We start from the raw sequence: 123,413 nt of genomic DNA, 5'->3' as shown, positions 1-123,413 counted from the left end.
CCATAGGGTCCATGGGTCAGCCTCCCCAGTCATCTGAGGTGGACACTCTAGGTCAGGGGTCCTCAAACTTTTTAAACAGCAGGCCAGTTCACTGTCCCTCAGACCATTGGAGGGCCGGACTATAGTTAGAAAAAACAACTATGAACAAATTCCTACGCGCACTGCGGGCCCGGGACGAGTTGGCTGCTAAGCAGGACAGGCAGCGGCACCCAGCGGGCCGGATAAATGTCCTTGGCAGGCCGCATGTGGCCCGCGGGCCATAGTTTGAGGACGCCTGCTCTAGGTGCACCCCTATGTGGGCTGTGTGCACAGTCTTGTTGTAGTTGAGTCTTGATTGCTGTTGGTGTCACTGGGAGGAATGAACCTCTAGGCCAATTGGCTGTGGGGACCAGCTGCGACTACAGTGGGAGAGCTGCTGTGCAGGAGACGCCCTATGGAGCAGGACCTGCAGGTGCTCACTAAGTCTGCCCCTTAAGTGTGTTACTTATGGATGTGTAGAGTTGTACTCTGGTATGGCCTGACACTGACCACTGGGTACACTGGCTCTTGGGTCTCTAGGGAGGTGCAAAGTCAGCCACTGCCTGGGGTCACCCAGCAGGAGCTACAGAGAGATCTGCAGATTCCTCCTCTTTGTATTGGGTTTGAAGTGCCCAGATGAGGCCCACCTGTGAAGCAAGGAAGGCTGGTGCTAGTACCAGGTCTTGGGCCTTTTATTGATAGGGTTGGGGTTCCCTGACCCAGCTGCAGCTTGTTTGCTATTTTCAAGGATAGGCAATTCATATGCAAAAGCTGCTGCAGGCAGCTGGGGTGAGGTTGTAAATTGGATGAGGCGGGGTCTTAGGGAATTACCAGGTGGAGCAAACAGAAATGGCTGCCAGTCAGTCCTGTGACCAGGGAGGACCCAGCACAGGAACAATGATCCCTGTGAGTGCCTCTGTCTGGGAGAAAGCATCCCCCAAGTTCCTACCCTGATTCCAGACAAATGTGTCCCCCAGAGCCTCGTCCTGGTGCTGGAGCTCAGAGGAAGCAGGACCTTGTAAGTTCAGTTCATGGTGCCGGCCTTTTAAGAGGAACAGCTGGGCCTCCAGCAGCCTCAGTGTCACTGAGCTCTAATCCGCACTGGTTTTTACAGTCCGCAGTTACAGGGACTTCTCTTCCCAGCTCTGGGACTCTGGGCTGGGGGTCTGGTGTGGGGCTGGGACCCCTTGCTCCTCCAGGCGGCCTACAAAGAGACAATCTCCCTCCCGATTAAAAAAGTGGCCCATGTGGGTGCAGGACCAGCCCATCCCATGCCTCCGTACCTCCTACCAGTCTCAGTGTGCTTTCTTTACTTCTCTAGTTGTAGGACTTCTATTCAGCCTGCTTTCCGGCGGTTCTGGATGATGGTGGTTCTGTATTTTAGGGGAGGCGGTGAGTATAGGCATTTGCCTATGCCACCATCTTGGTTCCTCTCCTTTACTACATCTTGGAAATCTAGTGTGCCTTACATGTGCAGCACATCTCAATTCAATCTGGACACGTTATGAGTGCTCCATAACCACATGTGGCTAGTGGCTACCATATTGGCCAGCACAGCTCCAGACAGAGAAAAGGCAGTGACCTTGGACAAGTCAATGCTGTGTCCTCAGTGAAAAGGAGGTATGAGTCCTACCTTGCATCCCTGGATCATGGTGAGGGTTCAAGGAGGCGAGGTAGGGAAGGTTCCCAGGCCTAAGCCAGCGTTCCTGGAATCTACAGGTGGGCAGGGAGGGGAAGCAGAAGGAGGTCTTGAAACCTGTGGACTGGTATCAGGCCTACCTTAGCAGAGCTTGGGGAGGCTATACTCCCCCCTCCCCCAACAAGCATCCCTGGAGCCTGCCTTCCCTCTTCCCACCTATTGCCCCAGACCCTGGGGGAACAGGGACAGGTGGGGACTGGCACTTGAACAGACACATTAAAACGCAGTTGGATTTAATTTCCTTCCATTAGACACCAAATAAAAGGAACTTAAGTGGCCTAGGTGGCCTGGGGGAAAGCCTGGTTGTGGCATGCTGCCAACTCCTGCTTATCTGGACTCATTCCCCTTGAGGCTTTCTCTTGCCCACCACAGCAGCTCATGGGGTCCACAGTTGGGTTTTTTTAGGGCCATCCCCCAGTATCCCCGTTATTTCCCCTGTCTTCCTCCAAGACTACCAATCCCAGGAAGACCCCTACCTTCTCAGGTCCTAAGGTGTGCTAAGTGTCCAAGGGAGACTCTAATCAAGGACTTCAGACTAGTGGGATATAAAAAAGGGTGTTGAGCAGGGGACTGGCATGATCAGATCTATATATTAACAGCATTGCTTTGGGTGGATGGGAAATGGACTGGGGTGGGAGGTTACTGAAGAGTGAGAGAGGATGTGGAGAGACCAGTGAGGAGACCATTCATATAAAGGAAACTTAACTAGTGGGGGTGTCATGCAGGAGGCATGGGATCTATGTGTATGTATATAGTAGGTGGAATTGTCAGCGCTGGTGTGGATGATAGGGGAGGAGCCAAGGATGACCTGTTGGCTTGTGTCTTACACACCTGGATGGATGACCTTGCCATTGGATTTGGGGTACAGGAAGAGGACCAGATTTGGGGGAGACAATCATGACTTTGGCCTTGGACATGTTAACCTTGAAATACCTTAGAGATGGTCAAGGGGGAGTTTTGAGTGTGAAGTGGGTGGTAGGACAGGACTGGAACTCAGAAGGGCTGGGCTAGAATCACTGGCATGGCAGGAAGCTGGATTGGAGCCGGCCATAGAGTGAATGGGAGGAAATGAAGATGGTGTACACAGCTCTTGAAGTGGGGCTATGAAAATAGGGAGATAAAGCTCAGGGCCCTCTGTAGGCTCTGAAGGTGAATTAGCTGGAGATGGTGATGGAATGTTTCCAGGAATGGAGAGGCCCTTAACCCCTCCCCAAGATCCTACATAATGACAGACCAAAAATAACCAGCCCTGCGGTCCTGGGAGGCAGGGTCCTTAGACCTGATAACAGAAATCATCACAGAGATTGATTCTGCTCATTTTTTTGGGCTGCAGGCCAGCCATGTTCCTGAAGGTGGGGGAGAGGTGATGAGGTGGGCGCTCCACAAAACCTCAGACCTGGGAGGAGGGAACCCTGGGCTCCAGGGGGCGCACCCAGGGCACAAGGTGGAGACATAAATAAGGTGCCTTGGCTCTCTGCAGCCCTTGTTCCTGCTCCCCCTGACCAGACAGGAGCAGAGGTAAGCCCTCCCCCAAGCCTCAGCTGCCACGGGCCTGCTCCAGGCGGGTATGTCCCCATCCCCTGTGGTGGTATGGCTTAGCCCAAGCCATCAATCCAGGAGTCCCTGGAGTCCACCAAGAAAGTCAATATTTAATTTGGGCACCATGTTAATGCCATCGATTACTAACTGCCCCCTCCACTTCCTCAGGCTCATTTGTCACTTCCCACTGGAGATAGGGGCAGTGCCTGGACTCAGTAGAGGCAGAACTCAGCCTGGGATTGGCTTGGGGTGACTGGCCTGCATGTGAGGGTTCTGCTACCGAGCTTTCTTTCTCCCTAAGAATCACTGATCTGCTTTGTTTGCGTTTCCTGAGCCTTGTCTCCGGGGAGGGAGGTGACAGGGAAGGGGTGGCAGTGGTGTGTGGTGGAGTGTTGGGGAAGGTCTACTTTCCTCCCAGGTAGGCTGAGTCTAATTCCCTGCAGGGTCCGGAACCAGAGCAGGTGTGGTGGGGGGTTGAATGACTGAGGGAAGGATAGGACCCGTGGAGTACGCCACCACCGTGCAAGCCAGGTGAGAGGCCAAGGGCTGTGCTGGCTCAGGCTCCTGGAACCTCTCCTGGTGCCCAGTGCTGAGCCCGTGGGATGTGTGGAACCCACATGCGGACCTTGAGGCAAAGATCCACCTCTGGGTCCCAGGCAGTACCTTTGGGTGCATTGAGCTTAGAGGCTTCAAGCCTACCTGGGCAGTGAAAGAGGCTGGGGGAGGGGCAGGACCCATGTCAAGGCTGGGCTGTGTCCAGCTCCACTGTTGTTCTTGTCAGTTCTGTGGATCTGGATATGAGCAGGAGAGCTGGGACCCTTGGCATTCTTCCCCAGCTCAGCCCATTCGCCCTCAGGAAGGGAATAGCATCTGCTTTGGAGGCCAGACTTGTGCTCAAGTAGCAACTGTATCTCCAACATGTTGAGTGACTTTGGGCAAGTTAAGTAACCTCTCTGAACCTTTGATTCCTCTTCGGAGATGTCTCTTAGGACCTTTATCATGTTGTACAGTTTCAGAGGGTCAGAGATGGACAGGGACAAGCCTTCATGTTGTACAGTTTCAGAGGGTCAGAGATGGGCAGGAACAAGCCTTCATTCTTTCCCCCCCCTCCCCAGAGGGATGTTCCCCAGGGTCCTGACACTGAGTAGCTGCCAAATCTGGGGTGGCCTTGAGAAGCTGCCAACAATACTGCGGGGCTGTCCACTGTCAGTCCCGGCCACCATGGGACCCTTGGTGCTCCTCATTATCCCAGCTCACAAGCCAAGACCATGCCACCGAGGGGACAGTTGGGCCAGGCCTGCCATCTAGCACTGGGTGACTGACAGTTCAGCTTGGGGCACCAGCAAGGTGGCAGCAACACATGTGCACACACACGAGTGGAAGAGATTCTGCTTTGATGATCATATCCAGAATTGTGCAATTGAAAACCCAAAAAGAAGTTGCTTTCATTTCAGCACATGTGTATGTATTGTGCTTCATGGACTAATATAATTTCTATTATGAATTATGTATGGGGAACACCAGACTCTTTTCAAGGGTAGGGCATCTAAATGCCTTAATCTGACCCAGATGACTCCCGTCCTGAGCTGCCCTAGGACTACCCAGCTGACCTTCTCTGAGCCACTCTGTCTAGCCTTGAACCAGAAGAGCCTGACTTAGTCATTCATTTACTCAGTAAACATTGTCTGATGCCAAGTCGTCTTGCCAGGCTCTGAGCTGGACACTGACAAAGTAAAGATGAGGAAGGCATGGTCTCTAGGAAGGATACCAAGGAGGAGGGAAGCAGGGGGAAGGAATGGATTTTGTTTTCTCTGCCCCAAACCTCCCATTGCTCTTAGAATAAAGTTAAGGCTCCACACTGTAGCCCAAGAGGTGTGGCCTGGTCTGGCCCCACCCACAGCACTGACTGAGTCTCTTACCAGTCTCCTCACTGATGGAGCTCTAGTCTTGTGGCCTTCTTTTGGCTCCTCCAACACATTTCATGGTTTCTCCCACCCCAGGGCCTTTGCATGTGCTGTACCCGGCACTTAAAAATCTCCTTTGGAGCTTCATCTTTTGATTGAAGCTCTAATGTCACCTCCTCAGAAAGGCCTTCCTTGCATACCCCTTGCCCCTCTGAGTCATTTTTTATCACATCACCCTAATCCAGTGGTCGGCAAACTGCGGCTCGCAAGCCACATGCGGCTCTTTGGTCCCTTGAGTGTGGCTCTTCCACAAAATACCACGGCCTGGGCGAGTCTATTTTGAAGAAGTGGCATTAGAAGAAGTTTAAGTTTAAAAAATGTGGCTCTCAAAAGAAATTTTAATCGTTGCACTGTTGATATTTGGCTCTGTTGACTAATGAGTTTGCCGACCACTGCCCTAATCCATAGTACTGCTTCTCCCAATCTGAAATTATAGCACCTGTTTCTTCTTTATTGTCTGTCTCCCTCACTAGACTGTGAGCCTGAGGGCAGAACAGAGTGAGATTCACTGAAAAAAAAAAAATTATATATATATATATATATATATATATATATATATATATATATTCCATTGCCTGGTACATGGAACTTAAGACATTGTTGAATGAATGATGAATGGATGTAGTGCTTAAGGCTCCCACAGGACATCAAGAGGGTGGGTATCCTGGAAGCAGAGCTAGAGCTCTGGCCATCAGTGCCCTGCCACAGGTCACCTGTGTCTGTATCTAGTCCTGGGGAGTAAGTAGGGGGGATGGTGTTGCATGTGTCGGCCTGGGAAGGGGAGAGCCCCATAGGATTCCAGCCTCAGGGCATGCATATTGCAGGAGGCTCATTCCCTGCATATTAACTTGCTGCTGGACTGGCAGCTCCCACTGCTGCTGAATTTTTCAGTATCAGGGCAAATGGTTGTTTGAGGGTGGGGGTTGGGAGGACAGAGCATCCGAGTTCAGAAGGAAGGCCATGTACACTTTTTGTGTCTGTATCATTTGCAGCCATTTAGAGAGGACTTGCTCCTAGGTGGCCATGCATGGATGCTACACGTGCAGCTGCATGTCTGAGTGTGCTGGGCCTTTAACTGGCCTGCAGTGCACTAGGTGACTTCTGTTTCACATGCCATCACTTCTAAACCCAACAGGGGGAAGGAAGGGCCCTTAGAGAGTCCATGGAGGGTCAGGGCTAATGCTTAATGGACAGTGAGCATTTATGGAGAACCAAATGTGTGCCTGGCACTGAGCTGGGCACTGGGGACTTGCCACACTAGAGATATGGGGCTGAAGGAAGAGGGAGATAGACATGGACAAGAGTAAGGGGGTCTCCGCATTTAGCCTTCGGGGGGAGGCTAAAAGAAGGAAACACTTGCGCTGAGCTTTGAAAATGAATTGGAAGCTCAGCAGGTAGAGAGGGGAAAGGGCACCCCAGGCGGACGGTGCCACGTAAGCCCAGGCACGAGGCATGAAACTACCTGGCAAGTTTGGGGAATTGCAGACCGTGTGGTTTGGCTGCAGAGGAGAATGCCGGGAGGATGCTGGGCTGCAGGGATGAGGCTGCGAGGGAACCGGTTCTGATCAGAGTGGGCCTGGTGGGCCGTGATAGGGGTCTGGATTTTATTTTGAGGACTTCCCGGGAATCACTGAAACCAACTTGGGTTTTAGAAAGATTTGTGTAGTTACCAAGGGAAAGTGAATTCAACAAATAGGTTTTGAGCACTTACCCTGTGCCAGGCACCATGCTGGGTCCTGAGGACTGAGTTCTGAATGAGGCACGCACATCTCAGCCCAGCAGTGCGAATACAGCAGACGGGTGTAGCAGGTAGGAAGCTTGGCACCAAACTCAAGAAGTACCCCATCTCTCTATTTTTGTTAAATCAGCTCCAATCTGACTCACTCTAAGCTCTTTCCTATGAGTTGGCAGAAAATTCTACCTCAACCATCACTGGTGCCCCCTGTGAGGTTTGTGCAAGGACCTGCTGTCCCACCTGGGCCCACGCATGGAGGATGTGCCTTGTCTTGCGTCTACATCGGTCACACAGAGATGGCGATTGTCTTGGTCTACATGGTCCCTTGAGGTTCAGCAACTCAGCTGCTCCTCTGCTACTTGAAGGCACTGAGGCTAGTACCCCAGTGCTTGGGTTCCAGCCTCCCCAAATACATGGCCACCTGTCTCCCACAGCTCCAGTCATCTGTCAGGGGAGGTGCTGCTGGACACAGGGCCCCACTGCTCACGGAACCCCCACTTCTGCTCCCGCTCCAGCTAGCTGCTCTCTCTCCTTTCTCTGCCCACACAGGCTGCCCTCTTCTCCCCGTCCCTTGGGAACCCTAGCACAGTCACTTCCAGGTTAGCTTTTTTAAAAGTCGGGATGAGCCATCAGACTTCAAGCAGCTTTTGTGTTCAGCCCCGCACAGTTCCCCGAGGCTAGGAAAATCAAAGGGCTTGGCTACCAGCTTGGAGGAAAAGCAAGAAAATTAACATTGCAACAAATTATCCTGCTTCCAGAGTGGATAGATAGGAGAGACCTAGGCAGTGCTACTCAGAGGGCAGAGAGGCACCTGGGATCTCAGATAAGGGAAATCTAACTCACACATGGGGGTCAAGAAAGGCTTCCCAAGGAGGGGAGTTGTTTGTTTTTGCCAAACTGAGCCCTGAGGACAGCAAGGAAAAGTTTTAGGAAGAGGGAACAGCAGGTGTGAGGTCTCAAGGTAAGAGCCTACAGGGGTGTGTGATGAACAGTTAGTTGCTCTGTGAGAATAGCTAGGAATGAAGGAGACGGGGCTGTGTGGTGGAGCCTCCTCAGTCCCAAGCCAAGGTTTGGAGTTCATCTTGACTATGAGAAACCGTTGAAAGATTTAAATCAAGAAGTGGCGTTACCAGATTTCTGGTTTAGAAACACTAGTTGGCTAGTAGTTGGAGAGAGGGTAAAGTTGGAGGAAGGTGGAGCCACTGGCAGGAGCTACAGAGATCCAGGCAAAGGATGGTGGCTGCCTGGATGGGTGGCAGTGGTGGTGATGGAGAGAGAGGGCATTATCCATAGTTAAGTATGCGGAAGAAAGGACAGGACTTGGGGTTGGGGAGGGGGGAGTGGGGAGGACAGATCTTTAAATGACTATGTGGGTGAATCCTTGAGATGGCACAGCCTGAGCAGGATGGTGGTGTGTAGATGCCGGGGGACAACCAGGGAGAGGAAGGATTCGGGTGCAATGGATCCCTCCCACCACCCCACCTCTGCATCCCGAGATTCCCAAACTTTCCACTAGATGGAGGGCTGGTGCTGGGAGACCGGCTCCTCTTTCCATCCTCCGCCCCTTACCCCCCAGTGAGATGGGCCTCCACTTAGGCCTTCACAAACCCCGTGTCCCTGAATTCGCCAGGCAAGCCCATGTATTCGGGGCCATCAACTGCTCCCACACCCCAGGTCAGTGACCTCAGCCAATTGGGGTCCAGTAATAGGGGCATCAGCCCAGAGACCTCTATCCCAGGTGACTCCGCGTGCCGCTCTGAGTATATAGGGGTGTCTCCGTGCTCGGCAATGCCTCAGCCACCCGGCCTGTTAGACCTTCCCCAGATACGTCCTCAGCCTAGAGGCCTCCCGGTCCAGTCCACGTCAACGGCGCCATTGTTGCTCTTTCGCCCCCAGCTCTCTCCTCCCTGACCCCACGCTGGGGGAGGAGGCCCCCTTTCCTTTCATTTCTGCCCCAGGCCCCAGAGGCAGGCCCAGCTCCAGGCCCAGGCTGTCAGATGTCCAGCATCTGGATCTTGGGAGCAAGATACGAGTTTGACCAGAGCTGGGCGGAGCCAGTTAGGAGGCGGGGCCTGGGTGGAGCCGTGGGTGTGGCCCGATGCAGGTCAGGGGCGTGGCCAGAGTGGGCTGGGGCGTGGCCAGCGGCAGGGCGGGGCCGGATCCCCCAACCTGGAAGCTGCCCTGAGTTTCCACCCACAGTCACTTAGGTCGCCCAGAGCCCCGCCCGCTTTGGCCCCCAGTTCAATAGCGGGACAGACCGACTGTCTGGCCCCACTTAACAGAGGTCGTTTCTTGGGAGGCCGCGCCCAGCTCCCTAGAACTGCCAGGCCTTGAGGGGAGGCAGGGAAAAGGGGTCAGGGACGCAGTCTCCGAGCCTGTACCTCACCCTGCACTCCTCGCTCCCACCCCAAGTGCCGCCCTTTTCTAGTTGTCAGCTGGAGGGCCTGAGGACTGAGCTCCCGAGCCCAGCGCAGCCGAGCCGAAGGAGTTGGTCAGGCGCCTGCGCCCCCATGAGGCCCCCTTCCCTGCCCCTCAGTGCTCAGGCCTGGAACCGGCTCTAAAAATAGACCAAGGCTGGGGACCGTGCCCACCCAGGAGGGGGTCTGGGAGGCCTGAGTCACCCTGCAGGGAGGGCATCCCGCCCTTCTCTGGAGCCCAGGCCGCTTTGACGGCCAGGCATCATTCTCTTGGCCCAACTCTGTGCTCTTGGCCGGGCCATGTCGCCAGGGAGCGGGCCAGGCAATGGGGGCCCAGGCCGGTGAACTGCGCAGTAGCAGCCACAGCCGGGAAGGATTAGTAGTTCCTGGCCCTGATTTATTTAGTTGTTTTTGTGTGTCTGGCGGCTGCTTAAAGCAAAGCTCACCCCCCACCCCCTTCTTTGGCGGGACAGTCATGTCTACACCTGCCTTTCTCTCCCGCCCAGGCCCAAGGGACTGTTCTCTGGGTGGGGACCTGGGCTTGAAGAAACAGAAAGTCCCAACTTGGTTCTTAGTGATTCTGGAGCTAACATGCCCATTCTGCAGATGAGGAAACTGAGTCCCAAAGAGAGGAAGGGGCATATCACACAGCAGAGATTTAAATCCCAGCTCTGCCTCTTAGCAAGACACTTCTTAGGGCCTGTGGTCTTACTGTAAAGTGCTCACATTGAGGATGACACCCATGCACCTGTGAGATGGGAATAATGACAGATACTTAGGATTGTCCTGATGGTTAAAATTTTTTTTTAAAAACAGCGTTGGCATGTTAGGAGTTACAGTATGCCTAGTTTCAAGCCCAGCTTGGCAAGTTAGTTACCGTCAAACTTGGGGAATGGAGGGAGCTCAAGAGTCCCCAGGTTCAGCTTTCCCTTGTTGTCAAAGGGCATGGACCCTCCTCCTCAGGGCAAATAATGCATCAAGGCAGACCTTGTTCTTGAACCCAGGTTCAGGTCCAAGCTCTTTCCTCCTGTCTTCAACCACCGGTCCTCACACCAGTGTCAGGCTTTCTGAATGGTCAAGGCTGACAATACTCCAAGTGATTTTATTTATTTACATAGTATTTGCTACTTAGGTCACTTTGTGGGGGGAAAAAAAACCCAAACCCTGTCTTATATTTATCAGAAATATCATTTACCTCTTAAAGCTACATGAGATCAGCTATGTAAATATTTAGGGGGGCCGGGGGACTAGAGATGAATATGGGTGTGAGGTGCAGGGCAAGAGTACCTCATGAATTACTATCCTTCCTCCAGTAAGAATAATGTTAATAATGACATGTTTGAGTGTCTACTATGGGTTTGGCTTAGTTTCATATTGTCCCATTTAATCCTCCCCCAAATTCCATGTGATTAGGTGTTATTATCACCCCATTTTATAGGTATGGAAACTAAGGGCTCAGAGAAGTGAAGGGATTTGCTCAAGAGAATACAACCAGGAAGTAGAAGTAGCAGAACCAGAACCAAACCCTGTGAGATCTTTGATTTTATTTTCTGCCTTGATGAAAAAGTTGGGTTTTCACTCTGAACTTGCTCTCCTTCAGCCTCCCTTCTGGGCTAGGTTGTCAGGCCTCCCCAGCCCAGCCCGGGGCACTATTGGGAGGAGCCAGAGCAGGCGCTGGAGCTGGGCAACCGCAAAAGCATCTCTCCACCCAGAGATTCCAGGATTCGAAGAAATTATGAGTCCAACTGCCTCAGTCTCTTACATGCAAGGAAAGAATCTGGGAGTCCCTGAATGCTCCCTTCCTCACCACACTCACCCAGGACATGCCATGGAGGGGAGTTTGTCCTGGAAAGGAGCTGAGCCCCCTCTTTCATTCATCCAGCAAATCTTTATAGGGTGCCTAGTCTTTGTCATAGGCTCTGGGGATAAAATAGTAGCCAAAGCGGCTCTTTCTATGGCATACAGTCTAGCAGGGCAAAGACACTCAAATGAATCAGTGGCTGATAATTGATTACACCCCTCCCTCTCCCAAGCTTCTGTTCAGATTTACCCTCCCAGCTGCCTTCCTCACGGCCTAGTGGGAAGGGAGGTGAAGACAGTCTCAAAGCTAAACGTTGGAGTGGGAGCAGGAGGGGAGGGAAGCCTGCCAACAGATTGCGGGTGTTGTGGGAGGTTACGCTTTCTCATCGTACGTGCAGAAGAGCTGGCATCTACTGAGTTCCAGGAACTGTGCTCACTACTTTATTTGTATAATCTCAGGCAACCCTCACAGCATCCTTGTGAGCTGTGGACAATTCTGTTTTACCAACGAGGAAAATGAAACTCACTCCAAGAGGTGAAGTGATTTGCCAAAATTGAGGTGGGGTCTGAACCCAGTTATTCTGGGGCTGGAGTCCCCAGCCTTAGCCACTATGCTGAGTTCTTATTTGATTTTTAGGTGAAGAAACTAAGATCCAGAGAGGCCTTGCGATTGGCTAAAGGCCCCACGGCACAGTAGGACTCACTTGAGTTGATTGGTAGCCAAAGGGATGCCTGGGTAAGGGTATACAAACTATCCCATCAGGGCCTTGGGAAGCAACTCTTGCCCCGAAAGAGACCATTGGGGGTGAGCAGGGTCTTGAGGACGGCTGGGGTCAAGGTCAGCCTGGGTGTCCTCAGTGGCAATGAGGCCTCTTGGATGCCTTGGCAGATGTGGGCTACACCCCACTGCCCGTCCTATGCTGTTCTGAGATGTCACCTCTGTGCCATCTCTGTGCAGGCCTGAGGAGGTGGCCAGGAGACGGGAAGGGGAAGTTTTAGCCCTTCATCCTCTGGGAGCTTTCAGTCTGCCTGGAGGACGGGGGACTTCCTGTGCTGGGGGTCTTTAAGCAGTGAGCATGTCTGAGCTTTCCCTAGGTGCCGGCACCCTGAGAGCGGCTTTCCCTTGCCATTATCTCCTTTCATCCTGTCAGCAAACCCTACGCGGTAGAGATAGCTGTTATTTCTGCTTTTCAGAGGAAGAGGCTAGGGCTAGGCAGTACCTCCAAGGTATCAAGCCGGCAAGAGCCGGAGGCAGGATTTGAACCCAGGCACAGGCGATCTAACACCACACTCTCCGCAAGCGTTCTCCAACGTGGCCCCTGGGCCAGCAGCATCAGCATCGCTCGGGAACTTGTTCAAAAAGCAAACCACTGGATCAGAAACTCTGGGGCAGGGGTCCTCAAACTTTTTAAACAGGGGGCCAGTTCACTGTCCCTCAGACCGTTGGAGGGCCGGACTATAGTTTAAAAAAAAAACACTATGAACAAATTCCTATGCGCACTGCGGGCCCGGGACGAGTCGGCTGCTAAGCAGGACAGGCAGCGGCACCCGGCGGGCCGGATAAATGTCCTCGGTGGGCCGCATGTGGCCCGCGGGCCATAGTTTGAGGACCCCTGCTCTGGGGTGAGGCCCAGCAAGCTGTTTAAGTCCTCTGAACCCAAGAACTTATGCTCCACTGCTTTACGGCCCCTGGAGGGCTACGGGGGACCCGTTTGAGATCACGACCCCTGCTCTACCACTTCCCAGCCCTATGACTTCGAGACTTAAATCTTGAATCCTGTTTGGCAGATGACAAAATAAAGGCTCAGAGAGGGAGAAGGGCTTGCCCAGACCTCTTCTGTGTGGGCTCTTTCCCAGGGAGGACTCTGCCCTGTGGGTCTGTCCCAAAATGGCCAGTTCAAATCCAGCTCCGTCCTTGCCAGCTGTGTGACCCAGAGCCGCTTACTCACCTGCTCTCCGCCTGCCTCCTCATGCTCAGAAGGGGATGGAGAGAGTGCCTGGGCCTCCCGTGGTTACTGTGAGACTAAAATGAGTTTCTCTGTGCGTGGTGCCGGCCAGCACTTTAGAAGGGCTCAATAGATGTTAGCTGCTGTTATAAAGGCAGAGCCAGCATCAAACTCTGGTGTCTTCTAGTGGCCCCCACCCCTGGTCAGAGAATGATTAAGAGTTGAAAGGGGGTCAGAGAGTGTGGGAGTTCTGAGAAGCAGGCTTTCTCCGCCTTGGCACTGACATTTTGGGTCGGATAATTCCGCCCTGTGGGGCCGGCCTGTGCAGTGCCAGTGTTTAGCAGCATCCCTGGCCTCTACCCTCCAGGCATTGCCTCCGGACATTGCCCAAAGTCCCCTGGGGAGCAAAGTTGCCCGGGTTGAGAACTACTGAAGCAATCAGGCCTTGCTGGTGCTTTTAGGTGCTTTAACGCACTAGGTGGATTAACATGGGATCCTGCAGTGTGTACCTCATGGTATGGTGGGCCCAGGGTCCCACAGTGGGTAGAGCGAGGACTGCAATCCAGGGCTCTTATGCCGGTCACTTCTCCAGGGGTCCCTCAGGACAGGTGGGCAGAGCCAGGGGACAGCCATGCTGGGGCCTGGAGTGTTCTGCCTTCTTCCCGCCTGACCACTGCCACATCCACCAGGGTGTGGGCTGACCTCTCCAGAAGCACCCAGGTTATCAAACCAAGCAGGTGCCTGGTGCCATGAGCTATGGAAGTAGGACGCCCTGGTGGGGCATCGAAAACTGTTGCCGAAGCCAAAGCTGCCAGGGCCCAGGGTGTGGAGCTCACCATGGCTCTGCACGGAAGGCGGGCATCGGCGGAGTGGCGCACCAGTTTGCCCGTTGAGACCATAAAGCTGCCATCAGAGATGAATGATGGGCCTCCCTGCCACAGGGATGCAGACAGTCATGAGACATGGTGGCAGGGCTGATTTAGGGCCAGGAGAGGGTGGGAGGGAGAACAAGAGACGGAGTCAGAGAGTTAGAGAGACAGAGACAGAAACAGGGACTCGGGCAGACAGAGACAGAGACAGGGTGGAGAGAAGCAAAGAGCAGGGCAGCTCTGAGCTAAGCAGAGGCAGGAGACAGGGACAGAAAGACACAGGGAGTGCGAGCAAAAGGCAAAGGCCAGAGACGCAGAGAGACAGAGACGCAGAGTTAGAGACACAGATCCAAGAGCAGAGGGAAGCAGGAGTAGAGAAAGAGACAAAGACGAGGGAGTGCTGGAGAGGAGCCAGTCACAGAGACGGAGAACCAGAGATGTGACACAGACACAGAGAAAAGAGGACAGGGACGGCGAGAGAGACAGTGTAGGAAGGAGACGGGCCAGAGACACCCAGAGAAACCAAAGGTGGTGGAGACACACCTTGTCCTCTGCTCTCAGTCTCCGCTGTGACCCAGACACTGCGTGTGTGTATCTCTGCACACGTGTACATTCATGTTTTGTTTTTTGTTAAGCCTCACCTGAGGATATTTTTTTTCCATTGATTCTTAGAGAGATTGGAAAGGAGAGAGGGAGGGGGAAGGAAGGGGAGAGAGAGAGAAAGAGAAACATGGATTGGTTGCTTCCCACATGCACCTTGACTGGGGCTGCGGATCGAACATGCAACCCATGTATGTGTCCTTGATTGGGAATGGAACTGAGACCCTTTGGTGCGTGGGCCAACACTTTAAGCTTCGCCAGCCAGGGCGTGTACATTCATGTTTGTGCTTTATGTCACTCCTCCTATGGGTGCCTGTCTGTGTCTGAGCTCAGACAGTGGACAGTGCTCATGTACATTTTCCCACTAACTCCCCAGTGGGTGCCTGTGGGGTGCCAGGCTCAGCTGTAAGGCAGTGAGTACCAGCGGACAGGGCCCCTCATGGAGCCTCCTGTTTATTAGGAGAGGACAATACACAAACAAACACATACCAGAGCTAGTCAGAGATTTAAAACAGAGTCATGTGGCCCTAGCTGGCTTGGCTCAGTGGATAGAGAGTTAGCCTGTGGACTGAAGGGTCCCGGGTTCGATTCCGGTCAAGGGCAAATGCCTGGGTTGCGGGCTCGATCCTTAGTAGGGGGCCTGCAAGGAGGCAGCCGATCAATGATTCTCTCTCATCACTGATGCTTCTATCTCTTTCTCCCTCTCCCTTCCTCCCTGAAATCAATAAAAGAAATAAAAAAATTAGAACAGACTCATGTGATAGGAAGTGACTTGGAGCTCCTCTCGATCTGGTGGTCAGGAAAGGCCGCTCTGGGAAGGTGCTTATGAGGTGAGATCTGTTGGAGAGCCAGCCTAGCAAAGCTCAGGGACAAATCCTCCCAGGAGGAGGGAAGTGTTGGTGGACAAAACCAGTTTGGCAAATTCGTGACTGAGAAAGAAGCCGGTGAGGCCGCAGCTTCTGCAGCTTCTGCAGCTTCTGGGGTGAGGTGTTGGACAGGAAGGTAGAGGCCAGATCATGAAGGACTTGGTAAGGCCAGGGAAAGATTTTGGCTTGTATTGTGGGTGAAATGAGACCAGGAAGATTGAAGCAGAAGACTGAAATCAACAGCTACAGATTGGAAAGGTCTTGCTAGCTGCTGGGTAGGAAGTGGAGGTTGGGAAGCTCCTACAACAATCCGGGCAAAGGAAGGTGGTGGCTTGGGTGAGGGTGGGGAGAAGTGGGTAGATATGGGCTGTATTTTGGGGTAGAATCAATAGGATGGTGGTGGTTGGGGGCGGAGGAGGGGTGAAGCAAAGGAGGGAGCCAATGATGACTAGGTTTTTAGACTGAACATCCAAATGAATTATGGTGGCATTTACTAGAATGAGGTAGACAGGGAGAAACAGATCTATGGAGAAATAACCAAGAGGTCTGTTTTGAATGTGTGATATGCTTGTGCGCTTGTGTGTGCGTGCGCATACGCTAGGGCCCAGGTGTGTATGTGTGCATGTGGGGCTTCAGACTGCCTCTGCTTGGCTGTCTGGGGGCTCCTGGGCCTGTCTGGGACCAGGCCCTGTCTTGGCTCTTCACTCCCCCTCCACTCCCGCCCCAGGTGCTGCCGCGGCCAGGCAGGGATTCCCCACTGGCCAGCTGGGACGGTATGGTGGCTTGGCCCTTGGGCACTGCCGACATCTGGGCAGACTACTCCCGGCCCAGGAGGCCTTGGTGGGCCCACCCGGCAGTGGCAGCAGGCTCTAGGGCAGCTGGTGGCGATTAGTAGTGCTGATTACCTTGTGGCAATGCCATCTGGGGTGAGGGCATTGAGCCCAGACCCAAGGATACCCTGCTTGCTGGCGTGCAGGGATTTCTGGGCTGAATGCATGTAATGTGTCAGCCTCACTACAGGCATACGTGTGTACATGTGTGCATGTCTGAGTGGGGGTTTCTGTGAGAGCCATTTGTGTCTGTGGCCACCTGTGTATGTGCTGTAGGTCTGCAGGTTCCTCTGCTTGCATATATGAGTAATTATGCCTGTGGGCACATGTGTGTGTTTCTGTGTATATGTCTGTGTGTATACATGTCTGTGGGTGCATGCAATGTGTGCATGTCCAAGTACCTGCAGTGCTGTGTGCAAGCATTCTGAGAATTATGCACCTGGGTTTGCGTTTGTGTCTCTCTCTGTGTGTCTGTTTATGTGGAGGAGTATTATGTATGTACATGTGTCTGCATATGAACATAAGCGCCTACATGTGCATGTGGAGTTTACACACAGATGTCGTGATAGAGCATATCTGACTGCATGCTTCTGGATGTATGTACATATGCGTTGGAGGGAGGAAGGGGCACGGGCTCATTTCTAGACTGTGTCTATGACAGTGTATCTAGTTCTAGCAAGCACCCCAGGCTTGGCTGTTTTGATGAGCACCTTCGGGTGCTGTGGGAAGTATCTGGCCTCCCCCTTCCCAGGCCCCTCCAGCTCTGGGTCCAGCCGTCCCCTGCTGCCTGGGAGATCTGGGGAATGAAGGGTAGGAATTGCCCAGAATGGCACAGTGGTTAGGAACTTATGCTATGAGTCCAGGTTAGCTGGGCATGGGTCCCTGCCCAACTACCCACTAACCACGGGCAAGTTGTGTTCCCATGTTCCAGGTTCCCCATCTGTAAAATGGGGCTAAGAACAGAACTCTCCCTGCTGGGTGGTTGTGAGGATTAAGGGAGTTAGCTTATGTGAAGTTTTCAACACAGAGCCTCACCCAGCTGTGTTACCTTACTTTTCCCCACTGCCCACCACTCGGCAGCTCCCTCTGGCCAGGCTGGCCTGTGCCTACCCACCCCTCAGGCCGGAGCACCCAGAAGGCTGCACCCCCTCCACTTCCCGCCTGCTGAGCTCAGCGATTCCCAGGCTCCACCACTGTCGTAGCCACATCTGGGCCGGCTCCGTGCAGGGACCACAGCCGGGGGCGCCTCCGTGGCCGTGGTTGGGGTTTCCGCTGACTCAGCGCCTCTGGTTCTGGAGGCGGGAAATCCTGGGTTAGATGGTGCCACAGGGCTACACCATGTCGCTTCTACAGAAGCCCCCCCGCCCCAACCAGTTGCTCCCCCTCACCCCCACACCATTCCTACCACTCATGGGCCTCTTGAACCCACGTCTCTGTAGCTGCTCAGCCTTGGTGTCCAGAAATTTGCTGCCTTGGAAGGGTCACCTTGACAATTCCCCTGCCTCTGGACAGAACTGGACACATGACCTGCTCCCTTCTCCTCAGAAGTCCAGTCTCTCATCCAGCCTCAATTCCTCTTGCTTCCCCAGATCCTGGATATAAAGCAACGCCTCTCCATCGCTGGGTATAAGCTTGAATCCCAGCCTCACCCCTCACCCCACCCCCACTTCCCGCCTGGTTCGCAATAATAATGATCCCAACAGTGAATATTTATTGAGCTCCTCTTTTGTGCCAAACCCAGTAGTAAGCATTTTTACAGATGTTAACTCGTTTCCTGCTCACAACAACCCTGTAAGGCATATAGGTCATTATTCTATGCTCCAGAGGAGAAATGCAGCCAGAGGTAAACGGTATGTTTGAAGCCACAGAGCGGAGGACAGGGACTGGAGCCCTGCTAACTGCCTGGAGGAAGGAAGAATAACGGGAAGAGGCCAGAGCAGAAGGGGTTAATTCAAACTCCCCTTCCTGGGTGGGGGTGGGGGCGGACAGCACCCTCCCCCCAATTCAGACAGACCTAGAAACAGACTAAGGGGAAATACTAGGATGAGAAAGTGGGAAAAGCTGACCAAGGAGGCTTGGGCAGCAGCCACGTCACGGGTGCCATGGAAGTGGGGGGGGAGGGTCTCCACCCCGATACCCCAGCCATCAAGAGGCCCAACCAGGAAAGGGGAAGGGGGTGGCACAGGGAGGCCCTTTCAGCTCAGGCCTGGCTCTTAAAGGGCCGGCCTCCCCGCCCACCCACCTGCCCCCAGAGCCCCCTTGCAGGGCAGTTCTGGGCACGTAGGGTCCCGCCTTGCTGGCTGGCTGGCAGGCTCACTCACCTGGCGGGAATTGGGAGGGCGGGCCTAGGAGGACAGCCAGGCCAGGAACGGGTTGTGTGTCTGCAGCCTCTGCCGCTGTCGAGCCCCCTCCTGGCCCTCCCGCCCTCCTCCTGCCTGGCGGGCGGGTCCAGCTGTGTTCCATTAGCAGCCCTGGCTGATCCCCAGCCCCCTAGAACCTCCCCTTCTTCCCCCACCCTGAGTGGCCGGCAGTCCCGCCAGTCCCGGCAGGCAGGCCGAGAGCCTGGGCAGCATTCAGCCCCAAGAGCTCAGGACCTGGGACATTGGGGACCAAAGGACAGCCAGAAGTGATCGAGGACTCCCCCGTGGGCCTGAGGAACCCAGGCCCTACTCCCCCTGGCTGGTTGCACTGGGCTGCACTGGATTCTCAGTGAGGTAGGGGGATCTCCAGCCACGGTAAGTAGGGGGCGGAGTGGGCTGCTTCCTGGCTCTGGGCTGAAGGGTACCTTCTGCCCTGACTTGCTGTGTGACCTGGGGCAAGTGGCTTTCCCTCTCTGGATCTCAACTGCCTTCTCTATAGGGGATGAGCTCTAAACTGAGTCCCAGTTCTGCCTCTCCCTACCCTCAGATCTGTGCCTTTGTATTGGGGTGGGATCATCTCCTTGGCAGGTTCTGTCCCTGTAGCCCCTGGCTCTGGCTGGAGCCAGGGGAGTGGAGGCCAGAGACAGGAGCGGGAAGGGGACACAAATACATCAATGTTCACGCCTCCACACGCATTCACACGTCTCAAACAGTTGGCAGCCCTTCATTGACTGGAAGGAGGGGAGGCCAGGATTGGGTTTGAGAGATGGGATGTGCACACCACCAGAAGGGGGATGATGAATAAAGTGGGAACAGTTCTGCCCCAGGAAGAAGGGGGTTGGGGTCTTATCTCCAAATACATTGAGGTGAGGGAGTCCTTTCTGTTCTCATTCCCTATCCAGGGCTGAAGGAGGAGAAATAGAATTCATTACAGCTGGAGGGAATGAAGTCAGACTTGCATAAGAACTTCCCCACAGGAAGGCCATTCATAGGCTAACTGTGTACACGTGTGTATGTGCAAGCTGTTGTGTCTGGGTATGTTGGTGAACATAGATCTCTGTGAGCATGCCTGTGTACAGGTAGGCTTGTATGCATATATGTGTCTGTGTGTATATCCTGTGTATATCTGTGTGTCATGCTGACACATGCATGACTCTGCCTGTGTGTGTCTGTTTGTCTTGGGTGAGGCTGACTGATGTATGGCTCTGCTGGCTGTTTGCTGAGCCTGCACTGATTTATCTGGGTCCATCCATCCAGGGTTTAATAAAACTAAAAGATGAACATCCATCAGCACTGAAGGTTGGCAACAACCTGAGCCCTGGTGACCTGCTCTCCCGCTCACTGTACTCATGGGGGAAGCTTCCTTGGCGCACATACAACCCTGTGATGCCTGCCAGGAAACAGCCCAGTTGTCAGCCCCTGACCTTGTGGGTGACTAGCAGGGCCTCCTGGCTGAGCTGGGTGCAGCTAGCCAGGTACCAGGCTAGTATACACAAATACAGCGCCCAGGTTGATAAAGTACTGAAATACTTCCAAGTGCATTGGTGAATGGCCTCTGCCTCAAGCCCCCTCACTGTCCTAATCGGCCTGGCCTTCTAGGACTCTCTAGATGTCTCCTCAATGCAGCGACTCTCCACCGGCACAGCCAGATGCCGCTTGGACTCGGTGGTCCTGCCAGCATTCTGCTCTGGCTGGTTGGTGTCCATGCCATACCGGTGGTTAAATATTTTGAATATCACCCTGGCCCAAATCGTAGCCCAAAGCCTGCGGCTGGGCCTCTGAGAGGGACGGATGCCTGGCCAGACCTCCTGCCACCCCAGACCAGTGCTTGGGCCCCATGGGCTGGCTGCCACTTGCCCACACGTGGAATTGTGCTGCGTGAGCTCAGCAATCCACTTTCCTGGTTTCTGTGATTTTCAGGTGCTGCGGCTGTAGCCGGCTTCTCTGAGCCAGGATGTGGGCATCTTGGGCCCCTGGCCTGTGGCTGCTTGGTCTCTGGGCCACCTGCAGCCATGGGGCAAATACAGGTGAGATGACACACGAGGCCTGTGACTGGCTCCCTGAGGTGCCAGGTCCTATGTACCTATGTGACCTGGGCCATATGGGCCTTTATAGGAGAGTCTGGAGCCTGGGCGCAGGGTGGCCTGGGGTGTTTGTGCATGTGAGCCTGTGCCAGGTGAGCTAGCGTGTGTGTGTGTTTCTGCCTGCATATTGTGTGTCTCTGGGCCTCTCTGTGTTTGCATCTCAGAGTCGCTCTTTGCATCTGTGCCTCTTCCTGTGTCTCTATGTGTGAGACAGCTACCGTCCTCCCTGATACATAAACCTCCCCTGTGCACAGAGTGCTGGTCGGGCCGTGGGGTAGAGAGGAGCAGGCAGTGAGCTCTCCTGCAAAAGGAAGCTGCATCCTGAAAGAGACCCAGGCCCCTCTGATCCTTTTCAAGGTGGGGACTCCATCCTCCAGCCAAGTGCTCCTCCTCCACGCCTGGCCCTGGATCTCAGATAAAGGGCCCGCCTTGAGGCCCAGACGCTCGATGAGACAGAGGGTGCAGCTTTCCAAGGCCCAAAGCCAGAGGAAGTTGACCGGGCAACTTGCCCTGCCCTGCTGGGTGCCCTCTGGGCTCGGTAGTTTAGCCTCCCCACTGAGCGGAAATAGAACTACTAGAACCCAAATCCAGCCGAAGGAGGCTGATGCGGAAGAAATATGCATCTGGGGGCATGTGACCACCTGTGAATTGTGTGTGTACATGTGTGTGTCTGCATGTGTGCACATGTGCATTGCTCTCCTCTGTCTCACCGGGTCCCCTGGGGGATGGGGCAGAGGATTTCAACATCTGTAAGGAATCTGGGCCCATTGCCATGGGGTGAGTCACCCATTGCTGCTGCTGTTGAATACAGTGATAATCTTTCTGGTCAGACCTGGGGGAGGGAGGCTCCAGTGGAGTCATCGGGCTTAGGGATCCAGGATGTCTTCTTCCAGCCAGGCAGCCAGGGAGTCCAACGTGCAGCTTCCAGGAGCTGTGTTCACTGTCTTGTCCCAGCTACCATATCGGTATTGATGGGAAGGCCTTTGTGATTCTAGCCCCCATCTCTCCTGTTGTAACACCTCTCCCAACACTTCTGCTCAATCAGGCCTAGGGAGGAGGCAGGCCCATGGTACCCACCTGTCCCTTCAGGGTTTAAGAGACCTGAATTAAGCTATCCCTCTCCAGTTGCCTTCACCTCCTTGATAGCTGGTCCAAGGCACAGCCTGGCTAAAGGTCCAGAGTGGGGACTCTAACCTCCTTCCTGGATCCCCAAGAGCCTGGCTGTGCAGCTACCTTAACCTGTGCACATCAATTTTTCTTCCAGGTGAGAAGTGCCCACCTTCGCAGCAAGAAGGACTCAAGTTGGAACATAGAAGTGACTTATCAACCAATGTGACTGGTGAGTGCCCCTCTCATCCTGCTGCCCCGCCCCCCCCAACCTTTTTCTGGAGTGACCTGCACTCATCTGCCCTACACTTGGTGTCTCCCCTGAAGGCTTCAACCTCATCCGCCGACTCAACTTCATGAAGACATCGGCCATCAAGAAGATCCGCAACCCCAATGGGCCTCTCATCCTGCGACTGGGGGCGGCCCCGCTCACCCAGCCCACACGGTAAAGGCCCCAGAGTGACCGCTGGGAGTCAATACTGATCTCAGCCACACTCACCAGCAACGCTGGATGTTAAGGTGCTAAGCCTAGCAGCACTGGTGGGTCATTTTATCCCACCCCCTGGTCTCCACTCCTAGGGCTTGCAGGGTGGGCAAGAGGGGGTGCCTATGAGGCCCACACTCTGTCCCTCTCCTGTCTCTGGTTAGCAGTGGTTGGGGACAGGTCTGCATCCTGTGGGTATCATGAGGACCCCAGGATGGGGGTGGAACCTGGCAAGTGTGTGTGTGTGTGTGTGTGTGTGTGTGTGTGTGTGTGTGAGAGAGAGAGAGAGAGAGAGAGTGAGAGAGAGAGAGAGAGAAGTCCAAACTCCCACAAATCCCTGGATATTCTGGCCTTTGCTTACCTCTCCAGCCTCATCTCCCAAAATGGTCCTCTTTCTTTCTTGCTTTTCTAATCCTACTGAACCCTTTTCACCTTTTTTAGTGTCTCTCCTCCCTGCTTCCCTCCCTCCCCACCCACACACACACCCAGTTATTCTCCCTAGGACATCCTGAATTCCTTGGAAGCACTTGCCACTATTGTAATGAGATGGTGAAATAGTCATTCTGGGGATTCTTTGTTTGTGGTCTGCTCCCCCCATCACCTCCCACCCCGTTAGACTTGAAAGCTTCGTGAGGGTAGGCACCTTCTCTGTGTTCCCACTACTGTCCTCTCCAGCAGCCAGACCCACACCTGGCACATAGGAGGCACTCAAGAAATGTCTGTAAATGAATGGGTGTGTATGGGTTGTATCGGTTTGGAGGTGTGGGCCTGCAGGTATCTTGTGTAGGTTCAACAGTCCTGAGGGCCCAGGGTGGGCAGTACGTGGTCTCTCCCCTGAGCCTCAGGGCCCCCTCCCTACTCTGTCCCCAGCCGAGTATTCCCTCGGGGCCTCCCCGATGAGTTCACCCTGGTGCTGACGCTATTGCTGAAGAAACACACCCACCAGAACACGTGGTATTTGTTTCAAGTGACCGATGGAGAGGGGTACCCGCAGGTGAGCCCCACTCCTACACTTATTGCTCTTGGGGCTGAGAGCAGCACTAGTCCAGCCCAGCTCTGTCCCAGGTGGGGATGTCTGGGGCCTCCCCGCTATGCCCTAGTGCCCACCCTCAAGGCCACCCCCACCCCACCAGCATCTCTCTCATTCCGTGACTCCAGCCAGCGTCCTTTCCCTTCTGGGCCTCAGTTTCCCCTCCTGTGAAATGAACTTGAGGGCCCTTAACGGTGCCATGCTGTGGTCCCGGGGCTCTGATCCTCTGTCCTGCATCTTTCCCAATTCCACCCAGATTTCCCTGGAAGTCAACAGCCAAGAGCAGAGCCTGGAACTGCGGGCCCTGGGCCACGATGGCGACTTTGTGTCCTGCATCTTCTCGGTGCCCCAGCTCTTCGACCTGCGTTGGCACAAGCTGCTGCTGAGCGTGGCAGAACGCGTGGCCTCCGTGCATGTGGACTGCACCTCAGCCTTCTCCCAGCCTCTGGGGCCCCGGCGACCCATTCGGCCTGTGGGTCATGTCTTTCTGGGCTTGGATGCTGAGCAGGCCAAGCCCGTCTCGGTGAGTGCGAGGTGGGACTCTGGCCTCTGCTCCCGCTTTCTGGGAGCCTGGGCGAGCTCCCTGGAATCTGTTTCTGACCAGGTCCTTCCCTTGCTCAGAATCCTGGCTTGGCTCCCCACTGCCCCCCAGATGCAGCCTAAACACATTCACCTGGCATTCAAGGCCCTTCCGACCTGGTCTTTATAAATGTGCGCCGTGGCAGCTTCCGTTACCTCTCCACGCAGCTCCGCTCTTCTCGATTCCACCCTGGCCGTCCACGTCACCAGGACTTGCACACCTCCATGCCTTTGCCTGTGCTGTTACCCCCACCTGTAGTGCTTTTCCTTGCATGCCCATCTGCTGAAGATCTACTGGCCCATCATGTCCAGCTTGAATTTAGCCTCCTTACCCCCTGTTCCTCTGGGCCAAGGGGAACATTTCTCCCTCCTCTCCCTCTTTCCTGCACACGCAGTGTTTTCCTTTTGGTGACAGCGATATTCCTGATGGTCTCCTAGGCCAGACTAGAAACTCTCTGAGGTCAAATCCTAGGGGGGAGCCTCCTCTGTGCCTCACTGGGGTCCAGGACTATTTGCTAAAATGAAGTGAAGCTGACTTGTGTGTCCCCTGCAGTTTGACCTTCAGCAGGCACACATCTACTGCGATCCGGAGCTCGTGCTGGAGGAGGGCTGCTGTGAGATTTTACCGGGCGGGGTGAGTGGCCCGGCCCCAGCACAGCGGGGGGAGGGGCTGTTGGGGCACTGTGCAGGGGCACAGTATGCTAGAGGTGGGCGACCAGGAGGGGATGCCTTGAGATCTTAAGATGAGTGGGTGAAGGGCAGGTGTCAGCCTTCTGTACTGAACCCAGCCCTTCCCTCACACTGGGCAGTGCCCTCCAGAGACCTCCAAGGCCCGCCGGGACACCCAGAGCAATGAGCTCATCGAGATCAATCCACAGACGGAGGGCAAGGTCTACACTCGCTGCTTCTGCCTGGAGGAATCTCAACACAGCAAGGTGAGTGGGCAGGGCAGGCAGGCATGGGCCCAGGCAGACACAGGGAGACTGCCCCTCACCCATCCTGACTGAGGTCTGCCTCAGGGTCAGTTGCACCTGGGGTAGGGAGGACACTGGAAGTCTGCCTATGTGTGTACCATCCCTATAGGATTGGAGGCAGAGAGACAGCCCACTGGGTAACCCTGTGCCTGCCTGCCTATTGGCATTGAGTTGTGCCCATCTAGCTCTGGCACTACCCAGACCCTCATTGATGCCCCCCCCCAGGCCCTCCTGGTGAGGGCAAGATGAGGCTTGTAACCAAAGGCAGTTTCCAGGACAGGGATACCTGAGGCCAGAGGCCAGACCACACTGCTTCCCTTGGGGTTTTCTCACTCTCCTGGGCCCAGCCCCGGTCAAGGCCAAGCTGGTTCTGCACCCAGCACCATGGCCAGCTATCCTGCTCATTTGAGGTTCTTTAGGGGTAGCCTGGAAGCCCAGTTCCTCTCTTAGCCCCACCCACTGACTGGGCAACCTCCCTGACCAGTGGGCATCATGCCCAGCCTTGGCTGCAGGAACACAGGATCTCATTGATTCATGGTCTTATTTTCTCCGACATCACGTGGGTGGGGGGAAAGGAAGGGGTCAGTGGGGTGTCAGGGGCCTGAACAGGCTCTTGATGCTCTGGGAGGTGCCAGATGTCACCTGTCTGAGTACCCCTTTCCAGCATGGGCCCCAGACTGCTCCCTCCTCAACAGCTCCCCTTCACTCTGTCTGCCCAGGTGGATGCCCAGCTGACGGGAAGAATCAGCCAGAAGGCAGAAAGGGGAACAAAGGTAGAGATGGTGGGTGGGGGGAGGAGCCCACGGTACCCTCAGTTTGCCCTCCATGCCCTCCATGCCCTCTTGCATAAGAGACTCTACTCCCACACTCTTCCCACCTGCCCCCTGTTGGACAGAGCTAAGACACATAGGTGCCAGCTCTGAGAAGGAAGGATGAATGGGAATGAGGCAGACACAGTACCTGGCACTACTGAGGGCACCTGCTCCTGGTGGTTCTTGGGCAGGGGTGTTAGAAGCAGTGCCTCATCCCCTCCATTCCCTGCCCACCCCCATGCCCTCCCTCTTCCCAGGCCCATCAGGAGACAGCCCCCGATGAGGTAAGCCTCCCATCTAGACTGGCAAAAAGAGCTCGGTTGAAGAGGTGCCAGCATGAGCCCTTTGGACAAGGCTTTGGGGCACTGGAGCCTGGGCATGGGGGTGTGGGATGACTACACAGCTCCCAGCATTCTTTGGGGGATCAGTGCTGTGTCATGTCTGTCTGCTGCCTTTCCTTGGCGGTGGGGAGGGGTGTGTGATTTAGCCCTGGATACTCCTGCTGAGTTGGCAGCCAATGGCCATGGGCAACATGGGGAGAGCCCAGGCCTTGGCCATGGGACCCCAGATTATAGACCTCATTCTGCTCTGACATGCTGTGTGACCCAGAGTCCACTGCTATTCCTCTCTGGGCTTCAGTTTCCTCAGCTGAGAAATGCCTGGCTCTGGGTGGGTGGGAATTAAGGGGCAAGGCTTGTTGGATATGATTCCTATCTTCATGCTCCCTCAGACTTCGCCCAGAACATATATGATGTTCTGTGTGCTTGGTGCGTGTGTGGGGATGCATGGGTGGTCCTGAGCTCTCAGAGCTGACCTCCTGGCCTGTTCTTCCCTTTCAGTGCCCACCCTGTGTCCATGGTGCCCGGGAAAGCAATGTGAGTGAACAGAAGATGTGCAGCATGGGGTGGGCACTGGCTGGGAGTGAGCATGGCTTAGAGGTTTACTTGGCAGCCTCCTGGTTAAGGACAAGGGGTCTTTGTGCACTTTCACATTCCCCTCTGCCCATCTCCCCGAGCTGGGCTTGACCCCCACCCCCATCCTCACCAAGCCAGGCTGCATGGAAGGAAGCCTCACACCCTGTGATCTGGGCCATGTATTGGGATCTAGGGTGCGATGGGGGTGGGGTGGTGGCCAGGATGATCAGGGCCTTGGCTGCAGATTCCAGCTTTGCACTCCCCCAAGGACTCAGGCCTGCTTTGCTTGAGGACCCCCACATCGTCTTGGAGGACTAGAGAAGGGGAAGGACTCAGAGTGACACAGCCCAGCACTGGCCCCCAAAACACATGCTGGCTCAAGGCCTCCCCTCCTCGCCCTCTCTAGCTGGCCCTGCCTACCCTCCCTCTGGGGTCCAGAAGGACAAGGGAGAGGGACTCAGCGCAAGCCCAGCTGGTACCCAACTGTGCCTCTTCCGTGAGCAGCATGAGTCACCACTTCCCCAAGGCCTGATATTCTGAGGTGACAAGTCACATTGGTGCACAAAGGCTACAACTCCTGCTCCCCTCAGCTCCAAACCCCCTGACTTAGGGGGGGGCATCAGGAAGTGCCCCTTTTTCTATCTAGTCCCCAACTAAATCTGGCAAGGCTGCAGTCCCCAGATATACAGGGTTACCATGGCAACCAAGCAGCCATGTTATCCTAGCAACTGAGGGTCAGAGCTAGCCAAAGCCAGGCAGGTTCAGAGGGTAGGTTGGACCCCTGTGCAAGTTTGACAGCCTTAGGATACCAAGTCAGCCGGCTGGTTGCCTGGGAGACAGATCAGGGGCTGGGATTCAGCGTGTTGTTCCTGTCACCATGCTGTGTGGCCCTGGCTAAACGGATTGTTCTCTCTGGGCCTTTTCTTCTCCCTCTCTGAGGGGTAATGCTCTCTCCTCCGTTCCCTCAGGTCACAGCTGGTCCCTCTGGCCTCAAGGTGAGTTCCAGATGGAGAGCAGGACACTCCTACCCTCTTCGGAGATCCCAGCCCCTCCTACAGCATGTCACCTTGGGGCTGTGTTTCTGTCAGGGCTACCTGAGCCTGTATGTGTGTGTGGTGATTAGACACGTGCGTGTTGGAAAGAGTGAAGGTTGGGTGTGTATAAGGGTGTTAAGAACTGCCCTTTTCAGAGGCCCCACTGCACATCAGGCCGTGGGCCACACATCTATGACCTTCCCAAATCCCCTCAAGCATCCGGTGGCGTGGGTATTGTCATTTCACTTATGGGAAAACCGAAACCCCACCATCCCACGTGTGTGATGCGTGTGTCAGAGTGATTGTGTGTGTGTGTGTGTGTGTGTGTGTGTGTGGCTACATGCATCTCTGGTCACATGTTTGCATGTGTGTAGCCCACAGTGGTGGTGTTGAGGGCTGAATCCACATACCTGTGGGCCTGACAGGACCACAGAGCTTGTGAGTGATGGGGTAGGCCGCATGTGTGCGAGTGTGAGCTTGTGTGTTTGTGCGTACCTGTGAGTATGTAATAGCTCTTGGGGCCACCCTCATGTGAGTGCTGACTGAGTGCTAGGCCCTGTGCCAAGCACTCTACTGCAGCATAAACACCTGGCACCACACGATGAGATAGTTGCTGACATGAACCCCATTTTATTGATGAAGACTGAGGCTCAGAGAGGTCACGTGACTTGAGTCACGTACTAAAGCAGTAGGAGCAGGAATTGAACTCAGGCAGCCTGACACTCATCTCCGTGGGTTTCTGCTGCTCCACGTTTGTGTCCATGCACATGTCCCCGTGTCCCTGGGTGCTGCGTGTGAGCTAGTGTGCTTGGGTAGGGGTGTGGGGGGAGGGATACTCTGCGTGAGACTATGGATTTGCCAGATAGAGCTCTTGGCCTGGGAGGGACATGTGGTTGAATGCATATGGAATCCATGTGTTGTGTGTGTGGTGGGGGTTGGGTGGGGCTGTGCTCATTTACACACCCTGGTGGGGTGGACGGTGGAGAAGACCAGATTTGGGAGGCTCCCATGTGCCCCCTCTGGTCTTAGCACCCATTTTGGTCTCATCCACAGGGAGGGAAAGGTGAGCAGGGCCTGCCTGGCCCATCAGGCCTCAAGGGAGAAAAGGGAGCCCGGGTAAGTGCCCAGCCCTGCCTGCTGCAGGACCCTTCCCAGCCATGCCCTGGGGGTGGGCTGGGATGTGAGCCATCATCCCCGTCATCTCAGCTGGAAACCTGCAGCATGGCCCAAATGAGGGACGAGGGCCAGGAGCTTTCTAGGGGTTAGTGTGGAAATCTCTATTTTCTAGGGGCACCTAGGACTGTGGGATTCCTGGGCCCATCCTCTTCAAAACAGGTCTGGGGAGACTCTCCTAGAGGGCCCCACCCCTGATCCCTTGCTCCCTACCCCCAGGGCAATGACTGTGTCCGAATCTCTCCGGATGCCCCACTTCAGGTAAGAGCTGGAGGCCTGCTTTAGCGTCAGTATGGGGTTAGCCTTGGGGAAGGGGCTGTGCCCTTGGCAGCCCATGGGGGGACCCTGGGCCCCTCTCAACACCTTATCTCTCTGCTCAGTGTTCAGAAGGCCCGAAGGGAGAGAAGGGGGAGTCAGGAGCCTTGGTGAGTGTGGGACAAGGGGTAGGGCAGGGGCAGTTGGGCCTTAGCCTTCCTCTCCTTTATCACACCTTCTTTTGTGTCCCCAACTCATCTCAGGGACCCTCAGGACTCCCGGGCTCCACAGGCCAGAAGGTAATAGGTCTGGATTTGAAGGGGTGGGTGGCAGAGAGATCTGTGGGCTCTGCAGATATGAGGAGGGAGGTGACATCAGGCACAGAGTTGGAAGTACCCGCCAACACTCCCAGTCATTCCACCATGTCCAAATTCCCACCAAGACCTAGAGGGAAGTGCCACCAGCCCCAGAGGAAGTGGTCTGGCTGGTTTGGGAGTTCTTCCTATTGTCTACCCTCCTGTGGGGATGAGGCCATTTAATCTCAGGGGCAGCAGAGACCTGGGTCTCGAAGGGAATTGCCTCTCCCCTGGATGGAGTTGCCCTGGTTCTTCCAGGCCCTGCCCTCAACCCCAGTCACGTTGTCTCTACCTCTTCCAGGGCCAGAAAGGAGAGAAGGGAGATGGAGGCATCAAGGGCTCTATGGGAAAGCCAGGCCGAGACGTATGTATGACTCCCAGCCCCTCCCCACCACAACCCCACGTCCCTCAGCCTGGGGGTCCGGAATGCTGGAGTTTAACCATCAGAATCCACGCTGATACCCTCGCCCAGACAGAACAGGCCTGGGAGGGGCAGGCTGTGCCTGAGGAGTCACAGCCTAAGAGCCCTGACCTCTAAGACCCTGAGGCTGACATCTGATGACCTTGGGGCACTGGGTGGAGTGTGGCTTTGTGAGGGACAGTGGGGTGGGCAGTGGGTCTGTGCCAAGCCTTGGCCGTTCTTACACCCACCCACAGGGCCGGCCAGGAGAGATCTGTGTCATGGGGCCCAAAGGACAGAAGGTGAGCTGTGGGTGTCTGTGGGGTGGAGAGTGGGTGCTGAGCCGAGGCGGCAGCTCTCTCACACCCACGTAACACCTGACCAGGGAGACCCTGGCTTTGTCGGGCCTGAGGGGCTGGCAGGAGAGCCCGGGCCACCTGGCCAACCTGGGCCCCCTGGTGTAGGACTTCCTGGGATCCCGGTGAGTACTCCTTGCCCCTCCTTTCTTCAGAGACCCGCTCCTGCCTGGCCAGTGGTGGGGGGCAAGACCAGGGGCCCGCTGGGAGAGGGGCTGTAATGTGAGGCCCCTGGCACTGTTTCTGCCCTCAGGGGGACCCGGGTGGCCCAGCAGGTCCTAAAGGAGACAAGGTAAGCACAGGCTAGAGCATGGGCGCATGGCGGAGCCCCCTGCTTGGTGGGAGGAGAGAGAATGGGGCTGGGGGCAGCTGGGGTGATGGACATGTGGGGGGAGCGGGGCCAGGCATCCATCTGAGGAGATTGGGCTCCGTGCTCAGCCAGGCCCCTCGGTGGGGAGTGTCCCCCTCCCAGTACTCGCTGACAAGGGAGCCTTGGCCTGGGTTCCAGACATCGGGAAGGGCAGTCTGAAGTCTAGTGATGACCAGAGTGGCCTTGCCTGGAGGGCCCAAGCTCATTTTAGGGCCTTGTGCCTTAGTGAGCAAAAGCCCTGGAAATGTTGGTCGGTCTGTCTGCTGCGGTTCCTCTGGGGTCACCCAGATCACGTTCCAACCTGCTACACTGGGGAAGGGGCACATAGAGGCCTCAGGACGCCCTTCCTTTGCAGCCAGAGGATTTGCATTAGACAGACATGGAGGACAGGCAGCAGAGGGGGAGTCTCTGCTGACCAAACAGACCAGGAGGTGACGGGAGACTAGGAAGAGATTATCCTGCCATCGGAGAGGGGACTGCATGGGGAGGGGGTGAATGGGCTGAGGTCACAGCCAGGAGCCTCCACCTTCACCCTTCTTCTGATCACAGGGCAGCTCCGGGGTGCCGGGAAAGGAAGGTCCTGGCGGGAAACCTGTGAGTGACCCCAATTCTGTGGGGGTGGGGGGCCGCTGCCCACCATGTCCAAGTCTGCTCTACCAAGGCTTCCAGAGGTGGGGGGGTAGGTCCTCGGGCCCTGTCTTGATACACCAGTCCTAATGCCCTCTGCTTCTCCTACAGGGGAAGCCAGGGGTGCCAGGGCTGAAGGGAGAGAAGGTGAGTCCTCAGCAGCGTTGCCCCAGGGTGGGGTGGGAGTGGGAGCCCCTCTCTAGAGTTGACACTAAGCATCAGGGGCCCTGTGACCACGGGTGCTTACCTTCCTCAGGGGACCCCCACCCCTTCTTTGTAACTACAGTGTGTGTATGTGATTACCACATACAGAGCCTGGCTGGGGAGTTACACTGCTGGGTTCAAGGCCCGCCTCAGCCACACAGGATTTATGACTGTGGCAAGTTTCCACTTCTGTAAATGGGCCACGATGCTTTCTGATGGCGGGCTGTGAGGATGCAGTTTTGCGATGTCCAGGAATCAGTTGAATGAATGAGTCAGCTGAACAGAAAGCCACTCCAGGGTTCCTGGGGTTCCTGCTGATATTGGGGCTAGGACCTGGCCCCCCAATGTCTAGAGGTCCTTGTCTTCCCCTAGGTCTCAGCCCCACCTTGTCCACTTATAGTCTCTCCATTCTTCTAGGGTGACCCCTGTGAAGTGTGCCCCACGCTGCCTGAAGGGTTCCAGAACTTTGTGGGGCTCCCTGGAAAGCCAGGGCCCAAGGGGGAACCGGGTGATCCTGCACCAGCCAGGGTGAGTACCTAGGGTGGCCATGGAGGGACCCCACAAAGAACTTGAGGGTATCACCACGAAGTGGAGTTGGGCAGAGAGACTGGGTACTTCTCATGGCCATAGAGAGATTGTGGGCAGAGGGTCTAGGTGCTTAGCTCCACGGGTAGCAGCTGAACCATAGAGTTTAGTGCTGGGCTAGAAGGCACTAAACGCTGCTGAGGACTCAGCACCCCAGGTCTCCATGGCAACCCTGCAGAGTTCCTAAGGAACTGCTAAAATGCCTTTTGGGCAAGCTGGTGTGGAGCCAGCCCTTATAGTGAGCGAGGCTGTGCTCTCCTCCTGGGATTGGGTGTTGGTGGGGACGGTGGGCAGAAGTGGGCTGGGCTGGGTTAGGGTCTGGGCCTGGCCTCCCTACCCCACTCCCTCACAGACTCTTTTTTTCAGGAGGGCCTGGGAGCTGTAGGACAGAAAGGTGATCGGGTATGTATAGGGACTTTCTGGTGGGAGAGCGTAGCCTGGCTTCGTGGGTTGATGAGCATTGGCTCTGGGGTGCTGCTGACCTTGGACCCCCGAGGACACTTGGGTGTTTGAAGTGCTTGTGGTGTGTGACATGGCTGTCCTCATACGTGGCTAGGAAGTTGGGGTGTATCCCAACATGCCCAGTCTCAGCCCATAAACCTTTTCTCCCCACAGGGAGACCCTGGCATCCAAGGCCTCAAAGGAGAGAAGGTGAGGGACCCCCGGTCACCTGGCTGCCCCCTCTGACTATTGGGAGCCTTTTTGATCCCTTCTCTTCCTTCTCCAGGGGGAGTCCTGCTTGTCCTGCAGCCCAGCTGTGGGGGCCCAGCAGCTTGGGCCTTTTGCAGGGACCAAAGGAGAAGTGGGGCCCCCTGGCTTCGGGTTTCCTGGCCTTCCGGTGAGTGGCTGCTTCCTGCCAGCCCAGCCCAGTCCAGCCCGTCCTTGCTATACAGTGTCCTCCCTGGTTCCTTAGGCCCCCACATCTCAAGGCAGAGGCCAGGGGGAGGCCCTGCGGCCGGTGTCCCCAGCCTGCAGCCTGGTCCCTCCCTTCTTCCTGCACTGGCCCAGGCTACTCGCCCCCGGAACTCCCTCTTGGAACCTCTGAGTCCCCAGCTGTGTAACGGAAATAACTGCCCCACTGCCTGCAGGGCTGTGGGATGTGTAATTCGGAGCCGGCTTCTTTTTCTTCGTGGACACTGGGGCCCATGGAGTCTCAGAGGGGTGGGAATGGGGAGATGCTGTGACTATAACTTGATTGTTTTTTAGGGGGCTCCAGGGCCAACAGGGCTGAAAGGAGAAAAGGTGAGGCCTGGGTTAGATGTTAGGGACACCTGGGCTTCTTAGCAGGGAGACGGGAGCCCTGGGTGGGGAGTAGAGACAATATAGACAAGACAGCAAACTGTACATTTGCAGTGAAATAAATCCATCAATGTTTTGCAAACTGGAGTTGAAGAACTTATTCCTGAAAGCCCTCATGTTCTCCAAGAGAATTCCTTAATGTTGTATTTTTAATTTAGTGATAATATAAAATAATAAAATACATTCAAGATGGCCTTATAATAATATAATAATATAAACACTTCTTTACTACTTGTTAGTGCAGGGCACTGTGCTAAGTGCTTGTACATATATTGTTTCCTCTTCCCAAAACCTTATAGGGTAGGGACCCCATTATTCCCATTTTACAGATGAGAAAATAGAGGCACAGAAAGGCCAAGTAAATTGCCCAAAGTCACATGGGTGTTTGTGTGCAGAGGTGGGATGGAGCTCAGGAAGTCTGTACTCCTCACCTGTCGGCTGGGTCCTCGATTTCAGTGCCTGTGCTAACGTCTGTGTTTGTGGTTGAATGGGAAACAAATCACAGCATTGAACTTACAGTGCAGCGTGACTCAGATGAGGGGTTCTGTGGGTGTACAAGTGTTAAGTGTGAGAAACGCTGAAGTACATGTTCACACTTGGCTCTCCCAAGCAAACCTGTCGTTTCTCAGATGGAGCTTTGCACTCCCATGTGACCTGATGTTCTCTCCTTTGATCTCAGGGTGATTTCGGGGAGGCAGGCCCAGCTGGCAGTTCGGTAAGTGTACTCCGGGCGGGCGGCAGCAGCTCTGGGGAAGGACAAGGTGGGAGGTGCTGCCCACTTCCGGGGAGATGACAGGCCTGGATGGTGCCTCCTCCGGGCTCACACGTGCGGTCTTGTTGTTGTTTTTATCACATAGGGGCCACCAGGGCCAGTGGGACCCACAGGAATCAAAGGGGAAAAAGTGAGTATGGGGACATTCCCCACCCAACACTATTCCCTTATAATAATATAATAATATAAACACTTTACTACTTGTTAGTGCAGGGCACTGTGCTAAGTGCTTGTATATATATTGTTTCCTCTTCTCAAAACCTTATAGGGTAGGGACCCCATTATTCCCATTTTACAGATGAGAAAATAGAGGCACAGAAAGGCCAAGTAAATTGCCCAAAGTCACATGGGTGTTTGTGTGCAGAGGTGGGATGGAGCTCAGGAAGTCTGTACTCCTCACCTGTCGGCTGGGTCCTCGATTTCAGTGCCTGTGCTAACGTTTGGGTAAACTTCCCAAACACATCTCATGTCCTCTCCTTCAAGCTCTCTGAGGCTCCCTAATGCCTGAGGGTCCCAGCTGACCCCTTAGCGTGACCCCTGGTGACTTGGCCCCCACCTTCCTTTCTTACCTGTTCTTTCACACCCTCTCCTGAGATCTCTCTTGCCCATTAGAGGTGCCATGTCAGGCCTGGCTGCATCCCCCAGATTCCAACCTGGCCTGGGGCCCCCAACCCTGTGTCCTTGCTCGGCAGGGGGAGCCTTGCGAGCCATGTTCAGCTCCGTCCAAGCCTCAGAACGGGGACAGCCACGTGGTGGCCCTGCCTGGCCCTCCTGGAGAAAAGGGAGAGCCTGGGCCCCCGGGCTTCGGCCTGCCAGGAAAACAGGTGAGCTCCAGGGCCCCGCAGCGGGGTGCAGACAGGGCTGGAGAGAGGCGGGACCCCCCCGCCCCGGGTCTCTTGGCTTCCTGGGCAGTGGGGAGTAGGTGGGTCAGCCAGGCAGGAGTCTGGCTCAGGTCTTTTCTCTTAGTCTATCCAGGGGTTCTCAAACTTTTTAAACAGGGGGCCAGTTCACTGTCCCTCAGACCATTGCAGGGCCGGACTGTAGTTTAAAAAAACAACAATGAACAAATTCCTATGCGCACTGCGGGCCCGGGACGAGTCGGCTGCTAAGCAGGACAGGCAGCGGCACCCGGCGGGCCGGATAAATGTCCTCGGGCCGCATGTGGCCCGCGGGCCGTAGTTTGAGGACCTCTGGCTGAGAGCAGAGATTTGGGTCCCAGGACATAGCATGATAGGATGTGCAGAAAGAGTACCAGCCTGGGACCAGACAGACCTGGGTTCAAAGTCCAGGTCTGCCTTTTACCAGCTTTTAGACTTGAGCAAGTCCCTTTTGCTCTGTGCTTGTTTCCCGTGCCTGGTGGTGTAAAGCCTAGGATGTGTGTGAAGCACTTAGCACACACTGGCGTTCAGGAAATGACAGTCACCACTGCGGTGATTATTATTGTTACTGCTTTGCCACTACAGTAAACATTGGCAGTATGTACAATGAGCCATGACTGCTTCAGTTAGCTCATCTAATCTCACCAGGACCCTACAGTGTAGAAGCCTATGCTATTTTACCATCCCCATTTGACAGATGAGGAAGCCGAGGCGCAGAGAGGTTGAGTAACTTGCCCAGGGTCACCCAGGCAGGAGTCTGGCTCAAGTCTTTGCCAGTAACCTATACAGTATCTGAGAGCAGAGACTTGGGTTGTATTTTCCGGATCTAACGCAGTGACAGCCACCGTGGGGTGTCCAGCATGAGTGAGTGGAAATGCTTTCTCCTTAGGGCAAGTATGGAGAGCGTGGATTGAAGGGGCAGAAGGTGAGAAAGCCTCGGTGGGCATGGGTGGGCACCACCTCTTCTCCATGCCCTCTCCTCCTTTTCCTAATTGCCCTGTGCCCACTTTCTACTCTCTGCCCAGACCCAGGCCCAGTGAAGGGCTCTGAGTACCTGCAGGTCCCAAGAGATCCCCCGCTGGGTCACCTCTGCCCTCCTTGATCCCCACTCCTTACAGGGTGACGCAGGGAATCCTGGAGATCCTGGAACGCCAGGCACCTCGGGGCAGCCGGGACTGTCGGGAGAGCCAGGGGTTCGGGGCCCCATGGGGCCAAAAGGAGAAAAGGTCAGGCAGGCAGGGGGCAGTTTGTTGCATGAACAAAAAGAGGCTAAGGGTTATGAGGGGAAGACGGGTGGGGCTGTGAGCCTTCTCTGATGCCAGAGCACTGGGTGGGGGCACCTCAGCTCTTCTCTGAGGCAGGAGTGTCAGGTGCCTGCTGTGATTTCCCAGGCTGAGGTGGGGGCCGTGGAGGGACAGAGCTCTCAGAGGGACACAAGGACCCCCCTTTCCCATGTCTCCTGCTGGCCCAGCTGCCAGCCCTGGCTCACTCCCGGCTATGCCCATCTCTGACTAGGGCGATGGCTGCACTGCCTGCCCCAGCCTGCAGGGGGCGTTGGCTCACACGGCAGGACTGCCTGGGAATCCAGGCCCCAAAGGAGAGCCAGGCCCAGAAGGCGTGGGCCGGCCTGGGAAACCGGTGAGTGCGGGCTGCCTGCCCTCTGGTCCTTTCTTACCTGGGCTTCCCTTTCCCCCGTGGGACCCATGGGCCACCTGTGTCTTTTAGGGCCAGCCTGGTTTACCAGGAGTTCAAGGGCCTCCAGGACTGAAGGGCATACAGGTAGGTGTGGCTATGGGGGGCCTGAGCTGCAGGTATGTGTGGGTGAAAGTAGGGGTGGGGAGATACATGGGGGCTGCAGTGGGGAATGGAGATCAGCTTTAGAGTAGGGAGAAGGTGGAGGAGGTTAAGGAGGTCAAGGGTGAGTGGGAATCTCAAGCCAAGGATGTCCTTCTTCCTCTTCAGGGAGAGCCTGGGCCTCCAGGAATGGGAGTCCAGGGGCCTGAGGTATGTCTTCAGCCTTACCTTTGCCTGCCTGCCACCCCTCCCCCCAGCACGTCCACTAGCCAGCTGTCTACTCCCATCTGCCTTGAAAAACCATGGAGCTCTGCCCTCCCCTAAATGCTCAAGGGCACAGCTCTGGGATAGAGTTGTGCCACAGCCTTAGCCTTGCTTCTGTCCAGGATCTTGGTTTTGACCCCCACCTCTCTGACCCTCAGGGTCTCCTTGGGGTGCTCTTCTGAGGGCTGGCAGACAGCCCACCCCAGACCAGGTCTGCCAGTGGGGCAGGTTGGCTTGCGCAGGTGTGGCCCAGTCTGCCTTTTCTGACTTGCAGGGGGAACCTGGAGCCCAGGGTTTGCCTGGCATTCAGGTACGTCTGTCTGGAGGAGGCTGGCAGGGGAAGGGGCCGCTCTAGGATAAGGGATAACTAGCTGTGATTCCATCTGCAGGGGTTTCCGGGGCCTCGAGGACCACCTGGCCCTGCTGGAGAGAAGGGTACCAAGGTGAGCTTCTGCCTCCTTGGGCACTAGGCCTGCACTGCTTCGGGTGCCCTGGCAGTGGGCACAGGGGACATGAGAACTGAGTGATGCCCATGGGAGCAGCCCGAGACCTGGACTGGTGTGTCTCACCTGCTGGATTGCACTGCAACCTTTGTACCCTCTCTTCCGCAGGGATCTCCGGGGGTAAAAGGAGCCATTGGACCCATGGGACTCCCTGGTGCCAGTGTCTCTGGGCCTCCGGTAAGGGACCTCTCTGTGCTCCATGCTGGGGGTGTTGCTGGGACCAAGGGCGTTGCTTCTGGGAAGAGGGCACAGGGCTGACCCTGCCCATCCAGCAGCAGGGGGCATGGGAGCAGAGAGGCTCAGCTCAGCCCAGCCTCGGAGAAGGAGGACCACACAGTTTGGGGGCGGCACCTGAATAACGACAATACTGATCACCCGCAGTTTGGGAGCAGTGACTGTGCTGAGGCCCTCTGCTACGCTCTAGACAAGCAGTGATTCGCTCAGCCCTCCCCACAGCTCCGTAAGGGAGCGGCTATTACTGTCCCCATTTCACAGACGAGGAAACTGAAGGCCAGAGAGTGAAGAGGCAGAGCCAGGCCTTAAACACAATTCTGTCTGACTCAAAGCCCATACGTTAGCTCCCCCACCCCCACTTCAAGCCTTGGAAGCATTAGGGATCATCCAAACCAGTGCTACCCTAACTGCCGAGGAGGATGGAAACATTTCGCTCCACACTGCCAGAGACTGTAGCCACGGGGCTGTTGAGCACTTGAAATGTAGCTAGTGTGCCTGGGGAACTGAATTTTAAATTTCATTTCATTTTAACTCCTTTAAATGGAAATAGCCACCTGTGCCTATTGGCTGCCATACTGGACAGCAAAGATCTATCTTGACCAGCAATACTTTCAACCCTCAGACGGTTGTTTATTATTGTCCCACCAGAGTCCGATGTCCTAAAAGATGTATCTATTAAACAAATTGCATCAATTAAGTTACAATAAATGCCGTTTCCTCATTTTCATTCATCAAAGTCCTGTATAACAGCCAGCTTCTACTTCTTTTTTTTTAAAAAAAATATATTTTATTGATATTTCACAGAGAGGAAGGGAGAGGGATAGAGAGCTAGAAACATCGATGAGAGAGAAACATCGATCAGCTGCCTCCTGCACACCTCCCACTGGGGATGTGCCCGCAACCAAGGTACATGCCCTTGACCGGAATCGAACCCGGGACCTTTCAGTCTGCAGGCCGACGCTCTATCCACTGAGCCAAACCGGTTTCGGCAGCCAGCTTCTACTTCTCATGAACCCACTAGAATTTTGTGAGAGGGTATAATTCTAGCCTAAATCAAAGAAATGCTACCTTTCAGCCAGTCTGGGCCATGCCGGGTTGTGGGCAAATGGTAGAACTTGTCTTGGGCTTTTAGTAATGTTGGAACTGGCCCAGGGAACAGAATCTTTTCTGTATTTATGGATCCCTAGAGGCATTCCACTTCCAGTTTGGGAGTCACTGATGGATTCCTTCCAGGGTGCTCTGACGCCCACGGGGCCCAGGGCCTTGCCCACGCCCGCGCAGCCAGTCCGTATTGCCCAGCAGGACTGGCGGTCAGGGTCCCTCCCTGCCTGTCCCAGGGACTCCTCGTGTAAGGCAGAGGTAAAGGGGAAGGTGGCCCTGGTCCTTGGGGAGCCTTTGGTCCATGTGTGAAGGTGGCCTGTCCCACAGGAAGGCAGCCATCGGAAGGCCCGTGTGCCAGGCTGACCTCTCCAGGCCTGCTACCCTGAAGCTGAGCCTCATCCAGGAGGCTCCCCAGTCCCCGCCCCACACTCACTAGCTGTGCCCAGAGGCAAGTGACAGCCTCTCAGAGTTTCCAGCTCCTTGTGGATAAAATAGGGGCTGCAATAAATCAACCGAGACCTTTGTGATAGAGAGAATGTGTGCCCGCTCTGAGCAGGGGGAGGACAGAGCAGGGACTCCGGGCCACACAGACCTGGGTGCAGTCCTGCTGTTGGGCCTCTTACAACATTTCTTTCAGCCTCAGTTTCCCTAGTTGTGCCGCAGATGGTACCGTCCTGCGGGGCTGCGGGTGAGGGTCCATTCAGTGCTCTCTGGTGGGCGCTTGGCCTGGCGCCTGACACTCACAGGCGATGAGGAGACGCCGGCCTCTCCCTCCTGCCTCCTGTGCCTCAGTCTTGTCCTCCGGGACCTGGGCACCGGGGAGCCTGGTGCTGCCTCTGTCCTGTCGCTCTCCCTGCAGGCAGGCCGATGGCTGGCTGCTGCCTAGCACTAACCGCTGACCCTGCGCTCTCTCCCCTCAGGGACGTGATGGGCAGCAAGGACAGACTGGACTTCCAGGAGCCAGAGGGATGCCAGTGAGTAGTGTCTCGAGGCAGCGGGAAGCCGCCGCTGGCCCTGCCTCCGCACCCTGACCTACTCACCGTCCTGTGCTTCTCCCCCGCAGGGTGAAAAGGGGCCTCAGGGCGAGAAGGTACGTCCCATCACTCTGGGGAAATTAGCAGCCCCTCTCGTCCAGCCACTGAAGCGAACCTGCGTGCATGCCAGTGGCCCTGGACTGGGGAATGGGAACCCCCCTGGAACCTGGCCTTCCCCAAGCGCTCCCCACTTTATCTGGTTGGTGACCCAGGGCTCAACCAGGATCCCAGGAGACCCAGAGAGCTCCAAGACCCTGCCCGCCCCCCGGCAGGGGGCAGCTGCATTTTCAAATGGGCATTGTCAGAGGACAGGGCCAGGGCAGAGATGTCAGGGAGCGGGAGAGAAGGGCCCGGAGGCCAGGCTGGGCCAGCGGAAGTGGGGCTGCAGCCGGGTCAAGCTGCGACTGTACCGGAGGCGAGAATACCTGGGCTGTGGCAGACAACGGTGAAACGAAAAACGCAGGAATGGCAGTGTCTGCTGAGTGCTTGCCATGGGGCAGGAACTCTACGTGCTCAAATCCATCCCATCCTCCTGGCAGTCTGTTTGGTATTATTATCCTGCCTTACAGATGAGGAGACTGAGGTTCAGAGTGGTCGAGCACACAGTCCAGGGCACAAGAGACAAGAGACAGGTTCTAGATTTAAACCCTGGCCTCTCCATCCCGAGAGCCGGCACTGCCTCCCTCCCAGATGCCAGTTTCCAGGAGGCCCTCCATCCTGGCCCTCCTCTGACAAAGGCTCCTGTCTTTCAGGGTGAGCCCGGGGAGTGCTCCTGTCCCTCGCGAGGAGACCCTGTCTTCTCCGGCATGCCGGTGAGTGGCGCTGAGAACCTCCCCCAGCCCGGGGAGAGGCTCCGCTTCCCCCCGGCCCAACACACAAGGGCCCCACGGGGCTTTGTGCCCCCCAGCTGCCTCCTCACGCAGCCCTGCGCTTGGTGTGGACGTTGCCTGTAACCTCTCCCCTTCTTTTGCGACCCCCCACTCCCACCCAGGGTGCTCCGGGACTTTGGATGGGCAGCTCCTGGCAGCCGGGCCCGCAGGTGTGTGTCGCTTGTCTCCTCTGTGTCTCCTCTTGTCCGCCAGCGCCCCTCGGCTTGCCCACCCTCACCTCACTGCTCCCCAGCAATGGGGCAGAGCTTTCTTCTGGGTCTGATTATGTCTTCTCTCCCTCAGGGTCCCCCAGGTGTTCCCGGACCACCAGGCCCCCCTGGAATGCCTGGGCTGCAGGTAAACAGGGGAAAAGAGGGAGGCAAGGCGCATGCTCTGTGCCGGACCCCACGTGTGCTGCTCCCCTGCCCTGCACACACACCTGCCATTTCTCCCTCCTCTGTGCTTCTGCTCCCAGAGTGGCGTGGAGGGCATGTCCTGCTGTGAGCTAGCCCAGGCACCCCACTGACACCCGTGCCAGGCTCGGGCCTTGGCCAGCTGCCGGGAACCCAGAATCTGGGTCCGATAAAAGTGTTTGCCCTGGTGCAGAGCTGCATCTGTATCTTGCACACCTGCTGTTCCCCAGGGACTGTGTCTTGTTGTTGTTGGGTTGGTGCTAGAACAGTGGACAAACATGAAAAGCCCTGTCCTCTTGGAGCCTGCATTCTAGTAGGAGGCACAGACGATGAGCAAGATAAATAAATAAAATACGGTGTGTGAGAAGGCGATCCGTGCTAGGAGAAAAACAAAGCAGGGAGTGGGGATAGAAAATGGGAGGCGGGCAGGGGAGAGATTTGGGGGAAAGTTGAAAAGAAGGTGACGTTTGAATGAAGATGTAAAGGAAAGAGGAATGAGCCTGTGAAGGGAGGGTATTCCTGACAGAGAAAGCAGCAGGTGCAGAGGCCCCAGGTGGGACCGTGCCCCCTCTGGCGAGGAGGCCAGGGATAGTAAGGGGAGAGTAGTTGGAGTTGAGATCCCGGCCCAGCTGAGATGAGAGTGTTCATTCCAGAGCCCGGCAGCTGCCTTTGAATCCCAGCTCTGCCATGTGCTAGCTGTGTGGTGCCGGTCAAGTTACTCACCCTCTCTGTGTCTCCAGCCCTTCACCTGTGAAGTGGAGATAATTACAGCATGTACCTCATGGGCTATTGTGAATGTTAAACAAGGTAATGCACGCAAAATGTGTAGAACCACGCCTGGCACATAGTAGACGCTTAGAAGGCATTCACCATCATCACAACAACAACTACTGTTATTTTACACCCATCCTCTCATTCATTGGAGCCTTACATCAACCCCAGTAGGGAGGTGGTGTTATCCCTGTGTCACAGCTGGGCGCACCGAGACCCTGAGCAGGGAGGATCTTGGCTGAGGTCACCGGCTAGGCGTCGGTGGCCTGGCCTGAGCTTCCCGGTGCACAGCACTTGCTTCTCCCCTGTGCTGCCTTTCAGGACAGTTCCCCAGTGGTTTGCACGCCAGGCCGCATTTGGGGGGAGCTCCTAGGAGGCACAGACAGTGGCTGCTGCATGCCTGGCTCTCAGCTCCCCCCCCCCCCAAAAAAAGTGATTCTCGCCTGAAGCAGAGCAGAATCACATGGAACTTTTTATAAACTATGTACTCCCCACGCCCTGGTGATTTTGAGATTTTACACACACACACACACACACACACACACACACACACACCCATTGCGGGTGGGAGTCTCCACTGGGATCAAGTTCTCTCCCAGAGGCAGAAGTAAGGCCCACTCTCAGTCACACATTTACCAAGTGCCCGGCTTCCTGCTTCATTCCTGCCAGGAAGCGGGAATCTGCCTGCAGGGGGCTTGCAGTCTGCCTGGGGAAGCAGGGCAGTCATTTCAAAGTGATCTGTTAACAAGCTCACGCTGCTGCAGTGTGAACCCTGCCAAGACTTGCTGAGGCAGGCGTCCTCAAACTACGGCCCGCGGGCCACATGCGGCCCGCTGAGGACATTTATCCGGCCCACCGGGTGCCGCTGCCTGTCCTGCTTAGCAGCCGACGCGTCCCGGGCCTGCAGTGCGCATAGGAATTTGTTCATAGTTGTTTTTTTTTTAAACTATAGTCCGGCCCTCCAACGGTCTGAGGGACAGTGAACTGGCCCCCTGTTTAAAAAGTTTGAGGACCCCTGTCTGGGGAATGAGGCAGGAAAGAGGGACTGCCGAGCCTGGTTCCAGGCACCGGGTCTTCCTCCAGCACCAGCGCTGTGGCCACTACGGGCACCTGCCCTGTGCCAGGGAGGGCGCAGGTCCTCCTCGCCAGGTCGTCTCCTGCAGCTCCTCCTCAGGTGCAGAAACAGGCTCGGAAATATACGGCGCTTACTGTCCAAAGCCCATGCGTGGTTCTACCTCGTCCATTTCACAGAAGCAGAAGCTGAGGCTCTGGGGTGGGGAGATGTGCCCAAGGCTAGACAGCGAGGAGATAGCTGCTCACATCTACAGTAGAACAGGTGGGCGCTTTAGTTCTGGGAGGGCAGGAAGAAAAAACCACAAAAAATCAGGCATGAGCTAGTACCTGGGCCATGGAGAGAGGAGCATGGGGTGAGTCATAATTTAGGGCATAATTATAATGAACACGTGCAAGGTGTTTTCCCTCTCCCAGGGCGCTGTTCTAAGCACTTTGCCCTATTCATCCGTTAAGGAGACAGAATGAGAAGGGCAGGGCCTTGGCGTGTGGTGGTGCAGGAGGGGGAACTTGGCCTGAAACACGGTGGCTGGAGGGAGAAGGTGCCATGTTCTATCGCTGGGAGCTGGGACCTGAGGGAGGCCGGCTCTCAGGGCGGCCAAGGAAATCCAGTTTGGGGTGAGCAGGGTGAGCAGCAGTGCGTTCATGCGATGCGTACTTCGTGCACGCCTCCTCCACGTCGGGCACTGGGGTCTTAAAGGGGAACATACTCCCTGCCTCCATGGAGTGTTTCATATGCAGATGCTCATTGTGAGTCTGTGAGGGGAACAGAGTTTGCTTGGCAAACATTTCACGTGAGCATCCTGTGTGCCAGGCTCTGTACTAAACTCCTTACAGCTATGGTCTCCTTTAAGCCTCACCGAAAACTAACCCGGTTTTACAGATGAGGAAACTGAGGCACAGAGAGCTCCACCCCCCCTCCCCACCCCCAAGGAACCTGCCAAAGTTCCCCAGGGGGTGGGAATTGGTGCCCGGCTGGGTCTGTTCCCAGCCTCACTGGCGGTGGATGTCCGGGGAGTGTCCTTGGCGGAATGTGCCGAAGCAGTGGTGGAGAGAGCTCAGCCAGCCGTCCTCCCGGCGTCTCACCTCCGTGCCTTGCTTGTCCTGTGCCTTGGCAGCTCCTCGCCCTCTCGGAACTCCCTTTTCTGGCTTTAAGATGGTGGTAACACCTAGTTCAATAGGATTGTGATGATTCGCTGAGAAAGATGTAGAAAGGACTTAGCACAGAAAGAACCAGTGGTTACTTGCTATATAGACAACCCGCTGCCTAATTTCTGACTTCCTGTAACATGTGCGGAAAAACAGACTGTTGGGCTGATTTGGGGGGGTCACCCTGCTGGGCCTCCTCAGCTTTCCCTACACACTGGTCTGGGGGTTTTGAGCTAAGAATATGGGCTCAGCTCTGCAGGGTGGGGGGCAGAGGCAGTGGGGATGGTGGGAATGATGCAGAGAGAGGAGTCCACTCACTCGTGTCTCTCCTTGGCCTCAGGGAATACCTGGAAACAATGGTTTGCCAGGACAGCCTGGGCTCACTGCGGAGCTGGTAGGTACCGGCCAGGACTCACTGTCCAGCCGCCTCCCTGCCCTTGCCAGGGCTGAGCTTGCCTGTGGGGGGCCCTCTCCTCTCCCTCTGGGAGAAGGCTGGTTGGCATGTGGCTTCCTGAGGCTCTACCTGATGCCATAAGTCTCCTTCCCCTTCCCCTCCCCGCCTGAGCCCCCCTGTCTGTCTCCTGCAGGGATCCTTACCCATTGAACAGCACCTCCTGCAGGTAAGAGGATAAGCGGGAGGGAGCAGGGACTGGAGGGGGTGGCAGAGGGAGCTGCGGATGGGGCTGTTTGTGGGCAGTGTGTGCGTGTGCGTGTGCGTGTGCGTGTGCGTGTGTGTGTGTGTGTGCGTGCGCCCCCAGCATGTCTAAAAGGGCTCAGCCTGGTGCCCGGCTCCTAACAACCCCTAAGTCAGTACCTGCCGAATGCCTGTTGGAAGGAACCCTGAGAAGGTACCCATCTTGCGGATGCTGTTGGCAGTTCCAACCACAGAGCTGCTGCCAGCGAGGCCCTGTACCCCCTGGTTACACCAGGGCAGGGCCCAGCAGCATGAGAGCAGAGTGGGGAGGGTGACAGGGCCCTGGTGAGACCCTCAGGCCTGCCCGCCAAGGTTACGTTCTGTGGTAAGATGGGGTGGGGGCCCTAGCTGGTTTGGCTCAGTGGATAGAGCAACAGCCTGCGGACTGAAGGGTCCCAGGTTCGATTCCAGCCAAGGGCACATGCCTGGGTTGCAGGCTCAACCCCCAGTAGGGGATGTGCATGAGGCAGCCGATCAATGATTCTCTCTCATCATTGATGTTTCTATCTCTCTCCCCCTCTCCCTTCCTCTCTGAAATCAATAAAGAAATATATTTAAAAAAAAAAAAAAAAAAAAGACGGGGTGGGGGCCTGGAAGAAGGCTTCGGCATCCTCTCTCTGGTCAATCCAGAGAGAATCCAGGGAGGAGATGGGATTCCAGAAGCAAGTCAGGTGGCGTGAGGGGACTTGGGCCTGGGAGGGAGCAGAGAGCGCCTGTGTCAGGGCCTGCAGACATGGTCAAGCTCACACCCGAGGGCTGTGGCTTGGGCTGGCCTCTCAGGCTGGGTGGCGACTCCCTTGGGAACCAAGGGTGGCACAGCCCTTCCTTGCTCCCGAGCTCTGCTCTCCTCCAGCGTGGCATCCTCAGGGGTCCCTCCCAAGCTTTGGCCAGCAGAGTGCGCTGTCCTGGCCACCCCCTTCCAGCACTGGACATCCCAGTACCCCACCGGGATACTGGGGCATGGGAGACACTGCCCCACCCGGCTCTACAGAGATGTCTCCGGAAGCAGCCCAAGGCCAGGGTAACCTCCCGGCACAGTTATGCCGTGGATTAGAGCGGGTAGTGGCGGTGAAACTGCAGCTTCTCCCCCGGGCTTCCAGCAGCTGGGTCCCCCCAAATCCTGCCCTGGGCACGTGACTGTGCAACTCACGCAGGATTTACCATTTCTCTGTGTAACATTTCATCCGATGGTTTCCAACCAAGTGCCTGCACGGGGCGCTAAGTAGCTGTCTGGAGAGGAGTCAGGTGGCACCCGGGTGCTGACCAGGAGCCCCCCCCCCCCCCCCCCCACGCACGCACAGCCCAGAGGAAGCCTGGGCCTGTGGCCCGAGCACCAGCTCTGGCCTCAAACAGACCAGGGCTTCGTCCAGGCTCCCCCCGCCGTGGGCACGTCACACTGTCTCTCCGGTGTCGGCTTCCTTATCTCCGCATGCGTATAAGATGACCTGCCTCCGGGTGCTGCCAGGACAGAGTGAGATAACGTTCAGGCCCATTACGATGGCTGGGTGCTGAGTAAATGACAACCGTCATCACTGGGCTTTGCAGTGCAGTGAAGGTGGAGCAGGGGCCCTGCCTGGGGGTCCACGGACACCCCACCAGGCCATGCGTGGACTCCAGGCCCCCAGTCCTCTGAGATTGTAGTCCACTTTTCATGAGTGGGTTTTATTTTTCTGGGACGAGGACTCATAGCTTGCATCAAACCCCTAGAGGGCTTTGTGACCCAAAGAGGTTCAAGGCCAGGTGGGAGGTGCACCTTCTTGTCGGGAAGACTGGAGGGCCCAGTGAACTGGGAGTCTGACAGTTGGGATCTGCCAGGGACAGAGGGTGGGCTCCATCCCAGGAGTCTGCAAAGGCCTGGCTGCTCCTGCAGCTGCTTCCCTTGCTCCTGGAGAAGCTGTTTGGAACCGGCCTTCGCAGCCCAAGTCCTCGTGGCATGTCCTCACAGCAGGCGCAGGTTGCAGGAACAGCCGGGACAGATGGTGCCTCTGTGGGCCCCTCTGCCTCCCCCCACATGCCTGTCTCGAAAGTGGCTTTGGCGTGGCCCCACCAGAGCTTCTTCCTGGAGGAAACGCAAAGCCAGCGTTGGGATTGGGTCCCCAGAGGATGGAGCAAAGCTGCCGCAGGGATGTGGCTGGGAAGTGTGGGTGGAAGACTGCCTGCCAGGCAGGTGACGGGGGTTCTCCATCTGGCCCTTCCTGGCTGGCTCAGACCCCTGCCCTGCCCTTTCCTTTCCCTCCTAGAGCATCTGTGGGGACTGTGTTCAGGGGCAGAAGGCCCGCCCAGCAGCCCTCCTGCAGAAAGGCGAGAAGGGAGACCAGGGCATCCCCGGCGTGCCAGGCTTTGACAACTGTGCCCGGGTAGGAGGCTGGGCTCGGGGCGGCCTTGGTGCAGGGAGGGCTCCCAGTGGCCTCACCTGACAGAGCCCCTCTGCCCCCCACAGTGCTTCACAGAGCGGGAGCGCCCCAGAGCGGAGGAGGCCCGGGTGAGTGGCCCTCGTCTTCCCCTCACCCCCTTCCCTGAGCCCCCCCGGGAGCGAAGCAGCCGACTGCTCACTCCCACCATCTCCATCCACTGCAGGGAGACAACAGCGAGGGAGATCCGGGCTGTGCTGGGAGCCCTGGCCTGCCCGGTCCCCCGGGGCTGCCGGGCCAGAGAGGAGAAGAGGTAAGGCCAGGGCCTGGACCCTCCTCTGCGCAGTGGCCCTTAGTTCCCGGGGGCAGTTCCACTCTGGCCGGATGTCTTCTTGGGCCCTCCAGTGGCTCCCTGTCTCCTGGGAGTCCTTCCAGGGCTCCGGGGCCTTCGGTCCGCTGGCGCCCCTGTTGCCCCATCTCATCTGCTCTCCTCACACACTGGCCTCCTCTCCGCTCTTGATCCATGCGACACTCTTCCTCCCCGGCCTGGCTGCTGCTTTGTTGTTGTTAATCCTCACCTGACGATATATTTTTCTTTGATTTTTTCAGAGAGAGTGGAAGGGAGAGAGGGAGTTGGAGAAACATCATGTGAGAGACACATTGATTGGTTGCTTCCGCATATGCCCCGACCAGGGCCAGGAATCAAACCTGTCACCCAGGTACATGCCCTTGACGAGGAATCAAACCTGTGACCCTGCAGTGCTCTGGCCAACGCTCTAACCACTGAGCAACAGTGGCCAGGGCCCTAGCTGCTTCTGTCTCACCACACTCATCCCCGTCTGACATACTGTGTATTTCTTTCATTTAAGAACATCCCTCAGGCATCTACTGAGCACCAACTACGTGACAGCCCCTGTTCTACCGTATTTATTACCGTCCACCTCTCCCCTAGGGTGTAAGCGCCACGAGGCTCAGATTTTTGTATGTTGTTTATTGCCGTGCCCCCAGCACCTGGACTAATGCCTGGTACATAGTAGCTGCTCAATAAATGCCTGTTGGATGATTGAATGAACTGAATGAAAAGTTTAACATCAGCTTTGACACCAGCTGCCTGGAGACTCTGGCTGTGGTGAGCCAGGAGGAAGGCGCTGAGACCCTGTGGGGCCTGTGCCTCTTTATCCATTTCTCTTGGCTTCCTTTGCAGGGTCCACCTGGCGTGAGGGGCTCCCCGGGTCCTCCAGGCCCTGTTGTGAGTATCTGTGGTTTCCTGGCTTGATTGATGAGCTCTCAGAGGGGTCCTAGTGCTCAGACACCATTTCGCTGCCTTGTCTCCAGGAAGCGGGCAGGGCAGACAGAGGAAACCCCCACTGTCTGCTCCTTTCTCTCGTCGGAGCGTCTGTGGGAACTGAGGACTCCCACCGCCGAACCCCTGGGGATGGGCCTGCTGTGCCTGTGGTCCCGCTTAGAGGAGGCCCTTGGGACGCATCTGTGTTTCCCCTTCCCTGACCCGCTGTGTCTTACACAAGGGACCCAGGCTGCATGGGGCAGGGGGCAGGGCTTCTGGCTCGTGGTCTCAGCAGCCAGGAAAGCATGGTAGCCAGCCTAGATCTCTGTGCCCCTGTGACACCAGGCCCTCCAGGGGCCAGGGGCTGCGACGGAGCTGCCTTCCACCGCTCTGTAGGGCCGTCGCCAGGACAAGTCTACAAAGAAAGGCCAGACCAGGGGCCTCCTCCTTGGAGCCCTCTGCGGTGTTGATATGGCAGGAACATAGAAGTGACTAGAAAAGACCGGAAGAACTGAAAATGCTTTCTTTGGAGAGAAAAAAAAAAAAAGGCTGGGAGCCTGTGGAGGTCAGGTGACAGGCGTGAGGGGCTCCACTCCAGCAAGGAGGCTCAGTTAGACTCAGGGAGACTCGGGAAGGGCTGCTGACTCTGGGAACTGTTTCGTGTCTTTGCTGATGGCACAGCCACTCCTCCTGGAGCCCAGGGGAGGAGCACGTGTGTCTGGGCCAAGCCTTCCAGTGAGCCCCTTTTCCAGCTGCCTTGCAATATTCCCGTGACCTCTCCCACGACCCTCAGCCCAGACTGCCCAGGGAGGCTGTGCTTGTGAGATGTGACCTGCCTGTTTCTCCCACCAGGGCCCCCCAGGTTTTCCTGGTGCCGTTGGCTCCCCCGGATTGCCTGTAAGAACCTAGCGCTGCTCGACCTCCCTTCCCCCCGCCAACCAGGTCTCTGTGGCTTTTGCTGTCTCCTTTGCCGTCACACCCTCACCTCCATCCTCCGTGTTTGCGTTGTCCGCCTGCAGGCATGGTAGCTAACGACACAGGTTCCTGAGGTCCCAGCAGCTTGGACATCCTCCTAGTCTCTGCCTTCTTTCCATTTTCCCTTCTCCCACCTCTCCTGCCTCCTTTCTCTCATTGCCCCACCCCACTTCCATCTCCCTTTTCTCTCCCACAACCACACATCACTCCCCATGAGTCCTCTCCCATAAGTCCTCTGGAGCTATTTCACCGTCTTAGCTTAAGCTGGTGCCTCTAAGGGCCTCTTTATTCCTCCCTTCTCATTTCTGCCTCCTGCTTCTCCCACCTTTGGTGTTGACTAAAGATTTGCTGAAAGTCGTTCTTGGGGCCCTGCCAGGCACCTGGCACCGAGCCTGGCGGAGATGCCAAAGCTTTAGGGCTTCACATTGCAGGCTGGCATAGGTTTGCTGCCCTGCTGCTTGGCCAGGCTGTCCAGAGGCCCCCGGGAACCGAAAGGCGAGTGCCTGCATCTTTCCCATTGTCCTGGAGGACACTCTCAGCTTCCTTCCCTTCCTTTCCGCTCTCTTGGCTCCAGTGCCAGTCTGTTCCGAGGCCGCACACGTGATGCCAGCCAGTTTGGTTTCTGAGTGTCGGGGGGCCCTGCCCCTCTGTCCGGGCCTCTTGGCCGGCTCCTTCTGCCAGGTGTCGTTAATTGCTCTGCCTTCATCATCATCACGGTGTATTGAAGTCATCCCCATCCTCACTGTTGCTCCCTCCTGGGTCATGGACACTAACCTTGTGTTTGTCAGATTGCGTGTTCCTGGGGTCCGGCTCCTCTCCTCCAGGCCTGGTGACGAGGGCCCGGGGAGCGGGGCCCCCCTTGCCGCAGTTCCATCTGTCCCCACGCCCTCATCCTGGCCGGACCTTGTCTGTTTCTGCTTGCTTGGGTGAAGGGGCCATCTGTCCGTCTAGCCATCTGTCTTGTGTTGTGGAAAGGTTTGGGCGCCGTCTCTTGTGGGCATGAGGGAGAAGGGGCAGACATGGCCCCTTAATGGTGAGGTGAATGTATGAAGGGCAGAGCGAGGCGGGGAGGGGCGCTCTGGCTTTGATCGGCATTGAGATCCCTTTCCACCCTGAAAAGTGACAGGGGATGTTCTGACAGGAGCCTTCCCCTGTCTCTCCCGGGTCCCTAAAAGAAGGTGATTTTGATGAGGGGGGGAGGGGGATTTGGACAGGTAAGTGTTGGGTACCTGGTGGGACATTTTAGTGGGGGCATCATGCTAGGGACACCTCTCCAGACAGTTGCCACCACAGGGAAAGGACACACACGTCACCCTCCTAAAGGTACACCCCAGACAGTTACTACAATAGGGCACACCAATGACAGTCACCTGCCCGGGAGGCACCCTCTGGGATCACCCACCTGGGGGACATATCACTGTAGTTGCCTGTCTTGAGGAGTATGCTTCTGAGAGGCACCCATCTATGGGAGTTTATATCTCTGACAGTTAGCCTTCTGGGGCACACACCCTATGGACACCTTGCTGGGACCCTAGGGGGCCACCAGCAGCCCCTCCCCGCCCCCCTTTGCCTGGAACAGAGACAGAGGGTGTGGGGTGGGGGCAGGAGTTAGGGGCTGGGCGGGAATGCCCTCCCCTGCAGTTTCTCATGATTTTTCTCTCCAAGGGTCTCCAAGGAGAGCGAGGCCTCAGGGGCCCGACGGGAGAGAAGGGGGAACTGGTAAGAGGAGGCCACAGGGGCCTGAGGTAGATGAGGAGCCCTGGGAAGACAGTTCGGGCCCCAGGGTGGCTGCTGTGCGGGAGATGGGAGGGGGACTCCTACTTTTGAAGCTCTCTGCCCCTCAGCCCCGATTCCCTCGGGGTGGGGGTCTTCACACCACCTCAGCATGAAAGGAGGCCCATCTGCAGGCGCCCAGCTCCCTGTAAGGGGCAAACACCCCTGTCCCCTGGCTTCCGCCAGCGTCCCTGGGGACTCTTCTCCCCACCTCTTCCTTCAGCGGGTCCCTCTGCTCCCCCTCCCTGGTCCTCATCAGCCCCTGCCCTGGGCCCCTCCCAGGGTCTCAGTGGAGGTCGAGGCCTAGCGAGCCTGGCCTGGGGGAAACGGCCCCTGTGGCTGCTGTGCCGGGTGGGTGCCTGCCGCGTGGCAGCTCCGGGGCCCAGCGTAGCTCTGGCTCTGGCCACCCTTCTGCCCCGGAAGGGGGAGCAGAAACGTTAGGGGCTGATCATGTCTACCTTTCTTTGCAGGGTCCTCCAGGGCAACCTGGCTACCCAGGTGCCATGGGCCCACCGGGACTGCCTGTGAGTAAGGGGGCCCTGGCTCTGGGGGTACTGGAGCCTGGGCGGGGTGGTCAGGACAGGACCCGCTTGGCCCTCCCTCAGCAGAGCAGGCTCCTTCCTTCCCCAGCATTTCAGCCCGTGCTCTGCCGGGCCATCCACCCACAGCCCCGGCGGGAGCCCCTGGGTGGCACGGCGTGGTCCCTTCTCTGCCCTTTGGGGACCCACTGCAGTCACTGCACATCGAGGCCCAGATGCTCAGAGGCCCCTGAGAGGCCGAGACCCGAACACTGAGATCAGCTCCTGGGGTGGGGTGTTAGATGATTGGAGGGTCAGCACGGAGCCGCCACCCCACTGGGTGGGCACGTCCCCCCTTTCCACTGGGGGCCACCACGGCAGATAGGCGCAGCCCACCTCTTCTCCCCGCGTACCAGCTGCAGTCTCCACCCCTCACATTAGTGCGGTGACAGCAGGCCACGGGGCTAATTCCTCTCTCTCTCTGCTCACTTGTCAGGGCATCAAGGGAGAGCGAGGCTACGCTGGGCCCTCAGGAGAGAAGGGAGAATCGGTGAGTCTGAGTTGCAGCTCAGCACGGGGGCGGGAGCAAGGCTTCAGAGAGAGCTGGGCCCTGCCCGCTGCCTCCACCACCGCCACTAGAGATTTTCCCAGAAGCCTGTGGGGGGGGGGCATGACCCCTGCTTCCCTGTCCCCTGAGTCACTCCAGCTGCATCTCAAGCAGTCAGCACAGGCTGGTGGCGGTGGAGGCCAGAGCTGTGAGAGTGCCAGCAGGATTCATGGAGCCAATGGCCGCCTGCCAGGGGGAGGGGCACCGGGAGTCAGCTGACAGGAGACCCCTCCCACCCCCACCCAGCAAAGGCAGGCTTACAGGGGCGGCCTGAGAGGCCCAGGCCTGGCATCTAGACCCAGCTCAGCCACCTGGTCGGTCCTCCCCGCACCAGCCTGGAGCCACCCTTTGCAGGGCCAGGCCCTGGCTGAGTGCAGGAGCCGGGCTGCTGGCGGATGAGGACACAGGCTGGCGAGGTGGTGTGGCTCACCAGGGTCCCGCAGCTAGTTAGTGAGTTAGGGTGCAGCCTGCATTCGAACCTGAGTTTCCCCTTCCCCCTCACACATGTCAGTGAGGCCCCGGTGGGTGCAGGCGACCGCGCTGTGCATTTATTCAGTAACTCGTGGGCCTGCTGGGCGCCAGGCTCTGAAGATGCTGTGGTGAATAAAACAGGCAATTTTGTCCCCTGACCTCATAGGGCTCACATTCCAGGGGGTGGGGGAGGCAGATAACAGAGGAATAGACAAACATACAAATGATGAGAGGTCTGATGGAGAAAACGGGTGAGGGCTGCAGTGGCGTACAGAGCGCTGTTAACATGGATGGTCAGGGAGGCCTCTCTGAGGAGGTGGCCTTTGAGCTCAGCCCTCAGTGAAGTGGGGGAGGGGCACATGGTTTCTGTACTGGGGAATCCCAGAGGGAGGGACCAGGGCTGGGAGCACGGAAGGAACAGCTTTGAGCCATTTAATGATCTAATGATTTGAGAGACCTGGAAGGGGTCCGGGAACAGAGGGCATTGTGGGTAGTGGGTACCGTGTGCAGAGGCCCGGGGTGTAGATGTGCAGTGTGTTCAGGGAGCAGCGGGCTGACCAAGCAGGGCAGGAGATGAGAAAGGGAGGGGGTAGTGAAGTTGAGGGGTGGTGGGTACCAGATCACAGACGGCCTCAAACCGGCATTGGTGGGAGGTGTGCTCCTCCTTCAGTTGGCGGAGGGGAGCCATGCAAGGTTTTGAAGCAAGAGAGTGTTATAACCCCAGCCGGGCCGGGGGAGGTGGCAGCCAGTTGCTGGCTGGATTGGAGTGAGCCAAGTGGGGGGCAGGGCTGGTTAAGAGCTAGTCCGGTAGCTCAGGCACGAGGGGAAGCCTGAACAGACCAGGGCTCAGAGGCCTCCCACCACATACCCTGCCCCATCCCCTGATTGCCCACCTCCTCCCTCAGAGGGACTGATTTTGCTCCTTTGTGTCCCCAGGGCCCACCAGGATCTGAAGGCCTCCCTGGTCCCCCGGGCCCAGCGGTGAGTAAGGGAGGGGCGGGGAGATGTGGACATGGGGATTCCTAGGCCTGGTCCTGGTCCTGCCCTGGGATCTGGGGGCAGGAAGATTGAGTTCCATCTGCATTGTTCTCTTGGTGACAGGGTCCCCGAGGAGAGCGAGGACCCCAAGGGAACTCCGGTGAGAAGGGCGACCAGGTGAGTGGCAACTAGGACCTGGCTAGCCATTCTGGCACAGTGGAGGGCTGGGTCCTCTCCTTGGTGGTCACCGTCACGTGTGGAGGGGTGACCAGCTGTAGCCTCCCAGCCCCCATTCATCTGGAGCTGTAACCTCCCACCTCGTGCCCAGAGCCTCGCCTGCTGGCCATCTTGGGCAAAGTGGAGGGCAAGGCCCATGTCTAGAAGCAACGTCACCCTGTCACTCTTTCTACCTCGTGGCCAGGTGGGAGAGAAGGGCAGCCCAGCAAACGGTCCCTTGCTTCTTCCCGCAGGGGTTTCAAGGCCAGCCAGGCTTTCCCGGCCCGCCGGTGAGTGAAGACACGAAGCAGCTCTGTCTGATGTGATTCCATCTGGAAGGGCAGGCTGACCGGCCAGGCTCGGCTGGATGGGCCTGTGGAGGGGAGGGAAGAGGCACGGGGGTGGGGAGGGGAGGGAAGGACAGCCTGGGTGGCCAGGCCTGATTCCAGGAGTTGGGACCTGGAGGTCAGGGCCTCCTGGGTGGGCCCCAGCCCAGCAGGCAGGCCGGACCCAAAGCTCCTGGGTGGTGTTTCTAGAAAGCATCCACAACAGTGGGGCACACGCAGCAGGAAGAAGGAGGGAGCTCCGCCTCCAGCCCACTTCATTCCGATCTGCTCCTTTGTTGATATAGGGTCCCCCTGGATTCCCAGGCAAAGCAGGAGCGCCTGGCCCACCCGGCCCCCAAGCTGAAAAGGTGAGCTGGACTCCAAGTTGGCCACAGTCACGGATCTGAGTCATTCAGCCCCCGTTTCAGCCCCAGCATCAGCCTTTGGAAATTCAAGAACCGCCTCCATTACATCCAGGGTGGGGAAAGGACCTCCAGGATGGTCCTAGGAACACGGCCATACTGGCAACAAGGCCCCAGGGCAAACCAGTGGGCTCCTAGGATGGGCCAGTACACCCGCCAGCCTCTGCAGGAGGTCTCTGCCTGATGGGAGAGGGTGGGTGGGGAGAAGGCTGAAGGGTACAGTGAGAGGGGGTGACTAGGGTGTGACTGGCTGGCCTAGGCCAGCTTCATCTCCTCAGGGGGGCATGGGGGGGCGTTGGGGGAAGGAGGAAGTGTGCTGACACTGGGAGCCCCAGCGCCCCACAGCAGGGGGAGCTCCGGGCACTTTACTTCTGGGTCTGACACCAGCAGGAAGAAACTCACCTGGAGGTGTTGTCCCCAAGGGCGCAGTGTGACTTGGTGACAAGGGTGGGAAGGGGCAGCCATCTGGGGAGCCCCACACTGGCTGCCCCCGGGTTTGGCTTGCTAAACTGCCCTGGTCTGGGGGGCTGATGTTCCCGTCTCAGCCCAGTTTCTGGGCTGGTGGTGTAAGAGGCCCAACACTGACTGAGAACTTGGGGCAGGGGGAACCTCTTTCCTTTGGAGCCCACACAAAGGGGTGCACAGCTGGGGTGACTTAGAGGGCTCCCTTGCTCTAACTATTCGCTGTCCAGACAAAGAAATGAGGCCCGGAGAGGCCAGGGCATCCCAGGGGCACGCAGCAAGTTAGGGGCAAAGCTGAGGCCTCCCTCCCAGCCCCGGGGAGCCCCCAGGCTGCTTCCCAGAACCAGTGCCTACCAGCATGGGCAAGGCAGTGGTGGGGCCACCTCCCTTCCTTCTGAGGGACCTGATTGGCAGCCACTGCAGGAGCCCTCTGTGCTGCCTCTATATTCCAGGGCTGCCTGCTAGCCTAAGGATGATCATTGCAGACAATCCCGAACCTCTGGCCAGGGGTTCCATTTACGATTCCCTGTGGAGCTGACATTTCTCTGGGGCTGTGCTGACCCCTCCTGGTGGATGGTGGCATTGCACTGCCACCCAGAGCTCTTCTCCCTCCACCCCACCCCAGGGGTTTCTAACTGGATCCCTTCCTCTTGGCCACCCCCATAGCCACTGCTCCAGGGCAGCCACTCTCTCCCCGCTGGGGATGCAGCAGCCTTCCTCACCAAGCTGCCTATCTGGCCCCCTTCTCCTGTAAACACTCTAATTCAAATGGTCTGTTGTCATCACTCCCCTATTTTGAAGCTTCAATGGCTCCCCAGGGCCTGTAGCAGCGGTTTTCACTTTATTTTGTAGTCCTAGAGTCTTGTCATCACACAGAAGCTCATATGGACCCTCGGTCTATAAAACAGATTCAAGTGGAGCTTCTCTGGCTAAGGCAAGGGAAGGGGGTCCTGGAGTCCCACCCACTGGGCCCCCACTTTGTGCCTTAGCTCCGAGGCCCTCCGGGAACCCCCAGGACTCTGAGAAGTACCGTTTGAAAATCACAGGTCTTTGTAATAATGTTGAGCACGGCGCTCAGGGCCCACAGCCACCAGGCTCTAATCTCCCCAGCCTCCTCCACCACCCATCACACGGGCTCCCCAGACACCCTTGGCTAGGCCAGGCGTGCAACCACTTCCAAATCCTTCCTTCTCCTTCTCTGAAGCTCCCTCTGGCGTGCCCTTTCCTCCTCTGCCGCCTGCCAGGCCTCAGACACCAGGCGGAGTCAGCATCTGGTGACACTTCTGTGACTCTTCCCCGACCCGGGCTGGAGTGAGCCTCGCCCTCTTCTGAGCTCCTGTGGCCCCTTCCCCACAGAGCACATGGATTGCCGCGTTGCCCTGATTGTGAGCCTGTGACCCTCACTGGACTGCGAGCTCCTTGAGGATGGGGGCCACCCCTTCTCACCGGGGAGAATCAGAGGCTCTGTAGTGCTCGGTGCCTCGTTGGGACTGAGGCGAACTGAGTGCCTTCAGTTAGCACACGCTACTGAGCACCCACCGTGCCAGCCCCTGGTCAACTTTGGAGAAGACGCTAGACTTCGTAGGCTCTGTCCCTTCCGTGGAGCAGCAAGGAATGCTCTGCAGATGAGACAGATCCTCTTGGGGGAGTGGTGTGTGGAGTGTATCTACTTAGTCCAGAGCAGAGCTGGGTTAGGAGCCAGCTGTCCTGGCTTCCAGCAGTCACCGAGCATGTGGCCCAGGCCCTTGTCTCCAGCATGGGATGAGGCTCTGCTGCTTTTGTTTCCAGGGCAGCGAAGGGCTGCGAGGCCCATCAGGCATGCCTGGTCCCCCTGGGCCCCCAGGGCCTCCCGGGATTCAGGTGAGTGTGTGCCCCCTTAGCCTGACAGGCGTGGGTTATATGTGCGTGTGCGTGGGTGTGTGCGCGTGTGTTTGGTAGGGCTGGGAGTTGGGTGGGGGCGGAGAGGCTGGAGGTTCTGGGCAGGCTGTAGAAATGCCCGTTTCCTGTTTCCAGGGCCCTGCCGGCCTGGATGGTCTGGACGGGAAGGACGGCAAGCCCGGCTTCAGGGTGAGATGATGCGCCGGGGAGGGCCCCCTCCTTCTCCAAGAGCCAAAGTCCAGGGAACCCTGATGAAGGGACTGAAGTGGCCCCCCACCTCCATCAGGGGGAGCCCATGCCTTCCCTTGGTCTGCCTCTCACTGCACCCCGCCTCCCTGGGTCTCACTTATCCTGGTAGCCTTGGCCAGCTTGGCTGAGCTAGGCCTCACCAAAGTCAGGACAGTGAAGTGAGTAAGTTCCTATCCAGAAACTCAGACAACTAAAGAAAGAGAACCCTCAGGTCTTCAGCACTATTTTTATAGGTCGCAAGGGGTCCAGAGCCCCAGACTGGGACCCCAGGTCTTGCTCGAAGCCTGCACAGGCAGGGTGGCCTGAGTGGCCACAATGGCATAAGGGTCCTGGACTCTGGCCTGGTCAACAGCTCATACTGGCTGGCACCAAGGTTCCCAGCCCGTGAGTGGATGGGTAAACCCACGGAAGAGCCAGGTTGCAGGCATGGAAGGACTTGAGCAAGCTCCTTGATTTGCTGGGGAATCTGAAAGGGATGGAGCCATGGCAATGAGCAGAGCATCCAGGTCAATCCCCGTCTGTACCCAAAAGAAGGAACACTGAGGTCCAGAGAGGGGGTAGGGTTCATGCAGGGGCCATGGCCAGTCAGAGGCTGAGCCTGGCTTAGTCTTCCCTCTGCCGCATAGGACTTCCCTCCATCCTGGGGCGGGTGGGGGAGGGGCTGGAGAAGGGAGAAGACAGTGGCCAGTGAGTTGGGTACAAGCTGGACAACGTTCCTGCCTCAATGCCCCCGATCTCTTTCCCTAGGGAGAACCCGGTCCCGCTGGCCCACCTGGACTCATGGGACCCCCGGTAAGTCGAGCTTCAGGGAGGAGCTGGGAGGTGCCACCACTGACCCGGTGCAGCTCTGCTTTGGTGCGTGGGGGTGTGTTCTGATTTGTTTAACCTGAGGAAAGAGGATGGGACGAGGCCTCTGGTTGAGGCGAGGGATGTGGCAGCTCCCTGCTTCTCTTCTAGGGTTTCAAGGGGAAAACAGGACATCCTGGCCTCCCAGGACCAAAGGTAAGGGCCAAGCAGGTAAAGCCTGGCCCCAGCCAGAGCGGACAAACCGCCTGATCCTTGCCCGAGACACCATCCCCGCATCCAAGCCTCCTGAGGCCGCTGGTGCCTGGCAGACTGGGTCGGGGCTTCTCCCACCCACCAGCCTGAGGGTGTCAGAGAGCCTCGGGCCAGAGTGGGGCATGTGGCTGGATCCCTCTGGTGTGGGGGGAGCCAAGTGGCGGTCTGGTGAGCTCCTCTCTCTCTTTTAGGGCGACTGTGGAAAGCCAGGTCCCCCCGGCAGCAGTGGCCGGCCCGGAGCTGAGGTGAGGGCTGGATCCATGCACGCTGCCTTTGGACAGCCTCTGGGCTCTGCTGATCCGATGCAGCCACTTCTTCGCTCACTAGCAACATGGCTGCCTTCTCTCCTCCCCTTTCTGGGGGAGGTTTTGCCCAACACGGCACATCTTGACTTTCTCCCTCCTCCTAAGGGTTGTACCTGGTCCCCTTTCTATAGGCTGTTGGGTCCTTAGCCAAAAGGGCAGGGCTTGGCCTTCTCCGGCTGGGGGCTCTGCTTTCTCTCTCCACAGTCCTCACGGGCAGGGCTGGGGCCTTGGCCTGGAAGGCTTAGGCCTGGAGGTCAGGGCTCAGCTGGGCTCCTGGGAGCACTGGTGTTCCACCTGCTCTGCTCAGCCCTCTCCCCCTAATAGCCCCGAGTGTGATTCTGTTTCTGTGTCGTTTCTTCTTTTTTCTGGCTCCTGCAGGGTGAGCCTGGTGCCATGGGACCCCAGGGAAGACCCGGCCCCCCTGGTCACGCTGTGAGTTAACCGGATTGTCTCTGCCTGGGGAGAGCTGGGATTCTGTTGGAGCAGGGCGGGGCGGGGGTGGGGGAGGGGGGAGGGAGGGTGTGAGCGACCTGGCAATGACCCCAAAGAACTGAGCGCAGGAGCAGCCCCAGCGCGTGGAGCCCTGAGGGGCTTTGGGCTCACCCAGTCCCGTGGTTCCCAGGCCTTTTGCCATTTTCTTGTTTTCTGGGTGCATTCGAATCTACTTATCTTTTTTTTTTTTTTTTAAGCATTTTTATTGATTTCAGAGAGGAAGGGAGAGGGAGAGAGATAGAAACATCAATGATGAGAGTGTATCATTGATTGGCTGCCTCCTGCACGCCCCCTACTGGGGATCGAGCCCACTACGCAGGCATGTGCCCTTGACCGGAATCAAACCCAGGACTCTTCAGTCCACAGGCCGATGCTCTATCCACTGAGCCAAACCAGCTAGGGCCGAATCTCCTTATCAAACAAAGATCATTCAGTTATTCAACAAATAATGACTGAGCACCTGCTCCACGCCAGGCACTGTTCCAGGCCTTGGACTAAGGCAGTGAGGAAGCAGGCATGGTCCCCGATCCCTACTTCTGTGCAGGCACAGCACACAGATTAATGCGGAAGTGTGTGATGTGCGGGGCGGGACTGGGGGGTGACTTTAGAGGAATTTTTTAGGAGAAGGAGCCAGTTGTCCAGCAGTTTGGGGAAGAGCATCCAGGTCCGGGGTGGGGGAGGGGAGGGGAGCAGGTGATGCAGAGCCTGAGGCAGGGGGAGCTTGGTATATTTGGGGAGCCCAACGTCAGCATGGCTGGAGTAGAGTTCAGGGGGTGTGAGTGGGAGCGGGAAGCTGAGTGTGAAGAAGACGTGATGCAGATGGTGGAGGACCTGGGAGGGGCAGGCTTGGGGTGGGGCGCAAATGGAAGCGGATATCCGTGGGAGGCTTTGCAGAGGTGGTGGCTGGTGGCTGGTGGCCATGGAGCAGGGTAGCCATGCACAGACCTGGTGTGTGTTTAGGGGCCGAGGACTTGCTGACAACCTGCATGGGGTGGGAGGTGGGAGGTGGGAGGTGGGAGGTGGGAGGTGGGAGGTGGGAGGTGGGAGGTGGGAGGTGGGAGCAGTAGAAAGACAGCAATCAAGGGGGACTCCTGTGTCTGGTAGCTGGGTGAGTGGGCAGTGTATTTACTGAGATAAGCGACTTGGAGAGAATATTAAGTAATAATGGATTTTCCGTCTACTCATCGGTAACATAGAGGACTGCCAATGGGCGCCTTTGATCAGTGTGAGGGAGCAAGCTGGTGGGGTTCCAGAGAAAGGCCAATCGGCACGCTGGCATTTTATAGCAGCCCTGCTGTGGCTGGCTGCGTGGTTACAGGCTTTGGGAAATGTTAAAAATAGCTCATGACCAAAAAACAGAACTCTCAGGTCTTCCGCACTATTTTTATAGGTCAAAAGGGGTCCCGAGCCCCCAACTGGGGACCCCAGCTCTAGCTCAGTCCCCTCTCATGTTACAGATGAAAGAAGGAGTCACACCCTCTGGATGTGTCCCCTCTGGAGACTGGTTCAGGGGCTGGGGACAAGAGGGGCGACAAGAGGGGTGCAGGGTTCCTCTTCTCACCTATCCACCCAACCCCGGCTGTGTGCCGGGCCCAGGGCTGGAGATTCCTGGAGCGTTCAGATGAGTAGGACAGACCAGGCCTCCGGAACGTTCCATCTGGGAGTGTGCAGGGAAGTGCTCTGAGAGGCGCGTGTGCCCTGGGAGCCCTGGGTGGCTCTGTGTGGCTCCGTTCAGGGAGGTGCCTTGGAGCTGTGCCTCCGCTGAAGGCGCAGGAGATGGGGGAGGGCATTTGGACAAGGGCCAGCCCAGGTGGGGCAGGAGCGCTCCTTGGTGTCTGAGTCTCATAGGAGACCAGGGAGGCCTGGGGCTGTGCTGAGCCCCTGCCCTTCACTCCCTGCTGCGCAGTCCAGACACCCAGCTCCTGCTCTTTGCTCCTCCCACAGTTCACAACGGGGGGGGGGGGGGCGGGCTCTGAGGACACCTAGGCCCCCAGGCCTGCCATCTGCACTGGTTCTGGGTGCCAGCTCATGCCCTCAGCACAGCCCCAGAGGTACCACTCCCTGTGCGGCAGGCATGAGGGTCCTATGAGCTTGGGGACCCTCAGGCCTCAGCTCTGGCACAAATCTTCTGGCAGAAGCTCAAGTGCAAGACTGAAGGGAAGGAGGGTTTAGGGCGAAGTTAGGCCTTGGTTCTGCTGTCGGTCCCTCCATACCTCTGGGGGGGCCTTGTTACTGGAGACTCTTTCCAACCCACTGCCTTTGTCTCTCTTTAGGGACCACCAGGGCCTCCAGGCCAGCCAGGCCCAGCTGGGATCTCTGCAGTGGTGAGTGACAGGCCCCCTCATCCCTCCCTCCCAGGAATTGGGCCCTGCTCTGCTGTGGGCTCTTTTCAGGGGGAGGTGGGGGGAGGGAAGAGCAGTTTGCCCAACCCTTGCCTTTCTTGGTCAGCCTCTCTTGCCCCCAGAGATCTCCCAAATGGCATGCAGTGAAAGTGAAGGGCTTTGGAGAGGGCTGGCGCCGTCCCAGGCCCTTCTTGAGTTCAGGAAGCACCAGCTCTCCCTGTAGAGCCCAGGGTTGGAGGCATGGTCCCTGGCACACAGCACCTGCCCCTGGCTCTGTGGAGTTCATTTTTCCCTCTCCCCTCCCCTCTCACCATCCTCCTTCCTTTTCTCCAGGGCCAGAAAGGAGACCAGGGAGCCACTGGAGAAAGAGGCCTTGCAGGCTTTCCGGGCGAGCCTGGCCCCCCTGGGCACCCTGGCCCCCCGGTAAGACCCCACCTCTTAACGCACAGCCCCAGGGAAAGGGCCAGGTGGCCTTGCTGGTGAGCACAGCGCTGCACGGCTGGGGTCTCCGGGGAAGGAGAGGCTGTCTGCATGGAAAAGCGCAGCGTGGAGCTTGTGCCTGAGGATCACATCATATTTGGAAGAAGGGACAAGCTCAGCAGCAGGCGCTGTGCCCACTGCACACCAGGCCGCTGCCTGACCATGCACAGTACCTACCGCTTGTAGAGATCCCTCGAACAGATGTCAGGCAGGGGACACTTGGCCCCTGATCCGCCCTGCCCCTCTCCGGGGGCGCTTTTGGTAACCACAGAAAACTTGGTAACCGGAATCGAACCCACAACCGTTCAGTTCATAGGCCGACACTCTAACCACCTAGCACACTGGCCAGGGCAATAGTACTTCCAGGCAGGTGAACCCCATCAGGTGGGACTGGTTGTCAGTGGGTGGAACTGAGACAGAAACCCAGGCCTCCCAGCCCCACGGTCAGGGCACTTTCCACCAACGTGGGGAGCATAGCAATGACCCTGGGACTGGTGGCCTGGGATGGGGTGCCTGACTCCAGCAGAGGTGATCGGTCAGTCCATGTGCCAAGAGGACCAAGTCTCACCTCTCACTCACTCTGATTCCTGCCAGCCCTTCACCTCCCCTGCCTGCAGGCTCAGGAGCCTCCAAGATCCGGGATGAATCTGCCTGGTTGCCTTGCAAGCACAGATTCCTCTTCCCAGCATCCTCCAGAAGTGGGTGGGCGGGGCCCAGGAGGCAGCCTCTCCTGTCCCAGGGAGGGAGCAGGCTCACCTGACCAGATCTCTGGTTCACACCTTCATTCAGCAAACATCTAACCTATTCTCAGAGCCAGAGAGTGTGCAAGATGCAGGATCTCAAGCAAAGAGCAGGGAGCTGCAGCCGGCTCCTCCTTCATTGGGCTCAGCCAGGGGGCAGCCTGGAGCTGTCCGTGTGGGGCTCGGGGACAAGGCAGGGGTGTGGGGTGAGGTCTAAGTTTCTGAGCCTGTGCCCAGAGTGTCCAAGGAGAAGGGGTAGGAGCAGGACCCATTGGTGGAATGGGGGCTGGGCATGCCCAGTGGGCAAGGTGAGGCATGTGACATCAAGCAAGGTTGGCATTCATCACATCTTTTTTGCTCTCACTTCCCAGGGTGAGCCTGGTGCAGATGGTGCAGCTGGCAAAGAGGTACTGTTGTCCTGGGCTTGTCCTGTCCCCGTGGGAATGCTGCTGCTTGCTCCTCGCCTTACCCTGGCCCCTTTGTGCATTCAGTAACCATTCTTCATGCAAATGTTCTCTGGACAGATGTGTAGGAAATGTGCCCTTGGTGCTCTGGGAAGAGGAGTGGGGGACTAGGTGATAAGGATGAGAGCGAGACTTGTTTTTCACTATTTTTTAACCGTGAACCTGGTCAAAGGGAGGCAATAAGAATAATCAACTCCAAACAAACAAGGACTGGGCACCAGTCCTTGCCAGGCCCTTCAATATGCTACAGATTGGCCCTTTCATGCTGACTTCTCACCTCTTTTTGTCTGTGACAAGGGACCCAGCCAACATAATCATCTAAGGCCATGCTCTGGGGGACATTCATCTCCTTTCCAGCTGTCAGCCCTTCTGTTATCAGGGAAGCTGTCATCATTTCTCACACAGAACCCAGCCAGACAGCGCAGGGGCCCGAGGCAGTGGGAGGAACCTTTTCACAGCATGTGCCTCCCCTGCGTGGCTTGGAGACGCTGCACAGACTTGACCTTTGACTTTTGATTACCTCTAGGGACCCCCTGGAAAACAGGGACTCTATGGACCCCCTGGCCCAAAGGTGAGTGGACACAGGCTGGGTTTGAGAGAAGCTCACGAGTTGGTTAAGCCTGACTCCCAGCTGTGGCTTTAGCCGTGGAGGGGAGACACAGGAAGGCCAGTGGACAGGAACACACAGTGGACAGAACTTGGAGCAACCTCATCTCTGAAAACTTCCATCATGGGGCTGTTTCGAGGTTCTTAGCTGTGGTTGGGGGAATGCAAATTTCAAATTAATTCAATCATTGATTGATTGATTCATTCTATCTGCAAGCATCTGCTTGGTCTTGCTTCCATTCCTGGCCAGGTGCTCACTTAGTCCCGTCACACTTACTCTAGAGCATGGCAGATTTTACTGAAAATTAGACCCTGTGCTGTAGGATCAGAGGGAGAGAGCACCAGCTCAGCTTGTGAGTCAGGGAGGCTGCACAGGAAAACAGGAACATTCATCTGGGTTGGGGAGTGCACTGGGTAGAAAGGAGGGGAAGGGCATCCAGGCGGGGAGGACCCAGACAGTCTGGCCACATCAGAGAATGATAACCTCTGAGGTCTGGAGGGAGGTGCAAGGGCAGGGAGATGAGGCTGCGAAGATGAGATCAGAACCACATCATGAATGGTCCCGAAAGCCTGGCCACGGAATGAGGCCTTTATTCGGAGGGCACTTGGGAACTGGCAGAACGTTCAAGCACGGAGTAGCCCCATGAGAACTGTCTTCTAGAATGACTGTCCTGGGCAGTGAAGTGAGCAATCTGTCAGGATGCTGTGGCCACAGTCCAGAGGCAGATGCTGGGGGCCTGGCTGAAGGATGGAGAGAGGGGCATCATGAGGTAGACTTGGTAGTATTTGGCAGTGCTGGACTGTGACTTCCTGTCCTTGCAGGGTGACCCCGGACCTTCAGGACAGAAGGGCCAGGCAGGAGAGAAGGGAAGAGCTGGCATGCCTGGTGGGCCCGGCAAGAGTGGCTCCATGGGGCCTGTTGGGCCACCAGGTCCTGCAGGAGAGAGAGGCCACCCTGGATCTCCAGGGCCTGTGGGGAGCCCCGGATTGCCTGGGGTACCTGGCTCCATGGTAAGGAGAGGCTGGCAGCTACGGGCACTCTGGGCATTCAGGGTAGAGCAGGGACCATTTTAGAACCTCCTGCTGACGTTCTGCAGGAAATAGCATGACTCCCCTATGAGTGGCTCTTAACTGTGTGTGGGAGGGTGGGGGGTGGGGGGTGGGGGACCCTCTCCCCAGAAAAATGCACTGATGCACGCAATGTTTTGGACCATTTCAGAGGGGTTTAAGATTAAGTATCTGTGGGTGGCTCCTGGGACCTTTGCTTCCCCCCATCCTTTATTTCCATAAAATCTATCCCCAGGGAGAGAGCACCAGGCTTGGAAGTATAATTGAGGCAGGTTTTCTTCTCTTTTCTCAGGGAGACATGGTGAATTACGATGAAATCAAGCGATTCATCAGACAAGAGATCATTAAAATGTTTGATGGTAATTGGCAGCCGCTGGGTGGCAGGGGGTGCTGCTGGCCCTTCCAACCTGCTTCTCCGCCCTGCCCTGGCCTCCTTTTCCTACAGCTCAATATCCTGCCCCCCACTCACCCCACCCCCCACTTACAGGGATGTGTTCAGTAAGACTTCAGACGTTCCTTGTCACCTGCTCTGTTCAGAGATAACATGATTCCCTCCCGCCCTCCCCAAGCCCCCACTGGAGCAAAGGAGACAGACAAGAAAATTGACATCAAACGAGTCTGCCTGCAGTGAGCTCAAAATAGTGGGGCGAGCAGCAACTGTAAGATGGCTGGGGTGGCTTCATTCTAAGCTTTTGTTTCCTGTTCATTTGCTCGTCCAGGGCTGGTATGCTAGGGACTGGGGAAAACATGGACCCTGCCCTCAAGGGGCTGGACATTGTGATCAGGGAGCAGACCTTGAATGCCAAGCAAGGAGTCGGGCTTCAGTCTGAGGCCAGTGGTGAACTATTGAAAGGTGCTGGAAGAGACGTAATTAGATCTGTGATTCAGAAGGAGCACAGTGGAAAGCAAAATGGAGGCCCGGACACGGGAGACCATAGATCAACCCCAGGTCCCTCGCTTTGACATCCCTCTGAAGAAAGGCTTCTCTGGACGCCATGCTGAGGGCCTGTCTGCAGCATCTGTGGTCATTCTGAGTCCCTGGGGCACCCTATGACCTGTCCCTGTCCTTTCTTACAGAGAGGATGGCTTACTACACCTCCAGGATTCAGTTCCCCATGGAGGTGGCAGCAGCTCCCGGACGACCGGGGCCCCCAGGGAAGGATGGTGCTCCCGGCCGGCCAGGCTCTCCAGGAGCACCTGGGCTCCCCGGTCAAATTGGCAGAGAAGGACGGCAGGGCCTGCCAGGCATGAGAGGTAGAGCTGCCCTCTGATTCCAAAGTGCACACGCAGTTCTCTGGGGCACACGTGAGCGTTGTATGAGTCTGCTGGGAGTATACTTACCCGTATGCGTGTACTTCTGATAATCGGACTGTGTGTGTCATTTTTCTGCTCAGGGATAGGACTTCTCATTTTATTTCTTTTGTCCCAGGATTGCCCGGTACCAAAGGTGAAAAAGGGGACATTGGTGTTGGCATCGCAGGAGAAAATGGTCTCCCTGGTCCCCCAGGTAGGAAAAGCCAGCATTTCAGACCAGGAATCTAGAGCATCTGAGATCTCCTTTCTTCATGCTCCTTCTATAACACAGCTGTGTGGCACCTCAAATAACTACAGGCCTATCCACCAACATTTACCTTATGTGACGTGTGTAAGGCCCTCAGCTAGGGCCTGTGTGGGGGGAGTGAAGGGCCAGTGCCTGCCCTCAAGTCCTAAATTGGGCTAGCACAACGCAGAAGAATAGAGTCAGATGCTGTGGGGCCAGTGAGTACTAACTCAAGTCCTGCTGGGCTGCATGACCTTGACAGGGTCACCCAAGCCAGGCAGTATAGCTAAAGAGAATGACTAAAGCCTGATGACCTGGCACTGAGACCCAGCTTCATTGCTTGCCACATGTGCAACCTCTCTGTGCCTATGTCCTCATCTATAAGACAAGAGTTCCTTTCTCACAGAACTGCTGTGAAGATTCAATGAATCCTATCTAATAAAGAGGGAATATGCTAATTGACCCTCATGCCATCGCAAAGATGGTGGTGCCCACAGCCAGTAAGGATGGAATATGCTAATTGACTGCCTCGCCCTCAAAGATAGCAGTACCCACAGCCAATAAGGAGGGAATATGCTAATTGACTGCCTCACCCTCAAAGATGGAGGTGCCCACAGCCAATAAGGAGGGGATATGCTAATTGACTGCTCTGCCCTCAAAGATGGCAGCACCCACAGCCAATAAGGAGGGAATATGCTAATTGACTGCCATGCCCTCAAAGATGGCGGCACCTAGTCCGCTCAGCCCCGCTGGGGTGGCAGGTGCGTGGCAAGGCCGGGCCTGCTGCTCCACACACCTGCCTCTGGAGTCCCCCAGTCCCCTCAGCCCCCCAACCGCCCAGGGCCAGCCCGAGGCACAGGCAAGCCTCAATGGTGGCTGCCCGGCTGACGCCCAAGGCACAGGCTAGCCTTGAATATTGGCTGCCTAGCCGCCCAGGGCCGCCCGAGGCTCAGGTAACCAGGGCTGGCCGAGGCTTGCGCTGCCAGCAATGGCAGCAGCAGAGGTATGATGGGGCGTCACCTTCCCCTGATTGCTGGGTCGCCTCCCGCCACTGAGGGCTCCTGGACTGTGAGAGGGGGCAGGTCGGGCTGAGGGACCCCCCCCCCACTCCAGTGCATAAATTTTCATGCACTGGGCCTCTAGTAATGCATAAAAAGCACTCGGCCTTGGGCCTGACACATGGAAGCTCTCAGTAAAACTATCCAATAGTATTGTTGTTGTTAAATTAATGTAAGGGTCCGATCAGGTCTCATGAGAACATGTTATAACCTGAGAAGAATTCATCAAATGTAAGGTGTTTTTGACCACAGCCATTATTCTTTCCTATAGTCTGGATCTCCTGATTTTCCTTTTCTGACTTCCCTCTCTAGGTCCTCAAGGTCCTCCAGGGTATGGCAAGATGGGTGCAACTGGACCGATGGGCCAACAAGGCATTCCTGGCATCCCTGGCCCACCAGGCCCCATGGGCCAGCCGGGCAAGACTGGCCACTGTAACCCCTCGGACTGCTTTGGGGCCATGCCAATGGAGCAGCAGTACCCACCCATGAAAAGCATGAAGGGGCCTTTTGGCTGAAATCACCATCTCCGTTAGATGAAGGACTCCATGGGGAACAAATGGCTAAAACTTATAAGACTCTGTGATGGGTTGTGAATGTTCTGAGTTTTTAATTGCTATTAATATTTTTTTATCAATAAATAAAAAATAAAGTGATGTGTAGTCTCACTTTCAGTGGGGTTTCTCTGGTGCTGCAGCAGATCTCCCTGTCATCCTCCTTGGTCATTTGGTTCCAGAGTCAAAAAGGGCATTTCCCTCACTGTCTGTGGTCCACCCAGTGGAGTTGTGGGATGCTGCTGTCCACGGTGCCCCAGATCAGCTCTCCTCTCCAGCTGCTCTGAACCGTCCCTTGGTCCTCTGGACTTGTGTCCTGTCCCTCACCGCACACTTCTCAGAGTCAGAGAAGGGGCATCGCTCGGCCTCTCCCTACTAGTGAGCCAAAGCAGGATTGAAGACCCCAATCCCAGCTCAAAAAGGCCCCTCCCTAGTTGCTTTTCTAAAAAAAAACAAAACAGTGTTTGGTACCTCACCTACCCTTTTCATTTCTTTAGCATGACCCAAAGCTAATGCAGGTTGCACCTTGGGGAATGCCACCCAATGCTGAAGGCTGTTCATCTGCCTGGCAGCACCTCCAAGTACAGTTTCTTCTTGCTGCTCCAGTAATTCTGTGATTAGAAAGCCTGTGAAACAGGAGGGAAGCTTGGCTCCAGCCCCTGGCCTAGGCAACCAGGGAATGCTTCTCTGGGAAATGAGATGAAACCTCCTGCCTGTACTGATGTATGGCCCTGTCACCAGCTCTCCTGGACTGCAAATGGCATCCTTGGTTAACCTAACATGTGATGCTTTCCCGGACATCTTAGCCTCGGCCTTCAGAAACAGGCTGCATCAGTACAAAGTGGTCATGGGCATACCATGATAGATCTAAGCTTATGGTCCTCAAAGTCTGCTGGGAGTCTGGTGATCTATCTCCTGTCTTCTCCACATGTAAAAAGGCTAGAGAGAAAAAGAAAGATAGCAAGTTGAATATTATAGAAACACTAGAGGCCCGGTGCATGAATTCATGCACGGGTGGGGTCTCTCTGGGTGGCCTGCGGGGATCAGGACAAAACCCACAGTCCAACACCGCCTGCAGCTCCTACCTGCTGCTCCCGCTCATCCGGGCCCCACTGTGCCTGCCACAGGCTCGCATCCAATCAGTCCCGATAGCAGTGCTCAACAGCTGTGAGCCCTGTGTCTGGTGTCCTCCGAGGGAGTGGCCGGGGGGATCGGGTCAAAACCAGCTCTCCAACATCCTTTGAGGGGTCTCGGGTTGAGAGAGGGTGCAGGCCAGGCCGAGGGACCGCACCAGTGCACAATTGGAGCCAGGGAGGGACCACGGGAGGGCTCCAGGGCGTGTCTGGTCCTGTCTTGCTCAGTCCCACTAATCTACTGGTCGGAGCATTAGTCCCCTGGTGGTCAGTGCACATCATAGCGAGCGGTTGAGCAGCCTTAGTATATCATTAGTATATTACACTTTGATTGGTTGAATGGATGACCTGTCACTGGACGACCGGACACTTAGCATATTAGGCTTTTATTATATAGGATTCCATCTCAAGCTTCACGTTCTCTACTTTTCAGACCTCTCGTCCTGGGCGGGCGGCCCTGTGAGAAAGCAACAGGGCACATCCAGCGGGACTTCCAAAGAATGTCTTGTTGCTGGCCCCAGCTTCCCGGAAGGTTTATCCAAGTTGGGTAAACTTCAAAAGGATCTCAGAGCAGGTTCAGAAATGTCCTGAGGGTCTAGATGCTGATCCAAATTGGCTGAAGCCTTCAAACTGGCTGTCAAATCTCTCCAGAGCTGGTGTTTCCAGCAGTTCTGAAAATTCCCTTCTCTGGTTGGACTCCAAATACCAGGAGACCCGCCTAGGGGTGGCTTTTCAGAACCGTTGCCCAGTATTTTCCTGCCAGGAGCAGAGGAGTGCCGTGGCCAGGGGAATGAAACCAGGCCGTCTCCTGAGCGTGCCTGATGTTTTTAGGTGTAGGAGGAGTCCGTTCTTATTTTATCTCCCACCAGCAAGTCTCAGTTAACCCTGGTTCTAACATAAGCCGTGAAAAAGCAAACGCATCACCTTTGCCTTGAAGTAGCAGCCAGTTTTGGACAGTGGATGAGGACAGATGTGAAAGTGCTCCCATTGGAAGGCCAGCTTCCCCCTCAGCCCACGCCGTGAAGTGCTAACTGATGACAAAGAGCATGCTGGCGCCAGTAGAAAGAAAGAAAGAAAGAAGCAAGGACCAGCTGTTGCATCGGGCAGGACGGCTTTGAAGACCAGAGGGGAAAGTCGCCGTGAGAAAACATCAAGCTCAGCCCCTCTGAGGGCCACCCGGGCATCGATCCTGACAGAATAAGTGATGCTTTCTTCACTTTGGTTCTTGAGTCAAATTCCATGACGGTTAGGTTTACGCTTTCATGATTTGAGTGCTCATCTCCCTGGAGTTTGAAATTGCTGTATTTTCTTGGACCATGAAGAACCAGATGGAGAGCGGAATTTATAGTCTTTTCTGTTACCGTGGTCAGCGAAAAAACAGTCCGTGGATTTTGCTCGTAAGTTCAGGAACCGGGTAAGCTGAAGAGAAAGGAAGGAGGGGCACATGCCTTCCACGCCTTTGAGGCAGCTTTCTCACATTCCCTCCGCTCTTCATGTCTTAGGGTATTCCGGGCTTTTAAAGCAACGCACAGATCCTTCAGATTGGCAAAGTCCAACTTGATGAGTCCATTTCCTCTTTCTACTTCGTGCCAGGAACTGTCTGGGGATTCAGAGGCAGATATGGTCGCTGCCCCCGCAATGTCTGTGGGGAGAACAGACAGTTAAACAAGCAATTACAATAGAGTGGGATGCTGGGGCAGTACCAGGCACTGGGGGAGCTCGGAGCCGAGGGACCTAACTGTGTCTAGACAGAGATGGATGTAGGCAGAGGGGCCAGCACGTGCCAAGGTCCGGAGAGGATGGAGTCCAGGACGCTGAGTGGTGAGAGAGTGCAGTGTGTGGGTGGAATGCGGACCGTGAGCAGGGAGACCGTGGGAAGCAAGGGTTTTCTGTGAGAGTGTGTCGAGTCAGATTTGCCTAAGGTGGAGTTCACTGACGGCCGTGTGAAGAATGGACTGAGAAACCCTCTGCTCTGTAAGACGAAGAAAGGCTGCTGCGTGTTTATTCTGCAGAGGAAATCCCAAAACGTGATGCCTTCTGGAATTTAAATCTTCCTTGTGGTCATATTTGCCCATCAACAGAGTCTATTTAGACTCTTCACATTTGGTCTGTTAGCCTCTGACCCGACTAGATCTTTCTGTTGTTGTCCTGAATAGTTTACAGGAACGGAATGTGTGCATTGATACATTCCATTATAGAATTCCGTAATGAAAGGGGAGTGTGGCCAAACTGCCATGTCTGCTGTTCCCATTTTTCTGTTGGTTCTGTGGAAAGCTGCAAATCACCCTCTGATCCACAGCATCCACTTGGAATTTAAATTTCAGACTGGCTCTCGTTGGAATCAAAGAGAATTAATTCCATAATAATTAGGTGAGTGTCAGGCTGCTTTCTCATCAGCAATCCTGGAGCTTGGTGCTGAGCCTGGATGCCTGTGGGGAATGATGTCTCTAGGGGAGGAGATATTTTCCAGTGGATGGGCCTTCCAGCACCAAGCTCTGCCTCACCTCTAATGGGTCAAACGCAGGGCTTCCATGACCTCAGGAAACTGCTCTGTGCTCTTAAAAGGGCTGGAATCCAAGTGTTCTCCTTTGGCTAGAGCTGAAACAATAGCAGGAGCCTCCCCACCCACCTCTGTCTGCTTCAGGTAGTTGAGGTTCTGGAACTGAGCTGATTGTTTTTTCAGTCTTTGGAAGGTCCTGATCTGCCTTTTATCCAGCCCTCTCCAAGATAAACACACCTGGGCCTGCTGCAGGTCCTCAGAGGCAGAGCCCTGGACTTGGCTTTGGCTGGTTTCTGACAGCTCAAGAGATGACTTGGATGCCTTGCCCCCAAATAGCAGTCATCCAACAGGCCGTTCTCCTAAGAGCCCTTTGCTGGGCAGAGGGAGCTGGACGTGAAGTTCTCATAGGAGTCTAATCTTCAGCACCTAGACAGAGCTTGGCAAGTGGTGGGAACTCAGTGGGTTGATATGTTTGTACAATAAAATGAGTGCATGTCACATTATCCCCTTTTGCAGGCCCTTTGCAGGCCACACGTCACTCTTCTCTCTGCCAGCAAATGTCTCTTGCCCTTTAGCCCAGACCGCAGGACTTCTTCCTTTCTAAGATTTTGCCATTTGATTCCACCCATTTTTTTGATTCAGGGGCGGGGGTTGGGGGGTGGATTTACAAAGGTAAAGAAGACGTACTAAACACTAAGGACTGAGCAGTTAAAAGATTGTGGACCTCAATTCAAATCCTGACTCCTCCATTTATCTTTTTGGTAGTAGAAAACTCACTTAGCTGCTTTCAGCCTCAGCTCCTCATTATAAATGGGTAACAGTATCTTCTCAAAGGATTATGGTGAAAATGAAGCAACACATTGTACTTAGCACAATGCCTGGTACCTAGTAAGCATTCAATACACAGCAACAACTGCTAATATTTATTGAATTCATGCCAGGAACTGTTCAAGGCACTGGGGATAGAGGAGGAATAAGAAAAGGACAACCCAGCGCTCTCCCTCCCTGGAGCACGCCCAGGCCTTTCCCTTCCCTCGCCCTCTCCCTGCCCTCCACACCCCCTTCCCCCCACCCCCACCCCAACTCTCCAGGCACATTATCATTAGCTTCCTGACTCCCAAGCTCCAATGGCCCTTCCTTTATGTCTATAACTTGTTTCCTAAGCCCCTTTCTTCTAGGAATTACTTCTTCTGTAATGTACTTAAAAAAAACCACACCAATATACACGTATACTCTAACGAGGACAATTCAAATAGTGACACGTACAAAACTACTTTAGATGTGGTGCCAAGGAATGTCCCCCCAAGGAGGTGATCTCTGAACTGAGACCCGGATGGCAAGGAGCCAGCCAGTGAAGAGCCAAGGGGAGAGCATTCCAGACAGGGAGAAGAGCGGATCCGAAGGTCAGGAGGTGGGAACGATGTGGGAACGTTCCAGCTGGGGTGGAGACCAGGATGCATGGCTGGAGTGAGCTGGGACAGCGTGGCAGGAAGTGAGGCTGGACATACAGGCAGGGTCTGGGGCACAGAGGGTCATGAAGGTCATAAGGATGTGTTTAAATGTTATCTTAAGAGTTAAGGGAAGCCTCTGGGGGAGTTTAATCCAAGGAATAACATTATCTGATTTACATTGAAGACAATTACTCAGGCTGCTCTATGAAGAATAGAGTGTGGAGTAAAGCGTGAAAGCAGGGACTTTGGTCAGGAGGCTATGGTAATGACCCAGCCACAGATGACGGTATCTTGGATTAGAGTGACAGTGCAAACAGGGAGAAAAGAGCAGATGTGAGTCTATTTTTGAACTCAAACAAATGGAGATGGGATAGTGTGTGGAGAAACAGAGGCCCCACAAGAATGCTCCTAGGGTTTCTTTTTTTTTTGTTTTTTTTTTTGTTTTTTTTTTTTTTTTCTTGAGAGAAGGGATGGATTTTCTTAGATGGAGAGGAATGGTTTTTAAGAAAAATATCAGAGAGAACTCATATAAGGCAGGCTGGAATATAGCACAGTGACAAGACCGAGTGCAAAGAGAGGCAGGCAAGAGAGTGGCTAACACTGGAGCTGGAGGGAATGTGAGAGAGTGAGGTGGACGATGGGATTGCAACTGAGCTCTGAAGTGCTGGCAATGGGAAGAATGTTGTTCTGGCAAAAGGAATGGTTCGAACCTAAGTCTGGACAAAGGCAGGTGCAATAACTCAGTTTTCAAATCCCTACATATTTATCTGGCAGCTGAGGAAACTGAGATTCAGAGAGGTTAAATAACTTTCCCAATGGTCATACATTTAGAACGTGGTAAAACCAAGATTCTCACTCCAAGCAAGAGTGCTAAATGGTGAAACTGAACATAGTACAAGAATGAAAGACGAGGGCTGTAAAACATAAGATAGGAAAGGTGAGGTTGGGCCAGACTGTGAAGGACTTGGAGTGCCAGAATGAAGAGGTTAGGGCTTATTTTGGTGTAGATCAGCAGTGGGGAGCGTCTGGCCCGAGCGCTGTATAAGGCCCGCAAAACCATTTGGTCTTGCCCTGCCAAGGCATTAGGGTTGAGTTAACTATATGTTTGATCAAATATAGCAGGCCAATTTTTAAGTGGATAATTTTGTATGGCCCACGAATTATGTCACAAGTATCCAACTGGCCCTTGGCAGAAAAAAGTTCCCACCCCTGGGATGAAGAGGAGCCATTGTAGGCTGTCCAGTGGGCAAGCAACATAACCAGCACTCTGATTTTAGAAAGTGCCTGGCTAGACAGATCAGCTGGAATGGGTAACACCTTATAATATATTCACTGGTTTATTTTTTAAAAAATACAGTGTCAGGCACTGTGTTAGGTACTGGGGGTATAATGACAAGCAAACACAGACACAATCTGTGCCCACATGGAAGAATTTAACAAATTAATCAGATAAGTGAGAGCCTGAACCACCAAGTGGTAAGTAAGTACAGGACTATAAAGTCACTTTGTAACCAGGATTTGACCTGCTTTAGGGACCAGTCAAGACTTCCCTGCTGAGAACTAGGCATCCATTTATGACCTCTGTAAAAAAAAAAAAAAAAAAAAAAAGACACCTACTAAGAAGGGCTCCTGGAGGCTAACTGGACTCGTTTTAAAAAGCAGAGCCTAGCAGCCATTTCTGCACAGGGGCCTCTTATGCAAACTGCACTTCAGGGAGAGACCTGCACTGAACTGCCTGCCTGCACTGTATTTCTGCCATCCCAAGGTCATACAGTTAGAAAGCCAGCCCTCATAAAGGTTTCCTAGAATCCTATTTCAACCAAAAGGATTGAGGGTTTCCCCATCCAACCAGAGCTGTGTGGCTCCCCTGAATCAGAGTAACTCTATTCTGATCAATCAGGACAGTGCCTTTTAGATCAACCAAACGTGAGAATTTGGAGCCCTCATTTGCATGAGGATGGACCAATCAGGAACCAGGGCAGGGACTTCTGTCTATATAAGCCAGCTCCCCTCTGGCTCTAGGAGCTCAATTTCTCTCCTCAGATATGGAGAATGTGAGTGTTTCCCCGGCTGAGCTAGAATACCCACTAGACTGAGTAGATTGGGGTGACTGGGGTCAAGGAGCAGAACAGCGCCTTCTAGCCAGAGGCCCTAGCCCCAGGACTGTTCTACAGCTCCAGTTTTCATAGTCATGCTGTATTGCAATTCAGCTGTTTTGCACTGAATAAAGTTTCCTTCTTCACTGCACCCCAAACTGGGGATTCTTGTTGGTGTTGAATTGGAGCCAATGATCATCTGTTGACACACTGACCCCAGTTCTAGGCCATACTCTGCCCCTAACTCACTGCCTCTTCAGACCTGTTTCCCCACTTAAGAAAGAAGAGACCGCCAAAACCGGTTTGGCTCAGTGGATAGAGCGTCAGCCTGTGGACTGAAAGGTCCTGGGTTCGATTCCGGTCAAGGGCATGTAACTTGGTTGCGGGCACATCCCCAGTAGGAGGTGTGCAGGAGGCAGCTGATCGATGTTTCTCTCTCATCGATGTTTCTAACTCTCTATCCCTCTTCCTTCCCCTCTGTAAAAAATCAATAAAATATATATTTAAAAAAAAAGAAAGAAAGAAAGAAAGAAGAGACTATTCATCTAATTTTCCTCTCCCATTTTGGGGGATTTTCCTCTCCACAAAGACCACACATCCCACTCCAATGCTACTAATTGACTCGTGGCGTCTTGACATTAGAGCGAAGTACTGCGGCCGTTGCCTTTATCCTTCCCAAGAGGCCTCTGTTCCCTGTTGTCATGGTAACCGCCCGACCACACCTCGGGCGGAAACTTGGAGTGACACAGGAACTAGTTACTGTGATGTTTCCAGTTTACCAGGTTAAAATATGGCCACCGCCGTAACACCTAACTTAAGCTTCTCACTAAGTACCCGGTTCTGACTACCCCGGAGCCTACTCTACCGCAGGAAAGAGAGGAACAACGCCACAACAGCGAGCGAACAAAATTCCGGAAACCCCCATCCGACCTTTAACTCCTCCCGCCTCTCTGGGAGGCATCTGACCACCGCCCAGTGGCGTCACTTCCGTCGACCTCTGCGCCCAGGATTGACAGGCGCACCAGCCAAGCAAAAGTGGGTATGTCCTCAGGGAGCGGTTTGAGACCCGGAAGTCCGACCCCTCTCCGACTTGTTACGTCAGAATCGACATGGCCGGTTATCCCTACGGGCAGGTGAGTTTGTGAACGGCGGGTGAATACAGGCAGGGGCCTAAAACCCCAGCTTTGCTTTCTCTCTTGTTTCTCTGTGCCCTTCCCATGCTGAGGTTGACTTTAGCGAGGTCTCGCGTGGATGAGAAGGGAAAAGCGATCGTCTGTTGCGCCGGTCTCACGTCACGCAGAACTGCACGTCTCACACGCAAGGCTTTGGGGACCTGGGACCTCCCCCGCCCAGACTCAGGCTGGGCTTGGCCTGGGCCCCACGCTTTCCCAAAGCTCCCGCAGGGTGCTCGGGCCGGGTCATGGACGCCAACACTGCGTTTAGAGCACTGGTCCGTCGGTATCATTTGGGGCGTCGGATAAAAGCACGCCCCTGAGGTATTGCATCCGAAAAATCAGGAGAATCTATGGTTTTGGTTGACTCCACATGTGAGCTTGTTTGACTACTTAGTCCAACACCTCCATTTCAGACCTAGGAAAAATGAAACGCAGAGAAGACACAAACTTCCCTGCAGTCACCAGGCAATTAGGCAGCATACCCTGGAGCTCTCAGCAAATGCTGCTTCTCCACTTGGCAGCCCTTCTTGATCCAGCCACGAACACCCAGCAAGGCGATTCTGTGCCACATCCTTTGTTGGATGGTAGAATGGTTGAGAGATTAAGAACAGTTTGGAGTCAGGAAGGTTCCCCCGAGCGAGGTATTTTGCCTTTCGTAGCCCAAGTTTCCAACTCTGTAAAATAGGGCCAAGCAATAGGGACTACCTCATACTGGTAGAGCTCTTATGAAGAGTATTGAAGTGATGCTTATAAGCCATTTGGTACTCCTAAGGGTGTAACAGGTGTTACCTTTACGTATTTTGATTTTTACTAGACTCCTAGAAGGTCAGTGCTGGGAGGGGCCTCAAAATAGTCCCTTCATTTTAAAGAGGGCTCCTGAGTCACCCAAGATCACACTCATTTAGGAGATAAAACCATGCAGGGAAAAATTGTTAAACTGGTCATATGGGGTATTACAAAGTGCTCAATTGAGTGTAGTTAACATGCCAAAAGATGGGACAAGAACCCTCTGAGGGAGTGCAGCCATACAGGTTTTGCACACAGTGTTTGGATCTCCATTATCTCAATCATGAAGACCTGGTAGGCATACTAGCAGGGAGTATTATCCCCAGCTTATAGCTGAGGCACCAGCCCAAGAGGTTAAGTGACTTGTCCAAGGTCATACATAGCAAGCGAGGGGATGAGGCCAGGGCTAGATCTTAAACTCCTTTCGTTGCATACTTAGCAGAGGTAGGAAAGAGGCCAGCATGGGCCACCATTAGGAGGAAGTACTATAACCTAGCAGTGTTTCCCAAGCTCCATTCTATTTTCTGAGTCTTGTGAAATGTTAATAGGTATTGCTAATGGAGGAAGATTCTGTGGTTAAATAAATTTGCAGAATACTCTGTTAAACAGAGCTGAACAGTTTCACCACAGGGCATCTCAGTATTTCTTAAGCTTACTTAACCATGGGACACCCCCCCCCCCCTTTTTTTAAATGTGTAGTCATTTTTATTTTTATTTTTAATACTAGTATCCCTGAGAAACCTGGTTTGGGTAAACATTGTCACGGTGCATTGTTTTTCAGTGGATGGTCTGCATCAGAATCACCTAGGAGCTTGTTAAAAAAGCACACTTTGGGGTTCCATCATAGACCTGTTGTGCAACTAGGAAGTGCCTTATATTTTAATAAGCTTTTGGAGGTAATTTGTGTTCGACCTAGAAGAAGTGACATAGAATTTAAGAGCCTGAACTTCCAGGTTGGACAGAATGAGGCTAGAATTCTAATTCTACTACTTAATAGTTATATGCCCTTAGACAAATTTATCTAAGGGCTTGGAGCCTCCGTTTCCTACTTGTAAAAAGAGAGGACTAATACTTCACAGGACTGAAAAGAAGATGAAGTATGATAAAACCTATAGGAAGCTTGGCACATTGCTAATACGTAGTGTGTGCCAGTGCGTGGTGGCATAGTTCTTGCTGCTGCGATTGTTGTTATCATGTCATGCTGCCTAGGCCTATGCTCAGTGAAATATTGAAAAGGAGTACAGAGAAACATGTCTGGAATAGAAGAAGAAGTGCTTTTGTTTCCCCATCATACCCTTGTCTACCTCTTCAGCTCCTGGTCCATGGTATCCCAGGAAAGGAAATGGGTTGTTTTAAAGCATCCAAAAACGTAGTGCCACTTCCTCTAGATGCTCCAGCTTTTTATTAGGAGTCAAAACTAATTTTCCACTTCCTTTAGCCCAGGGTCCTCAAGCATGACTATGTGTTGGAGTAGTAAAACTCAAGTCCCCTTTGGCCCTGTGGAGGAGCCAGCCTGGTGGGTTTCAATGCTTAGAAATTAGTCTCCGAGGCCAGAGAGATTTGGCTTCAAATCCTTGCTCTGCCTAGATTTTCCTTGCAGAAAATTCTTGGAAAAGTCTGAGACTTCGTTTCCCCTTCTTTAAAAGGGTGTTGTAATGAGATAATCCATGTAAAGTGCCTGATATGGTGTTTTGGTATAATAATTATTCCACGTGGAAAAGGGATATAGATATATAAATTGTACAGACAGTGTACTAAGTATTAAATGTGGGAGTAAGTGTAAGATACTAGGACAGCACAGCTGGGATACCTACACTCAGTCTCCAGGGAAGGACGGTTTCCTAAAGGAGGCGGCATTTAAGCCCCAAATTGAATCTCCAGTAGGAGTTAGCTGGATGAAGAAAGGAATGGTATCCCAGTAGAGGGAATAGTATGCTCAAAGGCCAGGAAGCAAGTGAGAGCCCAGTATTTTGGAGGAATTTAAGATTAGTCCATGTGCTGTGAAGAGGGAGAAAGGGGTAAGAAATGAAGTGAGAAAGGTAAGCAAAGACCAGATACCTTTTTGAGGAGTGTGGACTTGGTCCTAAGAGTAGTGAGGGAACTGCTGAAGGGTTTTCTCCCATTTGTGCTTTGGAGCTATCACGGAGCACTGTGGGAATGGGTTGAGGCAGGAGGGACTGAGGCAGGGAGACCAGTTTCAGAGCTATTGAACTAATCTAGGTTAGAGAAAACAGTGATCTGGTGAAAACGGTTTGAGAAGCGTTTGGGAGGTAGAGTTGAGAAAACCTGGTGTCGTAGGGGAGGGAAGAGGAGGTGCCCAGGAAGGCACTAGGGTCTCCCACTTACTGAGATGGGAACACAGAGAGGAGTAGATTTGGAGGGAAGGTCCAGGAGGTTGTTGGATATGTGGGTCTGCAGCTCAGGTGAAATGAAGCTGGAGGGAAAGATGGAACATTTGGAGTGTCAGCTCAGACATGGTAATTGAAATCTTGGGACACTTCCTGGCTCACTGTTTATTGGCTGCAGATTTCTGGACTTTAAATATTTTAGGAGGCTCTGCTGGTGAATGTCTGAGCCACTCCTGTCTCAGGATTGTTTAACCCAAGCATGTCAAACTCTGCCCGCGGGCCACATATATTTTTGCAGCCCAGCCAACATGGTATGTAAGAAACGTTTTAATAAAAGTTTCGTAACTTAATTTTTACAATATCCTGCTATACATAATTATTTTTTTAAAAATATATTTTATTGATTTTTTACAGAGAGGAAGGGAGAGGGATAGAAAGTTAGAAATGTCGATGAGAGAGAAACATCGATCAGCTGCCTTTTGCACACCCCCTACTGGGGATGTGCCCACAACCAAGGTACATGCCCTTGACTGGAATTGAACCTGGGACCCTTCAGTCTGCAGGCTGATGCTCTATCCACTGAGCCAAACCAGTCAGCTATACATAATTATTAATAACGAACTACAACGTTCGCTAATGACTGATTACTATAATTGTGTTGCACTCATTTCCCTTACACGCCTTATGTGCAGGCGCACCATTTCTCTCCACTGATACTAGCAGTGAATATTTTAGCAGCTGGTTGACATGTCATTAGTCTTGTACTGAGTTGTTTGGTGTGCGCAACAGGAAATATTTCACTTTTGGAGAACAAGAAAAATAGGTTTATCTGCTTATTAATTTGTGCAGTTATTCAGTGTCTGGTAAGTTAATGTTCAAGGAAAAAATATTAATTTTTATTAAAATGTTCTATTATTTTATGTTAATGATTACTCATTTATTTCAGCCTTTTGTATTCAGTATGTCTCTATCGAAATAAACCTACGTTTCTATGAAAATCGAAGCCTTTTTTTTTTTTTAAACCTTGTTTATTTGGCCCATGTCAGCCTTTGAGTTTGACATGCTTGGTTTAACCCCTTAGAATAGGCTCTAGCCTCCTCCAGCAGGCACTTGAGGGATAGCTCCGGAGAACAGACTTGCCTTGGCAATGCAGCCTACTCTCTTCCCCATCAGGACTTAGCATGGATCAACCTTTGACCCTTCCAACCTTTACAAGAGTCTTGGATGTAGAGGCATGAGCCTTCAGAGCCAAAAGAAAATAGAGGACTTTCTGAGTGGATTATTTAGGATGTGAGCTCTCACCACATGCAGGAATATAGACAGATTCCAAGATTCCAACATTGGCTGAAAGGTTGGACTGTAAGGTCTTTGGATTTCTTACAATGCTGTGGATCTCAAATTGGGTCTAGGAACTGGGGTGCAAAAAGAACAAGATTCTTCTGCATATCCCTCATTCCTGCACTTGAAACCTGAAAGAGCACTAATCCAACCCTTGCCCCACACCCCCTTCTACAGTAAAAATCGATCATATTTGACATGCATTTAGGACAATCCCTGGCATCGGCACATTGTAGACGCCCACACATTTATTGAAGAGGGTAGTGTAGTGGAGTCATGCAGATCCTGATTAGAATCCCAACTCACCTGTTTTAGCTGCATCATCACAGGCACAGTATTAACCTCTCTGCACCTTAATGTTCTCATCTGTAAAATGGAGATAATGCTGCTTTTTTAGGGAATAAAACTACTCTTACAGGACTGAGGATCAGTGAAGGCCAATTGAACCGGAAGCATTTAGCAGAGCCTCAATGAAATGTTAATTGCCCCTCCCTCACTCATTTCTGTGATGCTTTGGAAACCATGGTTACTGAACTCTTCCTGTCTTTTTTTTTTTTTTCTTCCCCTTTCACGATCTTGTGTTTATCAGCGTGAAATGCTCTTGGGAAAGCTTTAAAAAGGCTGACGGCATGGAGTAGTATAAAAGAACCTGGAGTCAGGGATTCTGGTTTTCATTTCTGATTCAGACCTTTACTAACAACTTGATGACCCTGGGAACCTCTTTTCTAGCCTGGATTCTGTCTCAGTTGGTGGCTCCACTTCATATTCTTGTGCTGCTAGAAATCTGCGTCATTCCAAGCATTTTCCTTCCCTCCTCCTCCCTCCAGCTCTTCCCTAACCTAATTAGTTGCCAAGTCATGTCTAGTCTGTCTCTGAAATAGCTTCAGAATTCATCTTGTTCCCTCCATCTCCAAGCCTGCTATCTGGTTCAGGCCCTGCCAGCCTAGGGCTTAGCCTACTGCCTCTCCCTCTCTTAGCTACTGCCTCCCCCCGCTAGCTCATCCTCCACACTGCCGCTGGTTAAATCTCTAAACAAGGCTCTGATCTTGTTCCTTCCCACTGGAAACCCTTCTGTGGTGCTCTGTTTCCTCCAGCATAAAGCCCAAACTCTTCAGAGTGGTAGTCATTTGTTTAGATTTTTATGGAGACTTGCAGGTGCCAGGCACTGTGCTGGATCCTGGGGCACTGTGATGAATGAGTCCCACTGTCTGCCCCTGGGGAGCTCACTGTTGCATGGAGAAGACAGCAACAGAAACTACTCTTAAGACACCAATAACTCACCAGCTAACTGAAGTGCTGCAGGAGAGGTGTATCAAGAGCCTACCTCTCAGTTCTTGCCTCTGCCCCCTGCTTTTTAGCCTACTCCTTGACCACTCCATGCTTGCTCATAGGTCGGTACCTGTGCCTTTGTCTCTCTTCTCCCTTCTGTCTGGAATGTCCTTTTCTGCCTTCCTGTTGGAGAAGGCCTATGCATCCTTCACTGCCAGCTTCAATATTACACCTGCCTCCTCCAAGAAGCCTTCCTTGACCCACTTCATGAATTTTTCATCTTATCGCTCATTTATCATTTGACAAACAGAACGAAATTCCTCAGCTCATGCCTTCTTGATAGCGTTTAAGTAGATGTTTCTGGTGGCACTGATCAGACTATCATAATTATCTGTGGGTTCCTTGAGGACAGACCCTATTTAGTTTTGTGCCCCCAGGCCTAGCAATAATGTCATCACTCTGTAAATGCTTGCTAAATGAAGTATTTCAACAGTTGTGCACCTCAGTTTCTTCATCTAAAAATGAGCCTACTAGTTTCTTCCTTTTTTCTATAAGAGGATTTGCCAGAGACCACTGCATTGACAGAAAAGTGCAACAAGGAATTTGGAAGACCATAAACCTTGGGCGTCAGCAGGGCTGATGCCAGCACAAATTGTTCTTGCTAGGATTGCGGTGTCTAGAAGCTTTCCCTGACCTGATAATCTTTGAGTAAATGTTTACTGGCCTCTACCGACCTTTGATACTATCTGCTTATTATGTGCTCTGCGTACATGCTATACTAAAAGCAATTGTATGACCAAGCTGAATAAAAACAGGCAAGACTAGGACTCGTGGTTCCTCTCCCAAAAGAAGTTCCACCTGGTCCCCATGCTTAAAACTTACTTCTTGAGTAGTGTCTTCATTGTGCTTTGGTGCTCCTGCAGTCCCTCCTAAACCCACTGTGCAGGTCATAGCAAGTGGCGCCTGAACAGGGACTTGAAGAGAAGGTTCGCCTGAGGGGAACAAAGTGAAAGTGGAAGTTCGCTGAACTCACAAGCCTGTGCCAGCTGCAACCGTAAGTGGACGGGGACTTTTCTGAAATTAGCCAGGCCATTATGGGGCAGAATTCAAGTGAAGGGGAAAAACATTATTGCAGACGTTGGCTTACATGCTCAAGGAAAAGGGGATTAAGGTGTCAGAAGGTACTCTTACAGTTTTTGCATATCATCATAGACATAATCCCTGAGTACGTTAAATGTAGAGTGTTGGGAAAGAGTAGGACAGAATTTGAAGAGAGCTCATCAGCAGGGGAAAAACTTGCCCCCAAATTGTTTCTCCTTGTGGAGCATGGTATTACACTTGCTGGAACTTTTTAGAGAGGCAAAGGAGGATAGACCTCTTCCCTTACGCCCTCAGCTCCTACTGCTCCTACAGAGAAGCAAAAAGAAAAATTGGAGGAATGGCTTTCATGTCCTCCTCCACCTCTGTGTTCTGATCCTGAAATATTGATTTGCCACTAATAGAATCAGCTGTTCAAAAAGCTGTCCGAGAGGGATTAAGGGACATGACGGTGGAGGAGAGACTTGCTTTTCCTGTTATAGAGGTAGCTAACCCACATAATTCAAATCAAATACTAAGACAGCATGACAAATTTGACTTTAAAATGATAAAGGCTTTGCGTGAAAGCATAGTACAAAATGGTCCTACAGCTCCCTTTACTGGAGAAATCATGACTAACGTTTCTGATGCATTCCTGCCTCCTTTTGATTGGTACTTTTTGGCTCATGCAGCCCTAGATGGAGGGGACTACTTGCTATGGAAGGGAGAATTTTTAGAGATGTCAAGAGCAGGATCGTACTAATCGAGGGCAGAATGTTCAAATAACTTTTGAAATGTTAGCAGGACCAGGACAATACAGTGACTTGCAAAATCAACTAGGGTATGTGCAACAAGCTTATGAGCAGATTAGACTTTGTGGAAGAAAAGCCTGGTGGGCTTTACCAGCTAAAGGGGATCCTGAGGGAGCTTTTATTAAGTGTATGCAGGAACCCACGGAATCATTTTCTGATTTCGTGGTTCACCTTACTCGAGTAGTGAGACGGCAAATACAGCATGTAACAGCAGGAGACACTTGATTTGGCAGTTAGCATATGAAAATGCCAATGCTGATTGTAAAAAAATGTCTGGTACCTCTAAGAAAAAGTGGTACTATTACAGAAATGATTCAAGCATGTCAGGATGTAGAATCAAGCACTTTTCAAGCAAACTTACTAGCTGCTGCTGTAATAGCGGGGAGTAAAAAATGTTTTAATTGTGGGAAGCCAGGACACTTCCTAAAGGAATGTAGGCAGCCAAAAAGGACTCAGGCTGACGGACAACAGAAGAAAGGCGAGAGCATTCCACCTCCCACTTCAAACAGCGCAGCTGCACCCTCCTTGTGTCCTAAATGTCAGAAAGAAAATCACTGGGCTAATCAATGTAGATCTGAATTTCATAGAAATGGGCAGCCACAGGGAAATGGCGAAAGGGGCTTTCCCCAGCCCAGTCAACAACAGGTGGTTTATGCCCTGCAAGGCCCACAGTGAATTCCCTCATCCAAGCCACTCCAGGCAATGCAGGCCTTAATCTCACCAACACAGCTTGGCAAGCTGTTCCTATGGGGATCGGGGTCTGAATCACCAGGAACGTTAGGATTAGTCTTAGGAAGAAATGGAAACACTCTGAAAGGACTAACTGTTTTGCCTGGAGTCATAAATTCAAATTATAAGGGGAAAATCAAGGTAATACTAGAATGCAAACAGATTATGCAAGTTACCCCAGGACAAAGAATTGTTCAACTCCTACTCATACCTTATATTCAGCAAGGTAAGGCTATAGATAGAAAAAGAGGAACACAAAAATTTGGAAGCTCAAATATCTATTAAATACATAAAATTAGTAAAACCCACCCTATAATTAATTTAAAAATAAAGGAAAAGCTAAGGGTTTAGTAGACACTGGAGCTAATGTCAGTGTTATTAGTAAAGAATTCTGGCCTCCAAATTGGTCTGTAGTAGAAATTATGGTGTCTATTACAGGGGTCAGAGTTCCTGATAATACTCAACGTAGTACTTCAGTGTTAAAATGGCAAAATAAGAAAGGACAAACAGAAGGGTTTCAGCCCTATATAGGCTCCGGAATTTCAGTCAACTTATGGGGCCGGATGTTTTGGAGGGTTTACAAGCACGTATTGTTACTGGCAGGGATAGCAGTTAATAACTCAGACGGAGTATCAAGGTGGTCAAGGTTTAGGGAAAAATAATCAGGGGTTTAGAAAACCCATTCAAGCCAAAGGAACCCAAGAAAACAAGAAGTAGAATATCAACCTTTTTAGGAATGGCCATTAATCAATCTCTTCACCCTCATGCTAACCTTATACAATGAAAAGATAATAAACCTATATAAATAAATCAGTGGCCATTAACCAAGAAAAAATTAGGTCATATTCATGAATTAATACGGGAACAACTGAAGGCTGGCCACATAGAGCCTACCAATAGTCCTTGGAATATTCCTATATTGACAATACCTAAGAAGTTGACAGGAAAGTGGCGGTTGTTACATGATCTTAAAGCAGTTAACGCTACTATACACACCATGGGAGCTTGACAGCCTGGACTCCCAGCGCCTTCACAAATACCTCTAAATTGGTCTCTTATTGTAGTAAATCTCAAGAATTTTTTTTTCACCATTCCTTTGGCACCTAAACAAAAATTTGCCTTTTTTTTCAGTACCATCCATTAACAATGTAAAGCCTATGAAAAAATATCAATGGAAAGTTTTGCCTCAAGGAATGGCCAATAGCCCCACCTTGTGTCAAAAATATGTTGCTCAATCTATTCAACCATGCATTATCCATTACATGGACAACTTGCTCTTGGCAAGCCAACAGGAAAAGCAGACTTTAGCAATGTTTACCCAATTAAAGCAGCGGTCACCAACTGGTGGTCTGCGGACCACTGGTGGTCCGTGAGGTCCGAAAGGTTGGCGACCACTGAATTAAAGAAAAAATTTCCTAAATAGGGCTTAAAAATTGCTCCAGAAAAGGTACAAAGAGAAACACCCTTCAAATACTTAGGAACCATAATTAAAAACCAATGTATTAGGCCTCAAAAGGTAGAAATACAAAAAAAAATTGCCTTAAAACCCTGAATGACTTTCAGAAATTATTAAAGGACATTAATTGGTTAAGACCTTATCTAAAAATCTCTACAGAAACAATGATAAATTTATTCAATATACTTAGGGGTGACACTGATCTTTCCTCACCCCAAACGTTGACAGATAAAGCTAGGGAGTAGTTACTAAAAATTAAACAGGCAATATCCTCAGCCTAAGTAGCATGGGTACAGCCTAAGTTGCCTGTGTTAGGACAGATTAATCCTACTACAAACAGTCCCACTGGGGTCATCTTCCAAAATAACAACTCCCTTGCTATTATTAAGTAAATTCATCTAGGGCAGGGGTGGGCAAACTTTTTGACTCGAGGGCCACAATGGGTTCTTAAACTGGACCGGAGGGCCGGAACAAAAGCATGGATGGAGTGTTTGTGTGAACTAATATAAATTCAAAGTAAAGGAGCGGAGGGGAGAGCAAGAGAACCGGATAGAACAGCCGGATCCGGCCCGCGGGCCGTAGTTTGCCCACGGCTGATCTAGGGCATCAAACCTCTAAAACTGGTTACATATATAGAACTCATGGCTCAATTAATGCCTCAACTCAAAAAGCACTGCAGGCAGCTTAAAGAAGAAAAGCCCCAGTACATTTATCCTCCCCTTACCGGGAAGCAGTTAGAAACCTTATTTCAGACTGATTTAAATTGGCAAATTGGACTAAGTGAATATTCGGGGGCACTTAGTTGTCACCTACTAAAATACAAATTACAATTTTTATATTACACCCCTATTATTATACCAAAAAATACTAGACAGGAACCTATTCCTGAAGCATTAGCTATTTTTACTGATGGCTCCTCTAATGGTAAGGCTGCTTATCATACAAAAATTCAGACCAAGTCATCCACACTAGTCACACTTCTGTACAAAGTATTGAATTAAAGGCTATCAAGGCTGCATTGCAAAATTTCCAGAAGCCTCTCAATATTTCTAATTCTGCCTCTGCTACTGGCCCTAGTAAACAAAATTGAAACTGCTCGATTAAAATGGCTCAGTGACCCAAGTCTATACTATTTAAACAGTACAGCAAATTGTACAGCAAAGACAATATCCCTTTTATATTACTCACTAGAGGCCTGGTGCACGAAAACTCATGCACTTAGGGGGGGTCGCTTAGTCTGCACCCTCTTGCAGTCCGGGACCCTTCGGCTGATGTCCACCTGCCAGCTTAGGCCTCCTCCCCGGAGGATTGGGCATAAGCTGTTAGTTGGACATCCTTAGTGTTGCTGAGGAGGCGGGAGAGGCTCCTGCCACCGCCGCTGCGCTGGCCAGTCATGAACCGGCTTCTGGCTGAGCAGTGCTCCCCCTGTGGAAGTGTACTGACCACCAGGGGACAGCTCCTGTATTGAGCGTCTACCCCTTGGTGGTCAGTGCACGTCATAGCGACCGGTCGTTTCCCCGTCAATTTGCATATTACCCTTTTATTATATAGGATTATTATATAGGATATGAGGGCTCATACCACCCTGCCTGGTCAATTAACAAAAGAAAATGCCTGTGTCAATCAGTTAGTCGTTTCATTACAGCAAGCCACAGAATCTCATCAGCTTTTACATCAGCCTGCCAAAATATTATCTAAATAATTCTCAATCACTCGACAGCAGGCTAAACAAATTATCAAGGAATGTCCCACTTGTATGTTACATCTGCCTCAAGGGCCTAATACAGAAATTAACCCTCGAGAATTGAAAAGGGACCATATCTGGCAAATGAATGTAATGCATTATACTCCTTTTGGACATCTTGGGGCATTGCATGTCTCTGTAGAAACCTTTTCAAAGGTCCTTTGGGCCACCACATCTACAGGGAAAATGGCAAAACAAACCATTAATCATTGCTCTTGCTGTCATGGGAATTCCAAAAATGATTAAAACTGACAATGGACCTGCATACACAAACTGTCATTTCCAGCAATTTTATACAAAATGAAAAATTCAACACATTACAGAAATACCATACAACTCCCAAGAACAGGCAATTATAGAACACCAACATCAGTGACTAAAATCCCAACTTGAAAAACAAAAAGGGGAAATACTAGAGAAATCTCCCGTAGGTAGACTACCATCAAGCCTTAATTACCTTAAATTTTTTCACTTGTAACATTGATGGTAAGACCCCAATGAAGCTGCACTGGTGTTGTGATGAGCCAAAGGAAAAAGGCTTGGTCAGGTGGAAGGATCCTGAGGCTGATTTATGGAAGGGTCCTGACCCTTTGTTAACATTTGGTCGAGAATATGCTTGTGTATTTCCAGGAAACTCCTCCAAGCCTGAGTGGATTCCTGAAAGGAACATCAAACTTCAACATGGATCCACGGGAGGAACTGACCAAACTATTGAAGACCTTGCACCCAGAACCTCAATCTGTACCCCCTCAACCTATACCCCCTCAACCTGTACCACCTCAACCTGTACCACCTCAACCTGTACCACCTCAACCTGTACCTGTGGCCGCAGACAATCAACCACTCTGCCCCCAGGTAGCAGTAGCCCTAAGCAATGCGAGGAAGATAAGGAGTGCCAGGCGAACGAAGCAGACAAGAGAGAGTCTGGAAATGACATGGGGGATGGTAAAGAAGACAATTCATAAAGCTGAGCAAGTTTGTGAGGACACAAGAATCCCGAGAACACCTGAGAATGTTTTCCTTGCCACGCTAGCAGTCATCAGTTGTGCGGTAATACTACTAGGGGTACATGGGGAAGTGTATTATGCTTATGTTCCTGACCCTCCATGGGTGAGACCCCTTACTTGAGCTGATCCCCCACCTCATATAGTCACCAATAATACCAAGCACCTTGTTCATCCCTGGGGGACCACAGGTAGGACAAGGAAGTATCTGGGCAAACTATAATTATACAGGTGTCACCACACAGCTTCCCTTTTGTATGACAAAGAATCAAACTACTGCACCTTTGTGTGTAGAATTAAAGAGAGGTCTTTGGTTAGCATGGACACCAAAGGAAGGGGGTGAGGGGCAAAAGCCCACATACATCCACTATCCCTGGTTGCTCCTGGGAGAGGTGCAGAAAATGTAACATTAATAAGATATCCCCCCTAAGCCATTATGTAAAAATTTTTATAAATGGTACCACATAGGGGAAAAAATTAATTGGCAAGACTGTTATAGTGCCTACTCCACCAACAGCAATCTTAATAATAGTTTTTCTTTTGTGAATTGGTGCCCCCATGGGTCTGTGTATAGTAGCAATCACATCTTAAAATGGAAAGGGACTGCGTCCTACCTGTATATTGAATCTAATCACTCCAGTTCGTGGCATGGAGGAGGATTTGTTGGATCTCAATTACAACATGATCATTGGCCTCTACAAAACACGCAATGGAAATTAGTTGCTGCACTTGCACCTATAGAATGGTATAGTTATCACTATAGCTTAAATAACTCCACTCATACTTACATCTTATGGGGAACTCCCAATAAGACAGTACTTGCCAACGCCTGTGTATTTGATCTTTTTGTACTCCTCTTGGGCCCCATCCAGGTACGCCTTAATACAAGTCAGTTGTATAAGGTATCATACACAGGCTGCACACTATCCCATTGTGTTAATTCCACCTATTGAAAGGATTCCCTCATGATATTAAGACAACCTGCTTTCGCTTGGGTTCCTACTAACCTAACTGAGCCTTGGGAATCTCATCAAACCTACCAAATATTACATGACCTAGTAAAAATCTTAAAATGACAAAAAAAAAAAAATTCCTTGGAATGTTAATTGCAGGACTCTTTGCTCTAGTATTGTTACTTACTTCTGTAGGAATTGCTGCTTCATCCATGGTACAAACTGTTCAAACTTTTCAGTTTGTACAACAAGTTAAGAAAAATAACTAAGACCTTATCCATACAAAAAAGAATTGACAGTCAATTTGAAATAGAATTATTGGCACTAAAATCTACAGTTCTATGAATGAGTGATAAAATCCACAGCTAAGAGCAAAGAATGTCCCTACAGTGTCATCATAATTTTTCCTAGATTTGTGTGACCCTGTTCCCTATAACAGCACCTTACACCCTTGGGAATCAGTAAAAAATCACCTTCTTGGTACTTAGGGTAAAGGTAACACAACCCTTGATATTTTAGAATTACAACAACATATTGCACAATTATCCCAGGCAAACTTACAAACTAGTTCCTTAGATGCCTAGCAACAATTTAAAAAGGATATGGAAAAATTCAGTCCTTTTTATTGGATCTCCCTACATTTACCTTTTAGCATAACCACTATTGTCTTTCTTATTCTTGGGCTTGTGTGTTTATTTTTACTCTGCAAAATGCAAATGAAGTCTTAAAAAGACTCAAGCCCTACAGACAGCATACACTTTTTAAGATTTATTAAGAAAACAAAAAGGGGGAGATGCCAGAGACCACCGCATAGCAGCATTGGCATGAAAGTGCAACAAGGAATTTGGAAGCCCATAAACCTTGGGCGTCAGCAGGGCTGATGGCAGCACAGATTGCTCTTGCTGAGATTGCGGTGTCTGGAAGCATTTCCTGACCTGATAATCTTTGAGTAAATTTTTACTGACTTCTATCGACCTTTAATACTATCTGCTTATTATGTGCTCTGCCTACATGCTTTACTAAAAGCAATGTATGACTAAGCTAAATAAAAACAGGCAAGACTAGGACTCGTGGTTCCTCTCCCAAAAGAGGTTCCACCTGGCCCCCATGCTTAAAACTTATTTCTTGAATAGTGTCTTCATTGTGCATTGGCCCTCTTGTAGTTCCTCCTGAACCCACTGTGCAGGTCACAGCAAGGTTTGTTGACACAATTTTTCCAGCAGCATTTGTGTGTATGTGAAAGTGCTTTGTAAACAGTACACGTGAGGGCTTTAATGCAGGGCGGAAAGGAAAGGGTTTGGTTGCTGCCAGGTTGCACCAGGCCCCTAGAATGTGATAGGGAAGGCCAGAAGACCTGTCTGGCAGCCCCTGCTTTGTTGGCCTTGGGGCATTTCCGAGGGTGCCCTATGCCAGATGCAGTTTATGGCTTTGTTCACAGGGCTTATTGTGGAGCAGCTACTTCCTGGCTTGGTGTCCAGCCTCTTCTTTGGGTGTGCCCAGACTTTGCACAGTCCCCACCCCCTTTTCTATCCTACCCTGGAATCCTGTTCCCTATTGCTTAAGGAAAGAATGCTGTAGCAGGAGCAGTGGGAGTCTTTGGGTTTGGGTATGGGTGGGGAGTGATCTAGCTCCGCCTCTACCTTCAGCTCATCCTATATAACAAAAGCCTAATAGGCAAATTGACCGAATGGTGGAACGACTGGTCGCTATGATGCACACTGACCACCAGGGGGCAGACACTCAATGAAGGAGCTCCCGCAGGCCAGCTAAGGCATGTGCCAGCGGGGGCCCTCACCCTCCTCCCCCATCACCCTGCTGGTCATCCTGCAGAGGGAGGCGACAGGTGGCAGCGATGGGGGGCGGGGCTGGTGAGTGGTGGCGCCAGGCTGGCCAAGGCGGATGACAGTGGGGCCCTCACCCCCATCCCCGATCGCCCTGCTGGTCTACCTGTGCACGATTTTGTGCACCAGGCCTCTAGTAGTGTGATATGAACAAGTCCCTCTCTTTTGGCTGAAGAGGTTACTAGTAAATTGGGTCGCCATCCCCTTCCCAACTCCCTTGGGAATCATTTTCATTTTTAGGTCTCAGCTCAAATGCTGCTTTCTTAGGGAAACCCTCCCTGATTTCACCATCTCATTTGTGATCCGTGGCACATGACTTACGCGTCCATTTTAAACACCTGTTTCCTTATGCGGGTTCATTAGGTGTTACGGAAAGGATTTCCATGCCTCTCCTGTTAACTGTGAGCTCCTTCAGAACTTGTCCCTCTCCTTTATATCTCCGCCTGAGTTTACTGCACAGGACTTTTCTGATGATGATGATGATAATGATTTAATAATGATTTATTGATCATTTTCTTTATGCCCGACACTGTTGTTAGAACTTTTTTTTCTTTTGTTAATGGTTTTCAGATTGATACCTTGCTCTTCTTACAGGCCTCCTCAGAAACTGGCGACCAAGCGCCGGGAGCCCTTCCGAGTAGCTGCTACCCTGGTGGAGGGCAATATGGCAGCGGGGTACCCCCTGGTGGCGGTTATGGAGGAGGTCCTGCCCCTGGAGCGCCTTATGGACACCCCAACCCTGGGGGCCTCCCCTCTGGAGCTCCAGGAGGACCCTATGGTGGTGCAGCCTCAGGGGGCCCCTATGGTCAGCCACCTCCAAATTCCTATGGTGCCCCACCTCCTGCGCCTTATGGACAGGGACCTCCTCCAGGTAAGTAGGGATTTGGAGCTCCAGATGCCTCTGACCTTGGTCTCAGTTACCCAGGGCCCATCCTTGTCCTTCCTGTAATGTGCAGGCAGCCTAGCATCTTGCTTCTAGCTTCAGCTTGCATCAGTGGAATAGAAGTGTTTTAGTTAGCTTTGCTGTGGTCACAACAACTCCAGTCTCTCTGGCTACAACAGCAAACATTTTCTATTGCTTGCTCACACTTACTTCCTCTTGCTTACATGTCAGCAGCTGTGCATTTGGCTGCTGAGATTCTGCCCCACGTGTCTTTTCTTTCCAGGCTTCAGGCTGGAGGAACAGCCGTTATTTGAGATTTGTTCTTGTTGCAGATAAGAAAGAGCAGGAGAGTCAGCAGGAATGCGTGATACCTCTTAAAGTTTCTGCTTTCAAGTACTTTCTATCTCCCATTCCTGTTCTCTTGGCCAAACCACACCCCCTGGTCCAGCCTCTTACCAATAAGGTGGGAGTGGATATTCCTCATGGAGGGGCTCTGCAAGCCACCAGGCAGTGGAGAGGATGGACAATGCTCTTACAGGGGAGACGGTGGGGCAGGGCATAGGTGAGCAAATAATTGGAGATAATACAGCCTATCATGGGAAGAAGCCCCATTTCTGTGTAAGGGAGACTGACTACTATATGTGGAAAGGCAAGGTAGTGTAGTTGTTGATAGCTTGGGATTTTGGGATCAGACAACCTACTGACCTGACCAGATTACTTTATCTCTTTAAGCCTTAGTGTTTACATCTGTAAAATGGGTGAATGTCCCTCACAACATTGTTAATAAGGATAAAATAAGAATGTGCAAGTAAACATGAGCACAGTGTCTGGCATGTGGGAATGGCTTAATAAACTGTTCTCTGAGAAGATTCGTACTGAGACATTCTTAGGAAGGAGGTGTTCAGCATTTAATGTGATAGCAGATATGGGAAGGGCCTTACCACTGACAGATGCTTAGGCAGGCAGATGGTGAGATGAGCTAGGGGAGGGATAAAGAGCAGAGACACTAAAGGTGATATACTGGACAACATGGGGAGGGAGTGGGGGCTTGGCTATTCCGTGGAGGCAGAGAATCTTGGGTGAGGGTTTCGGGCTCTGAAGATTTCTGAGTGGTCTCAGGGGCCAGGGGAGGTGAATGCCCAGTCCCTGGTTTCCTCCCACACTCATTCAGTCAGCCTCTTCACCATATGCTGTTCCCAGGATACCAAGCCAGCAGCAAGGCAGCCTGGAACCAGTCTGGTGCACCTGAAGGGCCTCCTGGGCATGGCATTGCTGGGAAGCTGCAGCATCTTAGCAGATGTACCCAGGCAGGAGGCTCTGAGGGGGATGTTCAGACCAGGGGGTCCTAAACACTGAGCTGTGGCATTTATCTTGTCAGAGCCCAGAGCTTCTGGCCATTTGCTTTCAGCTCAGCAGCTTCATGGTGGACTTCCTCATCCTTTCAAAATCTTGTCTCTGAGCCTACTTGAGGTCATTTTAGGGAAACCTTACATTGGAGGCTTATCCCTCCAGGGCCTGAGGCCAGAGATAATCTCTGGGACTGCAGAAGAAAGGAAAGATGTCCTTAGGCTCTTAGCTGCTCTCTCTCTCTCTAACTCTTCACCCAGCCGGCCACCCACCATTGCCACCTCTGCAGTGCAGCTAGTGGCCTCCTGGAGCAGTGCTTTAAAGTGTGATCCATATATCATCTGCAAAAAAGAATGGGACTCCACCTGAAGCCCCACCTCAGCCCCACTGAATCCAGGATCTAAGGTTGGAGCACCACTGCTCTGTAAGACAGGGTTGACCAGTAAAGGTGCCCCACCACCCACTGGAAATATCCGGATGGCACTCCAAACCCAAAGGGACTTTCCAGCCTCCTCACCTGAATGGCTTCTCCCTCCCATCAATCCAAGACCCCTCGGAGTACTCTGAACAGGCTCTGTGCCTCTGTGTTTTTTCTTCTCCCTGTAACAGCTCTGTCATCCTTTCAGATCCAGTTTACTCAGTATTCCTTCCTCCATGGAAATGGGCCTGCACATATTCCAGGCCTTTTGCTAAAACTTTCTGTTGCTGTTATCTGATTTTATCATCACAAGCACCTCAGGAAGCAGGTCTGAAAAAAGGAAACAATTAGTCTGAGGTTGTACCAACTAGCAAGGGTCAGAGCTCTTTGCTTTCAGATCCCGGGCTCTTCTATGCAAACTGCAGGGACCACCTGTTACAGAGACTGTCCCTCTGGGGGCTGTGGCCCTCACTCCCCAGGGCAAAGCTGCTGTTTTAGGAAGGACGGTGGTGGGGCTGCCTAATTTCCCATTCAAAGAAGCTAGATAGTCCCTCCATCAAGCAAACCTCCTGGCCTCATCTTTGGGACTGGGTGGTGGTTTCTGTGCTCCAGTAGGGCCTGTGGCTGTCTCTGATACCGCCTGTGCGAAGGGGCCTTTTTTGTGGCCAGATAAGCCATTAGGTTTAGCAGTACTGTGTAACTCTGGCCTTTCCTAAGATAGTCTTCTGTGCTTCTCCACTTTCATTTATCATCCTTTCCCCTACTCTCCAGCTCACTCCACATGTCTTTTCAAGTGAGTAATCCTTTCCTCCATCTACTGACAGACGCACAAAGCTACTTACGGTACATACTCCCAACAGACACACAGCAGCACTAATAATCTGCAGTCACATAGTGCTTAGATTGTAGCAGGCGCTGATTTAGGGTTTTCATATAATTATATCTTCATAATTTATGAAGTAAATGCTACTGTGGCCTCATTTTACAGATAAGAAAACTGCTACACAGAGAATTTAAATAACCAGGGCTATAAAATGGGGGTTGGGGGCTGAGGCTCTGAGGGGTCTTGGGTTGACAGAAGGAAGAAGCAGTTCAGGTGAGGAGGTTGGAAAGGCCTTTGGTCTGGAGTGCTGTTACACTGAGGCCAGCTCAGCACGAATTGAGCACTTTCCCTCTCGGTGCCTGCCTCTGTGCTAGCCCCTGGGGATTCAGAGATGAGTTAGGCTCCTGCCCAGAGGTTGCTCCAAGTCTAACCAGGAAGGTGGTTTAAAAACATGTACGCGGTGGAGTGAGCAGGGCCATAAAAGAGAAGGAGTAGGTCCCCTTAGATCTTTGTGGATAGAGAGAACCCCTAGACAGGGAGGCACTTAGATTGGCTCTTCCAGCATTTCTGCGGATTGGCCTCGAGACCTCCGTTTGACTCCCTGTTTGCATCCCTTCCTGCAGGCGGCGCCCCTCCCAATGTGGACCCTGAGGCGTACTCCTGGTTCCAGTCAGTGGACTCCGATCACAGTGGCTACATCTCTGTCAAGGAGCTGAAGCAGGCCCTGGTCAACTCCAACTGGTCCGCATTCAATGACGAGACATGCCTCATGATGATAAGTGAGCACCAGCCCTTCCCTGTGGGCTCAGGCTGGGGCAGAGCCACCTGATGTCTGACAGTAGGTGGGTGGGTGACCATTCTCAGAAAAACCGTTTAGCCAGGGGGGATTTCAGACAGGAAACTGGGTTCAAGGAGAGATCTAGACTGAGAGCGCTTCCCCTGAGATCTTGAGTTCTAGGCCCTGCTGAGTCACGGGCTAACTCTTTCCCATTCTTCAGAATGGGACTCCATGCCCTGGTAGGAGATGGCAGGAAGGGGGTCATCTGCCAAGCCTGCAGAGAAAACGCAGTTCTGGAAGGGGTGGCCAGGGGTGGGGGCTGCTGTGGCACTCGATGGAGGTAAGTCTTGGGGAGAGGCATCTGGGCCTTGGGTCTGTGGTTTTGTGAAATCTATTCCATCCAGCCTGAGGAGAAGGGCTGCCTCCGTGGAGAAGGGCTGCCTGAGGACTCTTGGCCCTCAGCCCTGAAGCCCGCCTTCCCTCTTTCCCCGTCTCCCCAAGACATGTTTGATAAGACCAAGGCAGGCCGCATCGATGTCCACGGCTTCTCAGCCCTGTGGAAGTTCATCCAGCAGTGGAAGAACCTCTTCCAGCAGTACGACCGAGACCACTCGGGCTCCATCAGCTACACAGAGCTGCAGCAAGGTGAGGGGCAGTGTTCTCTTCACTCCCTAAGCAGAGCAGGGCCTTTTCTCTAGCCCAGTGGTCGGCAAACTCATTAGTCAACAGAGCCGAATATCAACAGTACAACGATTGAAATTTCTTTTGAGAGTCAAATTTTTTTTAAACTTAAACTATATAGGTAGGTACATTGTTATTAACTTAATTAGGGTACTCCTAAGCTGGCCTTTGCTAGAAACTCAAGGGGCCAAAGAGCCGTATGTGGCTCGCGAGCCGCAGTTTGCCGACCACTGCTCTAGCCTCTGACTACCAATGTCCACTGCCCTGCTAAATGCAGCCCTCAGCACAGACTTACTCCTCTCCTTCTGTGGCCTGGCTGCGGCTTTGAGCCAAGACCCAGGGCAGGGGAACACCTGGGTCCGGGGTCAGGGCTGGACTCCTGATGATGGGACTCCTGGCAGTGCTAGGTGAGACAAGCCCAGTGTACAGAGCCTCAGGGATGGAAATGTAGTAGCCCAGGGTCCTGTGAAACCAGTATCTGTGGTGTGTGTGGCGCTCTCCGCTCTAGTCTCTAGCATGCAGAATGGGAAGAGCCCTGTATGGGGGCTCAGAAAGATGACTTCTGTTCCTGGCTCTGCCAGAAGGCAGTTACCTTCCCCACTCGGGCCCAGACCACTCTAAATGCTGCAGTTGGGTAAGATGATCAGAGGCCACAGTTCCAGGTCTGGTTCCAGTTCTGACTCTAGAGCAGCTGTCGCCAACTGGTGGTCCATGAGGTCCGAAAGGTTGGCAACCGCTGCTCTAGAGGAAGAGTGTTCGTGGTCTGATGAGAACCTGACAGGCAGCTTTGCCACCTGAGAAGGGGAAAGGGATCCCCAAAGAACCCAGCCCCTTGTCCTGGCTGTGGATTTCAGTCCTACTAGGGAGTTCTGTGATGGGGACGGGAGGAGCTCACCATATCTGCACCCTGGCAGAAGGGAGAGGGGATGGCCTGTACTGATCACCTACTCTTTTGCAGAGTATATATTGGTAAGGGTGATGTTATCACAACCAAACTAGTAGTTACTGAATGAATGTTGGCTAAGCACTGTAATAAGTACTTTCAACATGTTACATTATTCATTCTCCTCATGTGCTAGGTACTGTTTATTATCTCTCTCTTCCCAACCCCCCACCCCTTAGATGAAGGGTCCCTTTTGATTATCCTTTTATGGATGAGAAAACTGAGGCATGGCGTAGGTAGCACACTCTTGGCCGGCCGCATAGCCAAAGGAGAGGTGAGACTAGCCTGGGGCAGTAGATTATGCAGAGAGGAAGGGAGGGGCGGAGGAGGGAGGGAAGAAACCTCCCAGGCGGAGGAGCAGCACGCAGGCTGTGACCTTGGAACTGCCCACAGCCTTGCCTGGGTCGATGATGTTTTTATTATTTGTAACAACACTTACTGAGCGTCTGTTATGTGTCAGGCACTGTGCCAGGTGCTTTACCTGATCTCCTTTCATCCTTACTGAAACTGACCAGGTAAGTATTGTTCCCATTTAGAGATGGTACATCAGAGGACCAGCGAGGTTAAGGAACTTGCTGAGGGGCTGTTTTGACTCCCGAGCAGGCCCTCAGGACCCCTGTGCTGTGCTGCCTTGGCTGTCTGCCCCGGTTAAGTGGTCCTAGGGGTCTCAGACTTCCTTCTGTAATGCGGACGAGTCAGAGCTGAGCATGGGTGGCCTGGTGTCATTCTGGGGCCCCAGGAGCCCCTGACTGACAGATCGTAATGGAGATTTAGAGAAAGGGACGAGGCCTTCCAGCTAAGGGAGCATCCAGGCAGAAGCCCCTGTTGTGCTGCTACCATCCTGGACAGACCCTTGGAACTTCTGTCCTCTTCCTCCTTCGGTGCTTGATCCCTCCAAGTCCCCTTAGTGCTGTGCTCTGTGGAGCTGGTCGATGGCAGTGCTCACGATGGGTTTTTGTGTCTGCTCTGTGTGCCCCTCCTGTCCAGCTCTGTCCCAAATGGGCTACAACCTGAGCCCCCAGTTCAGCCAGCTCCTGATCTCCCGCTACTGCCCGCGCTCCGCCAACCCCGCCATGCAGCTAGACCGCTTCATCCAGGTGTGCACCCAGCTGCAGGTGCTGACCGAGGCCTTCCGGGAGAAGGACACAGCTATGCAGGGCAACGTTCGGCTCAGCTTCGAGGACTTCGTCACCATGACAGCTTCTCGGATGCTCTGACCCAGCCCGTCCGTAGAGAGTGGTGTGCACTGGGGCACCTCTCCTGGCTCTTCGGAGTGGGAGAAGCATGTGGGCTGCTCTCCTTTTCCTGCTCCTCCTGATTCAGCGATTTCGCCGAGGGCTGGGACCCCTGTGTCATAGCCACCATATAGTGGGTCCTGGGCTTGGCGTAGGAGAGAACTGGAAGTTACATGTCCTTTCAGCTCTGAGCATAGCCTTGCAGCAGGAGCAGGAGATGTCAGTCATTGTGATCGGCTGGACTCCAGCCTCTCTTTCCCTTCTGTGCCCTGACGTAAGTGTTCATCAGCGTTTTACTATGAGCACCTCTCTCCCCGCACCCATTCTGTCCTATCAAATGAAGCCAGTTTCTCCAAAGTGGAATCTGACCAAGCATGGAAGAGATGTGCCCAAGGCACCAGGGGCTTGCATTCCACCACCCCCATGCCCACAGTCCGTGTGTGTCAACTCCTAGCCACCTGGGGCTGTCCCTGCTCAGGGAGTTTGGGCAGTCTGCTCTCTGAGCATGTTGGGCCAGGCTGCTGCACTCCTCAGCTCGGACCCCTCACTTGCCCACCACTCTCTGCCTGGCTTCAGTCCCCAGGGGGCAGTTGCCACCTCCCTCTGCCAATGCCCTTTTCATTCGGAGCCAAAAGTTCAGTGAAACTGTAAGCTTCAATAAAAGGATGAACTCTGTTCCACATTTTCCACCATGCCTTCCCAGCTACAGGTTTATGTGCTCATCTGTTCAGTCACTCATTTCTCCTTTCATTCAACAAAGATTTAAGTATCTACTGTGTACCACGCCGCTCAGAAAGTAGCAGCTGAGGGGGCACCGTCTACAAGAGGCTGCTGTCACTTACCAGGGTGAAGTTGAAGGGTAGGGGCTGGACTCAGCTCAAGAGGCCAATTATGTGTTTTATAACTGTTTTAGGGCTGGCATTCTGGGCAGGACGCTGCCACTCCAAACTTTACAGCCTGGCCTTTTTATTATCTCAAGCCCTCCCTGGTTTTATCCTCTAGACAAACTGCATTTATTAAGTCATAACTTTCCCCCTGTGTTTATTAAGCACAGACAGCTGTACTTGTCTGCTGGCTCTTCCGATCAGCATGATAACCAGTCTACACTGAATGTCCATAGTGAGCTGACAAAATTTCAGTCCAAACACCAGACACCTGGTTTGCCTGGGGGACCTTATCGTGGGTGATGGTGCAAGAATCCTTTTGCTTTGGGGGTGAAGATAAGAGCTCCCAAGCTCTAGGCGGGGCTCTCCTCTCTGCAGTGGATGGCTGGGGAAAGAAACTATGGCTGTTTGGCAGCTCAGTGAGGCCCAGCAGGTATGTCGGACTGGGCAGTTCAGTCCCATTCTCTGTAGGCTAGAGTCGTAGAATTAGATGCATTCCCAGAGGCCAGCCACCATCCAGAGCTCGAGCCCCTCATGGCCCCATGTGAGTCCAGCCTCTGCTTGCCAACCTCCAGTGACAGTTCAGTGCATGCCAACCCTCCAGATGCCTGGAATCTGCCACACATTCCCCCCAAGTCCTGGGCTCTTCGGCAGCTTTTCACCGAGCATCTCTCCCCTTGTTATTCTGGTCACGTCCCCTGAATTTTCTCCAGTTCATGTGGGTCCCCCCAGTGGAGGCCTAAGGCTCACATGGCACTGGGTTCAACCAGCAGAGAGTAGGGGAAGCTTCTGTTTCTTAGTTCCCACTGAGCCAAGTGTCTACTGAAACCCACTTTAGAACGATGCCAGTCATACTCGCCTTGTGCTCAGCGAGGGCTGAGGAGCCCAGGACCTAGGTTGGTCCTTGTGGGCACAGTTGGTTCTGAGTCTGGGGCCAGCCCTCACACCTCATTCTGCACACTGCACTTCCAAGCCTGGCTACGAGCTTGACAAACAGCTCTGGATCCTAAGGCCAAAAGGAGTGTAAAATGGGCAGGACAGCCCAGCCCAACTGAGCACCCTGCACATCTGTGGGAATGTCCACGATGTGCAGGGCTGGTGAGTCATCTGGAGAGTAGGGTGACGGCTCACACATTCCACATGTCCTGGTGATGCCTACGAGGAGGGGTGCTTAGCATTCCTGGGCTGGGCCCCTGGCAAGACCATGGTTTTGCCCCACTTCCTGATGGATGAGGTCAGAGGGAGGCTGTGGCTTCTTTAATCAGGTTATGCAGACCCAGCAGTGCACATGGCCTGGCCGGCCTCTGCCAGGTGCCTCCCACTCCTCAGAGCAGTGCTTCAGACTGTGCTCCACCTCCTGCCCTGGCAACAGGCGCAGGGCCTCTGGCAGCCCTCTAATCATCTCGGTGGCAGGCGGAGCACGTCCAGCCACGTCTGTGGCTTTCCCTTTATCCTGTGAGTCCTAGTGAATAAACAAAGCCCTGATACCCAAGAAGGCGAAGATAATAGGAAGTCAGTCTGTTCGCTCTGCTGTCTGCCCACCCTCCCCCCCTTACCTCCCATAGCCCACTGGGCCCATGAGCAGACAGACACGTCAAGGGTTGAGGTCCTGGGCCTCAGAATGGGCACTGCCTGAGGAAGCAGCACCACGTGTGCTCTGAGGCCTGGCGAGGAGCCACAGGGAGCCGGTGTGTTGGGGGATGGAGGTGGGAGTAGTCAGCAGATAGCATTCCATGCTGCCTTGTCCTCTCCCCACCCCCGACTTCCCCACCTTCCTCGCTTTTAACTTAAGAGGCACAGATTTTGTGCAATGACAAGGAAAGGGAACATTCAGTGCCAGGCTTTTAATTACAATTGCTTTGGGCTGCTGGCCTCCATGCCAAATGGTCACATGGAGAGCATTTTATCACACCACAAAGCTAAGGATCCAGTCTGTGGTGTGCACTCGGCACCTGGTGAGGGTGGGGCTGTTTTCCCACAGGGGAGGGCTGGGCCCGGTTCGTTCAGGCGGGCAGCGGAGCAGGGCTGGCCGAGTGCAGCCTGGGCTTAGGGAGTCACTGGGCTGGATGGAAAGGTTGCTGGGCCCTTCCAGCAGACTCTAGGAAAGGCCTGTAGTCAGGGAGGAGAGGGGTCTTTGAGAAGAAGGCCAAGCTCTGGAAGGATGATGAGGATCGATGGTACTGTGAGGGACAGCCGAGTGAGAGGAATACAACGATAATCTTGTCCACGACACTACAATTTACAGAGAGCTTTCCACTTTCTTGAGCATGCTTAATCCTCACATCAATCCTGTTTAGGGGACACAGCTCAGAGAAGGGGTGTTACTTGCTCAGAGTCAAACAGGTGGAAAACCAGGACCGGAGCCCTGGCCTCGCACTGCGTCCACAAGCAGGCAGGGCTGGTCCCCCAGGAGCCAGAGGAGCAGTCCAGGCAGGGAGCGGGTTGCACCCCCTGGAGCCACCAGGGTAGCCTCGCTCAGGGCAGCACCGTGGTGACGCTGGTGACCACCACGTGCTCTGAGACTTTGGAGACGGAACATCGGCTCTGCAAGGACAAGGATTTGTGCCTGGCAGAGGAGCGGGGGCTGGGGGTCCTCAGAGAGCCGCAGGGACCCAGGCTGGGCAGGCAGCAGGAGAAGGCAGCTTTGAATTGCTCCCGGAATTTGCCTTGGTTGGGAGACAGAAGACACAGCCATCAGGAGACGGATGCAGCAGGAAGGGGCCTTGAGCCCAGGGACACCCACGCAGCTCAAGCCAAGCTGCCTGTGAGGGGGTGGGAGGGAAGGGTAGAGTGGGATGGAGAGCCCCAGAGCCACCTCGTCACTGCCAGGGAGAGAGAACAGAGGCCGGGAGCAGGTTTTTATCTGATTCCTTGACTGCGCTCTGGCTCTGAGCCCGGCTCTAACCGTGTAAACATGGTGTCTGGCTCAGGGGGCTCAGATCATCTCTGCCCTCCTGGGCGTGCAGGTGGAGGGGCTCGGCTCACCGAGGCTTTCCCATCTCTGCCCCATGGTGATGAAAAGGATAGCAGCAGCAGCCCTCACACCAGGCGTGAGAGCCTGGGGTCCTTTATCCTCACTTCACAGATGAGGCACAGAGGTGCAGGCTTGCTCAAGGTCACCAGCTAGCCATTGGCGCTGGTTCTAACGCTAAAGCCCTTTGTCTAAATGGGAAGAGTGAGTGGGGAAGGAGGGACTACCACAGCCACCTTGTTCAGCAAGGGCACCAGGGTAACGGATTTAACTGGAACTGAAACCTCCTTGATCATGTTTCAGCATCCCGCCGGCCTCTTCAGTGCCCAGCAGAGAGCCTAGCACACAGTAGGCGCTCTGTAAATGTAACTACAAAGGAATGCATTGTGCCTGCTGCAGCGTGCATCTCTCTGTTCTCTCTGAGCTGGAGACCACCTGGCCAGCCTTTGTTGAGTAATTCTTGAGTCTTATGAGGGTTATTATATTGATCCCAGGTCCCTTTCAACCTTTTCTGGATGATTATTTGTGTCCAGGCCTGTACAGTCATCTGGACCAGATCTTTAGGCCGTTAAGTCAGAGGTCAGGTGAGTCACACTTTTGCTGGGCTGGGGGACTGTGTGGAAACGGAGGTGGAGGGCATGGGAGGTGCGGGACAGGAGAGAGGAGGCCCGGGTTGGGGTTGGAGACCGGGAGGCCTGGATTTCCAGAATGGGGAGCAGGAGGACTGGTGCTCGAGGAGGATGGATCCAGGGATAGCGCCTCAAATTCTGGCCCCTCTGCCAGTGTGTGTCTAGCTGGGCATGGGGAAACCCTCTCCCTGCCTTGGGCTGCCTCTGCTGGTGATACCCTGAGCCCCAACGATGCCTTGATTACGCAGCCATCCCTCAGGCCCTCTTCCCACAGGCCTGCTTCCCTCTGGAGCCTGTTGACCAGGCAGGCTGAGTGGAGGTCCTGCCTGGCGGGGGTGGAGACGAGCTGGCCTACTGCTGCCCTCCCCACCCACTCACTGGTCTGCATAATCTGCAAAACTGGACCCTGGGTGCTGGTCAGCTTTCTTTGGCCACAGTTGGGAGAGTGGCCGGTCTCCCACTCAGAGCAGGACTCCTGGGGTTAAGTCTTCCCCCTGAGTGGGAGTGACCAGAGCAGGGTCATGATTCCCAGGAAGGAGTAGGTATGGAGCTCCCTCCCCCGCCATCCTTTATTTGGTCTGGATTGGAGATGGGGAGACTATTGCCCTGGGGACTGTTGCTGCCCTCGGTCACTGCCCCCAGCCCACTCACCACTGAGGAAGTTGTAGATGATGGGGTTGGCCGCGCTGTTGGCGTACACCAGCCAGTGGGAGAAGGTGAAGCAGGCATAGACGGCTTCGCGGTCGCTGGCTTGGTGGAACATCCCGAACACCCTAGGACCGAGGGAAGGACAGTCAGAAATGGGGCAGACGTGTGTATGTGTTTATGCTCACAAGCTACAGGGCTACAAAGTACAGGAGTTCCCACTGCCCCTTCCATCCACCCCTTTCCTGGGCCTCTGGGTCTGGGGTCTTGACCACAGTTTTGGGTTCTTGAGCACAGAGTATGACTGGAGTGGGCCTAAGGGCAGGCACCAGGGCACATCTGCTCAGTCACCAGCTATCTGACCCCCTGGGTCTCCCCATCCATGTTCTCATCCATTCTCACAGCAACATGATGAGTCATAGACACGCCATTTTTCAAACAGGCTCAGAGAAGTCAAGGGACTGGCCCCAGATCACTCAGCCAGGAAGTGGCCACGCACTCACACTGAGATGTCTCATGTCAAATAGTCCGTGTTCTTTCCCTGCACCCCGTGGCCTCTTGCTCCCCATGCCCCTGTGCTCCCTCCGCTCAGCGTGCCATCCCTCCCTTCAGGCCTCTGCCAAATGTCACTTCCTCAGAGGCCTTTTTTAAAAAACATATGCTATTTTTTAAAAAGATTTTTAAGAAAACCAAAAAACCACCAGCCCGTCACCATCACTATCTACTTTCCGTATTTTTTTCTTCATAGCAATTGTCACTGCCTGGCTGTATAATGCACATTTATTTCTCTCTCCCACTGGATGTGGCCTCCGCGAAGGCAGGGACTCCGTATTGTGCACTGTTCACTGTGTTCCCAGCCCTACCATCTGACGAGTGAGTGAGTGGATGAAAGAATTTTCACAGTAGCCTAGGAGGCCAGGACTGTTACTGTCACATGTTACAGATGAGGAGACTGAGGCTCAGAGAAATGACCTGCCCAAGGTGATATCATAGCTGTGGGGTTAAACCAGGTCTTTTTCCAAAGCAAAGACAGCTCCTTCCTCTGACCCCATAACCATCTCCTCACCCCCAACCTCTCCCCAAGTGCTCTCACCTCTTGAGGACATTGAGGACACTGATGGGCAGGTAGCAGAGGGCAAAGACCAGCAGCACCACCATCAGCATCTTGGCTGTCTTCCTCCGAGCACGCATCTGCTTCACCTCAGCCAGGAAGGCCCGGGCCCGAGGCTGGGGCTCTGCGCCCAGGCCCTGCCCCTGCTCCTCCGACTGGTCTGAGGGCCGCTTCCAGTTTCTCACCAGGGCTGATGTGGTGCCCGGGATCTGTCCAGCACACACAGAGACAGCGGTGGTGGGAGGAGCTCCTCGGAGGCCAGGCCCTTTGCTGGGCTCTGCTTCAGGCTGGACCCTGGGGCAGGTGGAGGTGGGCGAAGGGAACAAACCCTTGCAATGGAAGGAACCTAACATTCGTAATAGAGACCAACACTTGACGGAGTGTGAACACCTGCTTTCATTTTCCATCGGCTCATGGGGAGGCCACCCCAATTATGCCTTTGGGGAAGATATTATTGGCCCTTGGTTACAGATGAGGCAGGGGACCCTTGGCAACATCCTCCTAGCACCCATCCATCCTCATCGGGTCACCTCCTCCATCTATGGGGGTGGGGTGCCGGTGAGTCTTGCCTCCTGCCTGTGGGGAAGCCTTGGCAAGGGCTGAGCCAGGGAACAGCATGGAATGGCCTGGCCTCAGAGCACAGGTCCCAGCCTAGGTCGGCGCCCATAAGCCTATCAGGGTCCAGGCTCCTAGAGCAGCCACAGATGCCCTCGAAGCCGCTCCCACCACTAGACACCGGAAGCTCCCCCAGAGGGCATGCGGCCAGAGTCCAGGAAACGGGGGCCCAGGGCAGGCTGAGCCATTCATGAGCGATGCGACCTTGCTCAGCGCTCTTTCCTTTTCCGAGCCTTGGCTTTCCTGTCTGTGAGATGAGAGAGTGACTGCTGCCCTCTTGACTGGCGGCTGTGAGGAGCAGGTGGCATATGTTGGTGGACGGAGGGCTGGTTATGCTCTGGCCTGCTTGCTCTCACTGCCCAGACACTGGCTCAGGACTCATTCCTGCTGGTGCCATGGGGCCTCTGAGCACCCCAGTCCCCCCCGCCCCCCCCCCAAAACCTGCTGTGGGTCAGTTTGTAATAGAGGAAAGAAGGCAGGCTCTGGGCCCAGAAAGTCCCTGCCACTCATTGGCTGTGGCAAGCTGGCTGCCATTACTCAGCGTCTGTAAAGTGGTGATATTGCTGCTTTGGTTAGACGGTTGTGAAGACATTGTGAGCAAAGTGCATGATTTGGCAAGCAACACAGAGGTGCTGCTGACCTGAGCACTGGACCCCACCGATCGGGGACTGAGTGCCTGGCCTTGCCCTTCCTGGCTGAGGGGCTTGGGGAAGTTGCTTTGCCTCTCTGAGTCTGTTTTCTCACATGTGAAGTTGGGGATAATATACGGTGGTTAAGAGGCTCCCAGACTGGTGGGAAGTGCATGGGACAGTCAATGGCAGCTACTGATACTAGAAGGTGTTCATTACTCTTCAGTTCCAGGGTCGGCTCTACCACTTCAGCCTTGAGTTTGAAAGTCCCTGGGCCTTTCCTCTCTCTGGTTGCAGCCAGGATGGCATGTTCTGAAGGCAGAGGACTGTCTACTCCCTTAGACCAGCGCCCTCCCCCCTCCCAGCCCAGACAGTGACAGCAGAGTGGGCCTCACCTGGCGACCCCAGAGCTTGCGGAAGATCTGGAAATACGCCATGGCCATGAGGCCCAGCGGAGCCAGGTAGGTGACAATGAAGAAGCAACTGTGGTAGATCTTGGGATAGAGGTCATCTGCAGGGGCCAAGAGATGCAAAGGTTGGGCCCCAGCCTGCCCTGCTTAGCAATGTCACCTGGCCGCGGCGATGGCCAAAGCAAGCAGCTGGGCCCCACACGGGCACCTTGGCAGAGAGACCCTGGAGTTGCCCAACCTGAGGGTGTCCATCCTGAGGGACCGCTAGCAGATGTCTTTACCAGAGGAAGTACCCACCCTGAAGGTATCCTTGGTAGATGTCTGCTCTAAAGAGTCCTCTCAGAGACAACGCCTGGGTGCCCTGGCAGCTGCCTGCCCTAGGGGATGTGCCCCAGAGGTGCCCCCTTCAGGAGTGCCTGCCCAAGGCTACCCCCATTACCTGCCCAGCGTTCATCGCAGACAGAAAAGAGCCGGGTACGGTTGGCGAGCTCGGGCAGCACACTGCTGTATTCCATGACGGCAGCCTGGGGCACCATGACAGCCAGCGACACAGCCCAGATGCCCAGGATGGAGCCACGGGCACGCCGGGCCGTGCTCTTGAACAACAGGGGGTGGCAGATGGCATACCAGCGGTCCAGGGCAATGAAGCTGAGGGTTAGCACTGCCACTGACACAGACACGGCCTGCCCCATGGAGACACCAGGTCAGTCCTCTCAGGGGCCTCCCAGAGATGTGGAGGGGGTGAGGGGCTCACAGCCCAGGTGCAGGGCACATCCTGACTCCACCACTTACTGGCTTGTGAGATTTGGGCAAATCACTCACCCTCTCTGAGCCTCACCTGCGAAGTGAGAATATACCATTCACCTGGCAGGATTCTCAAGGAGAGAAATGCAATCACGGATAGAAAATGTCTAGCTCAAGACTTGTCACAGAGTGGGTGGTCCCTGCGTGTATCCGCACATGGCTGTCTGTGTCTGTGCCTGGGGGGGGGTTGTGGGGGGGGTCTCTGTAGGAGTATGTGGGGCTAGGGCTGTGTCCTCCAGTGTCGGGCTGATAGCTTGCTCTTGCTGACAGTAGAGAATGACACCACACATGTGCTGAGCAACCGTGTCCTGTCTGAAAAGCAAGTCTGAGGGTCCCTGAGGCTTAAGTAAGGCCATGGTTTCTGTACTTGGTGTGACGGCGGTGATGAGGGTCACGGGGCAGAGCTCACCTGTAGGTAAGGGATGACCTTGCAGAGTGCATGGCCGAAGAGCCAGGACTCGGTGATGTCCACCAGCAGGCTGGCTGGCAGGCAGATGGCCGTCACCAGCACGTCCGCCAGGGACAGGTTGACGATGAAGTAGTTGGTGACGGTCCTCATGTGGTGGTTGCGCCACACGGCCAGGCAGACTGTGGGGTGGGCAGGATCAGGGAAAGCGGGAGGCAGAGCCATGCCCATCCCAGCTCGCAGCCCATCAGCGAGCTCTCCCCGCCCCCCCGCCCCACACCACACACACTACCCCACACCGAGGCAGAGGCTGGGGTGAAGAGGAGAGAAGCCGGGCCCAGGACTCCTGCCAGTCCCCACAGGAATCCCGCAGCACCACAGGGACGCACGGACCTACCCAGCGTGTTGCCCACCAGGGCCACGAGGAACACAGCCATGTAGGCTGCGATGAGCACCCACTCGTATTGCTTCGGGAACAGGTAATCGCGCCACAAATAGCTGAGAAACTCATCTTCATAGTCAGGAGGCACCGGGGAGGGTTCCCTGCTGCCATTGGGGACCCCCAACTGGGCCCCCGGGGTGGCCGAGGGCTCCATGAATGAGCTCAGAAGCCAAGGGCCATCATGGTCTCCACAGGCCTCAGCCCACTTCCCTCAGGGAACCCGGAGTCCTGCACCAGGTCTTTTGGGGTCCCAGCCCCAGATCTCCTGAAGGAAGGGAGGGAGCGAGGAAGAAAGGAAATATTAGGGAATGTGCCAGGCAATTTGCATATAAACTCCCTCTTAATTCTCAGCATTCTGTGCTGTGGGTTATAGTGGAGAGGGACAGACCTGGCTTCGTCCAGCCTCGGTTTCCCCATCTGTTCAGTGGGATAATGACCACACGTACCTCACAGGACTGCAGTGGGAGTAATGAGCTCTAAAGCATGCCCAGTGCTCTACCCAGAAACAGGCGCGGGACTGGCTTCCCCGTTATTAGAGAGCCTTGCTTTGACGAGGAGGAGGTGGAAGCTCAGAGAGGTTGAGCCCCTCGCTCAAGGTCACAAAGCTACTATGCCAGGTCTGTCTGAATCCACCAAACACCACAGATTTGAGAGACGAAGCCATCCGGTTGCAAGTATTCTCCCCTGAACAGTTCACAGGCCTGAATTTTTGGTTGGAAAAAAAAGGTCAAGGGAGGCTTTAGAGACCCAGGCCCCGCCCACTAGACCTGCCAGACCCTCCCAGGTGGACGCGCGCGCGCACACACACACACACACACACACACACACACACACACACACACACACACACACGGTGGAGCAGGGGTGCAGCGGGAAGCTGGAGACCTCTCTGGAAGTGGGGAGAAAGCCCCTCTTGAATCCCCGAGGCCGCTATGCGCCCCGGCGGCCGCCAGGGGTCGCTGGGGGGCTGGCGCGCAGGAAGCTCCCTCCATTCATAAATCCGGCCTCGCTCTCCGCCCCTCCTCTCTGGCTCAGACCCTCCTTCTCCCAGGCTGAGCAGGGAGGACCCCGGACTTGTGAGGGAGGTTGCCGGGCCCTGGAGACCCCTGAGAGAGGGGGAGGGAACTCCTTCATATTCCCACCGAACATGGGCGGACCCACTCCCTGAGCAGGACCTCCCTGCACCTCGGGAGCTGAGGGGCTGCAGGGTGGGGCGAAGGTGGTGGGGGGGGCAGCGCTTTAGGGGTTTTGCAGGAGGGAGCCTGCTGGGGTCTCAGCTTCCCAGCCCCAGGTTATCCTGCACCCCCCCTACCCCCAGATTCTTGGCTCCTGCCGAGCGTTGTTGGGAACCCCCACCCTGGGTCTGGGGGTCTCCCACGCCCCGCACCTGTTGGCTCTGGGACTCCGGCGTCCTCGGTTGCTGATCCCCGACCTTGCAGCGGAGGCTTCGCCTCCCGGCGCCGAAAGCCGGGTTCCTGGGGGTGCTGTGGCTCCAAAGCGGGCTGTGGCTGGCGCGGGCTCCGCTGGGCTGCACGCCGCCGGGAGAGGTGGCCGGGGCGGGAGGGGCAGAGCGGGGAGGGGAGCCCCCACCGGTCTCCTCTTCTTGTCTCCCAGCCTGGAGACCCGGAGGGCGGAGGGAGATGCTCGTGCCTCCTTACCTCCCACTTCACGCTGCCATCCGCTCCCATTCATGCGTCCATCCGTTCATTCATACCTTTCGCATTCATTCAACGTTTCTGCCTCCGGCCATTCCCCACGCATTCAGAGGGCACCTACTGTGTGCCGGCGGCCCTGCCTGGGCAGCTTGGGAGAGTCACAGTGCAGAAGGAATCCCAGCGCCACCTCTCCTGGCTGCCTCACCTAGCTGAGGAGGAGGATGGCACAGGTGGGTCACAGGGGTGAACAGAACGCCTGCACCGCCTCCAGCCAGGCTCTGGCTGCGGCGGCGGGAGCTGCTATCTCCCAGCCACGCCAGAGGCCTGTGCCCATCTCCCAGCCCCCATTCTATCTGACCCCCAATCCTTTTTGCTCATGCCTACGTTCCTCCTCCCAAGACAGAGATGGCAGGTAGAGGCAGAAAGTGGGGCGTGAGAGGGGCTGATTGTTTCAACAAACATTTGCTAAGCAGTGTGCCAGGCAATGGGCTTCATTCATTCAGCTGCCATTTATCTAGCCCTGACCACGCATGACCTCATGTAATCAGTCCAGTGAGGCAGTTGTTATTGCCCCCATTTCACAGATGAGAACACTGCACTGACGGTTCAGCCTAGGTCACACAGCAGAGCTTCTCTCCAGTCTGCCCCTCCTCACCACACAGAGCGCTGGGCTGGCTGGAGGCAGGCGGACTCACAGCCTGGCAAGTCCCCTCTGGTGTGAAGAGAGCTGTGAGGAAGCCCACGGGGGCTGTGGCACAGAAGGACAGATTGACCAGCCAGGGCATCAGGACAGGCGTCCTAGAGCAGGAGCCTGTGCACACAGACCTGAGGAATGAGAAGGTGGCCCTGAAGGGGATTGTGGTAGCAGCAGAGAGAATTGGAGTTCGAGGAAACCGCAGGTGCAAAGGGGTCGAGGTCAGGCCTTCCAGGAGACACAGGTAGCTGAAGGGCGACCTCCAGGGCATCAGGCAGTCACCTTGGCCACCCCCTGCCTTAGGAAAGACCTTCCTAACACATCAGCCCCACCCTCCTCTCTCACCTTGGAGACTCACCCTTCCCTCCTGGGAGGTGATGCCTGTGATGTAACCTCCATCTTCCCTGTTGCAGCCAAAGCCCCTTTTCAAAGGATCTGGAGCCGTGAGTGTGTGAGGAGAGCTGGGGCAGCACAGGGGGCCGGTCCAGTGCCCTTCGCCCTCCAGAACAGCGGGGAGGAGTGAAGGCGACCCTGAGGCAGACTCTGTCCCGGGCAGGCACAGCACCCAGTGGGTGATGTGGCATAGCAGCCCTCTGGTTGCAAAGCTCTGTCCTGCCTGCCTGAGGTGCTGGCAGAGGCAAGGGAATGGGTGAGGTGACACAAGAGAGGAATGGCGTGTGTGTGCATGTGCATGTGCATGTGTGTGTGCGTGTGTGTGTATGTGTGTGTGCCCATGTCCCAGCTCTTGCACCTGCCCCTACATGTGTGTATTTGAGTGTCCGTATTTAAGTAAGGGCTGTGAGTGTGTGTCAGGGGGATCCCGCGTGTGTGTTTGTGTCTCTGAGTGTGCATGTGGGTAGGGGACAGGCTCTGGGCTGATGACTGGGGTGTTGCCCTGGGTGGGATGTGTCTGGGTGGGTCTGTGTGTATTGGTGTTTGTGTCTGTGAGGGATGTGTGTGTGCAGGTGTGTGTCTCTGTGTGTCTGGATGTGCAGTTGTGGCTTTGACTTGCATTGGCCTCCCAGTGTTCTCCCTGTGAGTGGGGGTGTGCGTGTGGGCATGCCTTTGTGTCCATGATTCTGTGAGCCTGCGTATGTGGAACTTAATATGTCTGCCCCCACAGGGATGACTCATCTCATCCCCCCACATTTCCCTCCCCCGATGTAGAGCTGGCCTGTTTTCCAAGTAGGGGTTGGGGAGGGGCTGCAGTGCATGGGGGAGGGGAGGCATGCAGGGCACTCTGCAGGAAACGACCAGCTGCGACGTGGAAGGTGCAGAGCCGGTGTCTGCGTGGGCGAGGGCGCCAGCTGAGCCCAGCACAGCACGGCCCAGGCCTAGAACCCAGTCCTTGTTCAGAACTCCACAGTTCAGGCTCCCTGGGCTGGAGTGAGCAAGGGGCTCCCCAAGTCCCCCAAAATCATTGTACATAGGGGTGCACGTGTCTGTGTGGGGAAGGAGTCATGGCTGAGAATCCACCCTCTCACCCACAGAACAGTCCCATCTTGCCTTAAGCGTGATCCCAATTGCCAACCCCCTTCGGCACCCCTTGGTACCGGAGGTGGCTGTTCCCCAGGACAAGGGATACTGAGTGATCCTTCCTGCCCGGAGGCAGCAGATCTTTCTTCCTCCCCTATCAGACCCTGGCCAGGCAGGAGGCTCTGGGCCCCCAGGTCCCTCTGGTCCTGACTCTGGCTCCCTCAGCCTCAGCCTGAGGGTGAGATGGGCCAGATATTCAGCCTAGATGGGCACGAGGGAGAGACCCAGGTGTATGCTCAGAGAAGACCCGGGGCCTGAGTGGGGGCCAGTGATGTGATGGAAGACCCACGAGGGGCTGGGTGTTTTGGTCCTTGGGCCCAACAGCACTGGCCTCTGGGAGCTCCTGGCAAAATGTCGTGTCCATGGGAGAGGCCCAGGGGCCTCATGTCCTCCACCTGCAGGCTGGGCACTCAGCCCTGACACCTCCTCCACCCAGTGAGCGTGGCCTGAAGCCGTTGCTTTGCCCGAGCTGTCTGTCACCCGGTGACCACATGACCTCTTGTTGATCTAATCCTGAGCCTCTGAGCCACAGAGCCCTGTCACATCCATCTTTGAGTGTCAGCCCCGGCCCTGGCCCCAGGTGCTATCCCCTGTCCCTTCCAATTCCAACGTGACTTACAGTAACCTCTGTCTGGCTAGAACTAGAGTAATCGAAATGTAATTGGGTTTTCAACTTGCAATGCTGCCACGGGCTGGGATGTGCCTGGGAGCTCTCCGGGCAGGGCAGAGGTGCTTTTCAGAAGAACAGAGATCAGAAGACAAGTAGACGTGTGGGGTGGGGTGGGGTGGGGTTGGGTGGGGTGGGGTGGGGTGAAGGAGGGCCAGCAGTGACCGGGCTGTGGGCCTGGAAAGGGGATTCTGAGGGCTGAGTCTAGAAGGCCACTGAGGCAGCAGGGGCGTTTTGGTCCTTGGGCCCAAATGCACTCCCCCACCCCCCCACCCCCCAGCTCCTGGCAAAGTGCTGTGTCCATGGGAGGGACCCAGGACCTCATGCCCTCCAGCTGCGGACCTGGTGCTTAACCTTTGTGCCTCTTCTCCTTGGGGACGCCTGGCCCTCTTTCAGGGTTTGGGTGGCTTGAAGGGGATCAGCATCTACTGAGAGAACTGGGGGCTCGGGACCCAGAGTCAGGCATCCTGGTGGCTTCACAACCTTGACAGCATCTTTAAGCCCCAGGCAGGAGCAAGAGGGAAGGGGCTGAGACAGCAGTCTTCTATCTGTGCACTCGTTCAGATAGTCATTCAACCAACACTGGCAGCTGGGCTGCAGAGGCGAGGCCTGCTTGTTGGGGGGTAGACCCTATGTATGCAAACGGCTGGGGTGGGTATGACATGCATTAGGATAAGAGCCTGTGAAGTCAGGGGAGGGGGAGGGGAGGGGGCCGGTTGGGACTGGGGCCAACAATAATAGTGCATGTGAACCCAAAGGAAAATCAGTTCAGCCTCCCTGTCTGTTAGATCTAGTGATAGAAGGAGGCTGGGAGCGCAGGCTTTGGGGCCAAAAAGGCTGGATTAGACTCCTGGCTCTGCCACTTCCTGCCGTGTGATCTTACTCTAGTCACTTCACCTCTGTGATAGGCTGGGTAGTGGCCGTCAAAGATAACAGCATCCTAAACCCCGGAACCTGTGAATATGATACATGACCTCGCAGATGTGACTAAGTTAAAAATCTTGAGATGGGGCGATTGTCCTGGGTTATCCAGGTGGGTCCACTGTATCACAAGGGTCCTCATAGGAGGAAGGTGGAAGAGTCAGGAAGAGAAGATGTGATGCAGCAGCAGAGGCTGGAGTGATGCCAACGCTGGAAGGGGGCTGAGCCAAGGAACATGGGTGACTTCTCACAGAGGAAAAGACGAAGGACAGGTTCTGCCCTTTGGCCTCCAGAGGGAATGCAGCTCTGCCGATTTCTTGATTTTAGCCTCACAAGACTCATGTTGGGCTTCGAAACTCCAGAAATGTAAGAGAAGAAAGTGTATGTTGTTGTAAGCCACTGAGTTTGTGACAACCTGTTACAGCAGCCTGGGACTCTTGTAGGACTCTACACAGCCTCTCTGTGCGTCCTTTCACTGGTTATAAGACCCACAGGGGCCTTTGCCATATCGAGTTGTGTAAGGGTCCGTGCAAACAGCAGGTGCTGGGCACCAGTGACACAGAGATTCACACCTCCATACATGTGTTATTTTTTTTAAATCATTTAATATTTTTTAAAAATTAGAGTGGTCATCATGGGAAGAATCAGGGCTGTGTCAGACATCCTTATGCTTACCTTGTCCTTTGATATTGCCTTTAATTTGAGCCCATATATGGTGTAAGAGGCTGCTAAAGATCTAAGTCATAAAATAATAAGTAATATTAGTAAAAAAAACAATGATGTGGTGTGGTTATTTTGAAATAGGAACACCCAAGGGGAAGGAAAAGAAAGAGAGGCCTGATTTTCTTGGGAGGGGTGGTGTGTGTGTGAGTGTATGTGTGTGGGTGTGTGTGTGGGTGTTAGACTGGTAGGTTTCTAACTATGACCTGGATCACCAGACATTTGAGGGAAATCTTCAATAGGACAAAGATCTAACTTGGAGACATGAGTGAGGGACAGGCCCTTCCAGCCAGTCTGGTGCTCAGGCCCTTTCAGTTGCCAACCCAAGAACAAAGCGTGTGACTTGTGACTTGTCAATGTGCAGCGTGACATCATTACAGACTGGTCTAGCCGCAGAGTCTGGCCTAGGCTTGGAGCCTCGGAGAGCCGAACCTAGCCCTGGAGAGCCGAGCGTGGCCAGAGCCCTGACTCTTCTCAATAAACCATTTCGTTTGCATTTTGTTCTATATCCATAATTAAAATATCCTGATTTTTGTGTTGTCTATCTCTGAATTTCAAAACTTGAAAATCAATGAAGTGCTTGTTGCTGTTTTTTTAATTAGGATGCATATACGCATAACCCATGGACATAGACAAGAGTGTGGTGAAGGCCTGGATGGGGTGGGTGCAGGGTGAAGGTGGTGAATGGGGCAAAAGGGGGACATTTGTAATACTTTCAACAATAAAGATAAATGTTTTTAAAATATTATGATTATGGCTCTGGCCAGTGTAGCTGCTCTCTGATTATGTACCTGAGCCCTAGATACTTGCCTGTCATAGCCACATGCTACCACCAGTGGATGGCAGAGGCGTGACGGAGCGTGTCATCCAGTTAGTTGGGTGTCACCCAGTCCCATGCTTGGAAAGGTTGCCAGTTTGATTCCCATTCAGAGCACATGCCTGGCTTGCAGGCTCCATCCCCAGTAGGGGGCGTGCAGGAGGCAGCCAATTGATCTCTCCTCCCTCCCTCCTCTCTCTTTAAAAAAAAAAATCAATAAATTAAAAAAAAATGCTATGATTATGTAAACATTATTCTCTGCAGAGCTAACTAGCAGCCTGAGCCCCATGGAGAAGAAACTATATCTTACGGTTTAAGTGCTGCTTAAAGGGAAATACTCCAGGCTTCAAGTTCAAATGTATTTTCCTACAGTCCCTCAGACACTCAGAGTCATGTTAAATTTTAATTTGCTTCATATTTGGAGCATGACTTTTTTATACAACTTTTTGTTTCCCTGGAGTTTCTAACTGCTTTTCTCTTTTCTTCTTGAGAAAAGAAACATATGCCTTTTAAATCAGGTCATTAAAATCCTCCAGCTTCTTAATTACATTATTTGTTGAATGAAGCCCATTTTCTCCTTAAAGCGGTTCTTCTCCAAACCCTCTGACTTCCTGTTCTAATTTTGACTGATAGTTATGAACCTCTGGCATTTCTACTCATTGCACTCCTGGGTTCATTCCAGTGTTTCGTGAATCTGTTCTCTCTCTCTCTCTTTCTTGGGTTTTGCCTCTGTTTTGCTGGAGTTTACTTTCAAATGACACTTTAAAAGGGAGTGCATGGGAGACAAGCTTTCTGAATCTTTGCATGTCTGACAGTGTCTTTAATATGTCGTTAGGCTTATCGAGTGGGAGATCAACCAGCAGGCTTTGCTGTAGGGCAAGTGAAAGGGGTGCAGACAGGCAAGCAGATGCCCCAGGTCCCACCCTGGGCCAAGATAGGGAGGGATTTACTCTAGACACCAGCACTCTGAATAGAACCCTGGTCCTTTTGAGAAAATCATTCAATTTCTTTGGAATGTATTCCTCTCTCATTTTTTAATCTCTCCACGTCCCTGTGTCTTCTCGGTCTGTGAGTTTGCAGGGGAGAGTTGGTGGCAGACGCTGCTTTGTTATTCACTAAGTAGGCCTTTGTTTGAATATTTTCCAAACTGTGGTTATTCTCATGCCTCTGTCTCATTTTTTTGTCATATTTTCTTATTACCTGTATTAATATTTACTTACGGTATTATTTTTCTTTAAATTGACCATCCTAGCCTTACACTATACCTGTAAAGTTGCAACTTTGATGTTATATTTATATCTCTTATTTGCAATTATATAGTTACTAGAGGCCCGGTGCATGAATTCGTGCACAGGTGGGGTTCCTTGGCCTGGCCGGTGATTGGGCCCCGATCTGAGCCGGCCGGCCAGGGGGTAGGGGGGAGGGGAGGGACTGCAGGAGGTTGGTTGGTGGCAGGAGGTTGGCTGTGGGAGTACACTGACCACCAGGGAGCAGCTCCTGCATTGAGCATCTTCCCCTTGGTGGTCAGTGCGTGTCATAGCGACCGGTCAACTGGTCATACAGTCAACTGGTCATAACAGTCACTTAGGCTTTTATATATATAGATATTTTCTAATCTATATTAAAATAAACACATAACTCTTAAGGTAATGGGTTTTTGATTTACCACTAAATATCATCCACGCCAGTGGTGCATGTACCCTGCTTTGGGGAATGTCTCTAATTAATTACCATGTTAATTACCCTCTAATCAATTGCCTGAGCTTTCTCTGTGTACCTACCAGTCTGGACCTCCAAGGAGGTCTCCTTTAAATAGTCCACCTCCTCCTCGGTCTGATTCTGACATGCTCAGAAATAAAGTAAAAGAGTAATTATGGAAGACAAAATACCACTTTCGTTGCTGATGATGTAAAATGGGCGGCCTTAGCTTAGGGTAAGAGCTGAAGGACCAGTAACGGGAGCTCCATTCCAGCGTCACCAACTGCTGAGGAGGGTTTGACCATTTCACATGCAGTGGGCTCACACGCTCCGTCACGCCTCTGCCATCCACTGGTGGTAGCATGTGGCTATGACAGGCAAGTATCTAGGGCTCAGGTACATAATCAGAGAGCAGAGAGTTTATATCGTGTACAAATTGCTCCAAAAAATAGAAAAAGAGGGGAAACTACCCTTGCATTTTCTGTGGCTGGTAGGAACTTAACACTCAACCTAGACAAGGACAGATGAAGACAGAAAGATCTTAGAGCCATTCTCAATTATGGACATAGGTTTAAACATCACTATTATCAAACTAAATTCAGCAATATGTTTTAAAAAATACATCACGACCGAGTTGGATTTATTCCAGGAATGCCAGGGTATTTCCACATTAGAAAATTGTCATGTTAAGTCTCAACATTAACAGACACAAAAATTAAAAGACACAAAAATTCTGTAATCCATATAAAACAGATGGGAAAGAAACACTTGATAAAAATTAAGCAGTTTATAAAAATTCTAGGCAAACTAGGGAGAGGAAGAAACTTCCTTAACGTGATATATGACAAAGGGTTTCTTTCTAAAACCTACAGTAAACATCCCACTTAATGGTAAAAACTAAAAGCATTCCTTTTAAAGTCAGAAACCTAAAAAGATGTTCACTATCTATGGTTCTGTTCAAAGATGTTCTGAATTTCCTAGCCTGTGCAAGAAGAAAAAGAAATAAATGGCATAAACCATTGAAAAGGAAGAAACAGCATGGTTGTCCTATATTTGTAGATCATGCGATTGTCTACCCAGAAAACTGAGAGATTCTACAGAAGAACTAGTAAGACTATCGAGAGGATTTGTGTGAAGGGACACATTTTCTTGGGTCTGCTGCGTTTCTGGATGCCTTTTGAATTGGGCTTTTTCTTTCCTTTGACAATCCCTTCAAGGATATTTATATGTCAGCTATCTTCAGAACATACACTGAGTGGCCAGATTATTATGATCTCTGAATGCATAATAATCTGGCCACTCAGTATATATATTTTAGAGGCCCAATGCATGAATTTGTGCATGGGTGGGGTCCGGCCAGCCTGGCTAGGGGGTGGGGACATGGGCAGTTGGCTGACCTGCCTACTGGTCAAACTCCTGGTCGAGGGGACAATTTCTATATTAGCCTTTTATCATATAGGCTATACACTGGGTGGCCAGGTTATTATGCGCTCAGAGATCATAATAATCTGGCCACTCAGTGTATAGTGTCTCCCTCTGGAGCGGAAGGCAGATTTGCTTACTGTCCAGCATGTCCTGCCGCCTCCAAGTTCGTGCATACTTGGAGGTTCCTCGCTGTGTGGGATGGAGCCAGAATGGGAAGAGTTTAGAGGTGAGCCCTGAGCCTCCAGATCACTCTTGCCCTGGGGCTCATAAACATTAGGGGCAGGCTGTGGGCACTTCAGCCCATTTGTCCAGACTCTGCCTACTTACCCATCAGCCACAAGCAGGCACCCCCATCCTCTCCTTGGTCGGGGAGATTCCATGAGCAGCTTTGACCACATCCTGAGCCATCCTCTGGGGCTGCTGCTTTTATGTTACAAGAAATAAACTGGGGCTTGGGGAAGTTCACTCCTCCTGGGGCCAACAGATTTCTGCCTACTGCCTGGGGAAAAAAATCAGGATTCTGTGGCAAAGGGCAAAAGGCTTGGGGCATGCTGTCGGTCAGGCAACGGGCAGTGTCTGTTATACCTAGCGTATCTCTTTTCAGATCTTTGCTTTCAGGATTTCCATATTTTTGCTTTATGTGTGTCTCTCTTGAATAGCATATAGCTGGATTGTGTGTTTTCGTGCATGCTGATAATCTGTTAACTGGTGAGAGCAGTCCATCTACTTCCTTTGTGATTACTAGCATTTAAAATTTTATTTCTAAATCTTATTTTGTGTGTTTTTCTTTTCTTTTCTTTTAATTTTTAAAACCTAACCATGACTTCCTGGTTCATAGATTGATGCTCAACCACTGAGCAACACTGGCTGAGTTGGTGATTTTTTTTTAAACCTTGGTTGCATCTCTAGTCATATCTTCATTTTTTGTTCCCAATGTTGTATATTATGTGCTAGTGATTTACTTATTTTATTAAGGCTTTTAAAAGATTTCATTCACCTTTTTGTTGCTTTCTGTATCATTACTTTCTGCTTTGTCTTTATTATTTGCTTTCTTCTACTCTCTTTGAGTTTTCTGATGGTCTCTCCCTCAAGTCTTGAGTTGGAGGCTGGATTCATTTGTTGCCAATCCTTCCTGTTTCCAATAAATGCTTTAAAGGCTATAATTTTTCCTCTCAGTTCCACTTTAGCTTATTGTTATTCAGTTTTAAATATCTTATCATTTTCATGATAATGTTCTCCTCAGCCCATGTATTATTTAGAAATGAGTTTAAGTTAACAAGCATATTGAATTTCCTCGGCCAACTTTTTATTGTTGGTTTCTAATTTTACTATATTGGGATTAGAGAATGTGACAGAATGATATTGATTCTGTGAAAAATGTAGACTTCCTTAATGGCCATGTGTGGTAATTTTTGAAACATTCTACTTTTCACATTGAACTTGAAAACAATGGGTAAATTGATTGGTTGATTTGCTACCTGGTCTTAAGAAAGTTTAATTAAAACTTCTCACTTTGTTTATAGATTTGTGACTTTCTCCTTACAGTTCTGCCAGATTTGCTTTATACACTGAGTGGCCAGATTATTATGATCTCTGAACGCATAATCATCTGGCCACTCAGTGTGTGTGTGTGTGTGTGTGTGTGTGTGTGTGTGTGTATGTGTGTGTGTATATATATATGTATGCATATGTGTGTGTGTGTGTGTGTGTGTGTGTGTGTGTGTGTATATTAGAGGCCTGGTGCATGAATTCGTGCATGGGTGGGGTCTGGCCAGCCTGGCCAGGGGGAGGGGACATGGCGGTTGGCCGGCCTGCCTGCTGGTTGAACTCCTGGTCGAGGGGACAATTTGCATATTAGCCTTTTATTATATAGAATATACACTGAGTGGCCAGATTATTATTATGTGTTCAAATATCATAATAATCTGGCCACTCAGTGTATGTTTCACCAAAATAAATAAATATAAGTTCATGATTAGCCCATCTTCTTGGCCGATGTTTCCTTTTGAGTGTATGGGTAAGGGTTAGACTGCTGTTACACAAGACCCACAAAAAACAGATTAAAAAGTCTACAGCCATAGTTCATGTGGGGTTCGGTAAATGGGTAGCCGGACAGGAGATGAGAGTGAGGGAAGAGAGTGAGGTTGGAGTATTTAATCCCTGTTCCTTCACCGCGAGGTCTCTGCTGCTCTCCGGGACTCTCCACCAGCTCAGTCCCCTCTCCCTCTCAGCCTGCAGTGAGGAGAGTGAAAGCCAGGCCGCTGCTGCCCCAGAGCACTGCACTCGCTCTGGTGACGCCCTACACCCGCTTTGTCATTAATCCTTTGGAAAGTAAACTCTGCCCCACTTCTCATAGAGCATGCCATCTGTTTCCTGTTGGGATCCTGAGTGATGCAGGCTGGCATCGTGTGTTTAAAAGCCATGGATTCTGAATGCCTTTAGGCAAATGTGCACTCTCCCATGCATGCTGGGCACAGGCCCGCCGCTTCCTGTTCACACTCTGCTGGCTCACTCCTCTGTCTGCCTGATCTCAGAGACAACGAAGCGGAGGGCAGACACCTGCGCTAATGGCCCCAGGCCAAGGCAGCCAATTCCTCTAGAGCACCAGCCAGCTGCGGGCCACCCCCTTGTCCGTCTCAACACAGGCTCAGCGTGGCCACTGGTCCGAAGGCCAGAGCTGACTCTTTCTGAACAAACTCAGCAGCTTGGGGTCATTGGGACTCACCTTTGTCTGCTTACTACTTCAGATGGGTCAATACTTTCACCTAGTGCCCCTCACCTTCTGCAGGACCCAGAGTGAGCCTGGCCCTTTAAGGTGGCGCTGCACATCTCTGCTCTGATTCATTAGGTTCCGATTCTTCTCCATCTAACTTCCCTGTGCCTGGCTTGTTTCCCTTATTTCCTCATTCTTGGGGAAATCCTCAGTCTGGGGCATGCAGAGGTAACAGATCACTCCTCATTTTACAGACCGGAGCACTGAGTTCAGAGCGGGAAGGGAGCTTCGGGGAGTCCAGTGGGGCTGGAATTTGAGCCTGGCTCTGTCTGGCTCTGGGATGGAGGCTTTCCTAGGGAAGCGTGTGTAGGGGGCGGGGGCAGACATGGAGCCTGAGTGGAGGCATGAGCGAAGGACAGTACCACAGGTGCGGGGTGGGGGGACCTTAATGCCAAACTGGGGCCCTCTCCTGGCCAGGCTGGGGCACAGCATCGGGTGAGGAGTGCGAGGTGGGGGCCATGGCCACGAGTTGGCCTCTGGATTCAACAGACTGAGATCTCCAACCAGTTCTGCCCCTTCCTGCTTTGTCCCCTGGGCCAGTGTCTGGGCCTCACAGAGCCGTTATGAGGCCTCTCCAGGACTGTATGTAAAGCACGCAGTCCGCAGTAGCTGCTGGGATCTGGGACTGCACAGGCCCCTTCTCTCCACGGCTTCTCTGGGCTGTGGCAGGTGAGGAGTCAGCCACCAGGGGGCCCTGCTGCCACGGTCCGACAGCACCGCTAGGCCCTGCATGTGTGCACCCATTCATTCACTCCTTCCTCCCTTCTCCCAACAAACAGCTCCTGTGTCTCCTCCGCCTTTGCTTTGCTTTGGGAAGACTGCCTTGGGCGCCAGTGTCGGAGCCACAGAATTCTCGCTACGTGGATGGAATTCTAGAGAAGTTACCTCCTAGAGCTCAGGAGTGAATCATCAGGGAGAGGCTGAGGAAGAAGCCCTCACTCTTTGGCCTGTGAAGGGTATCTCTCTGGCTTAATCCACAAATTCAGTGGGAGGCAATGTGGTCTATGTTAACTCCCTCCCCGCCAGCCCCCTGAGAGAGTCACAGCATTCCTGAGCCTTGATCTCTTCGCCTGTCCCATGGTCACCCCTAGCTGTCATCTGTTCAATATTCTGTCTTCCCCCTGGAATAGCGGCCCTCTCCTTCTTTGGGGATCCCCCTCCCCCCAAACACCAATTCAGCAAGCGCTGTCATGGCTTCCATGGCAGGTGCACACCCAATTAGGGGCAGGCCAATCAGGAACCTCCCCTGTTCTGTTCAGTTTTGTTTTGGATCAGAACTGAGAAAATGGCTGTGGGCTGAGGAGCTCAGGAGGCCACATGTCCTGCCTCGTGGCAGAGTCAGTCTGTAGAGAGAGAGGCGGGAGGGAGAGGCGGCGGTCCTGGGATAATCTGTGTCTCTGGTTCCAGCTGTGTCTGGGCCCAGGCGCCCTGCTCACCATCTGGATGCTGACAGCACCTCGCTGGTTGGCACTGGTGTCTAACGACAGACTTTCTCACAGGGATGTGTATCTAACGACAGACTTTCTCACAGGGATGTGTATAGGGTCAAATGAGCGAAAGCGCATGGAGAGCCAACCCAGGGCCTGGCCCACTGCAGCTCAGTAGGCAGGAATTCCTTTCCCTTAATGGGCACCAGGCAAGGATGGGGGTTGGCAAGACACCAGGAAGATGTGAGGCATCAGCACTCTTGATGTGATGTAACTTAGCAGCTCCTGGGAAACTGGAGTCAGGTGCCCTGGGACCCTGCAGAGCCCCACAGGAGAACAGAATGAATGCCCAAGCAGAACATTTGGTGGGTAGAAAGAATGAGGCTAAGAAAAGAATTCCTGCCCCGTTCCTTTTGGGGGGGTGGGGCAGGAGTTGTCAACAGATACTCCCTCTGGGCCAGGGATACACGCTGAAGTTTCTGGAGGTCCAGAGGATTGTTGCCAGAAAAGGCTTTCCAGAAAAGGGACATGTGAGCTGGGTTTTGTAGGATAAATACAAGTTTTCCAAACATGGAAAGGACTTGGAAAAGACACTGAGCTATCACTACCAATCAACCACTGTTCGAACAGAGCTGATTTATATGAGGATTGAGATGGTCTGGGTT

At 53.6% G+C, this 123,413-nt stretch overlaps 3 protein-coding genes across 15 annotated transcripts; 2 read left to right on the top strand and 1 right to left on the bottom strand.

Moving 5' to 3' along the window:
* The first annotated feature begins 18,625 nt into the window (after positions 1–18,625).
* Positions 18,626–68,162, top strand: COL16A1 (collagen type XVI alpha 1 chain). Of its 6 annotated transcripts, XM_080654996.1 has the most exons (73): positions 18,626–19,018; positions 19,546–19,678; positions 20,564–20,670; positions 21,992–22,066; positions 22,162–22,279; positions 23,189–23,312; positions 23,605–23,871; positions 24,481–24,561; positions 24,737–24,862; positions 25,621–25,674; positions 25,971–25,997; positions 26,553–26,588; positions 27,596–27,622; positions 28,715–28,777; positions 29,054–29,095; positions 29,215–29,259; positions 29,353–29,388; positions 29,747–29,809; positions 30,103–30,147; positions 30,231–30,326; positions 30,455–30,493; positions 31,121–31,165; positions 31,310–31,345; positions 31,820–31,930; positions 32,354–32,389; positions 32,603–32,638; positions 32,715–32,825; positions 33,194–33,229; positions 33,966–34,001; positions 34,144–34,188; positions 34,751–34,882; positions 35,826–35,861; positions 36,055–36,162; positions 36,452–36,574; positions 36,662–36,715; positions 36,899–36,940; positions 37,269–37,304; positions 37,384–37,437; positions 37,606–37,674; positions 39,753–39,806; positions 39,896–39,922; positions 40,619–40,678; positions 40,858–40,905; positions 41,039–41,092; positions 44,480–44,533; positions 44,727–44,759; positions 47,074–47,190; positions 47,274–47,315; positions 47,411–47,497; positions 48,389–48,433; positions 49,322–49,366; positions 51,110–51,163; positions 51,688–51,741; positions 52,232–52,285; positions 53,750–53,794; positions 53,915–53,968; positions 54,262–54,297; positions 54,639–54,701; positions 57,006–57,077; positions 57,231–57,284; positions 58,092–58,136; positions 58,302–58,346; positions 58,595–58,648; positions 59,087–59,140; positions 61,474–61,524; positions 61,876–61,965; positions 63,134–63,169; positions 63,753–63,797; positions 64,655–64,843; positions 65,193–65,259; positions 65,978–66,154; positions 66,330–66,407; positions 67,811–68,162. In XM_080654996.1, exons 3-73 carry the CDS (start codon positions 20,598–20,600, stop codon positions 68,011–68,013), a joined length of 4,869 nt encoding a protein of 1,622 aa, XP_080511122.1. In that variant the 5' UTR covers positions 18,626–19,018; positions 19,546–19,678; positions 20,564–20,597; the 3' UTR covers positions 68,014–68,162. The 6 variants fall into 6 exon arrangements, with proteins under 6 accessions (XP_080511122.1, XP_080511123.1, XP_080511121.1 ...); XM_080654997.1 differs by lacking the exon at positions 19,546–19,678 and having other exon boundaries at positions 18,626–18,997; XM_080654995.1 differs by lacking the exon at positions 19,546–19,678.
* Positions 68,163–75,974: 7,812 nt separating this feature from the next.
* PEF1 (penta-EF-hand domain containing 1) lies at positions 75,975–99,570 on the top strand. Of its 7 annotated transcripts, none has more exons than XM_080657304.1 (7): positions 76,311–76,362; positions 83,092–83,199; positions 88,594–89,013; positions 92,356–92,632; positions 95,856–96,011; positions 96,512–96,655; positions 98,622–99,570. In XM_080657304.1, exons 3-7 carry the CDS (start codon positions 88,645–88,647, stop codon positions 98,849–98,851), a joined length of 1,176 nt encoding a protein of 391 aa, XP_080513430.1. In that variant the 5' UTR covers positions 76,311–76,362; positions 83,092–83,199; positions 88,594–88,644; the 3' UTR covers positions 98,852–99,570. The 7 variants fall into 7 exon arrangements, with proteins under 7 accessions (XP_080513433.1, XP_080513435.1, XP_080513430.1 ...); XM_080657305.1 differs by having other exon boundaries at positions 76,317–76,362; positions 83,069–83,199; XM_080657308.1 differs by lacking the exon at positions 96,512–96,655 and having other exon boundaries at positions 76,335–76,362.
* A 2,339-nt stretch (positions 99,571–101,909) lies between these two features.
* On the bottom strand, positions 101,910–109,934 carry HCRTR1 (hypocretin receptor 1). 2 transcript variants are annotated; one of them, XM_080657301.1, is made up of 8 exons: positions 109,803–109,934; positions 108,371–108,680; positions 107,977–108,155; positions 107,203–107,446; positions 106,749–106,864; positions 105,092–105,318; positions 104,005–104,126; positions 101,910–102,419 (listed from the first exon to the last, which is right to left on the bottom strand). In XM_080657301.1, exons 2-8 carry the CDS (start codon positions 108,567–108,569, stop codon positions 102,229–102,231), a joined length of 1,278 nt encoding a protein of 425 aa, XP_080513427.1. In that variant the 5' UTR covers positions 108,570–108,680; positions 109,803–109,934; the 3' UTR covers positions 101,910–102,228. The 2 variants fall into 2 exon arrangements, with proteins under 2 accessions (XP_080513427.1, XP_080513428.1); XM_080657302.1 differs by lacking the exon at positions 109,803–109,934 and having other exon boundaries at positions 102,105–102,419; positions 108,371–108,696.
* Between the last annotated feature and the right edge of the window lie 13,479 nt (positions 109,935–123,413).

The sequence above is a fragment of the Plecotus auritus genome (assembly GCF_963455305.1).
Source record: "Plecotus auritus genome assembly, chromosome: 2".
Taxonomy (NCBI): domain Eukaryota; kingdom Metazoa; phylum Chordata; class Mammalia; order Chiroptera; family Vespertilionidae; genus Plecotus; species Plecotus auritus.
This window is presented reverse-complemented; position numbering and strand designations above follow the sequence as displayed.

What these genes read in the sequence shown, in the direction of transcription:
- COL16A1 (XM_080654997.1), top strand. Translation starts at nt 20,598, where the DNA reads ATGTGGGCATCTTGGGCCCCTGGCCTGTGGCTGCTTGGTCTCTGGGCC. An exon ending in CGGGCTCCACAGGCCAGAAG is followed by an intron (nt 29,389 to 29,746) that starts GTAATAGGTCTG and finishes TACCTCTTCCAG; the next exon opens with GGCCAGAAAGGAGAGAAGGG. An exon ending in TGGTCTCCCTGGTCCCCCAG is followed by an intron (nt 66,408 to 67,810) that starts GTAGGAAAAGCC and finishes TTCCCTCTCTAG; the next exon opens with GTCCTCAAGGTCCTCCAGGG.
- PEF1 (XM_080657306.1), top strand. Translation starts at nt 88,576, where the DNA reads ATGCTTGTGTATTTCCAGGAAACTCCTCCAAGCCTGAGTGGATTCCTG. An exon ending in GACATGCCTCATGATGATAA is followed by an intron (nt 96,012 to 96,511) that starts GTGAGCACCAGC and finishes CGTCTCCCCAAG; the next exon opens with ACATGTTTGATAAGACCAAG. An exon ending in CTACACAGAGCTGCAGCAAG is followed by an intron (nt 96,656 to 98,621) that starts GTGAGGGGCAGT and finishes CCTCCTGTCCAG; the next exon opens with CTCTGTCCCAAATGGGCTAC.
- HCRTR1 (XM_080657301.1), bottom strand. Translation starts at nt 108,569, where the DNA reads ATGGAGCCCTCGGCCACCCCGGGGGCCCAGTTGGGGGTCCCCAATGGC. An exon ending in GCAAGCTCTGGGGTCGCCAG is followed by an intron (nt 105,319 to 106,748) that starts GTGAGGCCCACT and finishes TGTGCTGGACAG; the next exon opens with ATCCCGGGCACCACATCAGC. An exon ending in CATCTACAACTTCCTCAGTG is followed by an intron (nt 102,420 to 104,004) that starts GTGAGTGGGCTG and finishes CTCCCAACCAAG; the next exon opens with GCAAATTCCGGGAGCAATTC.